Source organism: Leptosomus discolor, chromosome 19 (assembly GCF_034619465.1).
Source record: "Leptosomus discolor isolate bLepDis1 chromosome 19, bLepDis1.hap2, whole genome shotgun sequence".
Taxonomy (NCBI): Eukaryota; Metazoa; Chordata; class Aves; order Leptosomiformes; family Leptosomidae; genus Leptosomus; species Leptosomus discolor.
This window is the reverse complement of record NC_141409.1, coordinates 8,507,402-8,614,920: the sequence shown is the minus strand read 5'-3', so window position 1 is coordinate 8,614,920 and position 107,519 is coordinate 8,507,402. Positions and strand designations below refer to the sequence as shown.

The following is a 107,519-nucleotide window of genomic DNA, read 5'->3' as shown; positions in this document are numbered from 1 at the left end:
GAGACCATCCTCTCTGGACCTACCCAAGGCCACAGGGAATAGAAAGATCTCCATCCCATATCCCTGCCCAACCAAAACCTGGGGAGCAGCTGAGACCCTGGGGCTGATCCTGGTGGATGCTGAGGGCCCCCATCACCCTCCGCTCTGCAAGGAGCTCCAGCCCCCAGCAGCACCAGACCCTCCTCGGCAGGAAAGCGCAATGCGGCGCGCGCAGGTCCTCGGCACAATTAGCCAACAAGTGGCTGTTTTGTGAGGGATTGTTGCTGATGTGTTTTAAGTGGCTTTCTAAGTGGAAAATGTGAGGCGCTGGAGAGGCCGGCAGACAAAGAGGGGGATGCATTAGGTTTTATTGGTCTGCTTCACACACATCTGACATCACTCCACGGACCAAGTTCTGCCTGGCTTTGGGGAAAATGAAATATAAAACAAGAAAAAAGGGGCTGAGGGTACAGGGGTGGGGTGGGGGGGGGAGCGCAAGCGATTCAAGCAGGCAAGTGGGGGCTTAATAGCAGGAGACACTGGAGCGAACTGTGTCAACCAGATGGGACCCGGGTGCCGCAGGAGGAGAGGGGAATTAGCCAACCCGCGCTTTGTTCCAGCAGAAAGCGCGGCCCTCTCCCCCCAGGAGCTGCCTACGTGTGATATAATACAGCCCCTTTCAGCCGCTAAGCTGGCCAAGGACAAAAGTCACCGATAAATAGCGAGAGGGCGAGGCTGAAAGCAAAAGGCAGAGTTGCCAAGAGCCCCTGCTTTCTCCTCGGACTGCCCGTGCATCTGCCCTGGCCGCTGGTGCGGGGACTCGTGGGCACGGCAGTGGCAAGGCTGGAGGCGATGCTGGGGCTGGGGCTGATGCCATGGGACAGAGCTGGGGGCAGTAGGGGTTTTGGAGGCTGTTGAGTTGCAGCTTGCATGGCATTCGAGGGTTGTCGGTGTTTTCTCTGCCTTGATTCTCTTAGCCAAGCCGTAAGAACAAGAGCCTCTGTGCCTCGGACATCCCCCAGTGCACACTGGGAAGGACTGGAGGCTGCCATCGCGGCTGTGTCTCCTGGCAGCTCACCAGTTGGGCTTAGGAAGCCAATGTGCATCCTTTACCTTCACCACCAGGCTCCTGTAAAAACACCTGCGGCATCAAATAAAACAGTTCCAAAATCCCTCACCCAGCCCTGAACGCCAGGGAGTCAGGAGCAGACCCCACCGAGCGCTCTCCCTGCAGCCGCCGGCATCCCTCGGCTCCTCTGTTTGTCCAGAGCCCAGTGAGCACCCTGAGCCCCCACCCACCGCCACCCCACTGCCCACAGCAGCCCCACGCCTGCTGGGTGAGGGACTTGAGGGCTGAATCCACCCCAATTCCTTGGGTTTTGGACGCAAAGGCATCCCAGCCACCATGCTCTGGCGCAAAGCTCGAGACAAGACCTCGAACATCCTCGGTCTGAGCTGGCATCCCTGGTTTGGGGTGTCCCTCCCCTTCCAGCCCCCAGCAGGGAGCCAGCCCGGTCAAGCACTAAACCAGCCATGGGGCTGTGCAAACAAGCGGGACCCCCATCCTCTGCTGCCTCCCCTCTCCAAGGGGTCTTCCTTGCTCTTGCAGAAATATTGATCCAGATAAACCAGGGAGACACATTAGGTGCCCCGGGGGGGTCAGGAGATCAGCGGCTCAGCTGGCCGCCCACCGCCCCGTGCCCACAGGGTCCAGCTATGCAGGACTGGGACGGGCAAGGGGAGCACCGAGGGCCTTGGGAAGCCACCGAGGGGGGCTGGGGACAAAGTGCTTTTGCCAAGGGGAGGTAAAACAAATCGATGAGGGACCGTCGTGACATGCTGACCCTGGCGCTGAGCCGTGGTTTTAACGTGTGACAGTAAATCTGGGCGGGGGGCTTGGAGGCAGATGGCTGGAGCGGGAGGGCGAGGCAGGGCACTTGCCAGTGGGACAAGGGAAGGGCAAGAGCTCCCAAACTGAGCGGAGGCCAGCAGAGCCCCTGAGGAAGGGAGAAGAGGTGGGAGAGGGCATTTCGGACGCTGACGTGGGGATGGGTGATGCCTCTGCTGTGACTGGGATGCCCCCTCGTAGCTGAGCTTCACTCCCAAGTGGTCCCTCCTGCTGCTGCACATGCCCTGGTCCGGCCAGGAGGGCTGCAGGGTGCCAGAGCAGAGACACCCTCAGGCTTTCTCCAAACCCCTTTCCATCCAGCTGAGGGGAAGCATCCTCTCTGAACAGAGGTCTCGCTTTCCAGCCCTCGGCTCTTCGCTCCCACCTCCCATCTCTCAACCCCCCGCCGAAGACTGAGGAGAGGGCAGGAAGGCACCAACGGCCACGGATCCAGTTACCTGCAGCCAACAAAACCTACCTGTCCCTTCCCGGCTGCTCCCCCTGCCCCCTCTCCGGGGGCACCAACCAGAAGAACTCCCCTGGCTCTCCCCGAGTATTGCCGGGTCACTGCCCGCCACGATCGAGTGACCAGATGGACGGTGGGCTCACGCCGCAGCCTCCTCTGTGGGTCCCTTGTCCCCCCCCCGCCTTGAGCCGGCTGAGCTTTGACGCTCTGTCCCCCCGGGGCAGCCTTTTGTCAGGGGCGTGCAGAAGGGCCCCTGTGTCCCTCTGATCCCCGCCGGCCCCACAGCAGCGCGTCCCCGGCCGGAGCATAAAGCTGGCTTTCAGGGATCCGGCGTTGGGAAACTCCAGGGGAAGAAGCAAGGGAGCTTCTTGTTAAAGGGGGAGACAAAGCCACCTTGTTAAGGGGTTTACAAAGGCGACCATCTCCCCCTTGCCTGGGAAGCTCGCGACCGGCGACTCCCAACCTCACCGGGGGGATGGCTTTCCCTCGGAAAGATATAAACACTTAAATAGCCGTGCTGTGCTGCAGCCCTGTGACCCGTGTGCGGGGCCCAGGGCGCCTTCCCCGCTCCCATGAACCTCTCGGAGCCACATCTCTGAAGGAAAATGGGAACCAAACGCTCATCGTGGGGATCCCGTGGCTTTCCATGACTGCACCATCGCTACCAGTGTCCCTGCCGAGGGGATGCCATCCTCAGCACCTCAGCCCAGGGACCCCTACTTGCACAAAATTACATGATATTGGTAGGGATTTTCTGTCCCTCCCTTGGAAGGGGTGGGCTGGGGTTCCCTCCCACAGGTGGGGAGATGAAGGCCCAGGAGGGGACATGATGGGGACACAGCCACACAAAAGCTCCTTGCTTCTCCCCTGCAAAACATCATCCCTTTTGATTGCACGGACCCAGTGATCCCTTTTTCCACTCAATAAAATAAAGTTTAAGCAAAAATCCAGCTGCCCCACCACTGCTCTGTCCCCCTGGGAATTTTCTCTTTACATCCATCTATCCTTACTGTCTTTTACAGGGGAAAAAAAAAAAAAAAAAAAAATCTCTGCCCCTAACAAGGTCAGTGTGATCTTTGGCATGCCCTTTGTGGGATCTGATGGCGGCTCAGCTTCTTCTGGGCACCCCAAACCCCTGAGCCCCCCATTTTACAGACCACATCTGGGGGCTCCGCACACCATGGCCATGTCTGAGCCCCCAGGATGCTTTGCCCAAACCTGTGCATTGTTCCAAGTTGTTCTTGGCAACGCTTGTGCTAAAATCCACGTGCATATTAAACCTTAAACCCAGTAATTACCTCTACTTCCAGAGAAACGGGAAAATTGATTTTGCCATAGTGATGCAGCAGGCTGCAGTAGCCAGCGTTGGCTGGTCAGCTTATAAAAACCAGGACCCCCTGGGCATGTACCAAGCCCACCTGGGTGTGACGGCCAGCCAGGCAGGGGAAGGGGAGACCTGCCTCGGATAGCAGTCCCTAGGGATGGGCAAAATGGGCCAAGCCCCATGCGGTGAGCCCCGCCAGGCAGTGAGCGCATTGCCAAAAACCCAAATTAACAGCGAGGAGCTTTCACCCCTGCTTTTCTCTGTGGCATATGCTTGCCTCCCACCTACACTTGCAGGTGGCACTCTGGGGGGGTCCACGTCTCTCCTGGCGTCATCCTCATGTTGTCCTCCTCCTCTCCCCGGGCAAATGCCATCCCCGGGTGAGCAAGGCTGGAGAACATGTCACCTTCTCTGCTGTAAGCCAGCAAATGTGAGCTGCTGCGGCTGCCCGTGCTGCGTGGTGCCACCCTGGGTGCTGGTGCTTCGCTGGGAAGCCCTGGCCGTGACTCCGTGCCCCCCGGGGCCAGGCTGGAGGCAGCTCTCCCTTGCTGGGACCAGCAATAAATTGGACAGCTGCAGCTTTAAAGAAGCATGTCTGCTCCTTGGCTGGCTGCAGGGCTGGTGGCAGCGGGGAGAGCTGGAGGACACCTGCGGAGATCCTGTACAGCTGGGGAAGATTAGCCTTTTCCACTAGACAAGACCCATTACCATGTTCCAATATACCATCACTTCCGCTAGGAGAGCCTGCAGATGAGATATCGATTGCTGTGACCCCGGACAAGCCCTTCCCCAGAGCCTGGGAGGGTGGCAGAGCAGCCCCACGGCATGGCCTGTGGTGCCGAAGAGGGGGTGCAGCTTCCCAAGGGCATCCCCAGGGACCCCCAGCCCCAGGGTGGCAAGAAGTTACCTTGGAGCAGGCTGGAGCTTGAGTGATGGGCGATGCTGCAGGGGGACGCACAGAAGAGCTTCGAAGCCCAGCAGTGACCCAGGTCCCTTCCCGGGGTCCCTCTGGGCTCGTGCCAGCTGCAGCTCTGCCCTGGAGACAGGGAGCCCCCAGCCCATGCTCGCTGCCCTGACAGCTGGGTGGGTGTTGCAGAAACAAGCCTGCCACCTTGAAAGCACAAAATGTTATCCACAAAATGCCTCTGCCGGGGAGTTACCAGGTGGTTCAGGAACTGCTGGCACCATGCTGCTCGCCCACTGTTTTTCCCTCCTGCTGTGATATGAGGCTGGCAGCTCCAGCCTCTTAAATACCTCCCTGAGAACAAGAAGGATGCTGGGAAAGTGCAAGGGAGGCGATGAGGAACCAGCAAATCATGGGAACTGGAAGGGCTGATGGTAATTAAAGTAGTAAAGTAATTAAATATGTGGTGTTTGACTCACAGCATCCTATCACTGCAGCCCCCAGTAGCTGCACCAAGGGGCAGGCATTTGCTGGGTTTCCTCTACCCTATGACCCCGTGATCTTCAAGAGTTTGGTTTTTTTCTCCTGCAAGACTCACACTAGGTTTGACTTGGCTTTTTGAATACACCAAGCTCTGCTTTACCAGCACCATGTGCTTTCAGCCCGGTTTGAAGCAGCAGCTGGAAGCTGACACAAGCTGCTCCTCCAAGGCTGACCACAGCCGTGTCCACCACCGCCTCTGAGGAGCTGGAGCTGCCATGGCACACAGCATCCCCTGCCCTCAGCCGAAAACCTCGTTGCACATCGCAGCGGGTGCGGTGAGCCATGGGCAACCCGGGCACCCTCGGGTCTGGGCTCTGAAGTGCTGCAGCACAAGTGCTGGGGGACTTTTGAGACCTCGGAGTTAAATGGCTTTTTCCGGCTGATGATTTAAACACTCCAGAGAGAGGTGGCCCAGTGGTGCAATGAGCCCTCCTGGAGTACGGCCGGCATTTCTCAAGCATTGAGGCACAACAAGCTTCTGCTGTGACACCTTTTTGTTAGTTCCCCCCACCCCCCACCCCCCCGCCAAAAGTCATCAGCTCCTCATTGAACCAAGTTCTTTCAAACTCCACTTTGCCAGTGGAGACCTCCGCCATGGCCAAGCCATGTTGCTCCCAGGCAGGGGAGGCAATGCTCTGAGCTCACAGGGCTGCCCGTTGTCCCGTGGGCCAGCACAGCATCCTTCCCCGGCATGCGGGAGGGCAGCAGCTCTGTTCCCATCTTGTTTTTTCGATGGTCCCCCCAGGAGATGGCTCCTGATGAGGTTCCAAGCCCTTTCCCCTATCTGGGAAGGGGCTGCTATGAGACGAACAGGGCTGGCTCAGCACCGGGCACCCATGCCGGGGGGGGCTCAGCAGCACACCCCCACTGACCACCACCGCCGTTGCGGGGCTCCGGGACGATGCTCATGCAGGGCCCCCACCTGAAGCGGCACTTTCAGCACAGAGTCGCTGCTGAAAGCAATGGGACGTAGGCAACAGGGCAGCACCGTGCAGCATCCCCCTCCTCACACCCCATGGGGGTTGGACAGGCTGCCCCAGCCCAGAAAACCATTTCTCTCCCCTTGCCTGACAGCCCCTCGGCTGCTTTCTCCTCCCAAGATGGTCGCTGCCAGTAATAGCAGGGAAAGTCACATCCAAGCTGGGAAAATAACATGTTATTTTCCCAGCTGTGATGTCAGAGCTTGTCACGCTCGCCGGCTTGGCAGCGGGGCGGGCAGGGCACGCCTGGACGTCCCCAAATGGCCACAGGGCCTGGCTGTCCCCCTGGGGGCTGCAAAAATGTTCCCCTTTGTGGTGGCAGCTCTGATTTTGCTCCCCAAATGGTTGGGAAAGCGGCACGTCCCTGCTGACGGGATGAGGCGGGGCACAGCAGGATGCAGCATGGCGAGTGCATCGCTCCCAGCCCTGGAGAGCATCTCTGCTCCTGGCCTAGGGAGACACCCACCATGGGGACGTCCCAAACCGGGTCCTTCCCTATCCTCGGCAGTGTGGAGCACCAGAGCATCCCGGGTGTTTGCACGGATTAGAAAGGGTTTTCTTTCTTTCCTCCTGCTTCCACCATAGTTTTGGAGCAGGTCTTCCTCTCCGAGCTGTCCCCGCATCCCAGCCAAGCGCTGCAGCCTGAGCCCTGGGGGTGGAAGGACCCGCAACCTGCCCACGCACGATGGGAGAGAAACCCCCTGCCCAGCCCAGAGCCGGCGCTCCTCTCCTCCGGCAACACCATCGGATGATATTTCCCCTGTTCTTTCCTTTTCACCAAGCCCCAAGTCTGCTCTTAAAATGCACTAAAATGAAGACAAAAGAGAAAGGATCAAATCCTCTTAACCCATCCCTGCCACCCAGCTCGCCCCTCCGGACCGGCACCGCGAGGGGCGATGTCCCCCGCTCCCCACCTTCACAACAAGGTACTGACAACCCCCCCCACGTCCTTCAGAGGCACTTAATCCATTACAAATTTCACAAAGCCCGGCTTGGGGAAGCGCTGGGCCAGAAGAGCAAACAAACAAGGCAGGAATAAAGCCCGGCTCTCAATGAGCGGACCCAGCGCGTGGCTGGGGTTTTATTTCTTTCCCCACTTCTCCTCTGGCCGACCACCTTTTTTTAATGATTGCATTTCACTTGCCGCCCCGTAACAAAGCCATCACCTCCACCGTGACTCCGGGGAGACGAGTTACAATTACAAATTACCACCACAATTAGTGCTAGTTCTTAGAGAAATTAGAAAGGGGAGCGGGAGGCTCGCGTGCGATTGATTGCTATTCATCCTGCTTTACGGTGACCTTGCTCTGGAGACGATGATATTCCTTCAGCCTGGAAACCAGATTTAAAAAAAAAAAAAAAAAAAAAAAAATTAATTGTAAATTAACAGTAATAACACACATTTCCTTTCAATTAATTTAAGCAGAATGAGGGGGCGTGAAGAGCAGGCGTTTGTTAAGGCCTGTACAGTTTAATTATTTTTTTTTTTTTCCACGAGATAATGTAATTAATTTATCTTAGAGGGGTGGGGGGACATGGCGGACTGGGGAGAACAAAGCAGTTAACAGGCGACGGAAAAATTAAGAGCCCATTATGTAAATGCAGCGTGTTTTACAGCCTGGGGTTGTGGGGGGGAGCATGGCGGGGTCTGCGAAATAAGTAAAATATCGAGACCGGCTGTGCTGGGGAAGGCTGTAATTAGGCAGGGCTGGTGCTGGGGTGGGGGCTGATCGCGCCCCAGCAGGCAGTGGGGGCTCGGTGCACCCCCAGAGCCCAAGCTGGGAAGGGGAAAAGCCCCGGGGGTGCTGGGGGTTTTGCCCCCACCCTTGGGGAGGGTCCCGCCTCGACCCCGCAGACCTCAGTGAGTTGATGTTGATGAAGCCGGTGGCGTCGGCGGGCTCGTAGTCCCCTTGCACGTTCATGCTGCGGAGAGAAAGGCACCGTCACCTCGACTGGAGGTCCCTGGGGCCGGGAGGGGGGACTTGGGGCTGCCTTTTGGGAAAGGAGAGGACACGGGTGACCCCGGAGCTGGCTGCTCCCCCCGGGCCGGTGCCCGCTGCTGCCCTCTCATCAGTTGCTGATGGGTGCGGGGGGCTTGGGGCAGGGTCCCCACCAGCTCCTGGGGAAGGGGCATGTGGCCTCGGGAGCAGCACCGATGGCTGTCCCTGGGCTCCCCAGGCCCTGCTAGAGACACATCCCCAAATTTCCATCCGTGGTTCATCATCACCCTTCCTCCCTGTGCTCTTGCATCCAACAGGGATTCTCACCCTGTCCAGGAGCTGTCCCATGGGTATGGCTGTCCCACGCCAGGCAGGGACATTGCCCCAGGCAGGGGACATTGCAGGGCACCCCCAGAACCAATGGGGTTTATGGCCGCAGTGGCCAGCACCTCATTGCAACATCCCCCTCCCCAAAAGCAGCAGCCACCCACCGAAACCCGACTCTGATGGTTTCCTACATCCCCAAAACAGGCAGCTCATTTCCCAGAAGCTGCAAGAAGGAAGAGGAGAGGGGGAGGAAATAAAGAAATAAAAAAAAAAAAAAAGAAAGAGTTTACAATGATTTTACCTCCCCTGACGGGCTACAGAAAAACCTCTGTGCTTTTATTTTTGCTCATTCGAGTGGTTCTGACCTGCTCTATAATTACGTTACTTTCTACCTACTGTGCAGAGGCATTTCCACACAGCTCTGCCTCTCACAGCTTTCTCTCGTGTTCCTGTGACGCCGTCACTCAAAGGCTTTCAAACCAGCGATGTAGAAATCAAAAAGAAAAGGAAAATGGTTGGAGACGCAGGGAGAATAAGTGCCCCTGCTTTTCTCTCCCTCTCTCTTTTTCCTCCGTCCCACCCCCCTCCATCCTCCTTTTTTTTCTTCCTTCTTTTTTTATTTTTTTTTTTATACTTTATTCATTTAATCTCTCCAAGTGAGAGCGCGAAGCATAATGAAGGGTTGGGACGGATTATTAGGAGCTGTTGATTTTGAGGGGGAGGGAAGGGGGGAAAAAAAGCCAGAGAAGAGAAAGAGAGAAGATAATTTGACATTTACTCCGACTGATCTAAACTCATTCGGGTGTATTTATGGCTTATAAAGTGTTTAGAGAGATTGAAAGGAGTTGAGGGAGGGCTGGGGGGGGAGAGCGAGTGAGCGAGAGGGAAAACAACGTGAAGAAAAAGGAGAAGCCAGAGGAAAAAAATAATATTGACTTGAAAACAGGGCTAGTGCTTTGGCTGGGTGCTTGGCTGGGAAGGTGGCATCACTGGTGTCCCTGGGGATGGGATGGGATGGGATTGGGAGGGATGGGACAGAGTGGGATGGGGTGGGATGCAGCAGGATAGGATGGGATGCTCGCTGCCGCCGCCCCTGCCCACACCCCCACTCACCTCACCAGCTCCTCGTTGTACAGCGACCGCGGGGACTCCCTGCCCAGGATGTAGACCTGGCCCTTGAGGACGGAGAGGCGCACGGTGCCCACCACCGCCTCCTGCGAGCGCTCGATGCACTCCCGGAGGAACTCACACTCGGGGCTGTGCCAGAAGCCTGTGGGCAGGAGGCAGGGTCAGCAGGGGGGGCTGGGGAGCCCTGGGGCGCCCCAGGGTGCCCACGTACCATGGTCCCCCACGCTAAGTCCTGCAAGGCAGATCCTGGGTGATTTTCGAGGGAAGGGATGCGGTTGCAGGAGGGGGAGAGAGAAATGAAGAGCTGGGACACCCAGGTTCAGCTCTGAGGGATGGAGACCTCACATGTGTCTCTTTCCCTTGGTGGCCCTTGGGTTCCCACCCAGGAGAGGAGGCTGGAACTGGCTGGTGGAGAAGAGGCAGCAAGGCCATTCTCCTTCCAGCTCCGCCAGGTCGGGGTGATCGTTGAAATTAAAAGCTTTGTTAAGTTAGTATGAAAATGCTGCTCAGAAAACACCACCTCCAGAGGGTCAAGTGGAGACAGACAGATGGACACAGAATTGGGGCATGGGAGCCCCCCCCAGTACCCCAAGCCGCCGGCAGCCAGGCTGAAGCCCCGGCTGGGCATTGGAGTGATGTGCAGTCACACCACGGCCCCCCAAAATGCATCCTGCAGGAGCAGCCACCGACATTGCCATCCACCGAGGCCACCGTGGGTGCGTGGAGGGGCCGTGGCCCTGCCTGCTGCCCCCATGCCCCCTCCTGTCCCTGAGCAGGGTAATTAGCTGGGAAGCCCTTGGAGACCTGGAATAAAGCCTGGGAGATGGAGAAGGAGATAGAGGCAGAGAGAGAAAGAGCCCATTCACCGCCCTCCGGTCATCCCCAGGTTTTATCTCTCCCATCGCCCTCCCGCACACCGGTGCCCTCTCACCTTTCCCTTCCCAGCTGGGCTCCTGGGCTCAAGCCATTAAAGAAACAAACAATTTCTTTTGTTGTTTGGCCTCGCCAGCCCCCTGAGCGGGGCCGTATCCTGCAGCCTTGTCCCCAGGATCTGTGTGGCCCCATGGCATCAAAGCCCTGCAAGCTCTCACCAGCAAAACCACCTTCCTGACCCTGAATCCCCCCCCTCCACTGCCCCCCAACGGCACGGCTGGGGGGTTCGGGGACCCCTTCCCCGCAAGCAGCACTGCCATGCAGGCAGGGACCCCACCTCCAGGCAAATAGAGCCCCTCTTTTTGGCAGCCACCGTCCAGGTACAACTCTCCAAACGTCAGCACTGATGCAGGGCTGTTGCATCCCCATAAAAACAAGCCTGAGCTACATTAAAATAATAACCAGCTACTTAAATCTCTGACAGCAACAGGTGCGAGGAAGCATCCCCCCGCCTCGCCCCCCACCGCAGACACATTCCCCACTGGAAGCGATCCCCCTTAATGACCTTCCAGCCTTGTAACCGTCATCCTGCCCTAATCACGGTGTGGGCAGGGGGACAATGGCATTTCCGCACCTGGCCGTACCTGCCGGGACGGGAACTGGCTTCAAAGCCACCCCTTCACAATGGGATCAATGGGGACAGGGGGAAGATAAACACTAATTCTCCTAAAATCAAGGACTAGTTGCAGTGAGGTGTTAAAGGAAGGCGAGCTTGAAAGCTTGGCCTCCGGCATGGGGACCCATGGGTGCTGTTTGCAGCCGGTTGGGGCTGTTCCTTGAATTCAGGCTCGGCTGCCAGGAAAGTCTAGGACCAAGCTGAAAATCCCTGGGGATTCAGCATCTGGAGCCAGGGAAACAGCAGCCTTCGCCTGGCAGATGTGGAGAGGGAGATGCAAAATAACGATTCCCTGAGTGGCTCTTTAATCTGGTGGCTGCACAACAAGTGAGTGGTTAGAAATAAACAAACAGGTTTATGCTTAAACTAGAGAGAAAAAAAAAAAAAAAAAAAAAAGTCAAAATAAAGGCAGCCCAGGGCAAAGCCAAATAAAAATAGCCAGAGGCAGAAGCGGCCCCGGAGAGTGAATTAAGGCAGAGGCTGTGATTCAAGGGGAAAGTAACTGAGACTTCTGCAGTCCCAGAAGCCCTCACCCTGCCAGGGCCCTAAAATATGGTTTCAGCAGCAAAGGGGCTCAGGCATTGAATGCTGAGGAAGATGCAGGATGGAACATCCTTGGAGGGGAAGGTGCCAAGGACAAGCACAGGCATCAGAAACTGCAGGGGAGAAGACAGCCTGCCCCAGTCCTGCTGGATCAGCTGCTGCTCAAAGCCCAAGCTCCTGGAGTCAGGTTATTTATTTATGGGAATCATCCCAGTGCTTGCAGTTAGAGAGAAACACCTGAAAGTAATGGGAGGAGGAACTGGGAGGCTGAGAAATCAGGACATGTGAAAGAGAAAAGTGTGGTTCGGCCGAGGGGCAGGAAATCTCCCCGGTGTGGGGTCTCCAGGGACGTCAGTTCTGAACCAGGCAGGGAACAGAGGAATCATTCTGGGCTAATCCTGCTTCCTTCAGCTTAGCACCAGCAACTCCATCGGGGTTGATCCAAGGAGCAGACTCCAGGTCAGTGCTGATGTCCCCTCCCAGGGGTGTCATTGCCACCCCCTCCCCCGAAGCAGCAGCCTCATGGCCCTTCACGCTCTTCCCTGCAGCACCTGCCCCAGCAGCACCGGGGGACTGGGCTGAGACCCCTCAAACTCAGCCCACATGGGCGGCTGAGCAAACCCGAGCTGGAGCTGCTGGGTGCACCACAGGAGGAAGGGCAAGGGGCTTCATTTCTGTCCCTAACTGTGGGTGCAAGCCGGCATCCCCTTGTCCCTTCTGGCTCCAGGCAGTGCTGTGCTGGAAGCCCCTCCGGCAGCCCCCGGCAAAGCCACAACCCGCAGTGCCCCTGTGTGGGCTGCACACCGCATAGCACGGCCACGACCCTCCCGTCCACTCCCACAGCCCCCCCGGACCCTGGTGGCCAGGGCCACAGCACCTCGAGAGCCCCCCCTGTGCCACGTACCCCTGCACTTCCACCTGCCAGGGCATGGGGAGAGGTCTCTGGCTTCAAACCCCACCATGGGGACGGTCATGCCTGGAGATTGGGTGCTCATGTGCCCCATACCCTGGTCCCTGTGGGGGGCAAGGACAGACGGAGAGACGGAGGGGGTCAGAGGGGAGAAAGGTGACGTGGGGGGGACCACAAAGAGACAGTGAATTACAGCCTGTGAGACACCCAAACTTGTTGGATGGAGTGAAGCGGTGGCACTGGGCTGGGAGAGATGCCAGGAGCATCTCCCACCAGCAAGCCCTTGCAGAAGGCGGCATCGCCTCCCGAAGGCATGAAAGTAGGCAGCGTGCTCAGCCCTTGGCATGAGCAAACCCATCTTGTCCCCCGTGAATAGCCTCAAAATCCACACCTGAGTTTTACAGCCCTAAGCGCGTGTACCAGTGGGACCTGCAGCCTCCAGTAGCACCAAGGGAGGAGGAAGACTGGGAGGACACTGTGGTGGCAGGACTGGGCTGAAGGACCGTACGTACCGTTGTACACCAGCTCAGAGAATTTCAAGGCAAGCCCCTGCTTGATTTTCCGTACTTCCCGGTCCATGGTGAAGGCCTCGATATCTAAATGCGCATGGTATAGGATCGTTCCCGCTGGGGTCTCATAGATACCTAGCCATTTTTCCAGGCAGGGGGAAAAACAGAAAAAGAGAGAGAAACAAATGAGACCAAAACTGTCAGCAAATGACAAAAAATAATGACTTGGCTGACAGAAGGAGCTGTGGTCGAGCGCATTCAGTCCCCGCTCGCTGTAAAATGCATCTGTCATTATATTCATGCTGGGGCCGAGACAGTCCACTCCGCACCTTGCGGAGAAAATTTCTAGATTCCCCTCTTTGAAGAGGCACTCTGACGAGGCTAAATGACAGGGTTTGGGAACCGATCCCCCCACCGATCCGTGCCCAACGGTCTGCGGCTGAAAACCTGTAATTAACGGAACGACGCGGGGCACAGGCACGGGGAGCGGAGGGCCTGAAATACTCTCCTCTCCCCTCGGCTGGTGAGAAAGAGCCCTGCACGTCCGCTGTGGAGCAATGAGGCTACCTGGGGCTGGGAGGGCAACCTTCATTTGGGGCTGGTGGGGGCCCCCCTCCAGTCCCTTCCTGCCTGCCCCCCACTATTGCACGAGGCCTGGGAATGGAGGGGTGCTTAATTATTTCGGTGGTGGGGGCTAATGCTGTGGGTGAGCTGCTCCCTTTGTTCCAGCTGCTCGGGGCTTATTTGCTGCATGATGTATTTACTTGGTGTTTAAATATGAGGGTGGCCAGGCGGTGCTCCGCTCCGGGTCGGATGAGCGTGGAAAGCCGGTGGGGGAAACGCTGAGCTAGTCCGGCAGCGAACACATGGCAGGCCCGGCTGTACCTGCCCGTAGCCAGGGCTGCTCCACCAGCACGTCCCTGGCCCACTGGGATGGTCCCCTCCCAGCATCGGGGATCTGTCCTATGGCACGGCCATGGGAATAGCAAAGGGCACCCACACATTTTTTGTTGGCACACAAAGAAACTCCATGGGAAAATGTCCCCACCAAAGGGGATGTGTCCTTAACCAGTCCCAGCCCCAAGGGGGGCTCAAACTCGCAGCGGGCTCTGCCTGCTCAGTGCCCTGGAGGGTGGCACAGGCTCAAGCAGGGTCCCATCCCAGGGTGGCCACGGTCCCATGGACACGGCAGGGGCCCCATCTACCACGGCAGCCCAAGTCCCTTCCACCAAACCTCATCCCTACCAGGATCCATTATCTCAGCATCCTACAGGGACGGGACAGGTCTCCAACCCAAACGAGAGCCACTCCTTCTCAGGCCACCCCAGCGATGTTGCAGCCCAGTCCCTGGGGGCACGTCATGGGGTGCTCACTGAGCACCCATCCCCACGGGGCTGTGGGAGGAGACAGATGAGTTAACACCAAAAACCAGCCGTCCCCGCGGGCACAGTGGTGGCACAGAGGGTGGCTGTGTGCCCCCTCCAGCCCCTGACTGCAAAGCTAAGCCTATCGCTAGCACAGTATTTCTTCTCCTTCCCCTTTGGAGGTATTAAAGCCAATGGGGGCTCATCAAAGATTTGGGTTTGTATCTTCACCCCCATCTCCTGCCTGCACCCCTGCCCATCCCATTCAACCTGATGCTAGAGGACCAGGGACCAGAGCAAGACAGCCGGTGTGGAGGGGAGGTGAGCTGACAGCCCTGCTCCCAGCCTCGCCACGGAGGAGACAAGAGACACCTTCAAAGTGACACTCGCCGCGTCTCCAAGTGTCTATTTTCATCTCCCCGTGTTTACAGGAAAAAGACAGAGGTGTCAGCACTGCAGCCCGGCGAAGCTTCAATCACCCCGTAATTACTGCTGGGGAAGGGGGGGGACCGGAGTGGTGGCGGGGGGAACATGGAGGGGGGCAGCCAAGGAGACAGCTGCCGCTGCTTAAAATTTTCTAATTTGTAACCTCGGCTGTCAGTTCACCTCCATCGGAGCAATTTTGCTGTGCTGAGTGCAGGCTGTCACCCCGATGGCATCCACGGGACGGGACGGGAGGCGGTGGCTTCCCGAGGGGAAGGGGAAGGGTGATGCTGCCCATGGGAAGATGCTGCCCAAATTTCTGCCGCTGGTCCAGGGCTGAGGCTGAGTGTAGCCTGGTATGGGTTCATCACAGGGAAGCGGCTTTCCACTTTCCTCCTCCATCTGCCCAGCGCACACAGGGGAGGCAAAGCGAGAAGGAAGGAGGGAGCCGAGGGGAGGAGAAGCCCCAGCTGAAGGCAGCGCTTGGCTTTTTTGGCGGTGGCCGTCCCCTCCTTCCCGCTTCCTCCCCACTGATTTCATTTACTTCACTTAATTAGCCCCCCTTCGGAGTTAAAAAGATAATTTGATAATGAGGATGTGAAAAGGCGGGAGAGGCAGGGCCGTGCTCTCTCTTGCAGCCAAGAGCCCCCGGCGGAGCTGTGCCCCCCCCCCCCCGGCTGGCTGCAGCGCCGCTCCCCGGCACCCCATAATTAGCCACCCTCCTCCCACTAAAACAAATATGGCAAAATCGAGTTAATAGGCCTTAAAAGGCTAGCACGGGCACGCTCAGCTCACCCCTCGCCCATTAGGCCTTAACGAAGTTCAATTAGGAGCTTAGTAAAAATCAATGCAAATGAATTTTTCTCTTCTCCGACTCCCCAGGTCCAGGAGGTGAGGGAGAGGAGGCATCTGGCAGGAGCCTTCGCTGCCACCTCCACGGCCGTGGAGGGCTCTTGCTGTGCTGCTGCCTGCCTGTACCTCAGTTTCCCCTGCACAGCGGGGGTCCCTGTGCTGCCCCCGAGGAACCTGCAGAGCCCCGAGCCATCAGGGCCACCGCACACCGCTGGGGTTTAAGGGATTGTCTCCTCCTGCCCAGGTCCCATCTCCTGCCCCACTGACCCTAACCCCATTTGGGATCCAAAATACTCCTGGCAGGGTGGTGGTGGGGCCACCCCAAGCTGCTCTGCACCCTAAAACCCCTGGGGGGAGGCAGGTACCGGCAGCACCCTCCTGCTCCAACCCCCTCCTGTCCTGGCTTTCCATCTCTCGGAGCAGATTTCGGGGAGGTTTCTGTTAAACCCAAGGAGCAAAACCAGGGGCAAGGTCCTGCTCAAAGCAAGGGGGAAAACCCGCCGCCCAGGTCTCGTCCCCGAGGCACACGCACCCCTGCTGTCCCCGGAAAGCCCGGTCCTCCCGCGTCTGCCGGCGCACAAACACGGCAGCGATCGCCTGGCAATGTCACGCAGGAGACAGACATGACAGTTAAATGGGGTTTAGAGAAATTATTAAATGCTGGAAGGGTCACTAGAGCGTGTCAGTGGCTCTTAAAAAAATAAAATAGATTTTGACAAATTACTCAGCATCCTGCATGCAAATGCGCAGGCTGGTGTGTGTGGTTTGGGTTGGTTTTTTTTTTTTTTCCTTCCTTCTTTTGATTTTAATTCAATTATTCAAACTCGGATCAAATGATTTGGGGTTTTGTTTCACGCCTTTCATGGCTGATGCTTTTGCAAAGGGGCGAGTGCACTGCGGTGGGAGGGGAGACTGTGGGCTGAGTCTCATCAAAATATTTGCTGGTCCCCCACGCAGAGGGCAAGTTTAAAGAAAGGGAGAGAGAAAGAAACTCCTAATTGAACTTCTAATTAGGTATTAATGAGATTTAAAACAAAATAGTGGGGACAAGGAGATGGGAAATGATGATGAGCCATCTTGTTACTTAGTTCTGCACAGGGCAGCTCACTGCCTCCAGAGATTTCCAATGAAGCTGATCCTAATGGATGATCAATATTGAGTCACAGCCTCAAAAATACACAGATAAATCAAAGAACTTGCTTTAAAAAAACCCTCAGTGACTTGCACCAGCCTCCTGCGCTTTGTACCTGTCTTACAGAGCCTTGCACCCACGCCGGGACCTCCCATGAGCCTCCTCCCACACGAGCCCACAGCTTGGTGTTTTTCTCACAAGTCTCAGCAGAGACCTGGGGTCTCTGGTGGCACTGGGACCCCAGGGCTGGTGTAAAAATTGGCACTGGCAGGGAGCAGGCAGCTGCCTTCATTAGAGAGCAACGAAAAGTCCCTGTCACAGGAAAATCTCCGTCAAAAGCTGATGGGGAGGGAGCAGTTGGGGGTTGCTGGTGTGACCTAAGCCAGAGCACCCCAGTGATGCCGAGCACCCACCACGTCCCACCAGGGTTTTCCCTCTTTTTGGCTGTTTTTAAGGCAGGGACGGCACCACCAGCGGGCGACTGCTCACCTCTGGACTTCATCCCGACGAAGCGGTTCTCCACGATGTCGATGCGCCCAACACCATGCTTGCCCCTGCCAAGGAGAGGGAGGTAGCAGCAGCCTCAACCCCACAGCAGGATGCAGGTAGCTGCGAGAAGTGGGGTGTGGGGGGAAACAATGGGGGATAAACCCCAAATGACAGCGTGGCCAGCCCCTGAGCAGCACTGGTGTCCATCAGTAGTAACCCTCAGATAGGACGAGAGACAAGGAGATGGATTTTCTCTCCTTATCCCCTCTTCTTTGCTGTGCCACCAGCCTCTCCATCCTCACTCACTGGTGGGGCTGGCGGCGCTGCAGGCATTTGGGCACTTGGGCCACAGAAAATAAACCAGGCAAGGAGACAGGCCATGCTGCAGCTGTGTTCCCGATGGCCAAAGTCATTTTAAAATCGCTTAATTAACATTTAAAAAGTGAACTACATGGAAAAGTTCATTCCCATTCAGTGCCAGGGGGATAAAGGCAGAGACATAAAGGAGGATGGGCGAGGACTGGGTGGCACTTCGCACAGGGCGGGAGAAGCGGGCGCCCTCATGGGTGCTGTTGGAATTTTGGGCAAGCCCCTGGGGATGGCTCTGCCTCAGCAGCAGCAGCAACCAGGCACAAGGTGGCACAGGGCAGAAAACCCTGAAGGAGCTGCTGCTGTGGCGGCAGGGGGAGGACAGGGCGATGGACCTGGCCGGCACGTCTCTTTGCACCAAAAAAGCTACCTCTCCACCCAAAAGGGACACTGAGCCCCCTTGAGCGGGCAGGGTGAGGCAATGCCCCTCGGGATGCGGGAGATGCGGGTCAGGGGCTGAGCTGGGACTGGGGGCATGGGGTGCCCTGCAGGCAGAGGGTGCCCGGGGGGCTCAGCCCCCCCACTGTGGGCAGGGCAGCCTTCACCCAACTGTGCAGCTGGGGCGCACGGTGAGTGCAGAGGGTGTTAGTTAGGCTTTTTGGCCCTCCTCGTACAGAGAGAGCAAAACCCTAAATATCCCCATGCTCCTGGCCTCGGTGCCCAGCTCCACTTGCTGGCGTGAATGGCACAACTGGGACCCAACTGGGACCATCCTATCCTCACGCTGCCAACCGCCATCCCCGGGCTCATCGGGACGAGCCTGCTGCGAGCATCCCGCTTACACCCCGCCCTGGGGACCCTGCCCTTGCCCCCACTGCCAGCTGTTGGGCAGGTGGCAGGGGACGGCGTGGCACTCACGCGATGTCGTTCAGGTACACGAAGAGCTCCAGCGCTGAGCAACGAGTGGCTCCATCCCCGACGTTGGTGACCTTCACGGGGACACCTGCGGAGGCAGGGAGGGAGGACGGGCAGGATCAGCCGGTGTCAGAATCCCCCCGGAACATCACCCCGTGGGCGTTAAATAGATGTGACAGATATGAACTCTAAATAACTTCTTAAAAAGGCATATCCAAGCTGGTGCTGGGGGGGGGGAGGCGAGGGGAGGGGGACCTACCTCGGGAGAGCAGTGAAATAAATAAATAAAAAAGGCCATAAAAACGTCCCCCCTCTTTTCCCCTCTCCTCTCCCTCTCTCTTTTTTAGGGCCTGTGAAATTGCAACCAGGCCCTTAACTAATTGAATTTCACGCTCGGCAATTGTCTTACGGCGCAGCACCTTCTGTCCCACCAGCCCCTGCCAGGGGGGGCTGACAAATGTGTGTGTGTCCCCCCCCTCTTCCCCCCGCCAGCACGGGGGGCGTCTGGGGGGGACCCCCACACCGGGGCACGGCTGCTCGCACACGCACGCACACGCACCCCGCGGCGGGGTGCTCCCCGCCATGAATTAATTATTGCACTCTCTTCTTTTTCTTTTTTTCTTTTTTTTTTTCCCCCCTCTTTTTTCCTTATATTTTTTTTTAAGGGCGCTGGGCAGGAGCAAGGCGGGGTGGGGTGGGGGGGGGGTGGGATGGGGGGGGATGCTGAATAGAAAGAGGCATTTTTCTTTAGCGGTGTGAAATGAGCAATAAATGTATTAGGAAGCTGACAAGGGGGCTGCGGGGGCCCACAAAGAAAAGCGGTGCGGAGTTGGAGGCTAATCCCCCCTCCATCTGCCCTCCTCATTACCATTTAACGCACTATCAGTTGCCAATCAGCCTCAATGCCTCCCTTTCTAGTCTTTATTACGGAGGCGCCCGCAAGAGCCCTGTCTAGTGATGGGGGCTGTCAGCTCCCCCCCCACCCTCCCACCCCCAGCCCCCCCCCCAAACCCCCTATTTTCCAGGGGTTTATAAACTCAGTTGTAAATTGCTATTAAATGTAACTCGCGGCAATAATGAACCTTAAGCTGCTTCTCGGTGCGGGCATCCCCCCCCTCCGCGCCCTCCCCTCGCCCCGACTCTTTCTATTCGCATCCTCCGCCGGGGTATTGGCCGGGGTCCGCTCGGCGGAGAGCCGACGTTGTCGGGGCTGTTGTTGGCGAAAGCTGCTTAGCCTTTAAAATAGTTAATAATTAGATTAAAACTTCAAATAAATTAACTAGGGGCTGAATGGGCTGCTGGGAGGGGGGGGCTGCTCCTTGCAGGGGGATCATTATAATGGAGCAGGGATGCTGGTGGCAGCAGGGGGTGGTGGGGAGGGGGTGCCCCCCTCCGAGCGGGGTCTCCCTCCCAGCCTGGGCTGGGCTCGGTGTTGCTGCCAGGATGGATGGTGGCATGGGGATGCCCGCGGCCAGTGGAGATGGGAGATGCCACCCTGCGTCCCCTCTCCAAGTGACAGCTCCGGGGCTGGGCCCTGTTGTGCATCCCTGGGGATGGGACGGCGTATCCCTGTCTCCTTCGTGCAACACTGATAGCACCGCTGGCCAAATCCTGCTGGAGCAGCTCCCTAGCTGTGACACTGGCCGGGGCCACCTGCGCGTCCCCAGGGCCACCTGCGTGCCACCCTGCGGGAGAGGTACCCCGTGCCCACTGTACCTAGATGGCTAGGGTGGGGGCTCGGACCCCTCTTCGCTCTCAGAGGGGTCCCAGTGAGCGCCCTAAGATGTACCCAGACCCTCTGCACGCCTCGAAGAGTCCCAATGTGCTGCGAGCACCATCCTGAGCCCTGGTGCCATGAGTTGGGGCTCACCCCGCCTGCCCCCAACCCCAGGGATGCTCCCAGCTGCCTGCGGCCCCCAGTCCTGGCTGGGGAGCGGGGTTCGGCTTCGGGGGGGCAGAGGTGTGGGGGGCCGACAGCAAGGAGGTGCTTACCCCGCTCAAACTCGATCTCCAGCACGTCCAGGGTGTCGGGAGAGGTGGCTGGATCACGCGTCTTCGTGTAGAGCCCGGGGGGGGCCTGATTCTGCCAGGGGCGGGAGGGAAGAGAAGAGGAAGAGTCAGTGGCATTGGCACGGCCAGCACTGCCAGCAGCCCCGACGCCAGAGTGAATCCCCCATCCCCAGTGTGCATCCCCCATCCCCGGCGTGCCTCCTTCATCCCAAAGCGTGGGGCCGGTACGGCACAGCACCGGCGCTTACCAGGGCCCTGGGAACAAAGGGGTTGGAGGAATCAGCCAATTTTTCCCCTCAACTTGATCTCATCTTTTCCTCCGACGCCCCCACAGCTGGAGGCGGGATGGCTGCGGAGAAGCAAGTCAGGCAGGGAAAAGCGGGACGATGGCAGCGAGCGGCAGGGCGGGCGCCCACATGTCCCCGCACCGCGGCCGGGCTTATTCTGCGCTGACCGAAAAAACTAATGAGGAGCCCTGACCCCAGCAGGTGCTCCAGGCACACCGGCTCTTTCATGGTGTCCCCGGGGTTAATACACACGGGGGAAAATAGAGGAACAAAGCAAAAACCCATTTCAGAGCACATCAACCTTTATGTATGTTTTTTTTCCCCTAGATTTACAGGAAAGAGGCATCTTATCTCCATCAGAGCCAGGCCACCAGAGGCTCGGGTGCCAACGGTGAATTGCTGCAATTGAAGCGCATGCCAGAAGATGGGGTGGGATATAATAATAAAAAAAAAGCTTTCCGTCCCAGGGAGCAAATGCTTTGCAATTTCGTGTGCCCCTTCGGCACTCGCGCACAACGCGACTGCACGTGCTGACCCCAAAACGCTTGCAGCCCGGCGCTTGCAAACTCCTGTCTCTAAAGGGACACACCACACACCACCCCACCCCCACCCCCCCCCGCAGCTCCGGGAGGCGGAGGGGAAACTGAGGCACGGAGCATCCAGGGCATGTCCAACACAGCGGAAAGGCAGGCGGTGCCGAGCAAGCGAACCTCAGAGCTGGGCTTGGCCGACATCGGAGGGAACTTTGCAAAGGAGCCTCCAGCTGAGGCGTCCCCCGACCGAACCCCCCCCTGTGCAAGCAGCTTGGGTAGAGTTTCTCCAAACTGAGCTGTTCCTGCAAATGATTTAAGCAGTGACAAACTGGCACGTCCCCACAATGCCCAGCTGGTGAGAGCTGGAGCTCTGGGCATCCCCGGGCAGCAGGGCCCTGCCTGCACCCAGGGCTCTGACTGCACCCCCCCAACCACCCACAGCCTGGCCCACGCTCCCTCTGCTTCTCCTCCCCTTTTAAAAGCAGAGCTCTTCTCCTGCTCACTTTTCCTCCCTTCTCCTCCTTTCCAGTGAGGAAATAAAAGACAAGGTAGAAAGCAAATTAGGGGGAAAAAAAAAAAAAAAAAAAGAGAAGCATGACTTCTTTAAAAAAAATTTAAACTTTTTAAAGGGAAAATTAATTTCTCTGCAGAAGTTTTAACCTAAAATTTTCACCCCTGCCACCCCCTCCCCACTGGGAGTGCCCTTTCGCCTCATCCCCAACCCCGGGGTACACGTCCTAGCAGCGACCGCAGCCGAATCCCGGGAATACAGACACAACTACCCCAGCCCACGCTCCGGCAAAAGCACCCTCAGGTTCCCATTTTTATCTCAGTTTTGCCCCTTTCCCTTGTTTTAAACAAGAGGCGCTCGCAGGCGCGCCTCCCCCGTGCCCCCCGTGCGCGCACACGCACAAATTACACGGGCTGCGGATTTCAATTTTACATCGTCTGGCCTTTCCTAGCCCTGATCACACTTATTAACTAGACGAACCCGTGAGAGATGATGAAAAACTTTGAGTTCAAAAGGAAAGATGGGGGGGGCGGGAGGGGAAGAAATACCAGAAAGTATTAAAAACTCTTTACTAAACATTGGAAGTCAAAGTCAGGTAGTTTCCAATTTTCCGAGCCAACTATGAAAACCCCTATTAAATAAAATAACTAAATAGAAATAAAAGTGACATTTGGCTTGCATTCCATCATTAGGTGCAAGTCTGTCCTCTTTTTATTCTCTCTCCTAAAAGCACAGTTCAAATGACAAATAGTTTGTTGCAGTGTATCAATGCCTTCTATTTATCCCTCCCCGCAGGGGGGCTAGTCCTGCAATGTCATCTTTAAAGGGGAGGGGGGGGGGGGGGGGAGGAAAAAAAAAAAAAAAAAGGAAGAGTGTGTGGAAAGGCAGAGAGGGAGGGGGGAAGAAAGAAGCAAGAAAAACGGGGCAAGAAGAGAAGAAATTGGAAGCAAATGGTCCATGAAGTAAACCATGATGCAGAGCTATCGATGCCGCAAATGGTTTATTCATCCGGCTGATATTGTTGTGCCCGGGACTGAATGAACTCTTTCAGAGTGCCATATGAAGTTAAAGCAAGTAAATTTCTATCTTTCTCCGCATTAGCTGCCTCATTGCCCTTCAATCGGGCCTCACAGAGGCAGAAAATAGCTCAACCATCTGCTTTCAAATCCCTACGTTTGGCAGGTCCCGGGGGTTTAGGGAGGGGAGCCCACCGTGCCTGGCACCCCGGATCCTGCTGCGGCCGCCCCGGGTGCCCAGCGCTGCTTCCCAGGCCGTGGAAGGGGACGGTGGTGACGCCGTGCTCCGGGAAGCCACCTCCCGGCGCTGGTAGAGGGAGAGCTGCCTGTGCGGGGGATGCTCGGGGATGGGGTCAGGGCACCGGTTGGCCCCGTTTTCCGAGCTGCCTTTGGGAAGGAGACGGGCTCGGCAGAGCCTCGGGACTAGGGGGTCTTCCCCAAGAGGAGAGGTGCTGGGTGCGGAGGGGAAGGGCGTGGGTCAGTCCCTTGCTAGCTCCAGCCAGAGGCATCAAAACCTGTTCCTGTGCCAGCCACTCTACAGGAGGAGGAAACCTCCCCACCCCCCCCGAGGGCCCAGCCCAACCTGCAGACACCCCTTTGGAGGCCACCAAAGCGGGAGGGGGACCCCCTCTCCACCTTCCTCTTCCTCACGCCCTCGCCAGAGGCACGCGCCAGCCCCGTTGCGGTGAGCCGGCCGCGGGCGCTGAGCTCCAGCCAGCTCCTCTCCCTCTCCGTCTGCCTCCCCCTCCTCTCCCCGGGCTGTCTAATTAGCGCTGATGGATAGTTTAAGTAGCCACCGAGCGTCGTGACCCGCTGGAGCATGAACAGCGCAGGCAGCGGCCAGCAGGCAGCCGGACCACGAGCCCCGTTCGGAGGCAGCCGGGGCTGGACCCGCGCCTCCCGGAGCAATGTGCCGCGCTCACCGGCAGCATCCCGCCGCCACCGGGCTCTTGGCCCTGGCAGTAGCCAGAGCTGCCCAGTAGCTGGTGGGCCCATGGGTGCCCTCGGGGTCTCCAAGCACCACCCCATGCCCGGGGAGGTTTTACCTCACTTTCCACTGGATAGGAAGGATGGGAAAGTGAGGAGCAACGGGCGAGCTGCAGACACAGGCAGGGCACCTAAGCTGCAGTGGCCAACCCGGACCTCTGTCACCTGCCACCAGCCCCTGCTCTCCCACCAGCACCTCATCTGTCTAATTGCTCCTTTATTGCTGCCCCATGACATTGTCCCCTCCAGTGTCACCCTGAAACGGTCCCTTCCTCTATTCACGCTGCCGGCAATTAATGTGCCGGGAGAGATGGAGAGGCCGGGGTGGGCGGCAGGTCCTCCCCACCACACATGGCCCGCCGTGAAATTTCTAATTAGGCTGGAAATAGTTGAGACGCCCTCAGCCGTGTGGCTGCCATGCTGGCAGGGCGGTTGTGATCGATTACCTTGGGGTTCTCCAGGATCCCGGCTTCATAGCTGCAGCAGGCAGGGAAGGAGAGAGAAGTCACTGCGGCACCTGCAACCTGCAACCCCAAAACCCACCAGGACAACCCCCCCCAACTCCCACCACCCCATGAGGACGAGCATAAATACGTGTTATGGATCTCCAGGAGCTTTTATCTGCAACCCTGCAAGGAGCGCTAGGCTTGGGAGAGCCCAGGAGATGGATGCTGCGACATGGGACATGGACAACTGGTCAGAAAGGGAGGATGGAGGTTTTGGGGTCACCCTTGGCCAGCACATGGTAGGGCAGCCTGGGACTCTGGAGGTGCAAAGGGCTGTCCTGGCCATGCCAGGTGGGGGGGATGGGGGCTCCAGGCTCTGAGTCCTCACCCCACAGGATCTCCCCACCCGCCTGGCCTCTCACCTGATGTGCATGAGGTTCTCATCCATGCTCCAGGGCGTCTGGGGTGTCACCGGAACAGGGATCCCGTGTTTCTGCCGAGAGAAGGTGAGAAGGGCTGAGCCAGCCTGCGGGGAGAGCGAGCCCCCACTGGCACCAGCTCCTGCTGGGATCAGCCCCAGAAGCGCAAAGACACAGCCCACAGCCGCCAGCAAGGTGGCATGGAGCGAGGTGGGCATCGGTGTCCCTGACCTTGGGCAACATCACGAGGGCCACATCTGTGGGGACATAAGGGACACAGCGCAGCTGGGAGGAGAACAGCCACCCCAGCCCTGCCACAAGCTGAGAAGGAGCCCCAGAGCACCCCATGAACCCAAGCGATGGCGACATCAGCCCAGACATCGTGTGCGTTTTCTAGGTCCAGGTCCAGGATGGTGCCATTCCGCCAGCCGGGCTCCTCAGCAAGGGGAGGTGACACGGCGACAGAAACCCCCAAACCCACAGGATGCTCTGCAGCCTAAACAGGACGGATGCTTTGCTGCGAGGGGACGGTACACACGTCCCCACAGCCTCGTGCAAACACGTGGTGATGGGGACACGCAGCGCACAGGCAGCAGGCGTGCCCCCGAACCCAGGCACCCCGAGCGCACCGTGCCCGGGGATGCACGGCCCCGCACCGGCTGCCTCCCCGGCGCAGTGCACCGCGCCGAGCCCAGCTCCCTAACAAGGTCACCGGCGTGCTCAATTATCCGCTGACATGTCAATGGGGGAAATTGCCTGTGAAGACGAGGTGAATACGCGGGGGAATTAGCGGGAGAGGCGATGGCGGTGAGCTAACAACTGGAGCCAGCAGAGACGTCACCCACCCTGCCAGCGTGACCAGCTGCGATGCCCCGGCTGCGGGATGGCCACGGCGAGCCAGGCATGGAGACGGCAGCTCCGAGTTCCCACTGTGCCTCGGCGCGTCTGTACAGCCCGTACGTAGCCAGGAGGCTCTGGCATTTCGGTGTCACCAAGGCAGGGACGTCAGCCAGGGGCTTGGCCAGGAACAGAGGAGCAGGGACTGAGCAGAGGCTCCTTGTTGGCCGGGAAGAGGAGAAGGAAATACTTGTGGTTGTTAAATCGTGTCCTCAACCCATCACCTGAGATGGAAGCAAGGTTCTGGGACACCTCCTGAGGTTGCGGAGGACTAACTCAGCCCCGCTCCTGGAAGGACATTGCCACAGGCTCACGGCTTTGCTGATCCCACACCATGCTTCCAGTGTGGCACCCCCTGGGACTGCCGTCACAGGCTTTGGAGGTGGGTGCTGGGCAGTCTTTGCCTCCTCAAGCCAGGCCCCCCTGCAGCGGCGCTCTCCTGCCCGCAGACCTTGCCCACGGGAGGGCAAGCAGGGCACGTCAGTCCTTCACATGGGCTTCAAATCACGAGCTTGGGCTTGCTGAGAGGGCAAAACGCTGCCTGCTGGGTGTGAGTGCTAGGAAGCACCTGGCTTCCCCAGGGAAGAGCAAGAAGGTGCCTTTCCTTGTCCCATCCCTAGGACAGATAGAGCTACAGGTACCTCCCAGCCCCCCAAACCTCCCCCCAGGTAACACTGAGGGGAGACCAGGGGCTGGAGGCACCAGCATTAGCCCTGCCTGAGGTCAGACCACGCTCCCATTGGCATCTGCCCCCTCATCCTCATTCTATCACCCTGATGGATGTTGGCAGAGGACACTTCACCTTAGTTAATTAAAGCCAAGCAATTAATGCTGAAGGCTGTTTACCCTGAGGGGCTGCACTCAGCACAGGCCTGGGGGAGGCTGTACCCTCTGATGGGCTTTCCTTGTGCCATCGGTCACACTCGTCTTACCCAGGATGTATAAATTCGTCTTTCAGACCCAAATACCCACCGATTGCGAGCCACGAGCCACTGTTGATTTTTCTCAGCCAGCCCCCTCCGCCATCTGCTCCTCTTGGCAGCTGGGGAAGCCCATACTCATCCTCACCCCACGTTATCACTTCAAAGGGGATCCTCCAAGTCCAGACCCATGTACTAACGTCTGTCAAGCCCAGGCAGCCTTGGCGAGGTCCAAACGTGCCGCAACCAAAGACAGTTCTTGTTTTCAGGGCACAGCCTCGACAAGCTCCGTCCTGCCTGGCTCTGCCTGCGGTGATGGCTCATCCTGGAGCAGCATCCAGGAGAGCTTCAACTTTCTCACTGAGGTGTTTCAGCCTCAGCTGTTTGCAGGGATGAAGCAGCTGCCGGAGCCAGGCTGGCTCCAGCCCCTGGGCAGCAGTCTACGACGAGAGCTGTGCCATGGATCCCTGCTTTCCTCAGCGCCAACAGTGTCCCAAGTGACATTGCGTTATAAGTCCCTGAGCGCCAAGGCGAGCGCATCCAGGTGCTAAAAGGACCTGGCCACACATCTCCCTCTCCTGAGCGTGAAAAAAAAGGGAACCCCCCCTTTTTTTTTTGGACACTGAACATTACCAGAGACCAAGAGGTACTACAAACCCTCAGTCCCAACCTTTTCTCTTTGAATGGGGCCCCAACCCATTTCATTTCCCTTTTTCCCCACCCCTTCCAAACAAAAAAACCCCAACCCCAAACAAAACCCCCAAACCCAAAACACATGTTCCATTTTCCATCTAATAAAACCGCGGCGCTCTTAATAACTCCCCTATTTGACGATTTGTTTGGCAACATATGGAAAGCTCTCGTAAACTCATCCCTTCATAATACAGCGGCAGATGGCAAACACAATCCTCAACACGCCGCTCTTGGCGACCCTAATGGGCTTGGAGGGCTCCTCGCCCCACGCCGCATCCCTCCAGCTCCGCACCTCGCCTTCCCAGAGATTACCCAGGCAGCCTCGACGGCAGCTATTTAAAAACTGAAGCAATTTTCTGGTTTATGCACAGAGCTGCCTTTTCCCTTTTGATTGATTGAGCTGAGTTGTCAAGCATTTCCACAAAGTCGCTAAAAAAGAAAGGTACCCTGGTGGGCACGTAAAAACCTGATGCAAAACTTCTAATATGTTTTATTGCAACTTGTACTTCAAAAAGAAAGGGACAACAAAGGCGAACGTATTTGCTTTGTCTGTTACGCAAGTCAGGGAGCTGGGACCTGTTTCCTTGGAAGGCGAGTTACCATTAATAGCCAGGTAATTATGGGGCTTTTAGAATGGAAAGAGGAAAAAAATAAAGAGGGGGGGGGGAAGAAAAAACGACAAAACCCCCGCCCAGAAGGCTCCAGCATGGTGCTGCAGGGATGTTGTGCAGGGCTTGATGCTGTCACCCACCAAGCCGTGGTGAGCATCTTGTGGCCAACCCCGGGCATCCCGCGGCCGCCCCGCACCGGCTCCTACCTTGGCGTAGTCCATCAGCTCGCGGCGCCCGGGGAAGCGCTGGTAAAACTCGGGCAGCCTCCACGGCGCAACGACCTGGCAGGAGGGCAGGAGCATGAGACGAAAAGCCCCTGGCCCTCTTGCAGCCCCTGGGCCCCCTTGGCCCCTTGGCAACCCCCTGGGCTCCCCACAGGAGAGGGGTCCTGGCAGCCCTGGGGAGCTGGGACCCGTGGGGTGTCTGTCCCCCAGCCGAAATTTAATCTCCCTGCACGAGGGTGGAGTAACCCAAACCCCTGACCCTAACAAGGCGCTGGATGCAAGGGAGAAACAGGCAGCATCGATTATCTGACAGCTGCCTTGGTACTGTTTCCTCTGTTGCCTCGTGGTGTTTGGGGTAAAAATAGGTCAATTAAGGATCATTACAGGACCCTTAAATGCCAAAACGTTGCTTCGTGCAGCTGGCAGCTTGTTAAAGCGAGGCACGGCCGCTCCCAGCGGTGTTAAAACAGAATTCCCCACCAGCTGTGGAGGCTCCAGAAGCCTGGTGGTGGGATCCCAGGGGACAATTTTGGGTGCCTTACCTTGATCTTAGGACACAGGGCGTAGCAGGTGAGCTCGAACCGAACCTGATCGTTACCCTGAAACACAAGTGGGAGATACTGAGGGGGCACCCCACACCAGGGCAGGCTGGGAGGTGGGTACGTCCCCACCCCGGTCCCCCTGATGGCAGATGGGGCCTCAGCCCTAGACCAGCTCGCCCAGGGCCACAGAACATCCTCAGGAGAGGAATGTGGCCTGGCAGGGCTGCAGGTTTGGATTTGGGGAAAGAAACTGCAAAATTTGTGGGAACTGTTGGAAAAAAAAATAATAAAAGAAGGAGCATTAAAAGTGCAGATGACAAAACAGCAGCTCCCAGCCCTGCTACAGCCCCACGGCTTCGTCCAGAGAGCTGGGAGGCTCAGGAGCTGCTGGGCATTGGGAGAACACGTGTGTGGTGGTGCACACGCGTGTGCAGCCCCTGAGACGCTGCTTGGCTGCAGTAGCAGCTCCCCTTGCAATGCTGGAGACCTCGGGCATGGCAGGCAAGGACCCACCGTTTCCCTGCTCCTGACTGCTCTCCCTGCACAGGAAAGGGAGCGAAATCCCCTCAGCAGAGAGCTAGGGGGCCACGTCTCAGGGTCTCAGCTCCAGCCAACACAGACAGCCACTTGTCCTGTGTCCACTGGGAAAAACATCCCAGCCCGTGGCTTGGGAGACCCTTGGCTGAGCGGGGTGCTTGCAAATCACTGCGAGAGCCACCAGCCAAGAGGGACGTCTGGCTGATGCTGCCCAGGATTTCATAGACTGAGGCTGCCTGTGCAGGAGGAAGGGTCACACCTATTCTCCCAGTAATGCCACTGGGATGGAATTGCTGGCAATTTTCAATGGAAAAGCAAGGCCTGAGGCTAAGGACCCATCCATCTCCTCCAGCACCGGAGGGTGGCAGGAGGGGGTAGTGGATGCCAGGACCTGGGCTGGCTCTGTCCCACGGGGTCACTCCTAGTCCCTTTCTATGTCTGGTTTGAACCCCAAACCACCTTTCCTGGTGCTCCTGATAGCAAGGTATCCAAAACCCTGATGCAGGTCATTCACCTGGCTCTGCGGGAGCCTGACTGACCCTGGGATCACCCAAGAGCCATGCTGTCCCCTGGGCTGATGCTCCTACAAACTGAACGAGCAGAAACCCAGATTTAGCTATTTTTCCCTCACAGACATCAGAGGACACATGGAGGAAGAGGGCAAGGTAGGGAGGAAGACCATGTTGTCCAGGAGGATGCAACAGCTCATAGTGAAATAGCTCTGAACCTCCTTTTATCTTAATTGGCCCATGCTGACGAGGTCCTGCTAATGAGGCCAGGTAGTTGGGAAGGGGCAAGGAGTGAGCCTGGGAGTTATTAGCACTTCCAAGGGGATAGGCTCTCACCAAAGCCTATTTTCCACCAGCACCAAGGGGCGTAAGGACCCCCCCTCCCCTCCTCTTGGCCCCGGCCTGGAGGATACATTTACAGCCGGGCTGGGAAATCCCCGAGGACTATTACACGCAGGCGAGTACATCCACCAAAGCACTCATTTCCCTTACAGGCCCAAAACAAGTCCATCTGCTCTGGCAGTGGGGACACCGCAGATGGCCCGCGTTTCAGGCGCCCTGGCCTCAGCCGGGGACGGGGCGCAGCCGGGTCGAGTTACCCGCTGCCGGTCCCTGCCTGCGCCCGCAGCTTAATGGCTTGGGGAGCAGCCGAGGGTGTCCCTGCGAGCGGGGGATGGCTTGTGCTGGTGGCACCCAGGAGTGGAGGGGACATCACCACATTGGGGATGCATCACTCCAGGGCATCCTCGAGGGAGCACTTACAAGAGGGGGCTACTGGGGATGGGTGAGATGGACAGGGAAGGGGCGTGGGGAACCCACTGCAGAAGGAGCACGAGTTATTTCAGCCAGGAAGCCCCCCCAGCCACCCCTCTGCCCCATCTCGCCGGTCCTGGCATGACCCTTGGCTATCTTCTGGCTGCGTCTAACACCTATCTTCCAGCAGCGTCCTCCGCGATAGCTGGGGACACCCAAACCCAGCCCCTTGCACTGAGACTCCCCCAGGTGGGCACCTTGCTTTTGCCTCTAGGCCAAGACGGGCAGGGTCTACGTTTTGGGTCCTTGTGGGACGAGGAGGAGGAAGGAGCATCCAGCAGGTGCTGGGTGCATGCACAGCACCCAAGGGCCCCACAGAGACCTCTGGTGATGATGCCACCCTGCCCCAGGTGTCCCCGCACCGGGCTGGGCAGCGTGCTGGCAGGGGCTGGAGATGCCCATGGTCACATCTCGCAGGTCCCACGCCCCCCGTGGAGGATTCCCCCTCCCCGGGCAGGGGGCTGGTCCCCAGCATCCTTTCCACGGTCTCTGGCTGCCTCTAGTGGCAAAGCGTCCTCCCTGCGGCCGGCGGCGACAAGGACAGCCGGGGATGGGGACAGGGATGGAGACAGGGACCGGGACAGCCGCACCCTGCCCAGGGTGCCCCGAAATGCCCCGGGCAGTGCTGGCTCACCCCCAGCCGGCTCCTGGCCCTGGCAACCCCTGTCCATAGCGGCTTTTAGAAAGCTGCTGCTGAAAGCGGGGGGTTCAGCAGTGACCCCAGCCTTCCCGATGGGGAGAGGGAACCGAAATCGGGCACGGAAATCCCCAAAGTGAGCAGGAAGCGTCGAAACACGGTTGGGCTTTGCACAGCCCCACAGAGCACTCACAAATCACCCTGTGCGCCCCTCCTGGCACCCACAGCTCGGCCAATGGACTGACCAGGGCCCCATCTCCCCACCAAGCACCCCGTGCCACCCCTGCCCCGGTGTCCCCATCCTCCCTGACCTTGCCGGTGGCCCCATGGGCGACGTACTGGGCTCCCTCCCGCTGGGCGATCTCCACCAGCTTGCGGGCGATGCAGGGCCGTGCCAGTGCCGTGCCCAGCAGGTACCGGTCCTCGTAGAGAGCGTTGGCCTGCACCGCCGGCCAGATGAACTCCTGCACAAACTCCTTGCTGATGTCCTCGATGTAAACCTGGCAGGATGGAGGGAGCCTTGTGATGGGAGGGTGGCTGGGGGGATATCCCACTCCCCTGGTGCAGCAAAAGGTCCCTTTGCCTCCCCTTTAGTAGATGCTGCTAAAAGTCTTTAGTGCAAAACCTCTGGAAAACGGATTTCTCACTGGCACTGTTCCCCTCCTTACAGTGGCCCCAGGCATGGGGTGCATGATACCGCAGGTCTCAGCCCCACAGCAGGGAGCAGGGGATCCCCAGAGCCCCCTGGGCATCCGAAGTGAGGGACACTGTTACCTTCTTGGCCCCCAGCGCCAGCGCTTTCTTTCGTGCTGCTTCAAAATCTTCCTTCTGCCCGATGTTGGCCTGGAAGCGGGTAAAAAAAAAAAAACAAGCCTGAGTTTGAAAGGAGACCACAAAACCCAGCGCAAGCCCAGCACGGGGCATCATGCAAAGCATTGCAGAGCCCATGCTGGCTCGGCTTAAGGCCACCCAAGATGAGCAGGAAGGGGATTCCCCCCCGAGAGGGCATACCTCAGGGCTGGACCTCCCTCTGCCAAGCCCCTTGGCTGTGCCCCCATGTGCTGCCCTCATTAGCAGAGGGTCATTTGCTGGCAGGGACAGGCTGTGCCACACAGGGCTGGCAGCTCAGCAGAGCAGCACCCAGGCTGGGCGATGGTTAACCAGCGAGAGAAGGGTCACCAGCACGGCCACGCACACACCAGGACCCCTCATCACCCACCCAGGTGCCCTAGACCCATGGCCCAGCACCCCCTCCACCCCCAGGGAGCGGGTCCATGCGGCAGAGTTCGGTGCAGAGCTCACCAGGTAGGCGACGACGTCGTAGCCCTGCTCCTTCAGCCACACCAGGATGCAGGAGGTGTCGAGGCCTCCGCTGTAGGCGAGGACCACCGTGCCCTTGGGCTGAGCCATGCTGCTGGCAAAGCAAAGGGAAAGGGGCTCACGATGGCCCCAGCCCCTGCCCTTGCTCAGTGCAGGGATGCTGCAGTCATCAGCTGTGAAACCCTCCCCAGAGCCCCTGAACTGGCCGTGGGGCTGTCACGGTCCAGCTGGGTGCTGAGGGTGGCCAGGGGTGAGGGCTCTCCCTGGGATGGGATATTCTGGGTGACAAAAACATTATCCAGGGAATGAATAACCAGGAGGCAAGAAGCAAAGCCCACGGCAAACTAAACACTCAGGGCTGGCAGTAGCTTGAGTAGGTAGAAAAGCTCGTGGTGGAGCTGCCGGTGCTGGGACAAGCTCTCCTCTGCCGGGAGTGCCAGGCTGGGGCAGCGAGCAGCAGGCAGCGCAGGAGGGGACTCGCCACGGCATCAGGAGAGATCAGTTGGACCAAGAGCCAGGGCTGCGAGGAGCAAGAGGGGAGGGCTAGGGGCAGGAGGAAAAGCCATTTCACCACAGCCACGGTCAGGCTATGGCTCCCAGCCAGGGAGGGCACCCTGCCCGCCTGCCAGCCGGTGTACCCAGCGGCAGGGGGGTGATGGAGGAGACCAGGGCAGGCATCGGGGCAGCTTTGCTCTTACCTTCGCTCCACGCGGCTCTCGCTCTGGCAGCCCAGCACAGCCTGCCCCGCGCTCTGCCAGCACCCTGCAATGCCGGGGGGCCAGGACTCAGACGCAGCCCGACGCCTTGCTCAGGCACGACCCAGCACGTCGCAGCCCTCTGCCAGGGCTGGTGCAGAGGAGCCGCCACGGCAGACGGGCGCAGCCGCCCACCAGCTCAGCCCCGAGCGCCCACCGGCACTGCTGGGTGTGTGACTGCTGCAGGGCTGGGGCACTCGGCAGCATCCCCCACAGCCCAGCCCCAAGTCTAATTAACCCTTATTGGGCATTTGTCCTAATTATGCTGCCCTATGTTTCCTGCCAGCATGAACTTACGTGGGGATTCGGTGCCCCTCACCCTTCAGCCAAGGATATCAAAGGCTTCAGCCAACACCAGGAGATGGTGAAGGACGGTGCAACCCGGAGCTCAGGGGAAGGGATGGGGGTCCCGCTGTGGGAAGGGGTTTGGGGCTGTCCCTACAGTCCCCAGACCAGGCTGTTAATCCCAGGGCCCCACGAGGAGGTGATGCCAGCTGACCCTTGGCCGGGGAAGGCGGACGGTGGAGCCGGCCAAATCCTGTCCCGAGCAACTTTCATGCTGCCAAGTCAGCCCAATCCTGCTCCTGCCTTTGCAGGCGCGGAGGGCGCCATGCCGAGCTCCTCCAGGCTGGCCCACCCAGCACCTCCTACAGCCGGATGCGGTCACCCCGGGGTGTGCCCCAGCACCCTCGTCCTGCCAGCGCGGTGTGGGGCCAGCGTCCCCCAGGGCATGGCTTGGAGCCGGCCCCGGCGCAGGACCTGCCCTGCTGCTGCTGCTGGTTCCTCGCTTAAGAGCCAAGCGATCTGACAGCCCCGTAACCGCGATTCAGCTCCCTGAGCCTGCCCGTGCCCACAGGGCTGCCTGTGCAGGCAGCACCCAGCACCCAGGATTGTGCAACCAGCGTTTCGGGGCCCCGTGGGTGTGCTGAGCTCAGCTGCTGCCCAAAGAGGCTCAGCCCTTCCCTTCCTCACCAGGGCATTTACGGGAAGGCACTTGCGGTTCCCGAAAGAGCCCAGACCAAACATCATGGTGCACCTGCAGCTCCTGGCTGGGCAAATTTCCTGCTTTACCCCTAAAACCCATCCCTGCTGCAGCCACCAGCATCGCTGTTGTGGCTGCCAGCCTAACTAAGCACCGCTGAGACCAGGCACACTCGCTTCACGAGTGGCCCAGCAGCAGGTTGGAGGAAACTCCTCCAACTTTTGCCTGCTCGGACATGTTACACTGCCCAGGTGATGCCTGAGAGCCCTGGGGCACCTCGCCCTGGGGTCGCATCCTGCATCCCGGGAGAGGTGCGGGGCCACCAGCATTTCCAGCTCCGGAAATGGGGCTTGTGCCAAGCGCGCCTGCCCAGGAAGGGAGAGCCCCGAAGTTTTGGCATTGGGTGGTAATAAATCAGAGCAAACAAAGCTCAGCCAAGGGGAACGTAGTGGGACTTTCTCGGCTCTGATTATTATTCTGCAGCAATTTCCGTGTGAGTTGGGGCAGGGTTTGTACCAGAGCGACTCCGACTGCTCTGCTCACAGACACATTGCGCGTTGGTTTTTAAAACCAAGAAAAGAAAATGGAAGGGGAGGGGAATAAAAAGCTTGAAACTTTGGTAAGGAGAGGAACCGTCTTCTCCAGCCGGGCTGGAAGAACAGTCTCTGCTCCGACAAGTGCTGCCTGCGAGCTGGGCTCGGGCAGGCAGCAGGGGCAGGATCCCCAGGGATTCCTGCAGCAGAAGCGTGCGGGGATGGGCTGGATGGTGCTGGAGTTTGCCTCAGCATCACTCCTCCACCTCGTGGGGGTCCCATCCTGCTCCCCCCCCAGAGCAGAGCAGGGAGGGCAACGGGGTGGTGCCAGCCAAGGTCCCAGCTCCCCTCCCTGGGGGTAGCCAAGGGGACCCCTCAGGGAGATGGGACTCACTTGGAAACCACCCCCACCCCCCCAAACTGAGCTAGAAGGGGCTTGACTGCAGCCTGCACCTCCCAGCGCTGGGAAGGGGCTGGGACCTCAGTGTCCTGCTCCTGCAGGGACCAGCAAGACCTCCTCCAGCCCCCGCGAGGGGCGAGGGAGACCCGTGGGTGGGTGGAGAGGGTCCAGCCAGGGGCAAGAGGACAAGTCCCCCAAGACAAAGGTCCCCGTTTTTCCCCTGCCCCCATCCCTGCCCGTGTCCGCACTCACCCGCTCCCCGGCTGCTCTCGGCGCTCCGGTCCGGTGCCTGAAGCATCCTCCTCCTCCTCCTCCTCCTTGTCCCTTATAGCCGGGCGTGGGCAGGCGGAGCCGCCGCAGGACTGTCCCCTCCGTGGGCACCGTCCCCAGGCGAGGCCCTGCCCTCGGGGAGGGGGAAGGTTGAATTTACTTGAAACTCCATCAGGAGGAGCCTGGGTGGGCAGGAGGGGACAGGGCAGGGGGCTGTGCATGGGGCCAAAACCACCTTCCCCTCTCACACATGCCCAGGGGACCCCAGATGAGCAGCAGATCTGACCTTGGAGGGGATGGGAAACCCCTAGCCCAAAGGACAGGGCTTTTTGGGGGAATCTCAGTGTTTCAGCAGGGGTGCGGCAAGAGCAAGCTCCAGCGAGAGGGTCCAGCCTCAGCACCCTCCCCTGGGTGCACAGCCATCACCAGACCCAACCGCCCAAACCTGGGGAAGCGAGGGCGCAGGTCCTCAGGGCCAGCACCCCCCTCCCTCCTGCCAGCACCGTGGAGTAGGACTGAAACTGCTTTTTGGGAGCAGCCTCCACCCTGTGCAGAGAGGCCACATCCTGCTCTTGCTGACCGAGGGCCCAGACGCTGAGGCAGCACTGGACCTTCAGATGCTGGACATTGGCCCTTTGGCGTTGCCACATCCAGACAACCTCCCTTCTATGGTCCAAGGCCATGCAGGGAGGCGTCCCAAGCACCAAGAACTCAGGGGTGGTGCTGGGGCAGCCCCCTCCCGCATCCTGAAAGAAGCTGCTTTCTTCAGGCACGGCTGATATTTCACCACAAAACACCTTTATTTGGAACAAAACCATAAATAAATAAGTGTGCACAGAAACCAAATGGATTAAAAAAAAAAAAAAAAGAATTAACCCAAAGCTATTTCAGTTTAATAAGTGGTTAACGCCAGGGTGCCCTGTGCCCTCCCCAGGCCAGGGGATCACACCCCGTACCCCAGCAGGGCCCTTGCTGGCCGCTGTCACCCAGCTCATCCCCCCACCCCTATCTGGGGGCTGATCACGGCCAAGGCCATCCAGAGCTGTGTTTGCTCGGGGGGCACTGGTGCAAATTGTGGGGTTGCAACAAAACCTGATTGCGAGAGGCTGGCGGGACGTCTTGTGTCCCCCCGCCAGGGCCCTGCTGAGTCAAGTGAAGGCAACATGGGCAGGGGGTGCTGCGGGGCAAGGGGGTGTCCGGGGTGGAGGGGGGAGAGGAAAGGTGCAAGCTCAGCTCTTCCTGAGCCACGTGCCCCCACCGGTGCGGTGGTGAGGGACAGGAGGAGACGTGACCCCGCGTCCCCTCCTGTCCCTCGGCTGTGTCAGTAGGGGTAGGGCGAGACAGAGATGAGGAGGAGGAAGGTGCTGGGTGCTCGCTGCCCACCCGGGGCCAGCGCCTGCACCTTGAGGCGGTGGGTGCCGGGGTCCCGCAGCGGGCGCAGGGTGGAGATGATGCCTCGGCCCTGCTCGGTGCGGAGGGAAAACGGGCTGCCGGGCTCCCGCTCCAGCAGCGTGAAGACGGGGCGGTGGCGGAGGGCAGCGCCCGGGGTGAGATGCACCACGTCTCGACCGGCGGCGATGCCGAGGGGCAGGGTGAGCAGCCGGTACTGCAGCGTGGGGGGACCGGCCGAGCCACAGTCTGGGGTGCAGCGACCGACACAGACCCTGCACGAGAACCGGGGAGGGGACACGGGATGGAGCGGAGTGTCAGGAGCAGCCAGGACACCTGGGTCCCCAGTGCCATGAGGAGCGCAGGACAGGCACCCCCAGCCCCACAGCACGACTCACCCAGGGCTGGAGCCTCTCCGGTACCCGGCTGGACACGACGCATCCACGCACTGGGCACCTCCACGGGTGTTGAAGCACATCTGGCTTGAGCCACACTGGATCGTGCCCTCTGCGCACTCGTCCGTGTCTGTGGGCAGAGAGGGGACAGGTCTGAGGGTGCTGGGGTGCCTATGTGCCCCAGGCTGAGATGAGGATTCAGATCTCAGCTCCCAAACCTCCCCACCCCCCGCCTGGAGTCTCAGACACTGGGGCAGCAAGACGAAAGCACCCAGGGCTGCTGAGCCTGGGAACAATCCTCCCCTGGAGCGAGAATCTTGCAGCCCCAAAGGGGTGACATCCAGTGTACTGTGGGGACTGGGTTCACAGCCCAAAGGACGTAGGCGCCCCACCAGGGCAGGGCCCCTGGCCCGCTGGCACTGACCGTGGCAGGTCTTCCCGTTGGACAGCAGCCGGTAACCGGTGGGGCAGAGGCAGCGGTAGCTGCCTGGGCTGTTCCTGCACTTGTGCTGGCACTGCTTCAGCATCTGGCACTCGTCAAGGTCTGCAGGGCGAAAGGGGTGAAGGCAAGCGGGGAAATGTCGGTCCCCTCCGGTGCCCTTAGGCTCTCACCTCCCCTTCCCAGCACAGCCAAGCCCAGGGAGACCCCAACCTCACAAACAGGGGTGCAAACAGCATGGGAGACAGATCAGCAATGGGCACAGGAGCTGCCTTTTGGGCACCAAGTGGCCTCCAAAACCTCCCTGCAAAGCTCTTCCCCGATGCATGCTCACCAGTGCAGGTGCCGTTCCTCTTGACAAACCCCATGGGGCAGGGGGGGTCCCAGGCATCCAGCCCCGCAGCCTTCGCCACGCGGCGGAGGGAGAGCTGAGTGTAGAAGGATCGTCCCCGTGGGTGGCTGCTTGGCCCCAGCCAGCGCAGGCGGGGGTCTCTGAGGATGCTGCCTGTTGTGCCCCCTCCATCTGCCCCTGCTGCACCACACTTCCCGCCGGGCAGCAGGGTCCTGCCGGGGGGGCACCGGCACTCGTAGGAGCCCCGCAGGTTGCGGCACTCAAAGGCACAAGGTGGAGGAAACCGCAGACACTCGTTTATATCTGGTGGAGGAAAGAGATGGGGGGGTTGCAGCTGGACAGGGAATCTGAGGCTGGGGAGCAACCGTGGCCCTGTACCCAAGGACGTGTCCCCTGAGACCCCAGCTCATACCCAAGCATGGCCAGCCAGCACCCAGCGAGTGGTAGCCGAGAGGGCAGGCGCAGCGATAGGTCCCTGCAGCGTTCTGGCACAGCTGGTTGTAGCGGCAGGCGTGGGACCCCTCGGCGCATTCGTCGATATCTGCGGAGCAGAGACCGGGAGGGGGTCAGGGAGGTGGCACCACACAGCAGGTGCCCCTCACCATCCTCGTGCCCCGCCTCGGGAAGGGTCCATACCAACGCAGTACAGCTGCCCAGGGCCCAGGGTGAACCCCACTGGGCACTGGTCTCCATCGGCCCCTGGGAATGAAGCAGAGATGATGAGAAGGGACATGTCACTGCAGGGACGCGGCCTTTGCGCCCTCACAGCCACCCAGGACCAACGAGGGATCCCAACATCTCCATCCCCATCCCTGGGAACGCCCTTGTTACCCGCATCAAGCGAGGCGTGGAGCTGGAAGCGGAGCTCCTCTGAGGCCGGCTCGTAGGAGGCTTTGATGCCACTGGCCCGGACGTTCTGCACCCGGGGGGGCTGCAGACCCGCAGGAGGGTCGTACACGATGGTGTGATTGCAGTGGGCACGGATGATGTGCCCATCCCGCAGGAAGCTCTGCACCGAGCCCCCCGAGAGCCGCCCTGTGCCTGTCTGCACGTAGCGCTCGCGGAAGTCCTGGGGAGACACAGGGAGGGGGGTTAGGCCGTGGAACCCCCCCAGGCTCCCAGGACAAGAGTTGTGGCCCCACAGGGAGGATGGGCAGCGCCAGCACCTGCAGCAGCACCGCGGCTTCGCCGACGCTCTCCGGCACGGAGCCGCTGATCACGCTGTCGAGCAGCAGAGCGCCAGCAGCATCAGCGCCCTGGGCAAGGTGGGTGACCCGCAGGAGCTCCCCTGCCGGCAGGGGAGCAGTGAGCAGCAGCCCATTGCACCCCCAAATGCAGTTCCATCTCCAGCTGTGAAGCTCAGCCCAGCAGCAGGCTGAGTTCCCAGGGATGGTGCATGGCAGGGATGGAGGCTGAGCCAGGCAGGATCAGGCACTGCAGCCCCCAACACTCCTGGGGCTCCTGGCAACCCTTACCTGTGGCAAACTCCAGCTGTGTCTCGTGCCGAAAGGTGCCCCGGGTGAGCAGGAACCCGCTCCGGGCCTCCCCGCCGGCATGCACCAAGGACCAGTAAACCGGGGCAATGATGGCAACCAGCACCCGCATCAGTGGCCCTGGGGGTGAGAAAGATACCACCACGGAGCCAGCACCCTCTTAAGGGGGCACCCAGCCCTCCCCAACCACCCCGGCCCTCCTCACCTATGGGGCACAACACAGAGGTGGCATGCAGCTTTTGGGGGAACATCTTTCCCAGAAGCTTTTCACCTGATACAGACCAAAATCCTCCCTGGGGTGAGGGCGGGGGTGACCACCTACCTACAGCGGGTGGGATGCCACCGATGCTGCTCTGGATGGTGGCAATGCCAGAGCGTGGGTCATCCAGCATGCTGGCATCAAGGGTAGTGACACCAAGCTCATGGGCGTTGATGACACCAACCAGGCTGCCCCGCACCCGGCGCGGCTCCCCTGTGGCAAAAGGGACAAGGGCAGCGGCGTTGGGGCTGCTCTCCCATGGGAAAGTGGGGCGGGTTCCCGTCTCCCTTCTCGATAATTTATGTGTCAAGAAAATCTGATTTTCTGGAGGTGAAGACAACCAGAGCAAGGCAGGCAGTGTCTCTGCCTGGCTGCAAGCAGAGCCCCCAAAGACCCCGTGGGTCCAGCCAACATGGTGCTGTGCCAACAGAGGATGCTACGAGCACGGCCATGTGCCTTGCACACACCAATATGCACCAACACCCACCCCCCCACCCCCCCGAACCCTGCTCCGTATCAACCCCCGCAGTCCTGGCCACAGCCCCAAGCATTTATTTGCTTCTCCTCCTGTAGCAGAGCACCAGCACCACGCAGGGGGCACGCAGGGCACCCAGCCCTTCCTCCGCGCTGCCGGCCTGCCTGGCCCTCTGCTCCCCGAGGGGCAGCGGGAGAGGATGTGCCTGTGCATTTAGCAGAGCCCCTGGGAAAAGGGAATTTAATCACGGGCAGCAAATGCAGGAAGGCTGGGGAGAGGCGAGCAGGGGTGCGGGCTGGCATGGGGCGGCTGCTCGGGTTTGTCTGGGCTCAGACCTTCAGATGAGCAGTGGGGGAGACAGGAGAGAGCAAACCAGGGTAAGAATCAAGGGGTTTAAAGCAAGCAAGGAAAGGCAATATCCCTCCAAACCACCGTGTAGGAGTTCTTACCCCAGGGTGTAATGGCCTTGCAAGGCAGCCCCAGCCCCCCGAGCCACCCGGGAGCCCCCAACCCGTGGGGCAGACACCCACCTTGGACAGCCAGGGCGGCATGGGCGGCAGCGGAGCCCAGGGCGTTGCGAGCGAGGCAGGAGTAGCTGCCGGTGTCACGGGGGCTGATGGCGGGCAGGAGCAGCGTGGCGTTGGGCAGGACGCGGGCATGGGGACCCTCGTGCAGCGGCTCCCCGTCCCGCCGCCACTCCACGGAGGGGGTGGGCTCCCCCGACACGGTACAGTGCAGCAGCACCCGCTGCCCGGCGTGCGCTGCCACCACTGCCGGCGTCACCGCCACCACGGGGGCACCTGGGCAGGGAGAGGGGTGCGGGCAGTGCCACAGCATCCCAGCAGTACTGGAGCCATTCCCCAGGGGTCAGGGGTGGTCTGGGGGGGGGCTGAGGGGTGACACGATTTGCAGTCCCTCGAAAGGAGGGTGCAAAGGGGGGGACACGACACACAGCACTTACTCTGCAGGGCCAGCGTGACAACCTTCCCTGCCGTGCCCGCATCATTCTCCGCCACACACCGGTAGCGCCCCGTGTCGGTGCTCTAGCAGTACCAGCAGCATTAGCACAGCGCTTGGTTTGCCATGAAACGTCCCCGAAATGTGCTGACACCCCCCAGGCCCCACTCACCTCCACGGAGCGGATGGCCAGGGAGCCGTTCGGCAGCTGATGCAGGCGCCCACCCGCCACCACCAGCACCCCGTCCTTGCTCCAGCGGATGAGGGGCGCAGGGTGGCCTCGGGCATCACAGTCAAGGAGGGCATCGCCCCCAGGGCGCTCCACCTGGTAGGTGCTGGGGTCCCCTTGTATGATGGGTGCCTCTGGGAAAGGAAGAAGGGTGGCAGAGGAGGGGGGCTGGCCGGGCAACCCGGTTTCCCTGCTAGCACCTACCTCTGACAGAGACAAAGGCGGTGGCCCTGATGGCACCAGCGCTGTTCTCGGCGTGGCAGACATAGGTCCCACTGTCAGCAAGGGTGGCTGCCTCCCGCTGCAGGGTGCTCCGGCCGCTCTGCCCCAACACGCCATCTGTGGGGTGCAAACCCCCCAAAAAGTATGATTGGGGACCAGCTGGTTATAACGCTGCCCAGATAAATATACCAACACATTGGGGACCTCCCAAAGGTGGAACGGGGATTGGGATTGCACCAGGATCCTGTCCTCCCCGGAGGCTCAGCATCCTCCACCCCCTGCCCAGGCACAGGGCTGCCCACGCACCAGTGATGAGCTGCCCGTTGGCCGTCCAGGAGACACGGGGCTGGGGGCTGCCCGTGGCGGCACACACCAGCTCCAGCCTCTCCCCCTGGCTCAGGGTGACGTCTCCGGGCAGGCGGGTGAAGGTGGGCAGGGTGTGGATGGAGAGGGAGAGCCGGCGGACAGCCCTCCCAGCCAAGTTCACCGCGGTGCAGGAATAGCTCCCAGCGTCTCTTTCCTGCATGGGGAAGGCAGGGTGAGAGGGGGTCAGCCTGGGTCTGGGGTCCAGCTGCAGCCCTGGCTCGCTGGGCTGTGGCTCTAATGGCTGTTGTGCACCCAAAAAGTCACAGCTTGGCCACAGCTACTTTTTCCCGCCCACGTTAGCAAACCCACACTGCCCTGACCCACCATCCTGTTGCAAAAGGCTGCACAGAGCTCTCCCTCTGCCAAATATTTTTAAAAGCAACCAAGGACATGACAGGGCACAGAACCACCCAGGCTTTCTCTTCAGCAGCAAAAGACGCTTGTTTCTCAGCAATCTCACCTTGCAGCTAACTCAGTTACAGGAGGGGACAGGGCTCACCTGGACATCCCGGAGCAACAGCTCCCCAGAGGGCAGGATGGTGGCCTTTCCCCCGCCACCCCGCACCGGGGCTCCCTCCCGGCTCCAGGACACGCGAGGCTCGGGGACACCGTGGGCAGTGCAGGGCAGCAGCACCTCCAGCCCCTCCAGCACAGCCAGCTCTGCCGGGCCAGCCGCGATGATGGGGGGCACTGGATGGGGCAAGAGGGCAGGGACTTGCTCGCACCTCGACAGTCACATTTCACTGCGAGGTGCTGAGGAAGGAGCCGAGCAGAGGAGGGGATGAGCACTGGGACCCCGGTCGCTGCCTTACCTTGCACGATCAGCCTGGTCCTCCCTGCAGCGGTGCCCGAGGGATTGCGAGCCACGCACAGGTAGGTGCCCGTGTCCCCCGGGGAGGCTCGGAGGAGGCGCAGCTGCCCGTTGGGGAGCACCTTCAGCCCAGGCCCTGCGAGGATGGGCAGGGATGAAGGGCAGAATGGGACAGCGCAGCCACGCCGGGGTGCGGATGGATGGTGAGCAGGGACAGCTTCCCCTGCAGAAGCGCCCCTTCCTGGGGAGCCTCTGGGGAACGGCTCCAGCGGCTGCTGCACCCACCTTAGACGGCAGCCAGGAGCCAGGAGGACCCATACACAGTGCCACCCACCAGCCTGCTGGGATGCCTGCGGCCCCTGGGCACCCAAATCTCCCACCAAGCCAAGGCAGGCAGGCAGCGCGGGCTCTGCCAGCCTCCAGCGGGCTCCCACTCACCACCGGCTATGCTGGCACCGTCCTTCTGCCAGGTGACCTCTGGCTGGGGGACGCCTGTTGCCTCGCAGGACAGCACCGCGCTGGTGTTGACCATCACCATCACCATGCCGGGCAGGGGCTTCAAGGCAGGGGGCTCTGCAAGCAGCAGGGAAGTGTTGCCCACCAAGGATCACCCCAAGGTGGGCCGAGGAACAGGGAGGGGGACCCCCAGGAGCCATGCATACCGTGCACCACGAGCCGGAGGTGTTTTCGGGCTGTGCCAGCAGCGCTCCTCGCCGTGCAAGTGTAGCGGCCGGCATGTGCCGGCAGCGCCTGCCGGATCTCCAGGGCCCCTGGGAAGACAGCAGGCAGAGAGGAGGCAGCAGGAGGGCTGGCAAGGACCCCCCGCCCCACCAGGGCTGCACTGTCCTGTGCCCGTACCTGTGGGCAGGACGCGGTAGCCCCCTCCTCGGCTGCCCAGCTGAGCCCCCTCCTTGCTCCATGACACTGTGGGTGGGGGCACACCGGAGGCATAGCAGGTGAGGACAGCAGGGGACAGCCGGGTGACAACCACGTCCATAAGGTCGTCAGCAATGGTGGGGGGCACTGGAGAGGGGAGGGAGGTGAACAGGGCTGCGTAGCAAATGCTGAAGGGGATTCCATCCCCACACACGTGGGCACAGGTATTTTTATTTCCATTCTTGCCCACCGCCATGCCCAGTCCTCAAGAGGGGACCCAGCCCCGCAGGGGGGCTGGAGCACACCCACATCACACCCAAGGTGGTGACAGACCCTGGGAAAGCCACTCTCAGCAAGACTCACAGCTCCTGGGATCTCACCGTAGACGGACACAAGGAAGACCTTGCGTGCCTCTCCGGCGGCATTGGTGGCGATGCACTCGAACTGCCCCTCATCCCGGGGACCGGGGCTGGCGAGGAGCAGCGACCCTGAGGACTGCAAGCTGCGTGGGCAGAGCATGGATCAGGGTCAGCCCCTGTCCCACGGGGAGCAGCTAGAGAGGGAAAACCCCACCCTACAGCAGGACCCTTCAGTGGGCAAGGTGGCCGGTGCTGCGGGTACCTGTAGGTGCCGGGCAGGAGGTGTGGGTGCAGGGGGCGGCCATCCTTCTCCCACCTGATGTGGGGCTCGGGGGATCCCCAGGCATCGCAGCCCAGCATGGCCTGCTGCTGCGCCAGCAGGGTGAGGTTGGAGGGCCCAGGGGCGATGGTGGGAGGGACTGAGGAAGGGCATGGCAGTGATGAGCAGAGGACAGCAGCACATCATTGTACTGAGAAAAGCAGCCCAGCAGCTGCAGGATGGGTGGCAGGGGGGTGAGCCCAGGAGGGACCCATCTGGCTCTTCCACTTACCCAGTACGTGGAGGTCCAGGCCTCGCCAGTCAGAGCCAGCGGGGCTGGATGCCATGCAGAGGTAATGGCCCGAATCCTGGACCTGAACGGAGTCGATTTGGAGGGAGCCGCCTGGCAGGAGCTGCAGCCTGGGGAGGGAGAGCAAGGGAGTCCCACGGGGGCTCTGCATGGCTGGACTGCAATGCATGGGGACAGGCAGCTGGGAAGGTGGCAAGTGCCATTGCAGCCATGTGTGGCGCGTGTTCACTGAGCTGGTGTGTGACCAGAGCACAGCTCTTCACGGGGGGACAGTGCTGTCTGCTCTAGGCATACCAAAACATCTATTGATGTGGAGAGAGGCACGATCTGAAAGTCAGCTCTTGGTGCCATCAACCCACAGAGCCTCGTACCTGTTGCTCCCATGAAGGGGCAGGAGCCGGCCACCCTTCTGCCATGTCACCCGGGGCACGGGCCACCCCTCTGCATGGCACGGCAGCATCGCCGAGCCGTTGAGCAGCGCCCTCGCCTCCTCAGGGCCCGGCTGGATCTCTGGAGCCACTGCAGCAGCACCCAGCCAGCACCACAGAAAGTCAGAGACACGGTTCAGGGGATGGAGGTCATCAGCCCAGACCAGCACCGGAGGCTGGACACCATCCAACCCTGCCTTCCCATTACCCCGACCGTAAGACACCCCAGAATATTGCACGTCCCTGAACTAACAGGGAAGGAGCTGGCACTCGCTGCCAACAAAGCCCCGAGGCAGGGTGGCACTCACCGTGAACCTCCACCCGGAGGCGCAGGCTGGTGTTCCCCAGCGGGCTGGTGGCCCTGCAGCTGTACTCCCCGCCATCCGCTGCCCCCACGGCCTGGATCTGCAGGAAGCGCCCCTCGGCCAGGACCTGCCTGCGGGCATCCTCCTAACGCCCCCGGGAGCCCCCGTCAGCAGCTCTCCCCACGTCACCCCCACCACGAGCCTAACGGGACTGGGGCAGGCGCATCCCAGCCCCTGCCCGTGCACCGTCCCAGGTTCTATCACACGTACCTGCAGCGGGGACCCCTCACGGTACCACTTGATGTGGGGAGGCGGCACGGCATCCTCAGGGCACTCCAGGATGAGCTGCCCCCCTGCCACAGCGGTGATGCTGGGCGTCTCACCAACGCTTGTGATGCTGAGAGGCGCTGTGGTACACGTGCCAGGTGAATCAGGGGGTGCCAGGTGGGTTGGGCACCCCCATACCCGTCCCCGTAAGTCATGCATGGACTCCCCCCACTTTGCAGGACCATCACGCTGTGCTCCAGACACCTCTTTGGAGGTTTACGGCCCTCACTGCTCTCCCTATCCACCCCCTCAACAATCCCAAGGAGGGATGTAGGGAATGCTCCATCTCTCTGCCCTCCCCAGAGCTCTGACCACCCCACAGCACCCCCTGCTAGCACCCTCCTCGCTGTGCTGCTGGGGCCACACTACCTTGGATGCTGACATGGAAGCTCCTGCTGTCCTCCCCGGCAGGGCTAGCGGCCAGGCAGGTGTACAAGCCAGCATCAGCCACCTCCATAAAGCCAGGAGAGGGAAAAATTGAGGCATGAAAAGAAAATGCAGGTGGAGAGAAGAAAGAGGAACCCCTACCTTAGTACTCTCAATGTGGAGGGTGCTCTCATTCCCCAACACAAGCCAGGGCCCTGCCAGCAGCCGTCCATCCTTCTCCCAGGTGACAGTGGGCACAGGGACACCCCTCACCACACACGTCAGCTCTAGCGGGGTGCCCACAGCAATGGACATCTCGGTGGGCTGGGACGCAGCCTCGACGAGGGGCGGCTCTGCAAGGCACACGGAGAGGTGGCTGGGCTCCTCCCCTCGTTGCTCCCAAAAAATTGGCCCTTCCCAAATCCCTGGGGGAAGACACGCACCCATCACCAGGAGGTGGAAGGCTTTGCTGGCTTCCCCCACCTCGTTGGATGCCAGGCAGGAGTACACCCCCACGTCAGCTGGCCCCACGGCCACCAGGCTTAGCCGTGGGCTGCTGGGCGCCTGGTTGCTCTGCCGTGCCAGGGGCTCGCCGTCCTTCAGCCAGGTCACTGCCGGTGCTGGGGACCCAGTGGCTTCACAGGTGAAAGTGACATCGGAGCCCTGGGCCACCACCTGCTCCTCGCTGCTCTCTGAGCTCTCCAGGACAGGGGGCACTGGGGAGGGAACGGTCCCCCTTAGCTGGGTCCTGGGAGCAAATTCGGGTCCCCAGGCAATAGGGACAGATTTGGCAGTTCCCTGATGTCCTGCAAGCACCCAAAGGTGGCTCAGCCTCCCTACAGGTGCTCTGGGATGGCTTTAAAGCTGGTCCCACCTCACTCCAGCCTCTCCGAGCCCACCCCAGCACCCAAGGGATGGCTCAGGACCTGGCTTGGAAATGGGGCTGTAAAGCACAACATGTGCTCTGTCAGCAAAACTGGTGCCCAGGTGCCCTTGCCCTTCTCTCCCCAAACCCCCGGCTGCCTCATACCCTGTATCTGCAGGACGAAGCTGCGATCGGCCACCCCTGCCCGGCTGGAGGCAATGCAGGTGTAGAGCCCGGTGTCAGAGACCTGTGCCTGGGAGATCCTACCCCACGGAGCAGGGCACAGAGATGGGGAGGAGATATCAGCTCTGCATCCCCCCCCTGCCCCCCAAGGTCTCCACGCTGATACGCAGCCACCTCAGGGTGCAGCCATGGCCATCCCAGCACGCAAACCTGGGTACCAGCCCCAAAACCTGCAGCCGAGCATCACTCCAGGGTCGCTTCTTACCGGAGGACGTGCCCAGCCGAGAGCAGGGTGATGCGGGGGGACAGGCGGAGGGGCAACCCGTCCTTCAGCCAGCTTACATGCAGCGGAGGGGACCCCCGCGCCCGGCACTCCAGTGTCACCGCTGCGGACAGAACTCCACGGACCACCTCCGAGTCATCGGCACCTCGCTCGATGGCGGGGGGAACTGGGCGAGGGGACAGAGGGGCTGATGGGGCTGTCAGGGGTGGGTGGCCCTGGTGCTGTCCCGTGGGCCCCGGCCCTGCTCACCCAGCACGCTCAGCGTGTGCAGCCGTGCATCTTCCCCCACGCTGTTTCGGGCCACGCAGGTGTACGCCCCCGAGTCTGCAGCTTGGACCCCCTCAAGGAGCAAGGAGCTGCCATCCGGGGACATCCTGCTCGAGGAGGACAGTGTAGTGACCTGGGTGTCCATCCCTAACGTGCCCACAGGGCAGAGAGGCTCTGTGCTTGGTGGCAAGCCAGGCTGCAGATTTTGGGGTATGCTGTAAGGCCGGCACAGTAGCTGGGACCCTGACACGGTGACAGTGACCACGCCAGGCTGCAGCACCATCCGGGACACCAGGGCTTAACCCAGGGTGATGCTCCTCAGCCAACAGCTGGGATATGCTCATCCCAGCCCAAGCGAGGAGCCAGGGGAGAAGCAGCAGAGCTCAGCCTGCCTTGCACTGCCCTTTTACACATGGGGAAACTGAGGCACGGACAGGGCTGTGCCATGGCTACCCTGTGGGGTGGTCCCCCTGCCCCGCACCCCAGACTCACCGGGCACGTGAAGGGGACTGCAACCCCAGGGGCTGCCCGTCCTTCAGCCAAGAGACGTGGGGGGTGGGCTGCCCCTCCGCCCGGCACTCCAGCCTCACCCCTCTGCCCTCCAGCACGTTATGCTCACTGGGGACCCCCGCGCTGGCAATCCGGGGTGCCACTGCACCGAGAAGAGAAGGAGGCTGAGGAAGACGAGGAGGAGGAAGGCTCCCATCCAAGGGAGGGCCCATGGGGACCCATGCTGCTTTGGGGAAGCCCTACCTCGCACCAGCACCACGAAGTCCTTGCGCGTCTCGGCGCCTGGGCCCTGCACCAGGCAAGTGTATCGGCCCTGGTGGAAGGGCTGCAGGGGGCTGAGCTGGAGCTGGCCCCCCCCGGACACCAGGCCCCACTCCGGGCTGCTCTCTGCGAGGAGACAGGGTGAAGGGGGCTGCAGCAGGGCTCCTCCGCCGAGCCCTCCGCAGGCACATTGTCATGCTCCTGCCTTCCCACCGCCAGGACCCAGGTTTGGGGACCCCATTAAAGCAGAGGCTGGGGCTGTGCAGAGCACTGTACATTGTTGGAGATTTGCAGGAGAAGAGAGCCACTGGTTTGGGGGGCAACCCCCCTGTTCCAGCAGGTACCCTAAGGGCTGGTACCCAGAGAGCTCACCCCCACATCCCTCCATCACATCTCACGCCCACATCCCAATGCTTCAGCCTCAGGAACGAAACGGAGGCCTCAAAAACATGCAGGGAATATGTCGGCTCCTTCATGCTCTGCCTCCTCCCCTGTGAGGCCCTGCATGTCTCTTGCAGTAGAAAAAAAAGGGGAAACTGAGGCAGGACTGCTTTAGGCGCGGCAGCAGCGGTGCTCGGAGTGGCAGCCCAGCACGATGTCCCCCTGTGCACATACCCAGAGGGCTCCCATCCTTCAGCCAGGTGACAGCAGGCATAGGCACACCAGTGACTTGGCAGGTCAGGACGAGGGGAGTCCCCACATCAGCATCAAGCGTCTCCTGCTGCGGGTCCTGGATTCCCGGAGGCTCTGAGGAGGAGGAGGAGCAGGGCCGGGGTGTGTGAGCAGGAACATGCAGACCCAGCATGTGCCATCGGCTCCTCGGTGCACACTCGGGAGACAGAGCTCCCAGCCGAGCCCTCGCCGCTTACCGTGGACGGTGAGGATGAAGCGCTTCTCGTCTCGGCCAGCCACGTTCAGCGCCACGCACGTGTACGTGCCCGAGCTGGAAAGCTGCAGGCGAGGGAGCTGCAGCACCCGGGAGCCTGGAAGAAGCAGAGAGCAGGAGTCAGGGCAGGCTGGAGGAGGACCAGGTCTGTGCTGGCAAGCTGACCCGTCCCCCAGCAGCCGGCCAAGCTCGATGCAAGAGGTGCATCTGGCCATCAGAGTCTCTCCATGAGGTCTGAGGCCTCACTGGGCACAGCAGAAAAGGGTGCTGAGCTCCTGGGCAGCAGCAGTGCAGAGTTTGGAGGATGCAACCCTGGGTCCTCTCCGGAGGGGATTACTCAGCAGCAAGTTGTTAGTGCACGGTACGGCCAATAGTCTGAGCTCGAGTCCCACGTGCAGCATCCAGAAGGGCAGATTAGGGGAGTTAGAGCCCGCCATCGAGAGCCGGTGGCCGTGCCAAGCTCCTGGGAGACGGGCTGTCATGCCTGCTCATCCCGACGTACCTGGGGTGACGGCCACCTCCTCACCAAGCCGCAGGATACGGCCATCCTTGTACCAGGCGATCTCTGCAGCGGGGTGGGATCGGACGTCGCACGCCAGCGAGACACTGCCGTTGATGACGCCATCGATGTTTTCGGGCTTTGTGCCCACAATCCAGGGAGCTTCTGCTCCAGCACACCCCAAAAGACAGCGCCAAAGGGGAACCGTCACTGCGGAGGCTGAGGTCTCTCCAGGAGGAAACACACACCGAGCATCTCGCCTGCTCGGAGTGTGCCGCCACCTCGACCTCCTTGCATGGGGTGAGTGTGACAAGCGCGAGGGGACAGGGGTGGCCATGCAGTTCAGGAGCCACAGGAGTCTCCAGCTGGCAGAGGAGGAGGAGGGTAAATCAGCAACCCAGGGAAGGGTCACTGGGGATGCCTTACCCTGCACAGCGAGGGCAAAGTGCTTCTCAGCTGACCCGGCCGGGTTCTCAGCCACGCACACGTAGCTGCCAGTGTCACTCGCCTCCACCGCGGCCACCTGGCAAAGGGGGAGCAGAGCCCCGCTGAGGGTTACCCCAAGCCAGGGAGATGCTGGGGCTCCCACAGGGACTTTGGCACTTGACAAGACCAGGGCAGCCTCCTCCTTCGGGAGGGAAGTGTGCCCCGTCCCCTCCACTCAGTGCCTCCCGTGTGCCCCCTCGGCACAGCCACCCTGCCCGGGAAGACACCGACCTGCAGGACCGTGCCACCCTCCAGGAGCTGGTGCCGTGGGCCGACCACAATGGGGACATCGTTCCAGAGCCAGGACACCGCGGGCACCGGGTGCCCGGTGGCATCGCACTTGAAGTGGACGGTGCCATTGATGGTGGCCGTCACCTCCTCAGCCAGGTCCTCCGTGCCCCCACGGATGGTCGGGGTGGCTGGAAGCAGGGGGTTACAGGGCTGCCACGTGCCACCATCCACACCTCCCACCCCGACGTCCGTACTCACTCAGCACCTCCAGCTCGTAGTGCAGGCGGTCCTGCCCCGCCGCGTTGGCCGCCTCGCAGGTGTACCTGCCCGCGTCCTCCTCCCGCACCGCCGGCAGCTGCAGCACCCGGCCCCCTGCGGCACAGGGAGGGTTGGGGCAGGGGACAGGGAGGGCTCCGCAGGGGGTCGCAGGGCCCCCTCCAACCTCACTCTGCACACACCCCTGTGCAGCCCCGGTGACCCTGCAGGTTCCACGGATGCTGTGCGTGCTGGCAGGAGCAAGGGGACAGAATCCAACCTCCTCCATGCTATGGATGCTCTCAACCCACAAAGCTGCTGCAGGAAATCCCCCCAAACCTCACAGTGAGGGGTCCATGCCCATTACCTAGCAGCATCAGCACCCCTGGGCCAGGGGAGAGGGGCTCCCCATCCTTGTACCAGGTGAGCTGCGGGGGTGGGATGGCATTGGTGTCACAGTAGAGCATGGTTGGCTGGTCGAGGATAGCCTGCCGGTGCTCTGTCACCTCTCCATCCTGGTCTTCCTCCTGGTAGAACATCTCAAGGGCTTCATTGGGGCTCATCTGCTGCTGGAAGAGGGGTGGCACTGTGGGGACAGGCTGTGGTCAGCTGTGGGGAATGGGCACTCATACCCCCAGGCGCATCCAGAGCATCTGCTCAGGCCTGATTAGGGCCAAGGAAATGGTTGTTTTCCAGCAGATGCAAACTCTCTTCCTGCTCACTCTGCTCTGCTCCCACAAGGGTCCCCATAAAGGACCCCTCCTCTTGCTGAGACACTCACTCCCCCAGGCGCTGGCTGGCTGCCCAGGGCTCACCTTGGACATGCACAATGAAGTCCCTGTCATCTTCACCCACGGCATTAGTGGCTACGCAGGTGTAGTGCCCCGAATCAGAAACACTGACTGGTTTGATTTGAAGGACCTGTCCCTCGCTGAGGATCTGGAGGTGGCCAGTGCTTTCCAGGAGCTGCACGGGGACCCCAATCCCAAGGCAGAGAAGAAACAGAAGGACAGGAGGAGGATTGCACACCCAGGAGTAAGACAGAGGTCAGCCAGCTGTATAAAGGGTATCTTCCACTTCCATCCACGTGGGAGAGTCCCCAAAACCAGCAGCTCCCCCCTAGTCATGGTTAGGACCTCACCTGCTTGTCCTTGTACCACTGGATAGTTGGCTCAGGCACAGCCCAGGTCTCACACTCCAGCGTCACCGTGCTGTTGACCCTGGTTTTCACCTCTTTCATGGCAAATTCCCCCAAAGAGTCATCTCTGGCAATCCAAGGAGGAACTGGTGTGGAAGAGATGACACATCTGGGATGAGAGAAGAGTCCCTAACACACTTGTTCTGCCTGGTTAGCAACAGGCCGCATCTCAGGGTGCTGCTGACACCCTCAGATGGACCCCTTTGCCTTCCACAGGGTAGACCAGAGGCTTTTTGGGAACACTTGCCAATATGCATGTGTCTGAGCATGAGCTGCACGAGGTGCAGCTCCCCTGGATGAAGACATGGGAAGGGAAGAAAGGGGCACTGGCCCGATTACAGTGGTGGGGTCACTGCAGGAATCACGAAGGACACAGAGCGTTCCCTCACCCAGGACCTTCAAGTCATAGTTCTTCACAGCCTCCCCGACTTCGTTGGCCACGATGCAGCTGTACGTGCCCGCATCCTCTTCCTGGGCATTCAGGATCTGCAGCCCATGGCCACCTGGGCAAAGGGGGTCTCCTGAGAAGGTCACCGCCCACAGTCATGGCTGTCTATCCCCATGCAGCACAAGAAGGTATATTAAGGGACCTGCTGATCACTTGCAAGCCTGACTTGAGGGGGTCTAATGCTCTTCTAGAGAGCAATTTCCAGGCTTATGAAACCCAGCACTGTCTCCCTGGTGCTGCCAAGGAGGGTCTAACTGTTATCAGCCAATGCAGCACATGGAAGAGCAGCATCCACCTGTCGGCCTGAGCCCCTCAGGTCCTGCAGGATGATGACTTCTCACCATCCCACTGCCCTGGAAGCACAGTCAGGCCCAGAAAAGGCCCTGCTCCCACTCCCCTGGGCAAGTAGCAAGGTTCTACCACAGTCATGCAGAGCCAGTGGACACCAGCACAGTACCAGGGAGCAGGTGGATGTTTCTAGATGCTTTGAGGGGAACCTCATCCTTGAGCCAGGTGATGTTGGGAGATGGGTATGCCAGAGCCTCGCAGAGCAGGGAGATGGGGTTGTTGATGATCACTGTGACTTCTTCTGCTTCGGCATCGTGGGCATCTCCAGCAAAAGTAGGACCAGCTGCAGAGACATGTTTTCATGGCAGATCAGCATTAGCACCCACTTGGCTTCCCAATGCTTTGTTCCCCCCACCACAGAGCATGATGTGAGTTCAGGGAGTTGGACTTGACCACAACGTATGAAGGTGCACAGCACATACAGCACACGCCCAACTTCAGACTCTGCCTTGTGTTGCTGCCCTCCAAAAACACAGGGGACACAGAAGATGTGCTCCCCCTTCCCACCAGCCACCATCAGAGATGGATCCTGCACTAGATGGGCCCCTTACGTTCTTCGAGAGGTCTCAGAAGGGCTTTCTGTCAGCTTCAGGACATCATGCCATGCTGCTGGCTGTAGGACTAAAGGATCCTCACTGCCTACCTGGGGCAGGCAATTAAAAAGCCCTCTAAGTCCATGTCCCCTGCTCACATCTGAGACTCTGTCTCCACCCAAAGGCATCTCATACCCAAAACATCGAGCAGGTAGTGCTTGGTTTGATTTGCCACAGAGCTGGAGGCCATGCAGGAGTAGCGGCCAGCATCAGACAGGGAGGCTCGGGGGATGTGGAGCACAGAGCCATCAGGGGAGATGGAGAAGGTGTCTCCACTGGGCAGAGGGTGGCCATCCTTCATCCAGGTGATCTTCGGTTGTGGGTTGCCTGCGTGGGGTGGAAAGCAGGTTTTGGCCTTCACGCAAAGTTTTTTCATGCGCAAGCACAGCCTGACCGGGGTCACCGGCCCGGAGCTTTTCTGCAAAGCAGGGACATCAGCTCAAATCCAAAGTTATCATGATCTGGATCGGGTTTTTAGAGGCTGCTGGATGAGCCAGCAAGAAGAAAGAAAACTGTCCTGAGTAGGAGGTGATTAATTATTCCCATCGCTAAAGGAGAAACCAGATTAGAGGAATTTTAGCTCCATTTGGGAAAGATTGGAGCTTACGTGGTGGAACAAGCTCCCTGCGTGGGCCCAGCGCTTCCCGGACAGCCCAACTGCAGAGCCAGAGACTATCTCAAAAAAACTCTTCAGCTGATTTCAACTACTTTCATGTCATCAACTGGCACCGTGCATTTGGTCCACGCCCCAAAAGGAGACTCATGTCCCTGAGCCCTGTCTCCCACCTTCTCGTGCCACCTCTGCTCCCCGCATGATGCTCACCCGCAGCCAGGCAGGACCAGGTGGCAGGGTGACCCTCAAGCACTTTGATGGTCTCTTCTTTGCCAGCGTTCTCAATGTGGGGTGGAACTAGGAACACAAGTCACCAGGGACCTCAGCAGCTGGCCAGCTTCGCTGAGCCTCTGAGCTCACATGTGAAAACACAAAGGACTCCAGTGCTGCAGCTCCCACCATGCCCAGTCTTAACTCCCTGTTCCTGCAAGGGTGAAACTCTGAAATCCCACCAGGAATTCTGCAGCAGATGGAGGACCCCTCCTTACCTAGGACGTCCACATAGAAATGTTTCCTAGCCTCCCCAGCCACGTTGCTGGCCAGGCAGGAATAGTGGCCACTGTCCTGGGCTCGTGCACGGGTGAGCCTCAGCAGCCAGCCCCCTGGAAGCATGGAGCAGAGAAGTGTTAGGGCCCTGATCCAGGCACCAGCCCATTACAGCAGTGCTCCTACAGGGCTGGAGCTCCACATGTTTAAACCCATCAGCGTTGGTGCAAAAGGTGTTCCCAAAGGGCTTGTCTCTCACAGCATCCACGCCTTGTCCCTGACCTGAAAGCACGTGCATGTGCTCGCTGGGAGTGACAGGAGAGCTGTTCCAGGACCAGGTGACTGTGGGCACAGGGATACCAGTGGCCTCACAGGTCAGTGTCAGGGATCCTTGCAGAGACACACTGATGTTGGTTGTCAATTCTGATCCTTGAATGAACTCAGGGGGAACTGGGGACACAGAAAAGAATGGGCATCCATTTGCAAAGCAGCCAAGACAGCAAAGGAGCAAGGGAAAAGGGGGAAAACTGGGCAAACCCAGCTTGTTCCCACCCTCCTGCTTTGTACAGTTTGAGGACACAAGCCCAGACAGACCACTGGCATCATCTGAAGTTGTTGACTTTGAAGATGTTATGGGACACGTGACCCACAGCAACTATGTGCCACTTACCTGCACCCCCAAGCCCATGCTTACAGATGCGACACCAAGCTAGCCACATGCTCTGAGTCACCTCAGGACTTTTTCAGCTCACGTGCTTGGTACCTTGACCCACAAGGTTTCCCCAACTCCTTGGGAAGTAGATGACTCTACAAAGTGTGAGATGGTCTGCTCTGATGACCCTGGAAAGAAACTCCTGCCTGATGGAGCCAGTTCTACAGCTGTGCCTGGAGCATACACCACCTGGCCCAAGACCTTCTGCACTCTGGGTTGTCCAAGATCTACTCTGCACCAGGTTGCTCTCCGTGCTTATGCTGCATTAAATGTGCGGTGGGACATCACCGCCCTCCTGAGCCTGTGTGCATCCATACCCTGCAGCCACCAGCCCCGTCCCACACCCTTACCGTGCACTGCAACATCAAACTCCCTCTGCTCCTGCCCCGCTGCATGTGCCACCAGGCAAGCATAGCGTCCTGCGTGGGCCACCTCTGCCTTGGAGATGCGCAGCCGCCTCCCTTGCGCCGTAAGCAGGAGCCCGTCCCCGCTGGCCACGGGCTGCCCATCCTTCACCCATGTCACCGTGGGTGGCGGCGTCCCCACGGCCTCGCACTCCAGAACTGTCTCGCCATCCTTGATGACAGAAACCTTCCTCAGGGCTTTGGTGCTGCCCTGGATCCTTGGCAGCGCTGCAGGCAGAGGGACACAGGGTGGAGGTGATGGTGTAACAACTCCCCTGGATGGTGGCAGCGGGAGGGCAAAGGAAATGCGAGTGGGTGCCACCAGTGAGATTGGGCTGCCAGAGTGAAACACCAGCTGCAACCAGCCAAGAGGAAAGCTGGAGGGGCAAAGCTAGCCCAGCATCCATTCTGAAACACCCAAGGCAGCAGGCAACAACTGTGAGCTTTTGGGTCGTGCTGAGAGAGATCAGGACCTTCAGCCTCCTCCAAAGGTCCTCTGTGTCTCCAGCTCCCCAGCTTACCGTGCACCTCCAGGCGATGTTCCCTCCTGCTGCTGCCAGCCGCATTCCTGCACTCGCAGGTGTACGTCCCCTCGTCCACCAGCTGTACCCTCTCGATGTACAGCACTCTCCCTCCCGCGGACACCAGTTTTGAGCTCTCGGGCTGAGTGGAGAGGGGCTCACCTGCCCGGGGAAGGGGAAAGCAGCCTCCTCTCAGGTTCCCAGCAGGACCAGTTCCCACCCAGAAGCTGGGTACTACTCAACATAAAGCACTCCTTGCTCCAGAGAGACCAACATCTGTCTGGTGGGTCAATACATGTGGGGGGAGGGATGAGGCTGAGAAGCAGGACCCTACCGTCCTTCTGCCAGCTCAGGGTGGGGAAGGGGATCCCATGGCACTCGCAGGCCAGCCTGACAGACTGCCCCTCTGGCACGGACACGGCGGCAGGCTCTGCCGAGGAGAAGGACGGGGGCACTGCAGCGGGGAGAGGAGAGGAGCAGCTCGCTGGTGGCACCGGATGAGAGGAGAGGGGCAGCTCCCTGCCGGAGCTTCGTCCTGCTGGCTACACACCACCCGCAGCTCCACTGGGCTCCACACAAAGAACCGGTAAGCCTCCCCTGCACTGGCTCCATGTGGAAATAATAATCTTGACTCTCCAGCTATTAAGTGAGAGATGCTTTTAATTGCACGTGGCCTACAGTAGAGGATGACCAAGCATCCTGCGCCAGCCACACAGGCAGGCCAAGCCCAGGTTGGCCAGACACAGCCTTATTAGGTAGCACTGCTCACTGGGAAGGTTACCTAACACTTTCCATTATGGGATGCTGTTCTCAGTTGCTCATAAATACAGCTGGCTGGAAAACAGTAACTCCTTCCCATGAGGGATATCAATTTGTAGAAGAAAAACCCCAACACCCAGAAACCCCTGAAAAACAAAAACAGCAGAACCCAAACAATCCACCCGAGCCAGGACGCCAGACGTGCAAACATTTCCCTGGGAAGGGATCGCAGGAACAAGCCCGGATCAGGAGAACTGGATCTTCTCCACTCCCTGGCTACCTGCCTGCAGGACTTCCACCAACTGGCCTAGAGTATCCCTGAGAAAAGCCAGATCCTGGCTCAGCCCCCGGCACTGCGGATGTACTGAACGGGCTGGGAGGCTGCAAGGATGCTCAAATCGAGCGAGAAAAAGCGGCCAGTGCCCGTCCTGGCAGCGGCCTGTGAACCACCGCTGGCATCTGCCCGACTCGGGCAGGAGGAGAGAAGGGGGACAATACCTGAAGTCACCACGGCACTGACCGGGTGCAAAGAAAGGACAGCGAAGCCCTGGCTGTGGCAAGGAAATCCCTTCGCTCTCCTGCCCAAATTTTGGAAAGACATCTCTTCTGCATCGTCACTGAAATCTCCCCCCAAGACTCATGCAAATGTTGGCTTTTTCCTCTGTGATACCCATTCTGCTGGGGATTCCCTACCACCTCCAGCTCTTTTGTTTCGCAGAGCTTTAATATTTTGGGCTTAGTGTTTCCCAAACCAGTCAACTACCCCAGGTACATATTATAGATAAAACCAAACTGCACATAATACAGTAGATATGTGGGTGTGTGTATATGCGTACACACACATGCACAAAATATTTGCCCCCAGTGGCTATTTCAGCCGCAGGGGCCCTTACCCCACACATCGAGGTTGTAGTGTCTCTCCGGGTGGCCGGGCGCCTGGCACGTGTACCTGCCCGCATCCTGCACAGCGGCTCGCTCGATCTGCCGGAGCAAGCAGAGACACTAGGATGCTCTGCAGCAGAGCTGGACCCGTGCAGCCCCTCCATGGGGGGTTTTGGGCCAGCAGAAGCTGTAGGGGTGGGATCAGCATGAGGAGCGGGAACGGTGCTGAGCCACGGGCAGCAGGGAGAGACACCCCCTCCCTCTGCACCCACTCTCTCTCAAGGCCAGGGAGGCGGAGATGGGGGGTCTTCACAGCCCTGTTTCCCCTCCCATCCTCTGCAATGCTCTGAAATGTCACCTGGAGCGTGGTCCCCTCCACAGACAGCTGCATGCCCTGCTTTGGTGTGAGCACGTTCCCATCCTTCAGCCAGCGGGACCCCCGAGGGGGGACCCCAGGGGCCAGGCACTCCAGGGTCACCGGCTGGTTGACAGTGACAGAGATGTTCTCTTCCTCACCCAGGGTGGTGGGGGACACTGGAAAACAGATCAACAGGGCAACACCTTCCCTGAGGCACCCCCTTTGGTACCCCTCCCCGGGACTGGTCCCCCATGGTCCTGTGCACTTGCAAGGGGGTGGTGGAGCAGCCCCATAGTCCTGAGCATCACCTCCAACCCCACAGCCATGCTGGTGGGAAAGGGGCTGAGGATGCACAGGAGTACTTACACCGCACCTCGAGGGCGGCCTCACGTCTGTCCTCCCCCACGGCGCTGCTGGCCACACACATGTATGTCCCCGAGTCCTGGAGGCGAGCAGTGGGCAGGGACATCGTGCGCCCACCGGAGAGGATCTGTGCATCCCCAAGACACAGAAAGGGCCCAGTTGAGCACGAAACCAGAGAAACTCATAGGCAGTGGGGCTGCAAGCCGGCACGCAGGAACAGGGATGAATGGGGATAAGCCTGCCTTGACCCCGTCCTTGTCACATCCCAGGGAGCCTCTGCCCATCCATGCCCCCCGTGGCAGAAAAGCCCAGCGCAGGGCTGAGCAGGTCCATGCTCCCGTAGACGAAACATGGGGCAGGTCTGGGCACCATTGCACCTGCTCAGCTCCAGCAATTGCTTTTTTTAGGTGCCAGAACGTGGAAAAGGAGCATCTTACTGGACAGATGTCCCCAGTGAGCCCCCCCTCCACCAGGAGCTGTCTTACCTGTGGGCCACCAGCCACCACGCTGGGCACTGGATTGCCATCCTTCAGCCACAGCAGCACCGGAGCTGGCGTCCCCGTGGCCTCGCACTCCAGCGTCACCGGCTCACCCACCATCACCGTGAGGGGTCTGGGGGCAGCTGTGATCCGTGGGGGCACTGGGAGGAGCAGAGAAACGTCACCAGGAGCAGCAGCGTGCAAAAGGTACAGGGTGGGTAGGAGAAAGTGTGGACCAGGCAATACCCGTCCGTGGGGCCATGGGTTTCTAGGACATTGTTTGGGATGAACACATGGGATTGCATGGCTGAAATTGCAAACAGGGCAGAGGACAGGGGCTCTGCTAAAGTCATCACCCAGAGACGTGTCCCAAGGGTTGGGACAGCCCTGCTGGTCCCATGCACACATGAGAGGCGCTGGAGGGGGAAAGCACCCAGCTGTCAGGCAGGCATAGTCCTTCCCCTGCTCACTGAGGACTCACCAGTCACCTGCAGGCTGTACCAGAGCTCAGCGACACCGGCCCCGTTGGAGGCCACACAGCGGTAGCTGCCAGCATCGGAGAGTTGGGCACGCTGGATCTCCAGGTGCTTCCCATCCCTGGACAGGGTCCAGCCTGGTGCATCCAAGAGCTGCTGGTGCCCCTTGTACCAGGCAATGTCTGGAGGAAAGCAGGGAGCCAAGCTGTAAGGGGTGATGCTGCTGCCCTTCTCGTCAAGGAGACCCAGGGAAAGCCCCAAGGACATATAAGCAAGAGTTGAGGGAGAGGATCGACTCACTGGGAGTGGGCAGCCCCGAGGCCAGGCACTCCAGGGACACTGTGCTGTTCTCCAGGATGGCCAGGTCCACTGCACTGGGTTCAATGTTCGGAGGCACTGCAACCCAGCACGCACAGTCATGATCTCTGCACGGCCCAAGCCCGCTGCAGCCACACAGGGCAGTGCCGTGGGGCACGGCTGGGCTCACTGGGGGCTCTTGGCATGCACCGAGTCCTGGGAGAGCAGCGGCTGGGGGCCAGGGCTCGCTCCCCACTCTGCGAGGGGACCACATCACTACATGGTGCCACTGCTGCTCCCCGAGTCAGCTAGCAGATTTGTTTCCCACCCCAACAAGATAATCATTCTTCCCATGCAGGGATCTCCGCTCCCTGCCTGGTTTCTCACCAGGCACCTTCAGGGTCACATCCCGCGATGCTGACTGAGGGGTGCTCTGGCTGGAGGGGAAACAGGGCTGGGGTAGACCCTTGACCAGGAAGAACACGTCAAGGATGGATGCCATGATTTACTGCCATGCCAGTGGTCATCAGCTCCCAGCCTCAATGGCAAAGGGCAAGATCCCAACGGATCAAGCTCGTGACCCTACACCTCCCAAAAAGCAGGGCCAAGAGCACCCCCCCCCCCCCCCCCTTTGGCCAGCCACGTTCTCACTGACACATGGGACAGATAGCAGGTCTCACCACAGATGCTGTGCTCACCTTGCACGGAAACCTGCACCTCTGCCTGGGCCACCCCTGCCCAGTTGCTGCCCTGGCAGATGTAGAGCCCTTCATGACCAAGGCCCACACGGGGGATCAGCAGAGTCCCACTATCCTCGGACACCACCACACCATCCCACTCGCCCAGTGGAAGCCCATCCTTCAGCCACCTGCGAGGAAGGGGACAGGCAGCAAGTCCTCAGTCTCTCCTGCCACCACCCACCCCTGGTTTCTGCCCACCAAAGGAGTGAAGAATGGGGTGCTGGCAGCCAGGACTGTCCGCTTGTCACCTCAAAACAGGCTGGCAGTGCCCAGATTGTTGGGCAGAGGAGGATCCCAGAGGCAAGGAGCAGGAATGGATGCTTTCCATTCCAAGTAACACCCCAAGCTGGAGGTCTCCATCCCCATCCTGATCCCTGCCACCCCTTTGCATGCTGGGCTGCAGAGCACCCCCCAGGAGTTACACAGCCCCTAGGGGAGCTCAGGCGAACATGGGAAGGATCCTCCTCACTCTGCTCTGCAGTACTCACTGGATCTGGGGTGCGGGGATGCCCGTGGCATGGCAGTGAATCCTCAGGGAGTCATTGGTGACAGCCGTCAGGTGGCTTTCCCCATCACCGATCAGTAGCTGGGGAGGAGCTAGGGGGAAAGAGGAGCTCAGGCTGGGACCACCCTCAGACCCTGGCACAGGGACATGGGAGCAGCCAAGGGCTTAGAGTGGTGGTACACTAAGACCCGTGGCCCACGGGAGGAGCATTTTAAACAGTGGACGTGAACCTTGGACGTGCAGGCTGTAGCTGAGCGAGGCGTTCCCTGCGGTGTTCGTGGCCGTGCAGGTGTAGATGCCGGTGTCTGTCACCTGGGGCTTGGCCAGCTGTAGAGACCCCGAAGGGAGGATGCTGTACCTTGGAGGAGAGGTAACAGAAGGGCTAGATGGCAGGAACAGCCATGTCCTCCATCAGCCACCCCTAGGCAGAAGCTAGGGGCTGAGAGCTCATCATCACGTTGAGACAGCCAAGAGAATGTCCCCAGGACCACCTCCTGCACAAGGAGGGCAGCAGAGCTGTCCATGGCTGCAAAATCCCTTTGCTCAGCTCCTGCGTGAGCTCAGCGTGAGGCAGCAGTGCAAGCCACCCACCCGGGAGGACGAGGGGAGACAGGGCTCCCTGCGGAGCGTGGCCCCTGCAGCTGGAGCTGGCCACGCTCTCTCTCCCAGCACTGTTTGTGCTCCACAGACATAACATCATCTCAGCCCACAGCTGCAGATTCCTCCTTGTGTGCTCCCATAAATCACCCGGGCACACGAGGGCAAGCCAGCTGAGATGTGGGGAGCAGCACAGGTCAACCGGGAGCAGCCATGGGAAAGCGGACAAGGACAACAAGGCAACACAGTCCCTCAAGAAGAGCAAAACCAAGATGCTTTCCTGCTTCCCCAGGCCACAGCAATCCTCAGGTGCAGGGAAAGAAGAGATTAACCCCAAGATTGGGGCCCATGATTTTAAGGAGCCCCTTCCAGCGTGGTGTTACTGTACTGAGAAAGCATGTCCTGCTTCCAAGGTGAAAGACCAAGACATTCAATAAACACATATCCAACCACTCTCCAGGTTATTTGCTCCCATCAAATCAGATTAAATGGGTGTCCCATGGCTGCCATCAGTCTCAACACCATCAGCAAGCGAATTTGGCCCTCAGAAGTCACCCACTGGAACAGAACTGGCCTTTAAACCCACGTCCCAGTGCAGACAAAGCCACTGCCAGGCTCACAGCCATGTTTCTGCCAAACCTTGGCCCAGGAGTATTTCGATGCCTAAAGCCCATGAAGTCACCCCAACACACAGGCTGTGAGGGGCACTGGAGGATGACGCACACCAAGTCTCCCTGGCTGCTGTCCTTTCCATGCTGCCTTCCTACTCCTCCAGACCTCAAAACTCCTCCTCCTCAGTGCCCTGCAGCCACCTGGGTGCTGAGCAGCGTCAAGCCCCAGTCCAACACCCCCCACAGGGATCTGCCATCCCCAGGCATGTCCTTGGCCTCGCTGCCTCCGGCATCATGACAGCACGAGGCAGGAATGTGCATGAAGATGGATGGGCGAGCAAAGCCAGGGAGCTGTGCTGGAGCCGCCTTCCCTTCCCAACCCCAACCTGCATCCAGGGTGAATGTACAAAACGTTGGGGGCAGCAGATGTTTGTACGATGGAAAAAAAAAGTCTGGTGATTCTTGCTCTGCTCTCTTTGAAGAGCAGCACTAATGTTCTACCGCTTGGCTGCCTCTGCTCCTGCTAGAGCATTGAGCAACGGCTGCTCAGCACCAGGGATGCCCTTCATATCTCCCCACTGCTACCACCCTTCATGGATCCAACATCCCTCCAGGAAGACACACGAGACCAAGAGAGCATGGCCCCGGCACCCACAGCCCTCCTTACCTCGCAGCAGCAAGAGGCAGCGGCTGGGACTCCTGGGTCCACACCACCAAGGGAGGGGGATAGCCTTGAACCTCGCAGGGCAGGGTGGTCTCCTGCCCAAGCACAGCCAGGATGGTTACGGGGTCCGACGCCTGCGATCCGTTCACGCTGATCCTGGGTTTTGCTGGGTGGAGAGGGAGCACAGGTAGTGCAGGAACACTTCAGGTGCCCCACAGCCCTCATTGCTGCTCTTCCCATCCCACAAACCTATCTGGCACCTGCCTAGGTGTCCCAAGGAAGCTAGGAGAGTCCCCAGGTCATGCTCTCCTAGCCAGTCACCCTCTGCTTGGGTGTGTCTGGTGTCAAGGCCAGTCCCAGGCACTCACTGCTGACGGAGAGCTGCATCTCCCGGCTGGAGAAGCCTGCTGCATTGGTAGCTGTGCAAAAGTAGGTCCCAGCATCGCCGGGGGAGGGTGAAGGGATCAGGAGGGTCCCATCAGGGTTGACGTGGTAGCGTGGGCTCAGCGAAATGGGCTCTGTGCCCTGCAGAGGTAAGAGAACAGAGGAAGAAAGACAGCAGAGGCTCTCCCATGAGCTGAGCATCCCAAGGGGAGGAAGAGGGCTCTGGATCCACCAGAGCAAGCTACCTCCCGGTCTCAGCTTCCCAGGGCACTTGGTGCCACCTCTCTGGGTAGTCACAGCCACACTGGTGAGATATGTCCCCTCCAAAACACGCTACCCTGCACCCAAGGATGACCCACAGCCTGTCTGTCCCTGTCACCTACCTTTGCCCAGGTGACTGTAGGAGGGGGCACACCTGTGGCATTGCACTGCAGGGTGACAGCCACTCCCTCCGTGGCAGTGACAAGGACAGGGCCAAGCTCAATACTGGGAGGAACTGGGAAAGAAGAAAGGCACCTCATCCTGCATGGCCAGGGCCACAACCACCAAGGAGAGGGGCGCTTTGCTGCTTCAGACGTGCAGAGGGCACCTGCCCCCGTTCACCGCAGAGCGGGGACGCCCGCCACCCTGCCGCTCACCGTGGATGACCAGGGACACATCCTGCCGGTGCGAGCCGAGGGCATTGGTCACCTCACACGTGTACCTCCCCGCGTCCCCCTGCAACGCCTGGTCCACGTGCAGGCTCCCATCAGCCCGGATGGAGTAGCGGCCGCTTGGGGCTACCTGGGCGTGGGCAGAGAGCAGGACAGACAGGAGGGTCAAACATCACCGTATCGCTGTGCCTTTGGGGCTCATCTAGAAACCGATCCTTGAGCAGTAAGAAGATCCTGATGTGGTGACAAACCCACATCACCCTCCCAGCCCAGATGCTCCCCTGGCATCTTCCACCAGCAGCTTTGGGCCCATGAGGTTGGGGCACCCGTCCTGCAGCAAAGCCCCTGCCGCAGAGCCGTGGTCGCTGCTGCTCACCCACCCACCATCCCAGCGGGCACGGGAGCCTCACCGGCTGTCCGTCCTTCAGCCAGTGGCGGGCTGGGAGCGGCCTCCCGGCCAGGATCACACAGGGCAGCAGCACAGGCTGGCCTGGGAGCACACGGACCACAGGGGATGCAAGAGCTATTTCTGGGGCTGCTCGAAAGAGAGGAAAGGAAAACAACATTAACTGGAGATCAACTGGCCAGGAACGCTCAGAACAGATCTGGATCGCCTTTCTTCCAAGGTCCAGACCTCAGCTCGGCACAAGACATTCAGCTCTTCCAAGAACTTGGGGATATTCATCTACAATTTGGGTTCAAGCACACATCAGCGCATTAAGCCAAAGAAGCAGAAGGGTATTATCCAAACCCCGCGCTAGGGGAGGCGGGGGGGGGGGGGCTGCTGAGCATTCACCGCAGCCGGCTCGGGAGTAGACGTGGCTGCACAGGGCTGCCATTTTCTCACCGCCAGCACAGCCAGTGCTGGCAGCAGCCGGGATCGATACACCAACAAAAGCACGTAAAAGCAAACCATGTCCAGTGACGACGAGCTTGACCTCTGCTTGGATTTTCCCAAACTCATTCTGGGCTTCGCAGATGTAGACAGCTTGGTCATCCAGTGAGGCGCCTGGAGCACAGCGGGGAGAAGCCAGAGTGTAGTGGGAGCTCCGAGCAAGCTCCAGGATGGGGTGACACCACCTTCCCCCGTCCCACCACTGCCTCCAATGGGGGAGAGACCCTGCAGCGCTGGAGGGTTGCGTGCTGTTACAGCACAGCTAAGCTTGCACAAGTAAAAAAGTGCACAAGTAAAAAGTGCACAAGTAAAAAGTGCACAAGTAAAAAGTGCACAAGTAAAAAGCGCCCATAAAACCACTATGTCAATGAGTTACTACTGCAAAAAATTTGGCCCAGGGGCTAATCCCACTGCTGGGACACCAGCCTGCAGCGGGTGGGCGGAGAGCACCCAAGGGTGACCCCGTGTAAGCGTGCACCCAGGCGGGATGCCCGTGTGTGCGCTCCACCACGCCAAGGCGCGCTCGCGTGCTCAGCTCTCTTACTGTCGATGAGGAGCTCGGCAGCCTCCAGCTGGCTGGAAACACCGCGTGGCCCGTGCCAGCCTGGCACGGGCTTCCCGTCCTGCCGGGACCAGGTCACCCGTGGCGGGGGAGAGCCCTCGACGCGGCACTGCAGGCTCACGCTCTCCCCGACCTCGACCGCCACGTCCCCCAGGGGCTCGGGAAAGTGAGGGGCAGCTGGGGGAGAGAGCAGGGGAGAAGGGGCTCAGGCAGGGCTGACACCTCGGCTTTCCCGCAGCGGGCTTGGTGCACGGCTGAGCCCAGAGGAGAGACGGGGCTGCAAAACCCATGAGCCAGGTGCCCTGAAAAGTTACAAGATTGACTTATTTGGTGTTTTTCCAAAGCTGTTATAGCCGTTGGAGTTGCTATCCCTTCCAGTTAACACCCCCTTGGCTCAGCACATTTCCACCTTTAACTGCTTCAGGCCTTACTGCCCCCAACTCAGAACATCCTCTCTTCCTCCTCCCCAGGCTCTTCCACCCCTTCTGCCTCCAGTGAGAAGCCCTGAGCATCAGTTGGGGTACCTGGATTTTCAGACACACAGAAGCCAGCCCCCATATCTGCCTAATCCCACTGACAGCGCTTCACATCCGCACTTTAGTCCCAAACCGTCACGTCCCCGTGCAATAGCACCTGCACCCATCTTCTGCCACTTGTTGAGCTTCTTCCCTCCTCTTGACCCTTGGAAATACCACCAGGCTTCAGCCTGCTTGTACCAAGCACCAACACCCCCGCATTGGGAAACTCAGGAGCTGGGGGCAAGAGGAGCCTTGGGGAGCAGCAAGTGGGAGCTGAGCCAGGAGGGAGGGCAGCGAAGACAGGCTCGAGCACACCCGGTGGCACCCAAAAAGAGAGGCAGAGACTTACACCCCACATCCAGCACGGTGCTGTCGAAGGCGATGCCAGCCTCACTGAGCGCCTCGCAGACGTACTGCCCCACGTCCTCCTCCCGTACCGCCTGCAGCCGCAGGACGGCGCGCTGGGTGCCGAGCGGGAACGTCGCCACTGCCTGCTCACCTGCCCCAAGACCCCCCCTATCAGCACCCCGAGTGCCTCTGGGGGTCCCTCCCACCGCTCACCCCGGGGACCCCACGTGTGATGTCCCTGCAGGGCGGCGGAGGGCCCCCAGTGCACAGAGGGGGTTCGCTCCCCAGGTCCGTCCCAGTCTCACCTTTGTACCACGTGATGTGGGGTGGGGGCACCCCCGAAACCCAGCACTCCAGGGTCACGTCTTCTCCCACCAGCGCCTTCAGGCTGGGCGTCACAGCCAGGATTGCAGGAGGCTCTGTGCCACAGGGATAGAGACGGCTTCGATGACTCCCTGAAGTTTTGGGAGTGGTGCCATCCACTCCAAGGGGACCCCGGAGCCCTGGGAGCTGCCTCCCAACACCCTCCATCACAGACAGCCCCCAGCCCATAGCTCGCATGCTGCAAGGCCCCAGCCAGTAGCCAAGGGACAGCAAGGGGTGATAATAAATCCCTCCTGCAGCAGCTCTGAGCCCAGGCCCTTCCCGGGATGCTGCTGGACAGCGGGGAGCAGGTACCGGTGAACTCCAGGGTGATGAGTTGCTCGTCCCAGCCCAGTGGGCTGCTGGCGTAGCAGGTGTAATTCCCTGCATCCTCTGGGACAGCAGCCCTGATGTGCAGGGTACCCTGAGCATCCGTGAAAACCCTGCAACGAACGGGGAGAGAGGGAGAAACAAGCCCTGTAAAAACAGAGCCGATGAAAAATGAATTGAAATAAGTGAGTGGGCTTAAGGCCATCCCGCACACGTGGTAAGTGCTGGGCATTTGATAGACGTGGGTTAGCACTTAAAGCCAGCTCCGTCAGCTGCCACAGGGAAGGATGTTGCCTTGAACCAGGGAAAAGCATTGAGAATCAGGCTTTTTCATCTCCAAAGTAAAAAAAATCTCCAAAGCCTGTTCCAACACTCAGAGCCTGACACAAGCAGGGAGGTGGAAGCCAAAAAGCATAAAAAATTTAGGGGAAACGCAAGGAGTATTTTGAGATCTGAGCACACACCAGGTGTGCAAAGCACCTCGAGTTCCCCTCAGTGAGGACAGTGACCTGGATAAGGCAGGATGGCTTAAAAATAAAGATATGAAATTAAGGCTAGCAGCATGCCAGCCATCTCAGGTGCGTGGTTTGGGGATATTGCAATGCCTTCTCTTTCCAGAGCGACGGGCAAGGCCCTCTCCCTCAGCCTGCGCATCCCTGCAAGGGGAGCACCACCCCCAGCGGGACAGGGAGGATGAAGGCACCCAGGTCCCCACCTCTCGTCCCGTTCCAGCGCCCAGCCCCAGCGCTTCCAGGTGGTGTGGGGCGGGGGGTGGCCCCCAGCCGTGCAGTTCAGCCGCAGCTCCTGGCCCCTGCCGAAACGCTGGGGGCTGGCATCCACCTTCACCCACGGCGCCTCTGCACAGGGTTGGAGAAGGACTCAGCCCCCACATGCCACCCGCCGCCCGCCCACAGGGCAAGGCATCACCCAGGCCAGGGTCCCACACGGGGTAGAGCCTACCCTGGACAAAGAGCCAGAGGGAGGCGGTGGCAGTGCCGTGGGCGCTGCGTGCCACGCACTCGTACAGGCCCCCGTCCCCCGGCTGCACGCGGCTGATCTCCAGCGAGCGGTTCTGCAGCAGCCTGGTCCGGCCGTCCCTCGGCTGCGCCACCTTCCCATCCCAGCTCCACGTCAGGTTGTAGGGTACGTCGCCCAGAACCGGGCAGGACATGACCACGTCTTGGCCCGGTGAAGCCGTGATGTTGCCCGGGGCTATGAGGCGCGGCGGTCGCTCTGCAAATACGGCACGTCGGGGTGAAATGAGCCTGTGCCCAGCCACGGACCCAGGGACTCGTGGGCACTGAGGCTTGGCACGAGCAGTCCCCACCTGAGACAGAGACGTAGGCGTGAGCCCGCGTCACCCCGACCTTGCTCGTGGCTGTGCACTCGTAAAACCCTTCGTCGCTCTTGGACGCTGCGGGGATCAACCAGCTGATGTTCCCCGAACTCCTGTGCAAAGGGAGACGCTACGGGGTCACGTCCACCCTGGGGCTCCCGTGCCACCACCCTGCTCCAAATCTCAGGGACTTTTTTCCATCCAAGTCAGGCAAAGGGTTGCACCCCCACCCCCCGCAGGCATGTCCCTCGGGATTTTCATCTGCTGCCTCGAGATGCCCAGAACTTGCAGAACTTGGAGCAAACACCCAGCCAGCACACAGCATCCCCCCTGGCTGGCACAGCTCAGGGGACTGTTGCTGCTCACACAGGTCCACCATGGAGCTCACTGGGCCAAACCAGAGGCTCACCTGAAGAGTTGCTCTTCCCCGAGCTTCATCCTACCACGGCTGAGCTGCAGGCGGAAAGGGACCTCGCTCTGTGCAGAGCAGGAGATCAGCTGTGGCTCCCGGTTGTAAGCCTGGATCTTGCTGGAGATGTTCACTTTGGGTAGACCTGGAAGTGGTTGGGGACATGCACACATGTAACACTCCCTGGGAGCTCACCAAGAGGTGCCCTGGGAAGCAGGATAAAAAAATAACCAAGCAGAAACCAAGGAGAGGCAGCGCTGGAGCCTCTGGTCCCTTCTCAGCACCCTTGAGGATCGTGAGGACCACTCACCAGGGACCACACTGGTGTAGGTGACTCCGGAGAGGCGGTGCAGGGGGTGACCCTGGGCATCTTTGCCCTTCACCTTCAGCAGAAAGTCTCCGGGGGGGACGCGGAGCAGCGAGCCTACCCAGAGCTGCCCTGAGGAGGTGTTGGAGACGGGCCAGGCGGGCAGCGAGAGGAGGGCATGGCCGGAGGTGTTGAAGAGCTCGATCTCCTGCAAGCGCCCAGGTGGCTTCAGACCGGTGCAGTTCACCACCACGGAGATGGGCAGACCTGGAGAGAGGGAAGGGAAAAAACAACCCAGGCACATTCCTGGCTGCAGAAAGGGCAGATGCAGCAGCCGGGCCCCCCGGGGCAGCACCAGCCTCACCCTGCACCGGCCGCTCCCCAGGCTGGCTGGCATCAAAGTCCGGCTGGGTGGAGAAGCTGGCTTGAAAATTAATGTTGCTGATGCCGGTGATCCTCAGCGAGTGGCGGCCGCTGCTCTGGGTCTGGGAGCAGAGCAAGAGTTGTGTGTTGAGGGCAGGGGAAGGGAGGAGGTGGCAGCCAGCCCCTTCCAGCCGACTCGCACATCCTCTACCCGGGTGGAGGTGGATGGGGGACACCCTGTGCCTGGCAAAGCCTGGCCGGCTAAATATCCATCAGGGGGTGGGTAGGGGATGTGCAGGGTCTGCCACCAGCCTACCGTGACCAACCACGTCCCTGGCTCATGGGGCTCCATGGCCACCACCATGGCTGAGTTGGGGATGCTGAGCAGTTCCTTCAGACCTTGGCCTTTCTCGAGGACCTTTCCTGCAACAGTGAGTGAACCTCTGGGATGGGCAACCTAGGTCCATTCCCCAGTCCCTGCAGCTAGCCAGGAGCCTCCTCCCTCGGGGCTCACCACGGTGAGGAGCCCATCACATAGTTCTCTTGGCCAGAGCAGCAAACCATCCTAAAACCAGAGGCAAAGCCAACCCGGGAGGGGAGCAGAGCAGATGCACTCGGTGCTTAATGAGGGCTTTGCAGCTCATTGCTGGTTTATTTAAGTTTTCAGCACAGGGTTTGGTGATCCCCGTGCCTGCAGCCTCCTGTTTGTCCCGACATGAGGGCTCCCCAGGAGGCAAAGCATCACCCCACACCCATTCCCCTCCCTCGGGCTCCTACCTGCCGGATCCCGGACCTCGATCCCTGGGGCAGGGCCACTCAGGGAGATGGTGACCTCCTTCAGGCTAGGGTCAAAGGGGACAGGCCACATGTGCTCCCCGCCGTCCTCGTGGTCCGTGGACAATAAGTGGACTTTGGAGGCCTGGATGGCCTCTTCCACCCACTTCAGCACCTGGGGGAGGATTAACCCAGATTCCCCCTCACCACGAGACACGGGCATTTCAGGAGTGGGAATGTATTACACTGGGTCCAAATCTCAGGCTTGGCTGCAAAACAGTGCCCGAGTGAAGTACCAGCCCCAGCCAGGTCTGGCAGGGGCCAGCACGGGGATGGGCGGGCAGGAGGTGACAGCCCTGGCTGAGCCCCCCTTTGCTACATGCAGGTGCAAAAGAAATTCAGTAATTTGGTATAATTGTTGTTGCCCAGTGGCTCCTGCTTCGAGCAGGCACGTTATTACCCCCCAAGCTCACTCATGGGAGTGGAAACCATTAAAACACACAACTGCCAGAGGTTGGGCATGGGGGGCTGTTGCTGGGGGTCTGCTGGGGGATGCTGCCCAGCAATGAGCAGAAAAGCACTTTGATCTTTCTCAGGTCTCTGAGATTTCGTGCCAGTCAAGAGCTTCCAGGACAGGGACAGGCAGAGAGGCTCCTGTCCCTGCGGCCAGGCCGCCCACCCAATTCCCGGGGTGCTGAGAGCAACAGGAACCTCAGCCCCAAGCAGACACCCCTCTGCTGGGGCAGGTGAGACAGCACGTCCCAAGGATCACTCAAGCAGCCCAGCAGCAAGCTCAAGAGCAATCAGCCTTCTCCAGCCCTCATTTCAGCTTCAGGCTGAAGGATAAGAGCAGCCGAGCCAGCCTGGACCACAGGCACCTCGGCCACTCTGTCCCTGCTCCCGCAGGTCTCTCCGCTCACCTCCGTCACCTGCTGCTTGTCCAGGTGGAAGATCTGCCCCGAGCTGGTGGCGGCGATGCGCTCGTACACACGGTACCCGGGGTGGCTCCTGTCCCCACAGTCCCCCGTCAGCACGAACACCACCTGCCACAGCAACACTCCCCGTAGCACCACGCACAGCCATGGGATGTCTGTCCGTCCCAGGGAGGGGATGCAGCCAGCATCCACCAGCCCCCAGTGCATCAAGACACCCCTGGGGGATGCAAAATTCACCCCGGTATTGGGCAACGTAGCGGGGGTTATTGCTGCAGCTCATTGCCAGGAGCTGCTGTCGTGCTGCTGCAGCGTCCACCCAAGCTGGGTCTCGCAGGGGGCGGGTGGGCAGCACTGCTCACCTGGGTCTGCTTGTGCTGCAGCAGCCGCAGCAGCTCCTCCTGCTGCTCGTAGTCCTTGGCCCGAGCATCCGAGAAGACGTAGACGAAGGAGCCGGGGTGAGAAACCTCCACAGCCAGCCTGATGGCTCCCACGCTCATCTCCGGGCAGTCCCCTCCACCCTGTGGCACACAGTGAGGGACGTGGCACAGGCACCAAGCCACCCAGCGCAGATCCCTTCCCTTCTGGGCTGCCAGCAGTATCCCACCCAGGGTCTGCTCATGGGGAGGAATCGCACCAGTTTGCTGGAGTCAGACCAAGCGCAGCCAGAGCGGCGTGGTGGTACCACAGGGACAGGCAGGATCACAAGGACCCATCCCTGTCCCACTGCTAATGATTTAACCACCCATTTGAGGATCCAGACTCATAGAAGCCACCGGCTTCCCACGAAAGCATTGGTGCCCACCCCAGCCTGTCACTCAGTAGAACCAGCCACCCCAGGCAAGCGCGGAGGCACAGCGAGGACCAGCTCCTGCTTCCACGGGGCTTTGCACCCTGAAGGGCTGTGAAACAATTTGCAGCCGCAGCTTTACACCTCCTGCCAAAACACAGCTGCATCCAAAGGGAAACACCGCAGGGATTTAGCAATGCACAGGAGGCAGGGCAGGAGGGGGGATGGATAAAGCATGATTAAACTCCCTGAGAGCGTTTCAGCTGGCACAATGCAGCTGAAATCGTTTCAAATTAAAAAAAAAAAACCACCCAAAACCAAAAAAAAACACAACCAAAACAAAACAAAAACCAACAACCAAAAAAACCCCCAAACCTCAAGCAATATTCAAACAGCACTTCTAGAAGAAGAGATCTTTGGTTCCATAGAGAGTTTGTGCAAACTCTCCCAGGGAAAGCATTCCCACTTTGGGACAAGAGCTGTGAACTGGGAGCACTCTGCCCTGTCGCAGGAGCCTGGGGCATAGCACCAGCACCACCCACCCTCTCCACTCCCACCCCAGTGTGGTCAACTCCCAGCAAGCCCAGCTCAGCCCCGAGCCCCCGCCACACTCCCGGGGCACACCAGGCCCGGAGCGGAGCAGGGATTGCTCCCGGGACCCACCACCATGCAGGACCGCAGAGCCCAGGGCCACACGCCGAGCCAGCCGTGGAGCAGCGCCGCGGGGCTGAGGACGCCTTACCTGGACGTGGAGCTCCCGTAGGCGCTGCTGGAAGAGCCGGGGGTCCACGGTGAGGGTGGCGGGTCCCACCTCTGCAAGCACACCGACACCACCGCCTCAGCCTCCCTGACCACTGGCACCAGCCTCCTCCAGCTGCCGGTGCTCCCAAGCACCCACCCTGGCTTAAACACCCTTACAGGACCTGCAAGACTCGGCGTTAAGCACCTACCCTGGCTTGGTGCCGAGCGAGAGGTGGGTTTGGGTAAACCAGCCCCATGCCCAGCCTGCCCCAGGAAAGCTCTCCCCGACCCACCCAGTGGTCCCAGCCAGGGTGAGCTGCAAACCCAGCACCCTTTTATCGACACAAAAGCTGCCAGCAAAGCAATGCAGAAACCCTTTCACTGCCTCTGCCTCCTTCCCTGTCCGGCTCCAGCAATTTTCATTCAAACTCAGTGTTTCTGCTGAAAACAAAGCCTCAGTCCCACTCTCCTGGTAGGGGGTCAGGGCTCTTTTGGAGAGCAGCTGCTGTTTATGGGTGTGCACAAAAATCCCAAGGCAAAGACTGGGACGGAAAGAAATTATTCTGGTATTGCACTAAATCACCAAAACCCCTTAGCGAGTGGTGCTTTTATTGAGGTGACCTGGAAGAACGTTGTGGACTTTTACAGAAATAGCCCCCCCCCCATGATTAGCCCAGGGAGACTGGAGCAGGCTGCAAGTAGAAGAGCCACCCAGAAGTGGGTGCCAGCATCACTGGGATTAATCCAGTGAGAAACAGCTTGCCCCATGCCCACAGGGTGGCTTGGGGATGTAAGCCCCTGCCCAACACCGTGCCCTCGATCTGTGGCTCACCCCATCCCCATCACAGAGGTCACCAGGGCATTAAAAACAGAGGGAAAGGACAGTGCAGGCACTTGGGAAGTGCATGTTTCCACCCCAAACCTGGCCAGAACGGCACCCCAGCTCCCCACAGCCCCGTTCCCCAGCGGGACATGTGCCCTCACCCTGTCCCAGCCATACCTGGGTCGTGGAAGGGGACCAGCGCGTAGTTGCTGATGGGCTTCGTGCTCCTGCTGAGCGTCCGCTCCAGGATGCGTGAGGCCCCATCCATCACCTGCACCAGGTCGTCGTACATGGAGCCGGTGACATCGAAGACGAAGGCCAGGGTGGCCCCCGCTGTGCCGGGGGCGTGCTCAGCAAGACTGGGGGCCAGCAGCAGCCAGAGACCCACAAACACCCCTCCGTGGGGTGGCATCGTGGGGGAGACCCTCAGGTGCTGGGGACACCCCTTCTGTCCTTGCCTTGCTCCTTCACCCAGACCCCCTGGGCACCGTCCCTGCACCAGGGAGGGACACGGGGTCCAAGGAGCCACACGCAGTGGGGACAGAGCGGGGACCCTGGCTGGGGGACACCCAGCTGCCCGCAGCTGCGGACCTGCTGCTCCAACTCCCAACTTCTGGGAGGGAAGAAGGGCGGGAAAACAGGACTTTTGGAGCCAGCGGCGCAGCAGGGAGGTGGGTGGGAGCTGGAGGAAGCTGGGATGGGGATGCAGGGGTTGGGAAGCAGGTCCTGCAGCACACAGCGTTGTCAGAACCACTACCCAGGCCCCCTCCCCGGCTCTGACACCGCCCCCCCACCCCCCTGGGTCAGAGAGCCCCCCACTGTGCCGGGGGGGAGCCGGGGGTGAGGGGAGGACACTGGGGCTCGCAGCTGAGCGGGGAAACCCTGCCAAACCCACGGCAGGGGGGAGGAGAGCCAGCTGCGAAAGAAAGGGACCCCGAGGAAGCAACCTCCCCCCCGCATCTGCTGGGCAAAGAGTCCTGTCTGGAAGAGGGGTCTGCAGTGGAGCTGGGGAGGGGGACACAAGGGGCTCGGTCCCCAGCACAGCCACCCTGGGAATGAGGGGCAAACAGCCACGTAAAGTGCAGATAAAGCCAGGATCAGGGCCAGGAAAGGCAGCCCTTGGCCGGGAAAGGCAGCGGAGCTTTTCCTGGCTCCCCTCGAAGCGGAGAGCTGAGCTCATGGCCGCTCTGGGGGAGATGCTCTGCTCTTGCTCAACTCCTCGGGACCCGGCGAGGGGCAGCAGCCAAGGGCCAGCTCCAGGTGAGGCCAAATCCTGCCCTGGGCTGAGCACCTCCTCCAGTCCCCAGCATCAACCCCGCTCCTCCCAGGCACTGGGGCTGGGGGAGATTAGGGACCACCCATCATATCCCCACACAGGGGACAGCAGGACCCTCTGGTGCATCCCTCTGCTCCACGTGGTCCCTGCAAGCCTGGGCTCAGCCCAAAACAGTCTCAGGGTGAGCAAGGACATCCCCCCGCCCTTGCAGCAGGGCAGAGGGGGCAGCCAGGTGGCATCTCTGCCCCGCGGGGCTGAGCCGCAAGCTGTGCCGGTGGCCTGTCCCCCTCCTGTCCCACAGCCAGAGCTGTAGGCTTACACACAGCCGCTCACCTGCAGCCCCTTGTTGTCCCCACCAGGCCTTGCACCCCCAGCCCCGCACTCACTGCAAGCTCAGGGGGGTCCCTCACCCCACAGTGCCACCAAACCTACCGCAGAGCATCCCCAGCCACTAACCCTGCACCCCAACTCCATCCCGCACCCCAGCAGGGAGCACCTCTCTCCAACACCGCTGGCACCAAGAAACCCCAACAGCTTCTCCCCATCACCAGATTAATCCCAGTCAGCCCTTCCCACACCCACCAGTGCTCCCAGTCACCTGTACTAGCCGGGCTTTAACCCCTTCCTTGCCGGGAGTTAAAGCACAGCAAAGCACGGCACAGCCCCTGGGTAACTGCCGGGCGCCCCCGCTGTGTGCTGGCACAAGGCACCTCCGAACAAAACCCCCTGTGCAAACACAGCCCCCTTGTTTAGACCATTAGGGCATTTCCTCTGGCCTCCCGAAAATAATTAGTCAGCCTCGTTAGGAGAGGAAACAAACGAAGATGGGCTGGCAGGGAGGCCTCGCAGTGCTCGTTTCCAGAAGACTTGGCAGGGCAGAACGGCAGACTCGATCCTGCTGCACGTGAAAAGCCTAATCCAGGCTGTGAGCTCCCCTGCTCGCCCAGCCAGCCGCAGAGGGGGGCTGCCAAGGGGCACCCCTGTTACGGGCTGTGAGGCACAATTATGAGATATTAATATCAAGCTTCCTCAGCAGCCGTTGCTTGCCAAAAGCGACCTGACGGCTCTCAGCCCGCTGCACTGACAAAGGGGCTCAGAGGAGACGGGGTTGGCACAGGCAGCCGTGTGGCTTTGCTGCAGAAGAGGAAAATAAGGAAAGATGCGGGCGCTGGGCAGGGGGATAGGACCTGGCAGAAGAAAAGCTGAGTCTGGATAAAGGGAGGTAGAAGGAGCCATGTTCCAGGGGTGAAAGGTCCCTGATGTGCCCCTGGCCTGGAGCTGAGACCTGACAGCTCATCGCAGCACGTGGGCACAGAGCCCCACCACCTGCCTGCCTCAGTGCACCCCAGTTTGCAGCCACGCCGGCACAGCCCGGGCACCGCTCGCTGCTGGTGCCACCGCAGCCCCACTTACCCCACAGCACAACACAGACCACGGGTGCTTCGTTACTGTCATTAAGCTTTTATTTCCACTGTCACAAAGTTCCTGGGTTTTGTTTTGTTTTGTTTTGAAACCGTTTCGTTTGCTTGGTTTGCTCTTGAATTCATCTCAAGACAAGGCAGCAGGGCATGCAAGCCGAGACACCGGCACGGACGCACAAACAGGCTTCATCTTTACAAACAAGGCTCTTTGCTGGAGCTGCTGTTTCTCAGCCTGAGGCTCGGCTGCCCCTCAGGTAGGGGACCCGCGGGACACAGCACCCAAGGCGGGCGGGGGTCCCTCGGGACACGGCACCCAACACGGGGCTGGCGGCCGCAGGAGCAGAGAGAGAGAAGGGAAGGACGGCTTTCCTGCTGCGCTGCTGAACAGTTGGGGCTGGCACATGTGACTGAGCCCCCAAAAGTGCTCTGCAAGGAGCCCCCCAAGCTGTGCATCGAGATTGGGGACACCAGCTCCCTCCTTTGCCCCCAGCCCTTGCTCCTGCCCCCCCACCCCGGCCACCACCACCATCCCAGCTGGACCTCTCCCCTCCAATGCCCCTGTGAAGAAGGGGTGGCTGATGCCCTCAAAACACCCCAGATCTCCCCCTTTACCCTGGGGTTGGGGACGATGGGACACCGAGCTGGCTGCAGGTCACCCGCCCACCCACTCCAAACCCCCCCAACTCTAAATACATGGGGAGAGGGCAGCTCTGCCAGCGATTTCGGCTGCCTCCATGCTGCTCCTGGCTGTGCTCTGAAGCCAGCCCTGCTCCAAGCAGGGTTCAGCCCCAGCCCCAGAAACTCCAAGTCCCTTCCACCCCCCCGGGTTAGCACAGCCCCACAGCAGCCGGTGGCAGACAGTTATTGCATCCCTTGGCTCTGGGATGGGGGTCCCACAGCCTCAGCCCCCCCCACACCCCACTGGGATGCGGTGTCGCGATGGCACGGGAGGCAGGCAGCGATGGGCACCCGCTTCTGCACGGTCGGGTGAGATGCAGCTGGTACCGGGCACAAAGAGGGGGTCTGGGGTCCCCCATAAGCCAACACAAACCCAGCGGGGAGCGCTCCCGGGGGCTGCCCAGTCTCATTACAAATCGCAGCAATTAAAGGGCTGCTCTGGAGGAAAAACCCGCTTCGCTTCTCTCTCTCTTGGGTCCTGGTGTGCACCGTGATGAGAGGGTGGGGGGGAATCCGCCCCCAGAGCCTTCTCCCACGCCTTTCCTCTCACGGGGGGAAACAGCTCAGCCCAGCCCAGCCCCAGAGCTCAAGGAAAGACAGTTACAAAGCAGCAACAGTCGGCGCACGAACAGAAAAATGAAAAGAAAATAAAGTACAGACGCGGCATTTTAATGGGGCAACACCGACAGGGACAAATGAGAGGTGGGGGGACACACGCTGCAGTCACCGGGGCCGGACCCTCGCCTCTGCCTGGCTGCTCTTCGAGTCCCCTTCCCATCACCAGGGCTGCAGATGGCTTCATTTCAGACGGGCATCAGGAACCCGAGTACAAACAGAAACAAATCAGGTCCTGGAGGCTGTTCGCTTTTAATAAGGAGCAGGTGTAAAAAGAAGACCGAAATTCATTATTTGCTGGTGTGAACTCCAAGCCAGCAGTTCCTGCCCCGCTCCCGGCGCTCCGCACGAGCCTGATCTTCGGCGGGTCCTGCCAAAGCCGCCTGGTCGCAGCCGTGAGCCGTATCCAGCGCTCACGCTCCCCTGGGCACAGGCGTCGAATCGCTTCCCAGAGAGGGGGTGGCACACCCAGGCCATGTCACTGACGGGGAAACTGAGGCACGAGGAGGTTAAGGCCAACATTTCCAAGCGTGAGATGCTTCAAGCCTTATTTTCAGCAATACCAAGAAGCTGCAGATCCCAGAAACGTTCAGGAGGAGTCGGGGGCCCTCGGTGCTCCCCAAAGGGAGGCCAGAAGCATCCAAGCCAAGGTTCCAAATCTGCAGCCGGGGGGGGGGGAAGACTGGGACCAAAATTATTTGCTCAAGGACACTCAGCATGCCACAAGCAGAGCAGTACAGACCCCATGCTGGGACCCAGGACAAGAGATAGCCCCAACCATGCAGGAGGAGCCTCTGCCCAAGAAAACTCACCATCCCAACCAAACCAACAGGGTCCTCGTCGGCCAGCACAAAGCTTTTGGATACAGACCAAAACCTTCTCTCCTTTTTGCTCCTTTTTCTTCTTTTTAAGGTGCAAATATTTAACATCGGGCGAGGGAGGACAAGGCATTGGGCTCCATCCCTGAAGCCATCAGCATCAGCGGCAGCAGGAGGTTGCTGGCGATGACAGCAGCACCAGACACTGAATTGGGGGATTTCTGGGCTCTGAAGCTCTCCCAAGCCAATGCCAGTCCCTCACCCCACCCGTGATGGGGGCCACACACCCCACCGCCCTTGCAGAGCTGCCTCCCCCGTGAGACGTCAGCGAGCACTGATGGAGCTCAAAGTATGGCAGGTCCTCCGAAAATTAAAAGCCTTTCAGGGGAAAGTGTCAGAGCAAATGAGGTTTGCCTTTGCCTGGGAATTTATGTCAAACGTCGCAGGGTCCATCATTCATCAGCGGAGGCAATTACAGCAGTGTCACATTCATTGGGAACATCGATTGGCACCAGGAAGGGACCAGTCTGGCAGACGAGCATTAGAGAAGTTGGAGGCACTGCAAAGATCTACCCAAGAGAGTCGCGTTTTGGCCACAAAGCATCAAGGAAAAGGAGTTTCCACGGGAGGGAGCGAGGGGACATCCTCCGGGAGCCCCCAGCCATGAACCCTGGGGACAGGAACCGCAGAAGAGACAGAAATATTGCACATGGATGAGAGGTCAGTCTCCTTGGGGATGGGGAAGGGTGGGATTTTTATGGGCATCAGAAAATGCCACCAGCACACAGCCCTGAAACTGGGGAGCAGGGCTGCACAGCAAAGGACCGGCATCGCTTGGCCTGATAGTCTGTCCCTGCCACGCGGGAACGATTCAGACCCCGCTGGGGCACCGTCTTGTCTCCTGCATCGTGGGACCCCTGTGAGAACGTCCTCCATGTCCAGTCATCACCTGCTGCCACCGTCGGGATGGTCCCCGTGGCCGAGGGCTGGCGGGACGGGCTGGGCTCAGCCGCGGGAGCTGCAGGTATCCCGGTGGAGGTGACGCGGCATTAGGGATGGAGGGGTGAGCCCCCAGGGCGGCGGGAGAGCAGCATCGGTGTTAGGGGGCCAGGAACAAACCACACCAGAGCAGGAGGGGTTCGCACCCTGGCTGGCGTCAGGGGTCCCACGGGCATCTTGCACTTTGCTCCCGACGAGGTGCAAACCTCTCCTTCCCCAGGACAGGGGCCAAGGCGGATGGAAACGGAGCTGTGGCAGCACCCGCGTAACGCTCGTCCTCCAGCAGAGACAGATGCCAGCTGCGTCCCACGGCGTGTGTCCTGCTTGGGCCCATCCCGGTGCGGTGGTGGGTGACGGAGAGGCCGTGCAGGCACCGCTCGTGGCTGGGGGCCACATCCAAGCCCCGCGCTCGGGTGTCTCCAGGCACGTTTCCCCAGCCCTCCGTCTCCCCCGAGGCAGGGGGATGAGGAGCGCTGTGGCACTGGCACAAGCAGCTCCGCTTTGGGGCCGCGCTCCTGGTTTACAGCAAAACCTCCCACGTCCTACACAAGGAGCAAGGGCATAAGCAGCCACCCCCGAGCTGCGCGTCTCCCAGCCCAGCACCCTGCGAGGCAGGAGCGGCCGCATCGCCCCGGCCGGGATGGGAGGGACGCAGCGAGCCATCCCCACAGGCATCTCCTCTGCTCCCCCAGCCGCGCCGGCACATGGGTTCAATCCCAGCCACCTCCCCGGGGGGCAAACAGACCTTCCCCCCCGTTTGCAAAACAGTAAAGGAATTATTTGCTTGAAAGCAAAACCCAACTCTCGGCTCCATTAATACTTTTTCATGCAGTGAGAAAATTAAAGGGGGGGAAAAAAAAAAAAGGAAATAAGGACATTCCGGTGCCCAGCGGTTTCCTCGCCCTGCCTGACTGAGGGATGGAGTGGGCTTGGTCTGCTCCAAGCCCAGGCTGAGCGAGCCTTGGCTGAGCTTGCAAAGGGACGGGTGAACAGAAAAATGTGGGCAACAGGAGAACAGGAGGAGGAAAAGAAGATACAGCATCCCCTTAAAACAGCAGCCAGCCCATGGAGCTCGGGATACAGGGGGTGGGAGGAGAGGAGGGAAGGCAGATTTTTGGCTTCATTGTTATTGCAGGCTCCCAGTGCCCCGCAATAGTGTACGAGCATGTAAACCTTACATATCATCACCTAGGTGGTCGGACACACACACGAGAGACTAAACACGGCAGCAACATTTACAACAAATAAATAAGGATATCGATCATCGAGATAGGCATATAAAAAAAAGCCTCACTTTTTTCCACCAACGGGGGGAAAAAAAAAAAAAAAGAAAAAGCACAATACTGTCTCACCAAAAAAAAAAAAAATAATAATATATATCCCTAGTGAGCCGGGCCGGGCTGCCAGTGGCATCGCAGGTGATGCCAGGACTCTGTTCCCAATCGCCGTCGGTGCCTCAGCTCCCCGGCCGCCCCGCACAGGCAGCACCCCAGGGTGCAGGGCCCCCCGGTACCTTTGGGCTCCATCTCCAGCCGGCCGGTTCCCGGGAGAGGACCACACCAGCCCCGGAGCATCCGCAGTCCCATCCGAAAAGGTAGGAAAGGGGGAGCAAAGGGGGGGGCGAGGAGGCCGGGGGCTGTTCCTTCGGCCATGCTTGACCCGTTCCCCCGGCCCTGAAGTCTCGGGCGTTCGCTGCCGCTCAGACCAGGGTCTGTCGCGGGTTGTTTTGTTTCGGTTTTTTTTGGAAAAAGCAGAAGTTGGCAAATGGCAGCGGCTGGTTCAGAGTGCAGAGAGGGGGAGTGAGCTTGCGCTTCGAGGGCATCCTTTGCTCACGGAACAGAAAGGAAGGCCGAGAGGGACAGGCAAGCTTCGCGCGGCGGTGGTCGGATGGCACGGAGAGCGTCTTCCCCCAGGCGTCTGCGGGAGAGAGCGGGGCGAAGGAAAACCGGGTGAGAAGGATGGGCGGAAAACCGGGTGAGAAGGATGGGCAGAAAACCCTGTGGCCGCCCCGCGCGACACCAGCACGGCGGAAGGGCAAAGCTGGAAACCCAATAAAGGTTTTTTTGAAAGCTCAAAACTCCAGCGGGGTTAAAATAAAACCCCACCACCCATGGTTGGACACTGCCTGGACCAAAACCATCCCCAGAGATGCCCCATGGGGCATGGCAAGGAACACAGGGTGCTCAGCCTGCAAACTACAGCATCCCTGCCACCGCCACGCCAAACCCTGCCAGCTCCAGGGCGTCATATAATATAAATAAAACGCTGAATAAAATATCGCTCGGGAGCATGCCCGTGCCCCCAGCACACCAGCTGCCTCCCTGCCTCCTCCGCGGCCGCATCTGCAGGCGACAGAGAGCGTGAGTTGTGCCGCAGGCAAACGCCAGCCAGCTGGGCGGCTTGTACTGCCTCCTCCTGGGCTGCGGTCTGGGGGTGCTCTGTGGGACGGGGGGGTGACTGGGAGAAACCCATCGGTAGGGGGAACAACATCCCCCCTCAGCTGCATTTGCGGGGGGGGATGCCCAGGCTTTGATGCTTCAGCAGAGGAGAACCAGCCACCCGCCCCTGGGGGAGGTGGGAATGGCATCAGGTAGGTGGGAGACGCGGCACCCATGGGGGTCCATCCCCCCCATCGCACTCACCGCCACTCAGCCCCGGGACTATACGAGCCCGTCGTAGAGGGAGAGCGCCTGCACGATGGAGGGGTCAGCCTTGGAGCCCTCCTGAAACTCCTGCAGCGTCAGCTTCCCGTCCGCGTTCTGCAAAACACTCCCATCGCAGCGCTGCTTCGCCCCGGCGAGGGAGACGCCGAGCGCCCCGGGACCGAGCGCCCCTGGGCCCTGGCAGCACCCACGCCATCCCGCACAGCTGCCCTCGTCCTCCCCCACCACCGCAGCCTCCATCTCCCCACCAAACCACCCCTGCCTGCATCTGGGGAGGGGCGCCACGGAGGGTGCAATGACATCTCAGGGACCCTGAAATGGTTACGGGGATCCCGGAGGGACGTGGGGGTCTGCAGCGAGTCCAGCGGCAGCTGAGACCCTGTACTGGTGGGGGAAGGAGGCGCCTGCAAGAGCCGAGATGTGGCAAAGGGGCCCACAACTGCCTCCTAAATCCCTTGGCCCCAGGGAAAAAAACCCCTTGAGCACCCTTACCTTGTCCATCATGGCAAAAATCCGATCCACTCTCTTCTCCGGTGTGTTCTCTTCCTCGGGAAGCTCCACTGTGTTTCCCTGCACAGCAGGATGGCACCTGGTCATGCACCCGTCTGCCCCCCGCCTGGACAGTGTCCCCAGGCGAGGACAAACATTTTGCCCCCCCCAACAACCCCAACATGAGGACAGGGCACGAAGGGCCAGCACTGGCATCCTCAGCGGCCAGATCCAGACCCCGGCCATGATGGCCACAACCCCCCACCAAAAAAAAGCCCAGGGAGGGAATTGGGAGTGTTTCAGCATCCTCCCCGCAGCCCCCCTCCCTGCAGAGCCGGGCTCCAGCCCAGCGGGGACCCCCAGGGACTGCTCGCCCGGAGCCCATCCCCCCCCCCCGCCCCTTACCACCATCTGATAAATCGCATCCACAATGTCCAGCATCTCGTTCCTCGTGATGTACCCGTCGTTGTCCAAGTCATACAGCTTAAACGCCCCTGCAAGCCAGAGCAACACCGCGCTGCCGGGGACTGCGGCACCCCCACCGGACACGCACCCCGTCACTGCCCCCCGTGCCACCCCCCAGCCAGCCCCCCTCGCAGGGCTGAGCCCACCAGCACCCCACTGGGAGCACTTACACCTCAGCTTCTCGTCCAATGTCCCCCGCGAGGTGACCGACAGCGCCTGGATGAACTCCGAAAACTCGATCCTCCCGTCCTGGGGGAGGGAAGGAGGGGGTGAGGGCGCTGCCGCCACCCCCGCCCCACAAAGTCCTTCCTACCCCTGCGTGCCCTCTTAGGGGGCACATCCAAAAAGGCAATGGGGAGGGAGGAGTGATGCACGTTTATCTCCATCAGCGTGATCCGGCTGCTGGTGCCTAGCCTGACAGGGAGCATCCTGGCAGGAGCGACTCCGGATTGCGGGGGGGGGGGGGGCATCGCGCGGGTGGGCTTTTGTCAGCGGTACCGAAATGCCGTGTTTCTCCTCTCTCGCTTGCCACTTCATCACCTTTTCCCACGTGACCCTCACCGACTGAAACGAGCGCGGGGGCTCGCTCACTACAGCTGCGCCGCTTTAATTTCACGCCCCAGGAAGCACTGGAATATTTTGCTTCTCTGGTGCCGCGCAGCCGTGCGCCCAACCCATCCCACCATCGCCACGGGCCCAGCCCCAACACCCCCCGCCAAGCCGTGCCCTCGGCTTGCAGACTCACTTTGTTCTCATCAAAGACGTTGAAAACAAAGGTGGCGAATTTGGTTGGGTCACCGAAGGGGAAGAACTGCTTATAGATCTTCTGAAAGCCGGCGGCGTCGAGCTGCCCGCTGGGGCAGTCCTTGATAAAGCCCTTGTACCTGTGGAGGAAGGGCAGAGGATGGGAACCAGGCGGGTCTCCCTGCTGAACGCAGCCCCCCAAGCCCTGGGGAGCCGGGATGAGGCTCTCCCCGGCGCTACAATGGGTTGGAGCTGGGAAGGTCCCTGGGTGCTCCCTGGGTCACTCCCATCGCCCGCCCGCAACCTCCCAGCCCCGCAGGATGAGGTTCCTGGGGGCACCGCAGCGAGGGTGGCAGCGGGGAGAGCCCGGAGAAGCAGCGAGCGGCACCGGTGACACCGAGCAGTGCCCGCCGCACCGCTCCAGCCCTGCCGGGAGCCCAGAAGCGGCAACCGAGCCACAACCAGGCTCATGTGGAACATCATCCAGCAGCTGGGAGGGGACAGGGACCCACCACCTCTGGTCCCGTTACACCAGGCTCATCCAACCGGCTCTCCAGCACGGAGGCAGCTGGGAAAGCTCCCCCTGAGCCGCTGCACCACGACAGGGCAGGGACTTAGGATCAGCAGCAACCCACAGGCAACGTGCAACCCGCCGCTCGGCACACACACCCTGCCGCCGTGCCCTGGTAAAACCAACGGCACGGCAGCCCGAAGCACCCGGGGCAGCCGAGGCTCCGCGACGGCACTTTCTGCACGACCCCCAGTGAAAGCTGCTTGGAGGAGCCGGGGGGCACAGCGGCACTGCTGCATCCTTGGGGCAGCACAGCCCACGGCACCTCCCCAAACCCATCGGTGCTTAAACACCCCCAAAAGCCCTTGGTCCCAGCTCCGGGCTGGCACCTGGATGCTGCAAAGGGCCACCCTGGAGGGCACAGAGGAAGGGGCTCACCGGCTCCGTGGGCGTGGGGACCATGCAGGGACCATGTGGGGACCACACGGGGACCGCGCGGGGTGCGTGAGCATTATGCAACGCGTCGCCCAGATCTGTCAGGCGCCCGCTGCAGCGGGCCGAGGGCTGGAGGAGGGGAAGGGGGTGGCGAGGTGGGAAACCGAAGTGCCGGTGACATCGTTTTCACGCTGCTGCAGCTCTGACTCATCGAGGGGGGGGGGGAGGATGAGAGAAAGCGATAAAGAAAGCAAACCTTGACTGGTGGGATAGGAAGATGAAAGGGAAGCGCTGGCTTTTCTAGGGCGTCACGTTCTGTGGGGCGGAGGGGATGGAGCGAGAGCGTGCTGCCGGCAAGGCACCACGGCCCCTGCCAGCCTCTGCGGGCCCTGCTGCCAACGGTGACACGCTGGGACAGCCCTGGCCTCCCGCAGCCAGCGCCACGGCCACCGGCTGGATGGTCCCCACGTCCCTGCTCCCCTCAGCCACCCATATGGGGAGGGAAGAGGTGAGAGGGACCATGCATCATCCCACACGGGTGGCTGAGAGGAGCCGGAGCCGAGCCCCACTGTGCACAAGGTGTGCAAGAAAAAAAACCCTCGATTTTCTGGTCTCCCCTCCACGAGCTAACACCGGCACCCCAAAACAGGCGCATCCTCCTGCACCCCGCTGCTCTGCACGGGCGGCGTGGTTGCTGCTCCTGCCCCCTTGCCCATCAGCCCCGCGCCCCAGCAGCTCACCCCCACGCCGCTGCACCGGACACTCACCACTGCTGCACCTCCTTCTCCGTAACTGAAAGAGAAAAACAGGAGAAAAAGAGAAAAAGAAAAGAAAACGGCATTTAGCGCTTTCCAAGCAACGGCTCGTGTTTTGCACTTCACGTAAGTGACTTCTCTTGCCCCACGCGCTGCCGTGTGCTACCCGCACACAAGGGGCTGCCTTCGAGGCACAGCCTGGACCAGCCCCCATGGTGCTGGTGCCCCTCCAGCCCCAAAACCAGGGAGCCCCCCAAGACATTTTGCCCCCTGCCAGGGGAGAGCAGCGCCATTGCTGCAAGATGCTATGGACCACGCAGGGACTGGGCTGGTTCATGCCGGGGGAGGATCCAGCCCTGCCCTCCCACCTCCCCAGAGCCAAAACATCCCTGGAAACATCTGCCAAAAAACCCACCCAGAGACAGCTCGGGGAAGGCACCTGCCCAGCCCCGACACCAATACACTGAACGTGGGTAGGGGCACGGCCCCGGGGCCGGCATCCCCCCAGGTACCAGCTGCCTCTGAGCCACGCAGAGAAATATCATCAAACTCATCCCAGAGCCCTGGGAGGCTTTACCAGGCTCCAGAGAACCCCCAAAAACATGACAAGCCAGAGCATTGGCAACCCTGAGTGTCCCAAGCCCAGGGACAGCTACTGAGACCGCAAAAGTCCTCAGCGGAGGAAAGGCTGTGATGGGATGCTGGGGAGCCCGATGGAGCGGTGCCTGGCCGGCATGCCAGCGGGAGCCCGGTGCCAGCGGGCAGGCAGGGAGGGAACGGCCTCATTAGTCATTTCCTTTGCATCCTGCATCTAAATAATAATAAAAAAGCAATAGGTCTGAAAGGCGCTGGGATAATGAGGCGGAGTGGAGATGTGTCAATGTGCAAACGGCTGATAAAAATAGAGACCCAAGACACATCAACAGATGCCAATTACCTTGGATGGCAAAAAAAAAAGAAAGCAATTTTCCATCAGAAAGATTTATAACATGCCTGGCAGAAGGTACAGACCACATAAGGCGAGGGCTGGCAGGAGGCAGCCGGGAGGGCACACGGCAGCCCCCACCTCGCAGCCAGCCGGGTGCTGGCTCCTGTGTGCCCACAGGCGGGAATCGCCGTGTTCAAGGCTGTCCCTGTGCTACAGGGGGTCCCTCCATCCCAGCTCGGGGACTGTTGGAGGGACAGAGTCTGAAACCCCCTCCAGGAAGGGCTCGGCATGGGACAGCCTCTCCCCTCGCCTGCCTGGGGAGCCGGCAAAGAGCCGGGAGGGCAGCAGCACCCACCGTACCACCGGGGGGTGTCTGGATGGCAGCACCCCAGGAGAGGGGGGGCAGGCACGACGATGCTTGGCACCTGCGCTGAAGGACACCGACGGCTTTGGCCGCGCCGCAGGAGAGATTTGGAGGGTTGTTTTGGCAGGGCTGTCTGGCAGGAGGAGAGCAGACAGGGGAAAGGACAGAGGTCTCCTGGCAGGAGGGAGCCAGGATGGACACGCCACATCCAACAGCTGAGCTGGGGCAGGCAAAAACAACAGTCATGCTGGTCCTAAAGGATCCTCCATCCCCAAAAAAGGGTTGCACGGAAGCATCCTTCCAAAAGATAGATGCTGAGTGACCTCTCTAACAGAAACAGGCTTCCCTGCACACATTCCCCACAAGCAGCCACGACCCCCATCCCGAGGATGCCCGGGGATGCCCCAGGCACCAGCAGGCCTCGATGAAGGTGGGTGGGAGGAGGAGGAGGAGGAGGAGGGTGAGCAGCAGGACTTTGGGCAGCCCTCAAGGCAGGTGAAAGGGGCAATGGCAGCAGCCTAGGGCTGCGGTCAGGGCTCAGCTCAGCCCCTCTGGGCAAGCCGCCTTCTGCTCTCTCTCATTCGGCTGTGTTTCCCCCCAACGTGCTATTTCAGGCCCGGGAGCTGCCTTTCAACTCCAGCAGGAAACAATTAAGAAATCTGTGCTTTTTTTAGTACAGGAGAAACGCTGGTAATGACATGCTCCGGCTGGGGCAGGAGGGGAGGGATGGAGCAATCTCCCCTCCTGCCCGCAGGAGGGATGCATGATGCTCCTGGGAGGGGATTTTCCAATGGAGGGGACCATTCAGGTGGCAGCCTGAAACTCGGCATGGGGCTCCAGGGCTGGGATTTGTTAATGGGCATGCCTGGAATGGGACCATGCAAAGCCCCATCCCTCCTCCAGCGCCCTGGCACCAGTGCCCTTCCTCCTGCCCCCAGTGCCAGGGGACGCAGCGGGGTTTGCCCTGAGGTGGGAACGGGGCCCCATCTCCCAGCCCTTGCAAAATCACCCACCTCTGGGTGCCTCCCTCTGCTGCCACCAAATCTTCCCTCTCCCCTGGGCAGAGCGTTCCCAGCGCAGGGAAGCACCACGGCCCCGAGCCCAGCGTCGCTGCGGCCAGGCAAGCTGGGGCTGAGCAGGGACCTGCCTCCCCATCTCTGCAGTTACGGATCCGAGACAGATGACGACTTCATGGCTGCCACAGTTGCTGCAGCCTTGCTGGGTGTCGACACTCCGAGTGGCACCGATTAGGGATGCTAACGCCCGTCCGTCCCCCCCCCCAGCAGGGACCCACGGCCAGGGAAGCCCTGGGGACATGCCACTCTCCTAACTGCGCTGAGCCACCCGTCCTGGGGCTGGGGACAGGGGACACACGCAGGGGCAGGGCTGTCCCTCCACTCTCCCCAATCCACCCTCTGCAGCTCCCCGGCGCGCAGAGCCCTGCCGAGCTCCCAGAAAGTACCTGTGTGGCAGCGGCTGCTGCATTTCCCTCCCCCAGCATCGATCACGGCGCGACGCTGGGCCGATGCAAATCAATTTGCAGCTCTGTAAACCTCAGCCAGCTTTGACCCCGAGCGCTCAAGGACAAGGGGATGACCTGCAGCAGCCCCATTGCAGCATCCCACCGGAGCAGGGCCTGCTCCCTCGCCGGTGCTGCGGCTGGGCTCGGCTGCCGTGCCATGCTCCCCGGGGACCACCGTTCCCGCAGCCGCTATAGGGTTGGCTATAAATAGCTCACGTAGCACCTTGTTAGCGGATGCAGCGAGCCCCGGGATCCTTGGGGATGAAAAGCGCTAAATAAAGGCAGGGTATTAGCACTCGTGACGAACCGCAACGCCGTAAGAGGCATCGCCGAGCTGGGAGCCCCCAGCAGACGCCCTCCCCATGCCCAACGTCGCGCGGCAGCTCGTGCCGGCAGCATCTTTGTTTCCGCTGCTCTTAGCGAAGCGCGGGGAAACACCGAGCGCGGGGCTCGCACCGCGGGCAGGAGCGGGCCGCGGGCGCAGGCAGCAAGGGGCAGCCACGCCAGAGCAGTGCGGGAGCTGCTCCGCATGGCCAAGCCACGGCCACGGGCTCTCGCTGCCCTTTCGCTGCGCTGGTCGGTCTGTCTCCGCTCCCATCTCAGCGGGGAGGAGGGTTTCGGCCACGCATCTCGTGCAGCACAGAGGGGCAGGGATGGCCCGATGGGGCTGCACCGCAAGCAGCCCCCAGCTCCCTCCTCCCAGCTACCGGTACCCAAAAAACCCCCAACCCTCTACCCCCACCTTTCCATCAATCCCCAACGGCACAGGCGAGGACTGACAGCTCCGTCACCACCCGCCCTTCGTGTGCCCCCTCTCTTCCCACCACCCAGCTGCCACTGCAGCAAGAAACAGCTCTGGTTAATCAGTGCTCAAGCCCGTTAATTTGTGTTTGCCAGGCAGCGAGGAGAGGAGGGACCCAGGACTGCAAATCCCCATCCACGGCCCTGCCCGCGGGTGAGCTCCTTGCTCGCTGGACCGCAGCGGGGACAGCGCAGCAGTAAGGAGCGCAGGAGAAGTGACCGGATTTGGAAGAGTTTCGGGACCCCTGGCCACGGTGGGATGCCTGAAGTGACATGATGCTCCAGCCCCACAGGGCTTTTTTTGTGCTGCCGCCCCCTCCCCTGCCTGCACAAGGGCAGGGTTTAGCCCCGGCCGCAGGGCCGGATCCTGAGCGGCAGCACGCAGGCTGAGCCTGGCCCCCACGTGCCACGGCCGTGGCGCGGGTCCGTCCTCCTGTGGGCTCAGGCTCCCACAGGCTCGGCAAGCACCGTCCCCGTGCAGCAGCTGGCGGGGAGTCACCACCGAGCGCGTCCCCCCTCGCTCCAGCCACGACGGCAGCACCCAGATCCCACAGGGCCACGGGCTCCACCGCCTTATCAGCGAAACCAGGGTTAATTATTTCCAGGCACGAAGCGGCTGCCCCTGGTGCAGCAGGGCACTCCAGATCTGCCAGGTCCTCTGCTCCACCATCAACCCACGGGTGCTGGTCCAGCATCACCCGCCGAGGCATGGCAGGGTCGGTCCTGCGGCATTTGTTTGCTCCAGGGACTCGCCATGGCTCCTTCCTGGGGTCCCTGCAGGTCCCCGCGCACCCCGGTCTGGGGGAGCCGGCACATTGCCCCACGCTGGGGCTCCCGTCTGGGTTTGGGGCTGCCCAAAACTGCTGCAGATGCTCAGTGCAGCACCTGGACGAGGGCAAATTGGGCACCCACATGTATGCAGAGTGGGTGCTCCCACGTGAGCTAAGTGGGGCACTCATGCACGCACTAAGCGGGCACCCATGCCTGAGCTAGACGGGCACTCATGCAAAAACAAACCGGGCAATCATGCATGGACTAACTGGGCACTCGTGCATAAATTATTTGGGTGCTTCTGGGTGAACTAATTGTGTGCTCATGCATGATTTCATTGGGTGCTCATGCGTGAACGGCCTGGGTGCTCATGCATAAAGTTTTTGGGCGCTCATGAATTTATCGGGCGCTCATGCGTGCACCCATTGAGCACTCACGCGTAAATTCACTGGGCACTCCTGTGTGAACTAACTGGGCACTCACGTGTGAATTAGTGTAATTAGTAGAGAACACACTTGTGCATGTACTAATTGGGCACTCAGGTGTGAATGGATCAGGTGCTCATGCATAAATTAATTGGACACTCAGGCATGAACTGATTGGGAGCACATGCACCAACTAATTGGGCACCCATGCATCAACTAACGGGGTGCTAATGCACAGACCAGTGTGTGATCCAGTGGAAATTAACTGGGCACCCATGCACAAATGAACCGGGTGCTCACATGTAAATTAATTGTGCGCTCGTGTGTGTATTAATTGGGTGCTCATGCGTGAACTTATTGGGCGCTGATGCAGAAGTGCCTGGGGTGCTGATGCATGAGCTGATCGGCCCCTCATGTGTAAAATACCACAGCGCTCTGGGGTGAACCCCGCAGACCCTGTAATTTAGGTCCAACACACTCCACCCCTCGCCTCTGCGAAACTCATATTTAAGAATTGTCTGAACACAAACCTGCTACAAACTCCGCCTTCAACATCATCACAACATTAATATTCACCAATTACGGCCTCCCCCTCCCTCCCCGCCGAGCGGGCGCCGGGGCTCAGCAGTGTGTGCGTGCGCTCGCTTGGATTTCACTCCTTGCCCCTGGGACCCAGATTCGGGGGGTCGACATCCCAGCCCGAACAAACACCCACCGCAGAATTGGCCCTTGGTCCCCACAGAGCGCCCACAAGGCTCAGGACAGCAGTCCAAAGGGATACTGGGTGCAGACTCCACACCTTGCTCCCGCAAACATGGACCCCAGAAGGTCCCACCAGTCAGTGCAGATGGACCCATCCCCAGCGCCAGCCCCTGGCCCCGCAGAGCGGGTGACCCTGAGCAGACATTACCAATTTCAGGCCTCATCCCTACAAAACACGCATCCAAGAGCGCGGCAGCAGCTCCAGCTGTTGGAGGTACCAGTGAGTGCAGCAGCTGTGGGGCTTCATCCAGCCCCCAAACGGGCGCGGGGCAGCGTCCGCTTGGTGCCACATGGGCATCGTCCCGTGGGGAGAGCAAGGGTGCCCCACGGGCAGGACCCACCGTGTGCCGGGGCTGTCTGGGATGATTTCCAGCAGCCTGGGCTGCCGGGTGGCTTTGTGCAGGCCGGGGATGGGGGAAGTACCCGCTGCCCCCCGGGGACGGCTGGAGCGTAGGCACCAGATTCCCGCAGCAACACACGCCCCTGGCTCTGGCACCAAAGCCCTGGCACGGAGCCCAGCGCCTGTGGGAGCTGCACTGTGCTGGGGAAGGGGTGAAAACACCCCCCAGGCTGCCATGGGCTCAGTCCTCCCCCGGGGCCATCCATCACCCCGTCTTGGGGCCCTTCAGAGCTCACCCAGGTCCCCATTCGGTGACGGTAACTTTTAAGACAACGCTGTGTGTCAGCACTTTGGAAGTTTGGGTTGCTTGACCCTGATGACTCAGTCTCATGAAAATTCAGGTGTAACGACATCACCAACGTCCTGGTTAAACGTTACAGAGCACACCCTCCTCCTACCCTCCGTCAGGGCTCAGCCCCAGCTACCAGACCACCCCGGGGGCTGAGGTTTGCTCCTGCTCCCAGGGCTAGCTTTGGGGAAGCAGCGTTAAAACACAACCCTGGCAAAACCTGGCTGCAGCCCTGGGGTCACCCCCCACGGGAACAATCGTGGCAAGAGCCTGCCGGATGACATTCTCTTTTGCTCCCGGAGATGACCTGGCAGCAGCTTGCCCCAACACCCATGCCCCCATCTCAGCCCCGTGCATCCCAGCGGCGCCCAGTCCCTGCTCCCGGCTGCATCGTGCTGGCAGTGTCCCCATGCTGGGGTCGTCCCCATGAGGGTACTCGTCCCTGCAACATCCCATCGCAAAGGGGTGTCGGAGCAGCTTCACCGCGCGGACACCAACACAGCCGGAGCTGCCTACCTGTCGGAGCAGGACGCCCCCATCCCAGCTCACCCATCTCCCCTTGCACTTGCCCAATTTGGCTTCTCTCCCCATCAGGCACAGACATCGCCAGCTTCATGGCGGGGCCGGGAGCCCCCGAGACATTCAGAGCACAAGCTCAACGGTGTTATTGGTGCCATTTGTTACTGCTGAGATATGAAGCAATACACGGAGAAAACCGCATGTGCGTTCGGCACTCTTCTCGCCGGTGGTTGCCATTAGTGGTCTGTCTCGCTCCCAGACTGGATAAACAGGTCCATGAGCAGCTCTGCTCTCATCTCCCCCGGGGCTGGTACCAACAGAAAAGCCAATCTGCAGTTAAAATCCTTTTTGGATTTTATTAAATATTTACGGGCCTGACATTAGGCTTTGGAAACTGAGTTCGGGGAAGAAGCAGCAGTCGCTCTTCGCAGCAAAGGCGGCAGAGGAAGAGCAAAGGACAGTGCCTTCATTTGGAAATTAATGAATCAGACTGAAACACACCCACAGCAGGAGCTGGTGGCTGCAGCAGGTCTATCCCGGGCTGGATTTAATCCTGGCTTCCCCACGAGCCTACGCAGCAATGCCCCATGGTGGGAAAGAGCATCCCCAGTGCAGCCGGGAGCAGGGAGGGAGCAGCCCCCCTGCCCTGGCCATGCCAGGGGCAGCTCTGTCCTGCCCCCTGCTCAACCCTCCCTTTGGCTATGGGGATTTTGGGATGGCCTGGTGCTTCAAGGTGCTCTCCCCAACCCACGGAGCGATTCCTGCCCCAGGCAAAGGAGAAAACTCCTCTCTGACTGACCCAGCGCAGGCAGGGGAAGAGAAGTCTCTCTGACTCAGCCAGCGGAACCTGGAGCCAAGGGAAGGTCAGGAGGATGCTGCAGGGCAAAGCCTTGCTGGCAGCAGGGCCACCTCTGCCCCCTCCCCGTCTCACCCGCAGGGACCACACTGTGCCAAGGGCTGCCGAAGTGGAGGGTGCTGGAGGCACCGAACAGCCGCTCCTCCATGGCAGGTTACAGACACCCAGGGCACCTCCAGAGGGTCTGGCCGGAGAAACACGGGTGGATGAAGCAGAGGCAGCCCTCCTTCCATGTAGAAACCAAAAGGGAGAACACGCAGGAGGTGTGGGAAGCGAGCCCCGTGCCGGCACCACCGAGATGGGGAACCCACAGCAGCGGTGGTGATGGGAGCGATGAACACCATGCCCCGGGGCTGAGCAACCCCCCGGGCCACCCCTGCTCTCAGGCAGGCAGCGGTGCAGGGCCCGGACCCTGCTCCCATCCCCATCCAGTTCACTAGAAGACTCGGGAGGACAAGGAAGGGAGGGAGGAACAAAGTGACCCCACAAATGTCACCCCGATAACAGAGCGAGCGCATCCGCGGGCTCCTCCCCGAAGCAGCCGCTTCCTTTGATGCCTTCAGAGCTTCTTGTTTCACAACCTTAATTATAGCGGCAGCAGCAAAGGTCAGGAGAGTGGTTAAGCAGATCCATTAACATGTCAGGGGATAAATGAAATGTGATTCTTCTGATGCCTGAGCAGCAGCAGGCAGTGGCATGAGCGTGGCCGGTGGGGACAGCTGCTCCGCTCTGCCGCAGAGGGAGCCCGAGTGGCCCTCGGTCACATCTTCTCCTCCCCACCCAGGCACTGCAAGCACCTCCCAGGGAACACGGGGACACCTCAAAAACTGCTTCTGACACCCCAAAACTTGCTTTGCTTGCACCTACCCACGGAGCCCCAGGTCTGGGATGACTAGTCATGAGATTTTCTGGGAGCAGGTTGGGGTCTCCTTGGGGAAGGGGCTGGAGATGCCTCCGGACCGCCACAGGCCCTCCAGAGGCAGCACACCAGGTCCCCATCGAGCTCGCAGTGAACCTGCGCCGCAGCTGCCGCCTTCGCAGCTCCGGGTTACACGTGGTTGCGGTAAAAACAGGTCTCAAGCACAAGCCAGTCCCCGAGCATCGCTCCAGCACGTCCTGCCCATCGCCCTGCCCCGCGGTCCCCCTGGGACGGCAGACCCACTCTGCTGCCCCCCTCCCCAGGGCATCTCCAGGGTGCTAGGGCAGGTGCTCTCCTCCTCCCCCCAAAACGTCCCTTTTGGGCTCCCGCACATCCCCTGAGAGCCCGAGGGTGCTGGGAGCAGGCAGGCACGCTCGCAGGGCCAACCAGCCAGCAGCAGCCCAGCCTCAGCTTCACACACTATCCCAGCACCCCTCTGCCCAGCAGCAGGTCCCACGGGGCACCCACCCCGGGGTGGGATCCTGCCCACCAGCTCTCTGCCCGTGGCCGTGCTGGCAGCCCCAAAGCGGGTGCTCGTAGGGCCGAGCGGAGCCGAGGGACACGGGGCTGGGGCTGCAGAGGTGAGCGCAGGCAGCTGCCAGACACACGTTTGAGCCTCCCTTCGGGGCTCCACGCTTTAGTTCTTGCACCCAGCGTTTGTCGCCGAGGGGTAACGGGTGCGTAAGCACCTGGCCAGCTCGCCCCGCTTTCTGCTGGATGAGCAACAGGAGGGATTTCAACATGAACCAGCCTGGCAGAGAAACCCAGCGCCCGGGGCCAAACACTCCGGAGGCTAAAAATAAACCAGCAGTGGGGAGCTACCGAGCTTCCTCCTCTGCTCCTGCCCACCGCCCCGGCCAGCACGTTTCCCAGACCCTGGGGCAGCATGATGGAGCAAAGCCCCAGCCCGGTGCCCCCAGTGAGAAACCAACCCATTTTCCTGGCTGAAAACTGCTGCAACTGGAGAATTTTCTTTCCTTTCCCACAGAATTCAACCCGCTGCTACGGACCCCCGTAACTACAAATCGATATGTTTGTAGTTTGCTCTTAAACTAATGCCCATTAATTCAATGCATTACTGTCGAGCGACAGAGCCAATTTTGCGGCTTATTGTAAAAGAGCAGAAAATGATGATGCCAGAGTGAGTTTAAAATCTACAAAATAGATCACAGTGGGTGGGATGCAGCTCTTGGGAAAAGAGCATCTTCCTCTCCCCGCGCCCACTCCGCAGCCCCGGCCTCCCAGCACCGCGGGCGTCATTTTGGCACCCTCACGGCAGCTCCCGCGCCTTCATCGGAGCCTCACCACGGTGTCCGGACCACCGGGACCACCGTCCTGACCCCGCGCCCGGCCTCAGCAATGATGCCGCTGCACCGAGCTGGATTGCATGGCTATTGCACGGCGTTAAAAAATACATAAAAAACCCAAATAGCTGGCGTTAAAAAAAATACAGTGTTAGTAGTTCTGGATACGGGCAACAGCTATGAAAAGTGAACCCTGAAATTCAATCCCCCCTGAAAATAACTAAAAAAAAAAGAGCTAAACTGTCCTTTTCTGAAACAACTTCATATTTTTAAGCCTGTTTCACGATTTGAAGGGTTGCTTATCCTGTGGCTGGGCTGGCCTGGGAGCACTGCTGCAAGTAGGGATACTCAGCACTGCGTTTCTCTCCCAATTTCTCTACCTGGAGTCCACATCAAGCCATTTCCACTCACAACACTTACTCCGCACCCACAACTGCACTTTACACAACTTCATGCAGGAGCCTGATACCCCAGGACCTTCATAAATCTCCAGCTTAGCAGAACCCTTTGACCACGGCCCCACAAAGCTCTTAAGCACAATCCCAAATCCCACCGCAGCCCTGAGCCGCGAGCACCTGGCCCAAGTTAAGCCCAGGCTTAAATCCCCGACGAAGAGAGGCCAGCAGATGCGATCCAGGGAGGATGGTGGTTCCTTCGAGTCTTGGGTATTAACACCTCCTGGGACAAAACACACAGCAGCCAAAACTGCATCTCCAAGCTACCTCAACAAGGCATCAGGAAGACTAATAAACTAATGATTATAAAGCACTTTAAGAGCTTTTGGATGAAAGGCCCTATGGAAGTACAAAGAATTACATAATTTATTATTCATTATTATTATCACTCAGCGTTGGCTTCTCCCGCATGCTCCTATACGGCACCAGCCTGGCCTCTGAGGAAGATTAAATCCTTGCCCCGCAGCCGGGCTCTCCCCAGCACCTGGCAGACGGGTGAGCTTGGCACTGCCAGGTATTCCTGGGCACTCAGGTGCCCAGAGATGCTGAAAGGCACATGGTGATGGGTCCAAATCAACAGCACTTGGGCAGCCGGCACTTCGAAGAAGCCCTCGAACGTCCTTCTGCGCCTTTAGGTGTCCAAGTACCATTAAAATCTGGCCCCCAGCACCGTAAATCAGGAGCGGAGTGAAGAGGGAAGCCAAGAGACGAGGTTTCCAGGCTCCTGCCCTTCCGTGTCCGGTTCCCAGCAGGGCCCAGGACAAGCTGCTCCGAATACCTGCAGTAAAATAATTCTCGCATCTCACGGAGGCCGCTGACAGCAACCCTGCAGCATCCTCGGCACGAGCACGTGAGCAGTCCCACGCTCCTCTCCTGGTTGCTCCCATTATCTGCTTGCCCCAAGATTGCTGCGACCGAGACACAGCCAGAGAAATGCCATAAATAGGAGATGGAGAGCCCAGAGGGGACAGGGGACAGTGGCTGGGGGATGCCAGAAGACGCCAGGCACTGTAAGAGCATCGAGGGGTCCCGGCACGAGCTGCAGGTCCTCTGTGTCCCATGGATGAGATAAATCTGCAGAAAAGCCACGCAGGGTGGGGAGAGGGGGTGACGTCTCCCCATCTCTCTGATCCTGCAGAACCGAGAAGGGGCTTTTTGTTCTTTGCTTCCTTTTGTTTGGAAATCGCACAAACAGAAAATGACGCAATGGAAGGCAACCCCCTTGCCTCCGCGTACCACAGCCACGGCTCATGCTGCCACGGGAATCTCCCCGGGACAGATGCGGGTCCCCGCCATCAGCTGCCAGTCACGGGCTCCCAGAGACATCTGCCCAGATGCACCGAAAAGTGTCAAAATACCACAGTGCTGCGGAGTAAAACCTTTCCCAAGCAGATCCCAGGAATTCTTGAGTATGCCATGGATTTGCGGGTACGACAATCCCCTGCTCGTGCTGGTCCCCTAGCGACGGCGCAGGGGTCCGGATCAGTCCCTCCCACTGTACTCAGTGCAACCCTGCACTCCTACCTGCAACTCCTCTGCCTGGGTTCCCCAAAACGCTGAAGGAAATTAGTATCTTTCCAATCTCCCAGGGCCTGAAGATAAATCAGAGGCTCTCAGACATGCCTGGGAGGGCCCTGTGAAGCGCTTTGCCAGACAAGGGAACGCGCGCTCGCCTTGACAGCTGCAGAAAAGGGGCAGAAACACTGAGCAAGAGTAATTAATCCCAGAGATGAGAGGTGGAACGAGCAGAGCTCAACAAACAGAGCTTGGTATTAGCAACAGCTCTCCCTGACAGGCATCGCACCACCGGCCGCGTGCTGCCGGGGCACAGTGGGACGCTGCACCAGGCTCCAGCCACACGAAGGGCCACGTGCTGCCCCACGGCACGGCTGCCTGGGCGCTGCTGCCTCACCAGCACAGGTACATGGGGCTGGCACACGTTGAAAAAGAGACGGTGAGAGGCCTGGAGCAGGCAGGCAAAACCCCAGGCAGGCTGGGAACTCACCAAGGGAGCAACCAGAGGACCCAGAGTCTTTTTTGGAGGGGGTGCGGTGGAAAGGGGAGGGCACCCGAGAGAGAAGAGGAGAAAGTTGGCAATAACATGATTCAAAAGGCAATGACCTGCTGCCGGCCTCATCCAGCAAAAGAGACATCCCTGCGCCCGCAGACGATGGTTTCACCAGCGCTGCGTTCGTTTGGCATCGGCGGCCGGTAAGACACGGCTGGTCGCTGCCCGCGTGCCCTGCCGTCAGCCCCGCTGGGGTCGGCATCTTCCCCACACACAGAGGAGCCACCCGAGGGGTGCAGAAAGCCCAGCACGCAGGAGGTCACCAGCAGACAAGGCTGCTTGTCCCAGATCCCTCTCCGTCGGAGATCGGATCGTCACGGCGGCTGCAAACCGAGCGGGCGACTGCAGCACGGCAATAACCACACCTGGCCCAGCGCGGCTGCACCCGTGGTGGGTCGCAGCTGCAGTGAGGACCCCAAAACCCAGGGCTCAGCTCTAGCTGGAGCTGGGGTCCGTGCCCAGCCGGCACTGCCACGTTCTCATGATTTCTTCTCCCCGAGCCACTTCGAGGAAGCCCAGCCGGGGTACCCCAACCTCTCCTACCATCGCTCACGGCTTGGCTATGCAGATATGCCCCCTGCAACCTGCCCTCCTCCTGCCTGCTCCCGGCTGTGCCACGACAAGAGAGCAACTCGGCATGTAGGGTTGTGCAATGCACCAGTATTGCCTCTTCTCCATATGGGAGAACTTGCTGCATCCTAATCTATTGCCTTTTTGGGTAAGCGCTGCCGTGGGACTGCAGCAATGACAGCAGGGAGAGCTCGCAGGTCTGCTACACGTTAGGGGAATATCTCTGACCTGCAAGCAGAGTGGGAAACTTGAACGACCAAAGCCTTTGTTTCCTTTGTGCATCCTTCAGGAAAAAAAAAAAAAAAAAAACAACACTGATTTTGCTATAACTGGATGGCTCAAGCTCTAGCCACGTTAATAAGATTACAGCAGAGGTTCAGACGGGAAAGCCACTCACTTAGAAAATCAGGTTATTAAATTGATACTGAGATACTCATGAAAAATACCGAGCGCTCTGGTGTCCGGCTCTTCTCTCCACTTCAGAGCACAATAACAAAGAAAACCCCTCCAACTAACGCACCCAAACTTTGAAAGCCACCCAGACGGTTTGGCTCCCCGTTTTGAGGAGAAGATGCCCGGCTCCAGGGAGGCAGCGAGGGGAGGACAACCACCACGGCCAGTCCCTGGGTGCCTGCCTGGCAGCAAAGCCCCAGGGCCAGAGAGAAAGGATGCTCCGAGCAGGGGCAGGACAAGGAAGGCGCATCGCTGGGCGCAGCGGGCGGGCAGGATGCGGCCCTTGTCCCACGGTTACTGGAAGCTTAGAAATAGGCCACGGAGAATTGTTTTTATAAGAAAACAGAGTGTTTCGCTGGCGCCCTACCCCTCTCCTCGCCTCTGCTGCCTTCTGAGATTTGTTTTTTTTTGTTATCCTCCCCGGCTAATCTCCGAATTCTTGCAACAAAGCACGGCCGAGCCTGCGCCCTCCCCCGGGAACGGCCCCGGCCGCGCCGATGCCCGGAGAAATCACTGCTCCGCGCTGCGACCGCAGGGACGAGCCGGGGAGGAGGAGGAGGAGAAAGACGGGGTGAAGGCGGGGGGGGGGCCCCGGCTCCACACCTCAGGGGTGGCCGCGGCCCCCAGCAACACCACCACCCCCCCCCCCAAACAGCCCCACCGCCTCCGCGGGGCAGCATCCCCGCCGCGCAGCCCCCCAGCCCCGCCCGCTCCGGACCCCCCCAAACTCCCGGGGCCCGTTTCACTCACAGTACGTTTTCCTGGTCAGCTCCTCCACAACTTCAGGCTTCAACTTGCTGTTGGATTTCCCCATGGTGGCCGCTGCAGAGCGCGCAGCGCCGGCTCGCCCGCCGCCTCCCGGCCTCACTGCGGGGGCATGGAGGGACGGGGAGGGGGCGGAGGGGACGGGGAGGGGGGGGGGACGCGGTGCCTCGGTGGCAGCTCCCGGCCGCGCTACATCCCGCGGAGGGGACGGGCAGCGCCAAAGCGGGGAAGAGGAGGAGAAGGAGGAGGAGGAGGAGGAGGAGGAAGGCGGCGGGGAGGAGAGGAAGGGGGGTGGGGGTGTCTTTGTTACCGGGGCTTGGCCGCAAAGGCGAGCGGCGCGGCGCTGCAGGGCCGCCCTGCGTGCGTGTGTGTCTGTGGTGCGTGTCTGTGTGCGTGTCCCTGGTGACACGCACCCTTCCCCGCCCTCCGCCGTCCAGGCGCGGAGCGGCCGCGGCCGCGCTGCGGGGGCGCGGGGCGCTGCGGAGGCGCGGACGGGCGGCGCGCCCCGCCCCGCGCTGCGGGATGGGGAGGGGAGGGGAGGGAGGAGGGGGGTGTGATGGTGGGGGAGGGCTCCAGCATGGCCCCGCCGCCCCAAAGCGCGGGGGACCCCGAACGGGAGGAGGGGATCCCAGACCGGTGGGGATACACCCACCCCGGGAGGGATCGGCGGGGAAAACTCGGGGTAAAACGTCGGGGGGGGGGGGGGGGGGGGTAGGGGGTGCGATGCTGAGCTGGGGGCTGCCGAGGCCTCCCGGCGCTGGGGGGTCAGGGTGCTGCCTGGGGGGGTCGCTGGGCAGCAGGAGGATGGGGAGAGAGGGGAGGTAGCAGTGGGAATTCGGAGCCTGGAGTGAGCTGAGGGCTTGGGGGACGGGGGTGACCTTGGTGGGACACCAACGCTTTCCCTTGTAGAAGCATCTTCCAACTCCTTGGCTGCTCCCAGCTGGAGGCAGGTCCCTGCCTCGCACCCCAGGATCCTCAGGGCTCTGGTGAGCCTTCATTCCCTCTCTATAGAGACCACGCTGGATCCCTTCAAAAACCCCACAGGTTCAACCTATGCCGGGCTTGCGGCACAGCCGGGAAACCATACAAGTGCTAAAAGCAGCGGCACTCAGCTCTTTTCCACCTCAAAACCATGCAGGGCTTTATGCCTCTACAAAAGCTCTCTGTGTATGTGTGCACACATTCATTAGCTGTACCGATGCACACGATAAATACAGTTTTCTTCCTGCCTGTGTTGCAACGAAGGCCCCGCTGGAGCTGCCCAGGCATGCCTGGACTGCTGTGGCAGCAGCCAAGGAGAGGGAAAAAAAAAAATCTTGTGCTTGGATACAGACAAACCTGTCTGCAAGGCTGCAGAGCCCAACACAAAGCACACGGGGTATGTGCAGAGGGGACAAAGGCACACGGCCGATCAACGCCCATCTCTGCACCTCTTTTTTTTTTTTACCAGCAAAGGGTTGCCTGACGCTCACTTCTCCAGGGCCACATTCCCCAGGTAGATGTTTCTAAAACGCATAGTCCCTTATTACCCAGCCTTCCACAAACAAGCTCATTAAGGCAGAAGAATATAAAGACGCCATCCCCGCGTCCCAGCTCGGGCACCCGGCAGCAGCACACTCCAGGGGACGAACAAGAGGAACGGCACTGAGCGACGGGGGATTTGCAGCACACGGCTGCGAGAACTCAGCAAGGCTCATGACTTCCCTCCAGCATCCCTCTCAGTCGCTACCACTATTTGCACAGCTTTTAGGGACAAAGGCCCACCTAAGGCTCAAGGCACAGGCCGCACTGGATTTCAGTTTGGACCCCAACTCTGCTGCAAAATGGCCTGTGCAGCCCCTTCCTTCGCTGCCCATCAGCAAAATACCAATTTTTGCATTATTTCCTTTCATCTGAGGTCACCAGGCTGTACCCGTGTTGCACCGGGGGTGCCCTGCTGTGTGCAGAGCACAACCTGTCCCATGCCCAGCTGGGTGATAAGCAAGGCTAATATCCCAAACCTTCCCCACACAGCACAGGCGTTTTAGTACAAGCTCTGCTGATGCAAAACTGATGTTAAAGGGATTTAATTCTATTTAAAACTCCACCCTGCCTCCACCACGGAGAACACTGAAGAGAGAGCTCAGATCACACAGACGAGTGGAGAAAAGTAATCGGAAACTGTGCAAGCCAGTCACTTTCTCTTCCTAATTATTAGCTTTAACCCCATTATTGCTTAAATAACACCACTAGTGGCATTTTGGGGGAGATAGGGACTTTTTGTCAGCCAGAACACAGCCCCAGCCTGAAAAGACTCCTGGGGCTGGCGGGATTGAAATCCGAACGGTGACTAGGGCACAAAACAATCCCATCCAGCTGAACGTGGTCAGCGCGCTAGGAAAGGAGCCGGGTTGTTTGCTCAGAGAGGAAAATCCAGCGTGGGGCCAGCCCTTGAGAGCGGGTTTGCTTTGCAAATCCCCCTGCATCTTTCTTCCAAGGCAGACCTCAACAGCCCGGGCAGGGCTCACATCTCCCTGCCACCAGCGACTGCAGAAGGAGCCTGCAGCCTGCCCAGCCCCAGCCCGGCTTTTTCATTAAGCGACTGCGTGTGCCGCTCGCCGTGCATCCGCCGTCTGTTCACCATATTGCAATGCGCTGCCATGGAAATGATCATTCCCTGGGCGGTATTTGCTGTCGCCACCGCGGTCAGAGCGAGGTCTTGCTTAGAGGGAAGCTTCTGCCTCTCCTGCCACGGCGGTGCCCAAGGTTGGGACGGGATCTGAGGACGCTCTGACTGCAAAACCTGGGAGCTGCGTGGGTTGCGCAGCAGAGGCTGTGTCTGCAGAGAGCTTTTCCTTCCTCGGGGATTTATTTAAAAGTGTTTAATAAAAACCACTGAGCTCTTTTTCCCCAGGACACAGCAAGTCTGTCAGGCTGAGCCACGCAGCCTTTTGTTCCACGTGGGCTCGCCCCGCTGCATGCATTTAATAAGCATCCTCAGACGCCATCACGGGGGTTTTCCCCAATGCATCGTTGCTGATTTAATTGTCGGGATTACAGTCACCTCCTGGGAACAGCACTGCGTGCAAGCAGCGAGGTTTGGTCCCCCTGCTCTAGCGCACGCACTCTCTGTGCAAAAGGTTTTCTCTTTCCTTCTTCCTCCCCCTTGCTGGTGGTGCTCAGACCTGAAAAATCAGTGCTATAACCCAGCCCAATCACAGCACCCTCTGGATTCCCACCTCAGGCGTGGCTGGAGCGGTGAGTGGGGCTGGAAATTGAGGATGAGGCAGTACCTAGTATCCCACACTTGCACTTAGATGTGTGTTGATGCAGGGCTGGATGAGGCCCCCCACAGGGTCCACTCATGCTCCAGGCTTCACCAACCCCCTTTTTCCTAGGGCATCTCTAAACCCACATATCCATTCATCTGTTACTGCCATCCCCCCAGACCTGGGCTTGTGAACATTCCCCTTCCACATCCATCCGTGCAAAAGCAGATCGAGAAGATGGTCCAAGAACAACCGAGCATGCAAGCGAGGAATCTGTCACTGGAGACGGCAGCAGCAAAGGCAAACAGCCTTTGCCTGGCAGTGAACTCACCAAGCAGAGCACACACAGCCTGCACTTTGTGCTTTTTCTTGAAAAAGCCAAGTTTTGCGAAGAGCTTTCTTGTGCCAAAGCAGGGAGTCGGTCAGCAGGGGAGTGGTGAAGCCTCAAAGCCTAGGATTGGGAAGGAACGTACACACACACACACGAGTTTAATTATATCAGCTACAAAAATAGCGCCTATTTTAAGGTTAATGCTTAAGTGATCTGACTCAGTCAGAAAAAGAGCCAAAGAAATTATTGGCATCAGCACTGGCTGCTCCACCAGACAAGCCGTGGTCACCGCTGGCAGAGAGCACCACCAAAATAGTTGCTTTTCCAGGGGTTTTGAAAAAAATGCCAGTAGAGTGAGTTCAGCATCCTGGTGCGATAGCCACAACCGGGGAACACAGGAATGTGTCAGCTTGTCCTGGGGACATCCTTGCCCGTGCTCAGCTTCCCAGGCATCACCCTAACCTCAGATTATGACAATTTTACATACGTGTATGATTTCAAGACTGGGCAGCTTTAAATGGGACTCTACAGCTTCGAGCTTATCAACCAGTGCATTCCTGGAACTCCTTTAAGCTTGACAAGATGCGAGCGGTGGCTGCTCTTGCTTCACCCCTGGTTTCACTGCGGGCCACAGCAGGGGCCAAGCACTGGCGGTTACCGTCGTAACTGTTTTGATAGCTGAGCTATATACAACTAAATAAGAAAGCCCTCAGAAATCATGATTTATAACCCCAACCACTCAGACTCAAACTCTAGCAGCCCTACCGGCTATCAGCACTATAAAGCACGGCCTTTTACTGCTAATACCTAGTGTGGCTTTAGAGAAAACGCGCCAGAAACAAAACGTGGCAGGTTTTTGGGTAAACGGCAGCACGAACAGTGCCCTGCAGGTTCTTCCCCCAGGAAACAGAACTGCAGATGTTGACGTGACAGCCAAATGCAGAGGAGGGTCTGGAAACCAGCCCAACTGTGCCCAGGCTGCGCATACAGCTGTCTTTCAAGACATGCAGCCAACACGCTGAGCGCTACAATTCGCTACGCTATTAATTTCTCTGTTAAATTCTAGTATATTTTTTTAAAGACTGTATTCTCTTTACAGCCTCTGGGGCTGTAATTGTTATGCTAATGTGGGAACCTGGAAAAGGTGGCTGTGGTGAACTCATCAGCTGTTCTGGTTGCCTGCCGTGTGCAGGCAGCAGTTGGCCGACACAAAGCCAAGCAGGAGGAGGTGTTGCGCTCTTCCTTCGCGGCACATCACAAATCACAGCCAGCAACTGGGAAACCACCTTCTTTTTCTGCTCCTGCCACGCTCATCCTGCAGTACAGGAACTGCAGAGCTCAGCCCAGCTACCCCGAGCCTTCAAACAAGGCTTGATGCTAGAAGCAGGCAGCGCATTTGTTCGGGAACAGAAAATATAAAGACTCCTCGTAACGACAACCGAGCAAGCGCTGCGCAGTTGTGCCTGCGTGAGATAAGATCGCAGTCGCAGATGTAGCAGCAACAAAGACACCCCACAGCATCCACCAGTGCCATCAGGGCAGAGAGGGGATGGAGAACTGTTCTCCACGCTGTGAGCCATGCACTGCACAAGGTTACTTGAGCACCGTTCACCAATTCTGCTGGCCAGCTTCAGCAGCTTTTAGTCAAAAAAAAAAAAAACCTCTTTGAGAAAAGCATCCTTAAAATGGCAAAGGTGGGGTTTGGAGCACAACAACAACAAAATATTTTAAAAATACATATGCAAAAACCTTCAAAATAAAGGGAAGGTACGGGGCTGCCAGCTGCCCGCTGTCCTGCCCAGGTCCCCACTCTGAAGGCAGCCCGCTGTCTCTGCCCACTCAACGCTGAGCTGCAAGCACCCGCAGCGGGCACAGGGGAACAAGTTGGGGTGGTGGTTTCCACGCCACGAGCCAGAGAGAAGTGTCAGCCTCTCTCACAGATTGCTCATGAGTCACATTGGCTCGTCGGGCTGTCGGTGCGCGGCGTCTGTCTGCTGCGCACGCCGCCCTGCCACGGACACGGCGGTGGAGCAGTCCGAGGAGCAGCAGCCGGGGCTGGTCGCTGCTGACCTGCTCTGGTTTGGAGACGAGACACAAGCCTTTGAGCAAGCTTCGTAAGCAAACTGCGATGTCAGCAGTGAGGTCTGTCCATCCAAACCCCACCCTGAAATCATTAAACTAAAAAGAACAAAAACAACCCCCCCAAAATATTCAAACATACAAAACCGACCTGTACGTATTTTTCAAATCTTGTTGCCGTAAGAGGTTGAACCGTTGCCTCCCACAGGGCTCCTCTGAGTCATGGCAATGCCCAGGCAGTGTGCTTGGTAAATCCCAGCAGATAGTTCTGCTCAGTTTTTGCAACAGTTAAAACCCTGACTTACCACGAATACAGATTAGGGCACACACGTACCAGCTTCATTTTAATGTAGTACTTTCATGTTCCTCCTATGGAGCAGCCGAGCACACTGAAGGCATCTACAAGATTTAACAGTAAAACAAAAATGAACCCCCAAACCAGAAATTATCCACGCAATAGACTTCACACAGAGATAAGCAAATGGAAAAAGACTGAGTCAGGCATCGAGTCCAGCTCACAGCCGCTAAGGGGTCGTTCCCTACAGTACATTTAGCAGCGATTTGTCCAGCCTAGTGTTGATTATCTAAAACAACACAGAACTGCCTCCCTTTCTCCAGGGAGATTGTTTGCAGCCAAGCCCATCTCTTTGGCAAAAGGTTTCTCCTAACACCTTGTTTTCCTCTGCTTTCATTTCATCTCACCTCTCCACAGCTCAGCCCTTGAGCCATACTAATTAATTCCCCACCCGTTTCTGCTGTTTCCCCCTGATGCAGCCATTTTGTAGCACGCTACATTTTCTTGGCTCCCTTTAATCATCACTTAGTCAGGCTTACAGCTTTAATACTTGTAATCTTCTGTCATCGCCCAATTCTCTCATCTCAGTCACTGCAGCTGTTCTTTGTAGCCCCTCCAATTTGGCTACCGCCTCCTGGTAGGAGATCCATCCCCAAATGAACAAGTTTGGCTTCTCCCAGGAGATGCAGATCAATACCTTCACAGCCATGCCGGGTGCAGGATTCCTTCTGACTTCACAGAGCTCCTGCAGAACAAAGCACCCCGAGCAGCTCAGGGGAAGAGGCAGCTGAAGCACAAAGAGTTCCCTTCCAACCCCGCAGTCAGCGGTGGGCGCATACAAATTCTTAGGGCAATAGGCTGCCAACGGGATATTGTGCCACCCTACAGTCCTGAGTCATTTCTGAAGGCAGCACAGAAGATCAGCACCCCAGAACTGTGTCCTCAGGGGCAAAACAAACCCTTACAATGTATTTACCTTTGCCACAGGAGACCCATGTCGCTAACGTTCCTCTCACTGGGGATGCTGGAAGTCTCTCGCCAAGCTCAGCACAATCACCCCAACAGGGAGCAGTAAAAGGGAGTTTTAAGCCATCCCTTCCATTTTGATCCTCACCTGTGCCACTTACCACCACTGTAACAGCCTCACCTTGCATGCCTGTTCATTTTCCTCAGTAATACCAGAGCCATCTCATGCATTATAGGTCAGCCACCCCACAGGGGAACAGTCACAAGAAAGCAGCGTCGCCCCAAGTTACGTTATTTTCCATAAATGAGAGAGAAGCAAGGGATAACATGCACTTGTTATTACTTAAGACACATGAAAGCCCATGTCTCCTAACTGAGGACCCCGGTATCAGGATCAGCTCTGCCCATACAAGCTGTGTTATTACCTCTTCCGTACGAAGCAATTTGTTTTTATTGACCATTCGCTATACAGGGCACTACAGCACGCTCCTGCTCATTAGAGTCTGTCAGTCAGAAGGCAAAGGAAGGTAAAAGCAAGATTTAAAGAGAAGGCAGCTCTTTGCAGTCATGAAGATAATCTTGCTAGAGCACGAGCGTTGACAGCAGGCAGCTTGGACTGCAACAAGCAGCAGCAAGTGATCAAGACAGCTCAGAATTTCAGACACTAGATGAAAATCCTTAAAGCAGGTAGAATGTTTTACCTGCCCTGGACAGGAAAACACCTACAAACTTGAGTCCAAACACAGCACATTGAGGAAAGCTTTGTTAGGGCTCTGGTTTTGTTTATTCTTCCCCCTACGTAAGTCTCCCAGACAATCTCTGTTTGCAACAGACCTTAAATACTAGGAGCTCTGTTGCAATTAGGGGCTTTCTCTTCTTGTCTCTCCTTGAAGATAGTCAGAAAGCAAGATTTTTCCCCCACATAACCCTGGCCTCAATCCCAAGTGAGTCTTCCCACAATTTAGCCCCACTTTACACACCCTATCCCTAACACTTCACCTTTCATTACAGCTGAGCGCTTTTTTTGGCCCAGTGCAGTTAACTCCACTGGAGCGCTGTGCACTTACAGCGGGGTCGTTTGGCTGCTGTCAATTTAATGGGGGAAGGTTTTAAGGCCAAATATACAACAGAGAGAAAATGCAGAGGGTGTCCAGTTCGGAGAAACCTAACATCCAAGAACTACCTGCACGAAGTAGACGTAGGCTACCCCAGCACAACACCCAGCCATCACCTTCATCACATGAAGTTTGTTTTATTCTACAGAGGGGTATTAATAAGTCCCAAACCCACGTACTTTTTATAGTTTAGT

General features: G+C 59.6%; 3 protein-coding genes across 3 annotated transcripts; all 3 read right to left on the bottom strand.

Annotated features, from left to right (window-relative positions):
• Positions 1-7,361: 7,361 nt before the first annotated feature.
• On the bottom strand, positions 7,362-32,476 carry ASS1 (argininosuccinate synthase 1). The gene is made up of 14 exons (XM_086475727.1): positions 32,369-32,476; positions 31,841-31,909; positions 31,378-31,566; positions 28,571-28,627; positions 28,011-28,085; positions 24,687-24,757; positions 24,265-24,295; positions 20,467-20,557; positions 18,478-18,562; positions 17,251-17,315; positions 12,994-13,125; positions 9,465-9,621; positions 7,942-8,007; positions 7,362-7,416 (listed from the first exon to the last, which is right to left on the bottom strand). The coding sequence occupies exons 1-14, from the start codon at positions 32,474-32,476 to the stop codon at positions 7,362-7,364; spliced, it is 1,251 nt and encodes a 416-aa protein (XP_086331853.1).
• A 4,171-nt stretch (positions 32,477-36,647) lies between these two features.
• On the bottom strand, positions 36,648-73,663 carry HMCN2 (hemicentin 2). The gene is made up of 82 exons (XM_086475940.1): positions 73,429-73,663; positions 72,430-72,500; positions 71,260-71,418; positions 70,886-71,008; positions 69,969-70,140; positions 69,508-69,614; positions 69,193-69,313; positions 68,832-69,095; positions 68,522-68,666; positions 68,104-68,225; positions 67,737-68,009; positions 67,492-67,633; positions 66,762-66,889; positions 66,389-66,502; positions 66,085-66,234; positions 65,200-65,394; positions 64,674-64,769; positions 64,171-64,298; positions 63,746-63,890; positions 63,491-63,603; positions 63,092-63,248; positions 62,727-62,889; positions 61,082-61,209; positions 60,835-60,943; positions 60,305-60,474; positions 59,610-59,705; positions 59,315-59,491; positions 58,840-58,994; positions 58,358-58,481; positions 57,992-58,167; positions 57,645-57,732; positions 56,327-56,446; positions 55,993-56,154; positions 55,418-55,699; positions 54,638-54,805; positions 54,358-54,471; positions 54,080-54,166; positions 53,392-53,583; positions 52,773-52,946; positions 52,257-52,370; positions 51,811-51,953; positions 51,485-51,635; positions 51,037-51,255; positions 50,673-50,786; positions 50,415-50,602; positions 50,124-50,220; positions 49,701-49,862; positions 49,182-49,295; positions 48,928-49,059; positions 48,295-48,438; positions 48,034-48,193; positions 47,524-47,648; positions 47,257-47,440; positions 46,974-47,071; positions 46,387-46,659; positions 46,148-46,296; positions 45,947-46,028; positions 45,521-45,657; positions 45,254-45,395; positions 44,889-45,036; positions 44,500-44,627; positions 44,211-44,367; positions 43,970-44,091; positions 43,572-43,736; positions 43,376-43,483; positions 43,152-43,286; positions 42,715-42,849; positions 42,402-42,592; positions 41,843-42,056; positions 41,519-41,653; positions 41,258-41,448; positions 41,090-41,171; positions 40,659-40,928; positions 39,717-39,866; positions 39,377-39,514; positions 39,068-39,189; positions 38,733-38,970; positions 38,314-38,442; positions 37,884-38,204; positions 37,535-37,654; positions 37,114-37,240; positions 36,648-36,990 (listed from the first exon to the last, which is right to left on the bottom strand). The coding sequence occupies exons 1-82, from the start codon at positions 73,661-73,663 to the stop codon at positions 36,648-36,650; spliced, it is 12,642 nt and encodes a 4,213-aa protein (XP_086332066.1).
• An 8,055-nt stretch (positions 73,664-81,718) lies between these two features.
• On the bottom strand, positions 81,719-99,340 carry NCS1 (neuronal calcium sensor 1). Its single transcript, XM_086475532.1, has 7 exons — positions 99,277-99,340; positions 85,133-85,157; positions 83,421-83,559; positions 82,846-82,924; positions 82,616-82,704; positions 82,214-82,291; positions 81,719-81,817 (listed from the first exon to the last, which is right to left on the bottom strand). Exons 1-7 carry the CDS (start codon positions 99,338-99,340, stop codon positions 81,719-81,721), a joined length of 573 nt encoding a protein of 190 aa, XP_086331658.1.
• Between the last annotated feature and the right edge of the window lie 8,179 nt (positions 99,341-107,519).

What these genes read in the sequence shown, in the direction of transcription:
- ASS1 (XM_086475727.1), bottom strand. Translation starts at nt 32,476, where the DNA reads ATGGCTCAGCCCAAGGGCACGGTGGTCCTCGCCTACAGCGGAGGCCTC. An exon ending in ACGACGTCGTCGCCTACCTG is followed by an intron (nt 31,910 to 32,368) that starts GTGAGCTCTGCA and finishes ACCCGCTTCCAG; the next exon opens with GCCAACATCGGGCAGAAGGA. An exon ending in GGATCCTGGAGAACCCCAAG is followed by an intron (nt 20,558 to 24,264) that starts GTAATCGATCAC and finishes CGCCCCTGGCAG; the next exon opens with AATCAGGCCCCCCCCGGGCT.
- HMCN2 (XM_086475940.1), bottom strand. Translation starts at nt 73,663, where the DNA reads ATGCCACCCCACGGAGGGGTGTTTGTGGGTCTCTGGCTGCTGCTGGCC. An exon ending in TTTCTATGTGGACGTCCTAG is followed by an intron (nt 54,167 to 54,357) that starts GTAAGGAGGGGT and finishes TTGTGTTCCTAG; the next exon opens with TTCCACCCCACATTGAGAAC. An exon ending in GACCAGGCTGATCGTGCAAG is followed by an intron (nt 42,593 to 42,714) that starts GTAAGGCAGCGA and finishes TGCCCCATCCAG; the next exon opens with TGCCCCCCATCATCGCGGCT.
- NCS1 (XM_086475532.1), bottom strand. Translation starts at nt 99,340, where the DNA reads ATGGGGAAATCCAACAGCAAGTTGAAGCCTGAAGTTGTGGAGGAGCTG. An exon ending in GAGAAGGAGGTGCAGCAGTG is followed by an intron (nt 83,560 to 85,132) that starts GTGAGTGTCCGG and finishes CTTCCTCCACAG; the next exon opens with GTACAAGGGCTTTATCAAGG. An exon ending in ACGTCTTTGATGAGAACAAA is followed by an intron (nt 82,925 to 83,420) that starts GTGAGTCTGCAA and finishes TCCCTCCCCCAG; the next exon opens with GACGGGAGGATCGAGTTTTC.